The sequence below is a fragment of the Oncorhynchus mykiss genome, chromosome 5 (assembly GCF_057628025.1).
Source record: "Oncorhynchus mykiss isolate SJ-2025 chromosome 5, ASM5762802v1, whole genome shotgun sequence".
Lineage (NCBI taxonomy): Eukaryota > Metazoa > Chordata > Actinopteri > Salmoniformes > Salmonidae > Oncorhynchus > Oncorhynchus mykiss.
In genome coordinates this window covers 14,911,242-15,055,420 of record NC_143026.1, presented here as the reverse complement: position 1 = coordinate 15,055,420, position 144,179 = coordinate 14,911,242, and the positions used below count along the sequence as shown (strand labels likewise).

The following is a 144,179-nucleotide window of genomic DNA, read 5'->3' as shown; positions in this document are numbered from 1 at the left end:
CTTCTCATGGTCCTCTGGGCGAACTTGATGGAGGTGGAGTGAGTCAACAGTTACCCGCTACCAGGAAATCAAAATGTATCCAGTTTATAACCAAACATGAAAATGTTGACAATGGCATATGACAGGTGTATGTATATTGTTGTTTGTTTGGACCATTTAAAACTTGTTTTTGACTAGTTTCAGACCACTGTACATGGTTATGCACGCTGACAACACGATGCCCAGATCAAACTGTCTATCCCTTGTGAGCCTTGTAAAACATCTTAATCTACCACGTGTTTGCACTGGGTGTGGCATTTGTAAAATACCTGTACACAGGGCATTAAACACAAAGGGTTAAAAACAAGGTGTAAGTGAAGACAGTCTCGTGTTCTACCTTTGTAGAAGTGTTCTATCCTCCATTGAAATAAACAGGTCAGATTTTTAACGTGGTGCAAACATGCTTAGTAAAATGTACTTAGAATACTTGCACCACACCTAATGTGACCCGTGGTTGGTGCTCACCGGTGGTGGGTTGTCGATGGTGGTCTGCACGGCTGCAGAGAGACCTTCCTTCATCATAGAGGTGAGGCTGTAGAACTCGTGCTGCTGGTCAATCTCAAACAGGCCCAGTAGCTTCCACTGCTGCCTCAGGCCCCCCCACATCGTCCTCTTCACTGTCCCAGTCCTCCGTGTCACCCCCGGCGGAACCCCAGACATCTCCATCTGGGGTGGGGATGCCACACACACACCAGAATTAGTGCTCAAGCACCAGCACTTGCAACCATCTCTACAAAATGCCACATCACTAAAAGGGCTGTTTGTCTCCATTAAAATGTAATGCCATTTACAAAAAAAGACAACTGTGCAGGTAAGACCAGTTGGACCCGCAAGTTGGTCTTCCTATCGATTGGCGTGAGGTAACTCATTGCTGGGCAAACCAGAGGTTGAAAATAACAGTTGTGTCGTAGAGAGACCTGGGCTGCCTGTGGCATGCAGAAAGTGACTACCGCAACAAAAGTGCAATGGCTCTATAGGCCTCAGAGAATGGAGAGCTTTTATTGGCCTGATATTAACTGACAGTGAAATCGAACAGGCCACATAAATTTGACCACAGAAGCCTTTCCTGTTAGGAACAGGCGAGTAGAGGGTAACTAAGGACTGTGAGTATAGGCTAGTGTAGAGGGGCGGACTGGGACCAGCAATCACTAAGGACTGTGAATATAGGCTAGTGTACAGGGACAGACTGGGACCAGAAATCAGCCCTGACATTTCTAGCACACCTGCCCCTTCTTTTCCTTGAGGCTCCCACACTGGCCCATTTTTTCCCTCAAGGCCCCTACACCAGGACATGTTTTCCTTGAGGCCCCCATTATTAGCCAAATAATTAAGGAGTGTGAAAATAGGCTAGTGTAAAGGGGCGGACTGGAACCCGAAATCACTAAGGACTGTGAAAATACTGTAGGCTAGTGTACAGGGGCAGACTGAGACCAGAAATCACTAAGGACTGTCAATATAGGCTAGTGTACAGGGGCAGACTGGGACCAGAAATCAGCCCTGACATTTCTAACACACCTGCCCCTTCTTTTCCTTGAGGTTCCCACACTGGCCCACTTTTTCCTCCTACACCAGGCCATATTTTCTCTGAGGCCCACATTATTAGCCAAAAATTGATAATTTTGCACAAAAAAACCTGAGTTAGACAGGCCCACTGGGCTAAAAATGAACCAGCCCATCTGGCATTTCCCAAAATGACAGATGGCCAGTCCAGCCCTGCTAGTGTATCCCTCCTTCCCCCACATGGGGTATGTAAATATGAACCATCAGTGATCATGGATCAACCAGCTGTCTCCTTGACAACACGCAGGAGAGGAACAAGTCTGTTCAAGTCCCTAGGGCCTAGATGAAGCTGTTGCTCTCAATGCGCCCCTGCAAGCCCTAGGGGCACTTTATCTGTTCAAGCACAGTGGCTGTAACTAATGAGGTCCTTGTTTTGGAGAGTACCCAGCTTCAAGCATCTATTAGCAAAATAACCGTTTAATTAGTAGTTTTATTATGTTAAATCATGATGAATCAAGGATAAACCATTGATAAAACATAGGGTAGAAAATAGGTTGTTTTTTATCAACATGCAGAATCTTTGAAAGAGGACTCCGTCCAATTTGAGTATCTGCACTGCTCTATATTGACCCACTGACCAGTGGAACAGAGTTGACACCACACCCACAGCAGTATACCATCATAATAAAGTAGGCCTACACCTTTTGCCATATAGTAATACTCTATACATGTGTAGGGTATACAATAATATATGGTATATTATAGGACTAGCTATACAATAAAACAATAGGCTAAAAAGGGTTATTGCATGCGCATAACGGTGATACAGCCAACCATTTCTGATAATGTTGGCCGGATGGTTTGAATATGGTGTTATTCTTTCCTGCCAAATTAAACTTTTCACACACAATTCGGATACATCCTTCTGTCGTCTATCCGCCTCCTGTCATTGCGCGCATGGGATACCGACGGGTAAATTTAGCACGACTAAAAAAACTACAGTAGGCTACGTCCATATAGTCAAAAGCATATCCTAACAAAACATGCAATATTAAAATAATATTTGCGTTAACATTAGTAATAGATATTCCAAAATATGAAGATTCTTGCCTCAGTTTGGCTCATCGATGCCACTAATTCAGGTCCTCCCGTGTCTGCTCTATAGTTCCCGAGATCAGCGCATTCCTCCTATCCACGATTGACATAGCAATCCGTTCTTTCAATGAATGCGCGCAAGCGGGGATGTGGCGATAATGACACTGCGCGGAACCCCCAACAAGCTGCACCAGAAATATCCTTTCACAAAGCATTAGCTCATGTCTGTGACCTGAAAATAATGCGGGCACACAGATGATAAAAAACGCCATATATGACACATTTTACGAGGAATAGTTTGATGTGATCAATTATATGACCTAAATCGTAGATGCATTGTCTACACAATAAAACATGATAATTTGAATCAATTCTCATTAATAGACCACATTCTAAACATTGAAATCCTGAATGAATTGTGCGAGAATTATTAATATAACAATTTTATTTTGTGAATACAGAGGACCTTTAACCCTATACACCATCCACATTTTTAGACCTTGTTTTGCTCAACAGACTTTAGAAAATCGTCCATCATATCAGATGCTATGTTATCTGGTACTTGAACTAGCCAAGCACTTAATGGTATTTAAAAGCATGACAGATTTCCTAATTTGCCACAATGATTATTTAAAATACCAAGTGCTTGTGTGGACATAATAAATATGCTTGGATTTCAATTGGGCCCTTTCAGTCCGTGAAGACTACAGTTACTAACTAAACAATTGACATTGGTCATTCTTAGCAACTAAGAACTCAAAATACATCTTTAAGTCTTAAAACAGTGCCTGAAAAGACATCCAAAATGTGGTGAAATGGGACGCCAGTGAAACTTTGATCAAATCTGATATAGTACTCCACAAAATCAGCTAATCTAATTCCTCTCCACATTATGAAGCCAGGTTTTTATCTAGGGCTGACCACATACAAAGTGGTACAAAGTGTATACTGACACATCGATTTCATCCCTTTTTTTCCTTTGCCTCCAACCCCTTTCGATGTGTGGAACAGATGTGGGTGGGGCTAGGTCTACATAAGAGTGCAAATTTCAATTTTTTTTTTTTAAATTCACAAAAGCTCTGACAAAAGCCTCACGCGTAAGCTTAATAAAGATCAGTGATACTATCAAGAGCAGTGTGCGGTTTCCTTTTTCCTTCATCTTGTTCAATTGTTGCCATGCACCTGCAAATAGGATTGCTCAGATGTGCGAGTGCCTTTTGAATTTTGTATCCCTGGCAAAGTGACAATGCTCTTTAAGGATAAATATAGCATCTGCAGCCATGCAGGGATTGACATTAAGGGTTGCCCTATTGCCTGGGTCAAGTGAAGTGAGCAGTTGCACAAGTTTGGCCTGCTCTGAGTTTGCCCCAATGGGCATGTAATGAAAAATGAATACATATAGAAATCAAACTGAAAAGAATTCCAGTAGCCTAAAGCTGATCTTTCTGGTTCATTCCCATTGTTTACACAAAAGACAAACAATTTATGGCATTTATGGCAGTCGGGCAAGTTGAGCCTGCTATTAATGTTTTTACTGATAACAACCAAAATACAAAGAATTCCAGTACTGGTCTGATTCCTTCCCTATGTGTAGGTGACAGGCAGGCCATAAATGGCAGTTTGTGTGTAAATAACTCATTTACATTTTCAGGGAAGTGATCATAATCTTTTGGCAACCAAAAAAAAAGACTTCTGACTTGCCCGATGGGCAAGTGCCTTTCAGGCTTTAATGTCAATCTCTGACATGCATTGCCAACCACAAGGTTGTGGGTCTGAATAAGGAGAAGGGATAGGTGTTGGTGTACAGCAGCTCTTCAAGTCTTGTCTTATGTCTTTCAGTCATTAGATGTTTTCATCAGCTGTCAGAGAGAAGCCAGACTTTATTTTTGATTTCTCCCAACGGAATGTAAGGCAAGACAAGACGCTGGACCAGGGAGGTTCTAGTGAAGCTACTGTTAGCATAACTACTAGCGATACATCCTGACTCGTCTGACAGCGTCTCTGTGACACCATCCCTCTTAGTCCACCTTAGGCTTGCGGTTCTTCCTGGTGACCACTCCAATGAAGGTACCTGAGGAGAGGAGAATATCTGTGGTTACTCTTAAAACGAGAAGAATAAGGTCACTGTTCTCATCAAGACCAGACTGAACTACAGTGGTGGCCAAATATATTGGCACTCTTGCACTTTTCTTAATTAATTCCCCATTTCTTCTAAAATAAGTTGAATTTAAATAAAGTTTGGTCTCCACACCTTTGTTCTATTGTCAACATTGCAGAACCAACATTTATTTGGGAGGGGAATGTTAATTAAGAAAATGTAAACAAATGGCATATACCCCGAGCTGACAAGGTAAAAATCAGTCATTCTGCCCCTGAGCAAGGCAATTAACCCACTGTTCACTGGGTGCCGAATACATGGATGTTGATTAAGGCAGCCCCCTGCATCTGAAGGCATTCAGTTATACAACTGACTAGGTATCTCCCTTTACCTTATATAAAAAAAAAAAAAGGTTTTGGATGGGATTCAGATCTGGAGCAGTCGCTGCCCACTCCAGAACAGTCCAGTGTTTATTATTGAACCATTCCAGGGGGCTTTAAAAATTTTTTATGTGTGTTTGGGTTGTTGTCCTGCTGGAAGACCCACGACCTTCAACAGAAACCCAGTTTTTAGACACTGGGTTGAACAATGCACTCCAAAACACCTTGATAATCTGCTGTTTTCATTATGTCTTGCACACGTTCAAGGCCCCTAGTACCAGAGGCATCAAAGCAAAGCATTCAAAGCATTAGTGAACCTCCCCCATGTTTGATTGTAGGGAGGTTGGTCTTTTCTTTGAATGCTTAATTTGGTCATTGGTAAACATAGGAAGACTCCAATGCTGAAAGAGACAAGAAAGACCATTTGAACTTTGTAAAATCCCATCTAAACATGCCTAAATCCTGGGGAAATGTTCTGTAGACCAATGAAACTAAATTTGGCAATACATCAGCACTATGTTAACCAATAACCAAATAAAGAATTCAAAAATGTTCTGGAGTGGCCAGCGAGGAATCCAGATCTGGATCCCATCAAAAACCTTTAGGGAAATCTGAAAACAGCAGTTGGTGGAAGGCAACATTCAAAACATTGAAGAATTAGAGTCATTTGCAGCTAAAAAAGGTGGCCAAATTCCCAGTAGAAAGGTTTAGCAAGCTCATAGATGGCTAAAATACTTTGTTTTGTTGTTATCTTCGCAAAAGGATGTTTAACCAAATATTAGCTCCTGGGTGCCAAAAATTGTGTCCATGCCATTTGTTTAAATTTTCTTAATTAAACATTGTAAACTTAAGTTCCCCCCCAAAAAATGGTTCTGCCATGTGACAATCCAATAACAACGTGTGGATAAAAAAACATAAATGTTTTTTATCTTCCAAGTTCAACTTATTTTAGAAGAAATGGGGAATTATTTAAGAAAAGTGCAAGGCTACCAATATATTTGGCCACCATTGTAGGTGCCACATATTCACCAATTTGGGTGTATTGCATATGGATCTGTTCATGCCCAGTTAGGCTGTTATGTGATTTGTAGACCATCAGATGGTCATCTCAGCTGCACCTAGCTCAGGGAGGTCCTTGTGAACAAGCAGAATGCCTTACATCCTATGTATATCCAGTCCTTTTAGATGGACATGCTGAGAGTAGGGAACAGGCAAGGGAGCAAAACACTAGATTAGAACCCATCTAATGTAGCATTCAAGAGCTCACCTACACAGAGCAGCAGTATCAATGCTGCAATCCCAGGTAGAATGACAGAGTACTCCCGTGGAAGGAAATACTGGTGGACCACATGATCGCTGTCCACGAAGGGCTGGAAAAGGTACAATATCCCACAAGTTAGAAGACACAAACAATACATAATCTTCTATTGGATTTCTGGCAACGAGTTTAATTTGCAAATTACAATGCAAAGTCAACATTCTCGAATGTGTGGACCTCCAACGATCTTTCTAGTACCATTTGAAAGTTGAAATTTCATTCCCATTTTAGTACATTTATCAGCTAAAACATGACACCCACCCTGTTTTCAAGAGCATGTTGTGTCTCAACCGATGGCCGGCACAACACAATAACGTTAGATGACGTAAAATAGGGCCTAAACTACAACAAATTAGTTGGTGTTTTTAGATCATTTACGTTAAAACATGTTCTTTTAAATTAAAATTTAAAAAATCTCAAATTATAAAATAGTTTGCTAACTCTGTTTGTAAGCTTTTAAATGATATCAATCTCAACCGTTTATCTTTTCCAGTGATGAAGACATGTATGTCTCATGGTATGGTGGTGTATACAAAATGGGTCAACTTTCAGCATCTTTATTTCTTTAATGTTTCGGCATTCAGGCCCAAAAAGCAGCTTTCTGAGCACTTCTACAATGGGCAAATATTTTTCTAATCAAAAGGCGTGCTGTCAAAAGATGATTGAATTCAAATGGATGGACCCATTGGTTGGCAAGACAGCACAAACCAATTTTGGACCAGAATAGCAGTTCTAGGCTATACCTAGCTACAGATTGTTATACCAGATAATGTGATTTAACCAAATATTTTTGGTATCCATTACTTGGAGTTACAGGATAGATACTGTTTGGTGTAGGACAAAGAATTTTCGACCAACCTTAGCAATACTGTCTTAATCGTTGATTCGTGGAAACAGGAGAACGACGCCAGTATCACCAAGGTTGGTCGAAAATTCTCTGTTCTACACCAAACAGTACCTATCCTGTAACTCCCAGTAATGGATATAAAAAATCTTTAGTTTAATCACATAACCTGGTGTAACAATCTGTAGCTAGGTTGTAACTACCACACAGGGGGCTGCTGAGGGGAGCACAGCTCATGTCTGGAACGGCACAAATGGAATGGCATCAAGCCTCCATGTAAAAAAAAAATGTTCACCTTTATTTAACCAGCTGGCCAGTTGAGAACAAGTTCTCATTTACAACTGCGTCCTGGCCAAGATAAAGCAAAGCAGTGCGACAAAAAAAACCAGTTACACGTGTTCGATACCATTCCACTCCAGCCGTTACCACGAGCCCATGCTCCCCAATTAAGGTACTACCAACCTCCTGTGACCTACCAGTATGATGACCCAGATTGTGTAGTATGTAAATAATAGGAGGCTGAAGCCAACCAGGCCCATGCCAACTGCTCGATCTGTCCCTGTTGCCTGCAAGAAATTAAGACAAAATGTATGTGTGAGGTTAAACTGAGAAAATACTGTATTACGCTATTGTTGAGATAATAATAAAGTACCACCATATGAGTCATAATACCCATAAAAGTGTGCAGTCAAACAGGGAAATGGTTCCAATCATTTTTCAGCCGTTCACTTGTCCTATAGGGGATTTTCTAAACACTTAATATAGGGGCTGCGTTTTGTGTAGGCTTACCCTGGCGTGATGTTTTGATAACCGTGTAAATCTCTCTTGGACAAAGTGACTTTTATAAATATATTCGCCAGTATTTACCCCTAACAAAAGAAACGCTAAATAGCTGCTAATGTGGCTATCATAATCAACCACAAATGCCATGATGATCTGGAGACTGCCGAATCGAGGCAAAGGTAAGAATCTCTGGATTAACTATCTAATGTTGGCTAAATGTAGTAATGAAATTTCTTTAAAATGTACCTGTTAGCAAAGGTGCCAGCTAAAGATGACATGCAGGAGCTTTTTGTAACATTGCATGATGTCTATTTTGATGCTAATTAGCATTTTTGAATCAAAGTAGAGCTGAATATATTGACAAGTCACCTTGTCTGAGAGATTTACATGGTTATCTAAACGTCACGCCAGGGGATGCCTAGATTAAACACAGACCTTATTTTAAGTGTTTCTAAAATACCCTATGGGAAACAATGAATGGTGGAAAATTTGAACCATTTCCCTGTTTGACCGCTAGGTTTTATGGGTATTATGACACCTCGACTGTGGGGTTCTATAGGCTAGCTATTATTAGAACAGCATTATAGGTCAGCCTGGTTGGAAAGTCAGGCAAGGTAGTTACGTTTCCTTTCATAATCCGTCTGGGTGATAAAATGAACCATGCACGACACATGAAAACGACGATAGTGTGATAGCTGGCTAGCTGTCTGTAACTACCATACAGACATGAGGGATTACAGCTAGTTAAGTAATGTTAGTATCTAGCTAGCTAGCGAGTTCGTGCAACTCTTCTGGCTTTCACTTAGTCTCTGGAGTTTCCCTAACGAAATTGTATCAGCTATTCCGTATAAATTTAAATAGGCTTGTGGCTATAAAATAAATAGTAACACTATACAGGTTATATTACAAAATGGCTAGTAGCCCTGGCAATTATCTTTTACCATTTCTAACGTGTTGTTTCCGCGTTTGAATCACATCCGCAAACTGCGAGCGTGACCCGGATGATGAAGAAAATAGGTACATGTTCTGTCCATACCCTCGCCTAAATCCAAAATAGGTACATGTTCGGTGCATACCCTCGCCTAAACCCTACTCAACCCGTTTAAATTCAATGCGGTCACGTCAAAGTTGGACGTCGCAAGGATTCTGTTTAGACTACCACAAACAGTGATGCCAATTTAGCAATTTTGTTGCTAGATTTAGCAACTTTTCAGACTACTGTGGCAACTTTTTTTTATAACGGCACCTAGCAACAAATGTTTTTAAAAATGTATTTGTAACTTTTGAAAAGTGACTTAAACGCTAAAATGCACAAAAACGATTTTCTCTGTCACACACTCGGTCACAATACACGTGCCCGGCTGCAAAAGTGCGTTTTGACCTCAGCTCGTGCACAGCCAGCAGCAATTTCTGCAAATCGTTGTTGGCTGACTGCAGCTGCCTGTGCACGAGCTGAGCGTCTGCTGCTGACGTCACTCACAATGCACTTTTGCAGCCAGGCATGATAACTAACTACCAATACACTGCTTAAAACTATAATTGTTCAGAATGTGTAGGTTTACTAGATAAAAATAAAATAAGTAAAATGTAATTGTTCAATAATTAAGTGTCGTGTTTAAAAATAAAAATATCTAATCATATAAAATGTGTTGCATTTATTACTTTTACAAATAAAAATGTGATGAACAAACATATCTAAACTAACAAATGTCAAATCATATTTTTCACCGAGATGGCGAGTCAATTTGAGTAACATTATTGTGTATTCTACATAATGACGCTAAGTAATGACGCAGTTTTACGTTATTACGCAATGATATCACGTCATTTAGCAACAAATCAAACTGCCTCCCCTGAAAATTAGTTGGCAACACTGACCACAAAGGTTCTCCTCGCTAGCCAAGCAGACCAGATCACCTTGCCATAAATAAATACAATTGAAGTCAATTATCTTCAAATTGTATCATTTTATTATTAAACCTGCTAGCTACATACATTGCTAGGCTTACTGTTCTTCAGTTTGTCAATGACAATATCAAACCTATTTTTTTTTTTTCATCTTTATTTAACCAGGTAGGCTAGTTGAGAACAAGTTCTCATTTACAACTGCGACCTGGTCAAGTAAAAGCAAAGCAGTGCAACACAAACAACAAAAACACAGTTACACATGGAATAAACAAACATACCGTCAATAAAACAATATAAAAAAAGTCTATATACTGTGTGTGCAAATGAGGTAAGATAAGGGAGGTAAAGGCAATAAATAGGACATAGTGGCTAAATAATTACAATTTAGCAATTAAGCACTGGAGTGATAGATGTGCAGAAGATGAATGTGCAAGTAGAGATACGGGGTGCAAAGGAGCAAAAATAAATAACCGTATGGGGATGAGGTAGTTGGATGGGCCATGTACAGGTGCGGTGATCTGTGAGCTGCTCTGACAGCTGGTGCTTAAAGTTAGTGAGGGAGATATGAGTCTCCAGCTTCAGTGATTTTTACAATTCGTTCCAGTCATTGGCAGCAGAGAACTGGAAGGAAAGGCGGCCAAAGTAGAAATTGGCTCTGGGGGTGACCTGTGAAATATACCTGATGGAGAGTGTGCTACGGGTGGGTGCTGCAATGGTGACCAGTGAGCTGAGATAAGGCGGGGCTTTACCTAGCAAAGACTTATAGATGACCTGGAGTCAGTGGGTTTGGCAACAAATATAAAGCGAGGGCCATCCAACGAGAGCATACAGGTCGCAGTGATGGGTAGTATATGGGGCTTTGGTGACAAAATGGTTGGCACTGTGATAGACTGTCATGACATTGCCCTCTTTGGCTACAGCAAGCCCCATCCCCCTATCTCCTACACCCAGGCTGCTGTGGTCAGAGAGAGGTCGTAAATTCCTGGAGATGATCTCCTCATGGCCACAGTATAGAGACAGAGTGAATTTTCATAGAGAACAAAGGAATTTCTTCCACCTCACAGAACTTGTTGTCCGAGCAACATTTATGTTCTGGTGAAGGTATAAAAGATCGGTGAAGAATCCAGCTACGAACTGGTCCATTTGGTACAATATTGTGAAACTCATGGGAGACAATACGGCCACATTACCATAACGCTGTTTATATAATAGCCTCAGATATGAGGCTTACATCTAATTTTTGTATAACGAGAGGGCCAAGGTTTGAGACCAGACTGCTGAATCTTTTAACCATCCCACGTGGTTAAACTCTTAGACTATCGATACCGACAGAATAAAAACAAGTCTGATATTAATTACTAGTCTGCAGCTAGGAATTCGGTATCATTGAACGCGAAGACCGACAACCGCCAAAACATCTATCCATAACGACATGAATGAATGTCACTCTGAACTATCCATTCTAACCACGACAGAGAGGGCGGACAAACTCTCCAACAGAAACAAACTTTTCAACAGAGACCCCGACGACACACTGAGCGTAAATATATATATTGATTGCAATTGTTCCCGAATGAGTGAGCGTTCATGTGCAAAGGATTAGCATTTAAATTGTTATAATTATCAACTGTGTGTTGTCATCTCAGTCAACCCCCACTCCCCTTTTGTCTAATAAGCCACCATGCCGGTTTAGCCCACTAGGACACATTCCCCTATCATTTCTTGTAACCATATTTACTTTGTTTGTTTGTGCACTTCTGTGATTGTTTAGTTAGTTAATAAATAAATGATTTAAGACAATTGATGTATGGATGACTCATAGTGAAGACTGGGTTCGTGCAGATAACCAACAATTCACGACGTTTGGAATGAGACTAACGTGAGGTAAAGAAGAATTCATTGATCAGAAATGAAAATAGCTGAAAATTATATTAGGAAAATTATAACTTTGTAATCTGAATATTTTCCTTGGTGCCCCGACTTCCTAGTTAATTACAGTTACATGATTAATCAGTTAAATCGCGTAATAATAATTACAGAGAATCTTTGATAAAAACTAAGTCTTCAGTTAATGATAGTAAAGACACGACAACTGCATCCAATTTGCTGAGTAGAGTGTTGGAGGCTATTTTGTAAATGACATCGCCGAAGTCAAGGATCGGCAGGATAGTCAGTTTTACAAGGGTATGTTTGGCAGCATGAGTGAAGGATGCCTTGTTGCGAAATGGGAAGCCGATTCTATTAGATTTCATTTTGGATTGGAGATGCTTAATGTGAGTCTGGAAGGAGAGTTGACAGTCTACCCAAACACCTAGGTATTTGTAGTTGTCCACATATTCTAAGTCAGAACCGTCCAGAGTAGTGATGCTGGACAGGCGGGCAGGTGCGGGCAGCGATCGGTTGAAGAGCATGCATTTAGTTGGTACTTGCATTTAAGAGCAGTTGGAGGCCACAGAAGGAGAGTTGTATGGCATTGAAGCTCGTCTGGAGGTTAGTTAACACAGTGTCCAAAGAAGGGCCAGAAGTCTACAGAATGGTGTCGTCTGCGTAGAGGTGGATCAGAGAATCACCAGCAGCAAGAGCAACATCATTGATGTATACAGAGAAAAGAGTCTGCCTGAGAATTGAACCGTGTGGCACCCCCATAGAGACTACACGAGGTCCGGACAACAGGCCCTTCGATTTGACACACTGAACTCTGTCTGAGAAGTAGTTGGTGAACCAGGCGAGGCAGTAATTTGAGAAACCAAGGCTGTTGAGTTTGCCGATAAGTATGTGGTGATTGACAGAGTTGAAAGTCTTGGCCATGGTGATGAATACAGCTACACAGTATTGTCTCTTATCAATGGTGGTTATGATATCGTTTAGGACCTTAAGCGTGGCTGAGGTGCACCCATGACCAGCTCGGAAACCAGATTGCATAGCGGAGAAAGTACGGTAGGATTCGAAATGGTCTGTGATCTGTTTGTTAGCTTGGCTTTCGAAGACCTTAGATATATATAGGTCTGTAGCAGTTTGGGTCTAGAGTGTCTCCCCCTTTGAAGAGGGGGATGACCGCGGCAGCTTTCCAATCTTTGGGGATCTCAGACGATACGAAAGAGAGGTTGAACGGGCTAGTAATAAGGGTTGCAACAATTTCAGCAGCTAATTTTAGAAAGAGAGGGTCCAGATTATCTAGCCCTGCTGATTTGTAGGGGTCCAGATTTTGCAGCTCTTTCAGAACATCAGCAATCTGGATTTGGGTGAAGGAGAAATGGGGGAGGCTTGGGCAAGATGCTGTGGGGGGTGCAGGGCTGTTGACCAGGTTAGGGGTGGCCAGGTGGAGAGCATGGCCAGCCGTAGTAAAATGCTTATTGAAATACTCAAATATTGTGAATTTATCAGTGGCGACAGTGTTTCCTAACCTCAGTGCAGTGGGCAGCTGGGAGGAGGTGCTCTTATTCTCCATGGACTTTACAGTGTCCCAGAACTTTTTGGAGTTTGTGCTGCAGGATGCAAATTTCTGTTTCAAGAAGCTAGCCTAACTCCCTGTGTATATTGGTTCCTAACTTCCCTGAAAAGTTGCATATCGCGGGGGCTATTCTATGCTAATGCCGTACGCCACAGGATGTTTTTGTGCTGGTCAAGGGCAGTCAGGTCTGGAGTGAACCAAGGGCTATATCTGTTCCTGGTTTTTTTTAAATTCAATGGGGCATGCTTATTTAAGATTGTGAGGAAAGCGCTTTTAAAATAATAACCAGGCAGCTTCTACTGACGGAATGAGGTCAATATCCTTCCAGGATACCCGGGCCAGGTCGATTAGAAAGGCCTGCTCGCTGAAGTGTTTTAGGCAGCGTTTGACAGTGATGAGGGGTGGTCGTTTGACCGCAGACCCATTACGGACCCAAGCAATGAGGCAGTGATCGCTGAGATCCTAGTTGAAGACAGCAGAGGTGTATTTGGAGGGCAGGTTGGTATCTATGAGGGTGCCTGTGTTTACAGATTTGGGGTTGTACCTGGTAGGTTCATTGATAATTTGTGTGAGATTGAGGGCATCAAGTTTAGATTGTAGGATGGCCGGGGTGTTAAGTATGTCCCAGTTTAGGTCACCTAACAGCGCGAGCTCTGAAGGTAGATGAGGGCAATCAATTCACATATGGTGTTCAGGGCACAGCTGGAGGCAAAAGGTGGTCTTTAGCAAGCTGCAATGGTGAGAGTCTTGTTTCTGGAAAGGAGGATTTTTAAAAGTCGAAGCTCAAATTGTTTTGGCACAGACCTGGATAGTAAGACAGAACTCTGCAGGCTATCTCTGCAGTAGATTGCAACTCCGCCCCCTTTGGCAGTTCTATCTTGTCGGAAAATGTTATAGTTAGGGATGGAAATTTCAGGGGGTTTTGTGGCCTTCCTAAGCCAGGATTCAGACACGGCTAGGAAATCCGGGTTGGCAGAATGTGCTAAAGCAGTGAATAAAACAAACTTAGGGAGGAGGCTTCTAATGTTAACATGCATGAAACCAAGGCTTTTTTGGTTACAGAAGTCAACAAATTATAGTGCCTGGGGAATGGGAGTGGAGCTAGCTAGCTGCAAGGCCTGGATTAACCTCTACATCACCAGAGGTGCAGAAGAGTAGGATAAGGGTACGGCTAAGGGCTATAAGAACTGGTCGTCTAGTATGTTCGGAACAGAGAGTAAAAGGAGCATGCTTCTGGGCGCGGTAGAATAGATTCAATGCATAATGTACAGACAAAGGTATGGTGGGATGTGAATACAGTGGAGGTAAACCTAGGCATTGAGTGATGATGAGAGAGGTATAGTCTCTAGAGACATCAATTAAACCAGGTGAGGTCACCGCATGTGTGGGAGGTGGGACAAGAGGGTTAGCTGAGGCATATTAAGCAGGGCTGGAGGCTCTACAGTGAAATAAGACAATAATCACTAACCAAAACAGAAATGGACAAGGCATATTGACATTAGGGAGAGGCATGCGTAGCCGAGTGATCATAGGGTCCAATGAGTAGCTGGACGAGCTGGAGCCATGGCGATTCAGACAGCTACCAGGCCGGGGCTAGCAGAAGGTCTTTAGAGGGACGTCACGATGGACGAAGTCTGTTGTAGCCCCCTTGTGCGGATTACGTCGGCAAACCAGTCGTGATGGATCAGCAGGGGTCTGTGTAGTAAAAGTGTCCAGGCCAATTGGCAAAATAGATATAGTAGCCCAAGAAAGCGACTGATGGACCACCTCAGCTAACAGTCCGGTATGCTCTAGACGGCTAGCAGATGGGCATTCAGGGGACGCCGCGACGGAGGGGCCTGTTGAAAACCCCTTGGGCGGTTTACGTTGGTAGTCCAGTTGTGATGGATCGGTGGGGTTCCATATCCGCAAGAAAAGGGGTCCAGGCAAAATATGTATTGTAGCCCAAGGAGTGGCTGATGGACCTCTTCAGCTTGCCGGGAGATAGGCCTAGCATAGGCTAGCTCCAGGCTAGTTGGTGCTTGCTTCGGGACAGGGACGTTAGCCAGGAGAAGCTCATCAGGATTGCAGCTAGCTAGCTGCTATTGGGCTAGTGCAGTCTGTTGACTGCTGTTTATTGTATAAGAAGAGTTCAATAATGCAATTTACAATCTAAATAATGTATTTAATCAACAAAATATTAGGTTTAGGCCTACCAATATTGTAGGTTATTGCTCAGTGTGTACCCTAATCTTTATTGCATAGAAAAGCACATTTAATAAAAAAATTAAAAAACAAGCACAACAGTGTAGGCAATTGGTTAATATCAAGAATTGGTTACTATGTGATGCAAACTGTGACTATTAAGAGGGAATAACAGCAAGTACACTAATGATGAGGGTTTTGGCATTTTTGTCTTTCCTGATGAAATGAGGATAGCAATAATCATACATACTAGTTTTAGGATTTGCGGCAAAGATTTGTACCGTTATGACAGTGAAAGGGTAGAACAATAATTGGCCACGGATTAGATTCATGGTTTTATCCGAATGTGTGGATGAGACAACGCCAAGATTCAAACAGGTAGAAAAAGTAATTGGTCATACTGTACATATTTCAGTGATTTAAAAAAAGTTTTAAAATATAGAAATATACATAAAATCTCAAAATATTGTTCAACTGAAATGTTTTCCCAAAAAGTTTACAAAATTAAAGACAACTGCAATACAATATATTTGTTCTCTAAATGCTCTGTTCATTATATCAATTTCAATGGATTTGATTTTCCCTGAGTTTTGGACCTTGTAAAAGCATACTCCCATAGTTTTTTGCAGGTAGCCACCACACTTCCATCATCTCCCACCCTTTGCCAAAATGCTACAAGAATGGCTGCAGCAAGGAGGTCACTCGATCGTCATTGCGTGGCAGTCTCTCCATGAACTCTTTGGTGGCCTTGATGGAGTCATGCATCCCCCAGGTCTCCACCATCAGCTCTGCAAGCTCCTCAGGGCTTTTTCGTCCCTCCAGAGCACTCTTGGGGATTGGCTTTTGTTCCTTATTCCTCATCATTGACTTAAGCTTCTTAATTTCGTCCTTTGACAGTTCTCTCAGCATGTCACCCAGGTTCTTTATCCACTGCTGCTCATTGAATCTTTTCATCTTAGCAGCATTATCTGATGAAAGTAGGGGAGGAGACATGGTGAGACCTGTGTGGCCAGGAACTTATTTAATGCAGCAGACAGATGAGATAACCATCTTCTCAGAATGTAGGCTACTGTATGTTATCAGATTGAATGTAATGTAGGATAACAGTACAGGTTTAAAATTAAATCTGTGTGTATGATAAAGCAAATATCCTGTCTGACTGGTTTGTAAGAAGGAAACGATTACCCCGTTGTGTGTTGAGAATCACTCGGCGACACCAGCGTTTCCTCGTCTTTAGCTTCGTCTCCAGAATTTTCATTTTGAGTTCTGTGATACTACGGTTCAAGAAGACCTCAAAGGTGGCGTGTTGGTATGTGCAATGTGCAATGTGCAAAGTGTATTTCTGAAAGAGTAAGTGATGGAGCATGTGAGAAAAAAAAGGAGAGATCGAGAGATGGACAAATGGTATGGATAGTCCTAATGGAAGGCAGAATAACATTATTAGCAAGATGTCTCTGGTTTTCTGTTCCACTTACTTTGGGTTGAACAAGAAAGCCTTGTTTGAGGTCAGAAGTCACACTATATTTGGCTGTGGGTGTCAGCATACAGGATGAGCTGGTCTTAATGAATGTGAACTCTTTGTGCTGATTTTCCACCTGTGAGAAAAATATTTTGACTCATACAGATTGAATAGGGTTTAGGAATGCTGAATCCCAAACCAGGCCTTTCATCTTCCCCCTCGCCCCTCGATTTGCACGTTCACATGCGCCTCCATCATATGCACAAGTGTCCAAATGCTGAAGGAGTGAACATTAGAGAGGGTGGGAGGGGCTAAGTAGAACCGTAATTGGATCCTCTTGCCACTCTGGAAGTCACCCTCTTAGTTTTGTCAGCTACACATGAAAATGGGGGGAACTCCGAGTGAGTTGGTAGGGGCAAGGGGCTGGTTTGGAATTCACAAGGCTTAGTTATTTTATTTTTTCTCCCTCATGTTACAATTTAAACAGACTCAGCGGTATGACGTTGCAACGAGCATAAGGATGACCTGCAGATTCTGCAGATGAGGTTGATCCAAGACGTTGAAGTAGCAAAAAATATCCCATGTGCACTGCTGCAACATGATGGTCGTGTTTCCCTGCTCAGATGTTACATGCATCAACCAAATGGTTGTGTTCCATGTCGCCGACCGTGCCATTGGGCACCAGATTGCTATAACATGATGTGGTTAGCTGATACATAAAATACCTATCCAGGCATAAGATCTGGCATGCATCAGCAACGCATGGGCAGAGGAAGACGCCCGATATCTGCAGGACCAGAACAGCAGAGAAGTGTAGCCTCGCGATTCACATTCTTAGTTGTTGCGGAAATCGGCCCGATATTGCAGTTTACTTTGTGCATCACTGACTCGTAACTTTAAGTCGAGTTACACATTAATATAAATTGTAAGGTTCTGGGCCCGGTTTCCCTGTAGTGAAGGACCTTTTAAGCTCACAAGTATTTTAATGTTCCTATAACGGCTGGAGATGTCACGTGTTTCCCAAAACACCACGTAGAGAGAACGGTCACTAAGTGCATCGTTTGAGCATTTGTCGATACTGATAGGATCAAAAGAAAGGGAGCGCTACTCTCGGATCAGCTTAATCCATTCAAATCTTACCTTCAATGTATAATTATTCCACAATACTGATGACGGCTCAGCTCCTAGATAGAATCTAATGATGATTTGAAAAAAGTCGCAAGCTGCACACACTTCATCAGTCTCTCGTTCACAATTTGACAAGCACTTGACAAGTATCAGTCCCCCGCCTTCATCTGCCTTGTGTGGCCATAATGCTCACTAAAAATCCATGCCTTTTGCGGCCAATGTGGCCGTTTGGCACTCAGGTTGAATCTAAAAAGTTAAAAGCTAATTATAATTCCAGGGAAAGCTGTGCACTCACATGGCTCTCTCAGATGTAGCCAATGCCAGTCACATGATCAGGTCGTTCTGACAGGCATTTTAGCTAAGAAGTAAGCTACAAGTGAATGAAGACAGACACATCGAGGATGCAACTCTTATGGAATTCCGAGGGGCATATTGAAGATGTTAGAACTGTCCACATTTAGCCTACTTTTCATCAGCCAACAAGATGAGTAGGCCTAACGAACAGCCAAAACACTAGCCTACTATCCCCAATTTGTATTTAATTTTTGACCTTTATTTAACTAGGCAAGTCAGTTAAGAACAAATTCTTATTTTCAATGATGGCCTAGGAACAGTGGGTTAACTGTCTGTTCAGGGGCAGAACGACAGATTTGTACCTTGTCAGCTCGGGGATATGAACTTGCAACCTTCCGGTTACTAGTCCAACGCTCTAACCACTAGGCTACCCTGCCGCCCCAATAGGGAAAATGTTTACCTATTCGATTGTCCTTCTGCACAATAAATAAATATTCCAAACATACTCTGGGACAGTTGTAGGAGGCAATATATCCCAAATTAATACAACCACTTGCATAATTTTTTTTTAAAGCAGTATAGTTTAGCTTCAAATGTTAAACTATTAGTCTATTTTTTCACATTATAAGCGCAGCAATGCGCACACAACAGTAAGTGCGAATATTCCAAAATGCAATCAATTAGCGGTTCTCAAAAGATGAAAACTATCTTCCCCAAACTTGAAACTTATGCACAGCCTATGTATGTATGACAGTTAAGCTCTACACCGCTTATAAAGCGGATTAATGTGCTTAATTTTAAGAAGTTATTAGACCACTTATTTAGCTGTGATACAAACCTTATTAAAGCATATAGGTCTATGGGCTAGGATACATGAGGTGTGCGACCACGGTTGGAAAAAGGACGCAAAAAAAAGGTATGCAGTTTCTTATAATAAATTATTCACAAGTGATAGGCTAATATTGTCACCCGTCAGACTATTCTTAATTTAATGTTGTCTTTACATATGCTAAATCATTTATTGTGTGAAATTAGTTTTGATTTAGAATGGACCATTATCACGCACCTGTCTTGGAACAGGGGAAAAACAGAAAAAAAAATACACGTCATCTATGCACCTAAATAGCAAATGGAGGATGCTTTTCCCGTGGTTCATTTTCATGCCAGCCAGGTAGGCTATACTCCTGTTGTAAAGTGAAGCATTGTGCTTAATATTAGGAAAGTTGATGAATAAATAAATAAATAAATATTGTAGGCCTAGCCTATAGAAAGCTGATGGATACTCCTCTTTTTAAGAGGCAATCAAAACTCTGTTTTCTCATGCAATTGCATAGCCCATAGAAATGTTGCGCAACATGGGGTAGGTAGGGTAGCATCTAACGATGCACTTAGCTGTTCTACCAGTGGTCTGAGGCGGTCTGTAAATAACAAGTGTTTTCAAGTGCAACTTTAGTAACGATGGTTTCGGGAAACAGCTCAGAGATATAACGATGCTCCTACAAAGGTTCCCTTTAGCCGTAAAGGGAAACTTCATCTCCAGCACCACCCCAACATACAGTGGCAAGAAAAAGTATGTGAACTCTTTGGAATTACCTGGATTTCTGCATAAATTGGTCATCAAATCTTCATCTAAGTCACAACAATAGACAAACATAGTGTGCTTAAACTAATAACGCAAATTATTGTATTTTTCCTTATCTAAATTGAATACGTCATTTAAACATTTGCAGGTTTGAAAAAGTATATGAACCCCTAGGCTAATGACTTCTCCAAAAGCTAATTGGAGTCAGGAGTCAGCTAACCTAGAGTCCAATCAATGAGGCAAGATTGGAGATGTTGGTTAGAGCTGCCTTGCCCTATAAAAACACTCACACAATTTGAGTTTGCTATTCACAAGAAGCATTGCCTGATGTGAACCATGCCTCGAACATAGATTAAGAATTGTTGACTTTCATAAAGCTGGAAAGGGTTACAAAAGTATCTCTAAAAGCCTTGATGTTCATCAGTCCACGGTAAGACAAATTGTCTATAAATGAGAAAGTTCAGTACTGTTGCTACTCTCCCTAGGAGTGACCGTCCTGCAAAGATGACTGCAAGTGCACAGCGCAGAATGCTCAATGAGGTTAAGAAGAATCCTAGTGTCAGCTAAAGACTTACAGAAATCTCTGGAGGATGCTAACATCACTGTTGACGAGTCTATGATACGTAAAAGACTAACAAGGATAGTGTTCATGGGAGGACACCACAGAAGAAGCCACTGCTGTCCAAAAAACCCATTGCTGCACGTCTGAAGTTTGCAAAAGTGCACCTGGATGTTCCACCACGCTACTGGCAAAATATTCTGTGGACAGAAGAAACTACAGTCAAATTGTTTGGAAGGAACACACAACACTATGTGTGGAGAAAAAAAAAGGCACAGCACACCATCATCAAAACCTCATCCCAACTGTAAACTATGGTGGCAGGAGCGTCATGGTTTGAGGCTGCTTTGCTGCCTCAGGGCCTGGACAGCTTGCTATCATCGACGGAAAAATGAATTCCCAAGTTTATCAAGACATTTTGCAGGAGAATGTTAGGCTATCTGTCTTCCAATTGAAGCTCAACAGAAGTTGGGTGATGCAACAGAACAATGACCCAAAACAGAACAGAAGAACAGAAGAAAATATGCCTTCCGGAGTGGCCCAGTCAGAGTCCTGACCTCAACCCGATTGAGATGCTGTGGCTTGACCTCAAGAGAACAGTTCACACCAGACATCCCAAGAATATTGCTGAACTGAAACAGTTTTGTAAAGAGGAATGGTCCAAAATTCCTCCTGACCGTTGTGCAGGTCTGATCCACAACTACAGAAAACATTTGGTTGAGGTTATTGCTGCAAAAGGAGGGTCAACCAGTTATTAAATCCAAGGGTTCACATACTTTCCCCACCCTGCACTGTGAATGTTTACACAGTGCGTTCAATAAATAAATGACATTTTATGACCAATTTATGCAGAAATCCAGGTATTTTCAAAGGGTTCACATACTCTTTCTTGCCACTGTATGTGAAAAATGCACGTTTTTGTTTTGTAGTAAAAAAGCTTGTGGAAGATAAGTGTTTCCAATGACCAAAAAATGTTTTGTCACGTGCCAAATACAACAGGTGTACAACCTTACCATGAAAAGCTTATTAAATAAATATTTGCAAAAAATATGTATAATAATCGTCAGTGTGCATCGTGTGATGTTGACAGTTTGTACCCAGATGGATTAAAATTGTAACCGTTAGCTGCATTGACTTCAACTAAACACTTCATGTAGTTGTTGATCAGTCTCTCACATCTCTGAGGAGGAATTCTGGCCCACTCTTCCATGCACAACTTCTATAACTCTTCCACATTTGTGGGTTTTCAAGCATGAACCGCTTGTTTCAAGTCCTGCCTCAACATCTCCATTGGGATTAGGTCTGGACTTTGACTAGGCCATTCCAAGCCCTCAATTATGTTGCTTTTTAGCCATTTTCATGTCGACTTAATTGTGTGTTTTGGATAATTTTCTTAATGCAAGTCCCAGCTTCAGCTCAGACGGATGGCCTGGAGCCCACTTTTCTGGACGACATGGGTCCCATTATGCCTGGAGAACACCAAAAACTGCATTCCACAGTCAGAACCTTATGTCAAAGGTCAAGCATGGTGGTGCTGGTAGTGTGATGGTTTGGGGATGTTTTGCTGCCTCAGAACCTGGACAACTTGCCTTGATAGAAGGAACCATTAATTATACTCTGTATCAGAGAATACGGATGGCCTCCATCTCTAAACCTCCCTCCCTCTCTAAACCTCCCTCCCTCTCTAAGTGAGTAGGCATTTCCTACTAATTGATTGATGTCGTCATTGGAAGCACAATCTTTCTCTTTTTTTAATACAAAACACTCCATTTTCACATACAGTTTGTTGATGTTGGGATGGTGCTGGAGATGATGAATATGAAGTATATATATATTTTAATTTATTTCCCTTTATTTAGATCATTTTGGGAAACCAGGCCCAGGTAACTAATCAGTTATTCATAAGTTGACAAAATATTTGAAAAGGGAGAAGTTCATTTTCATGGACTTGGACGTACCTGGTCTGGCGGCATGTCTCGGGGCAGCAGGAACACCCAGAGCCGTTGCTCTTCTGGAGTTGCTTCAGGCTCAAGGAACAGTAGCACCTGTCCTTGGATACGGTTGCTGTTGGATTGTTTTTTACGAGCTTTTCCATAATTTGAAAGCCCACTAATGCTTACAATCACGTGTGAGTGTGTCACCTTGGGTATTAAGAACTCCCTGTTCTTTCTGCATATGTGGGCCACAAGAAGGTTCTCAGCTGCAGATACTGGGAGAGATGAAATGCATGAAACCAATTTTTCATAATGTGTGGTATTTCAGTGCAGATTGGTGAAGACAACAACAATTCACTCACCCGTAACCTCGCAGTGAGGTAGATGTAGTTGGTACATATGTCCCTCTGGACTCCTGAGTTGAAACAGGGGGCCTGCAGGCTCATAGCTGGTGTTAGCAAGGATATCCCTGTCCCAGTGGACCACACTGTACTCCACAATTCCTGCCCCCCTCATCCCAAAAACCAGCCCTGTAGCTCTGCACTGAAACCTGCCACGAGACCCACACTGGAACCTGGGGAGCACCATGATGTATTTTATTCTTATCTAACTAGACAAGTCAGTTAAGAACAAATTCTTATTTACAATGACAGCCTAGGAACAGTGGATCAACTACCTTGTTCAGGGACAGAATGACAGATTGTTTTACATTGTCAGCTCGGGGATTCGATCTAGCAACCTTTACTGGCCCAACCGCTAGGCTACCTGCCACCCCCATGAAATGGAGCGAGAATAAAATAGATGTGGGGCAAGTCTAAGAGTAACCAATGAGGGACGTGCCTTAAGATGGCGGCCTCCATGCACTTAATTACCACAAATGCCTCGTTTGCTAAGTTTTCTGTATTGAAGCTTGCTCTCATTACTCTTTTTTTGTATCTGCATTGGCAGAGTATACATAAATCCAATTCTAGCTCCCAGACCACGGCCATTGATTAGTAAACAGGGGTAAAACATAGGCTGGTATTCAAGCAATTGCAAAGAGTGGGTTTCCAGATAATGCTTTCAGAAGTGTGTTTGATTTGCACTGCAGCAAGTCCTGGATGCATGGGAGTTAACACTTGATTTAGAAACTGCCAGTCTCGTGGCATGATTAATTCAGTTTTGACTGCAAACCTGACTAAGAAGTCCTCCAGCATACAACCAGACAGCCAATTTAAAATGCACTAACTCACTACCTCCAATAAATTTGATCCCGAACATAGGCTTGCTTCAGCAATGTTTTGGCTGTGATTGGAAATAAAACATGAATACACAAAGCCTAAAAACATAGCTGTAATGGATCATTAAACCCAAAGTAGTTACCTGTAGGTAATCTTGTCTGTTATTGTTTTGTCAGGATCAAATTCTTCAATGAGGGGTTTTTTCTACACAAGTGGAAGACAACAGTGAGGTTAGCATATGCAAAACACATTATGTCTAAGTGAAAAATCCATTGAAAAAAGTTATTTATATGGCAATCACATCACGGGCAATAATTGAGAAACATGTCATATGGACTATTTTACACCAAAATCATCGTGAAAACACAGCTTGTGCTGTTCAATTTAAATCAATAACTCTACTGTTGAAAATACTTTAGAGGTCTCATTTGTCACAGCGGTAGATCCCAGGGAAGTAACGCGCTGATCGTGCCACCCAGGCTCCACATGAGCTGGCCACAGTTTGTAGCGGTTGTCCGCCAATAAGATGTCAAACTCAGTAATCATGTTGCTGGAGAGCCTGTGGAGAGGAATGATTCTACATTGTGACAGTTGTGGAGGCAGGCAGAGCCATAGATTTAGAGAATTCAACCAACTTTTAGAATGGATGCAATGTTAGCGCCTTTATTGTCAAATGTTTGATGATGTTACAATATGAGAGCGTCTCGGACCATTCCCCATGAAATGACCCGCTGCAAACAGAAAAACAGAGTTGAAAATAACTTTTTTATTCACTCACATTTGTGAATGTGGATCCATTCTGAATTGGCTCTAAATCAATTTATTACTGTTTTTAACAACATTTCAGATAAGCATGCCCGTTTTAAAAAACGGAGAGTTCAAAATAGATCGAGCCTTTGGTTCACACCTGAATTATCTGAATTCATACGCAATAGAGATGCTATTATTATATTAACACTCTAGCTGACTGTACATGTACTGGAAATCCATAAATATTCTAGAAAACTGAAATCATTAAAGGGTGGTACTTCTACTCTTCCCTTACAAATGAATGTAGAGTATGGCCCTATTACTGATAACTGATAGCATTAATGAATTTAAATCAACATTTTATTTCTGCAGGCTCTGACAGAATTCAAAAACCTACTCAGTATGACAATGTACTGGATGTTGATGAGGGAATTTTACTGAATCATTTTGAAAATGTCGGTCAGGGTTTTTCCTTTCAGCAGTTCAGACAATGAAGTCCTTGATGTGTTGTTGGCATTCGACATGAAATAAATCTACAGGGGCCGAACATTTGGCTAAAGGGTCTGCTCAAGTGTACAGCGTCCCTCATTGTGGGGTCAATAACCCACATCTTTAATTTAACATTTATCAGGAAATATTCCTCAAGTGTGGAAATCAACTTATGTGCTGCCACTGCATAAGGGCTTGTTGTGATCTTGACAACTATCGTCCCATATCAAGGTTTTCATATCAAGGTTGCAACTTCGTTCTTTTTTTGAATGTACATCAATCAGGATTTAGACCAGGGCACAGTACTATTACTGTAACCACATCAGTTGTAAATGATACTGTCAATGCTTTGGATGCTAAAATGAATTGTGCTGTCCTACTTACAGATTTGTCAAAAGTCTGATACAGTTGCTCATTCTATCTTATTGAGTAAGTTGTCTGTGATACACCTTGGCACTGATGCCCGTTTGTGATGTCACAATTATCTTAGTGACAGCCTCCCTCGCTATTATGATAGACTGGGTTAAATCCACATTTCTTGAAGTGCTTAAAGGGGTACCCCAGTGTTCGACTTTGGGGTCATTGTTGTTCACATTGTGTATAAATGACATTGGAAATACTGTTAACACCTGTAACATTCACCTCTACGCAGATGACAGTTATTTATCCCTGTGCCTCTTTAGTGCAGCAGGCCATTCGTGACATTCAGCATGATTGACTCATTCCAAAAATCACTTACTGATCTTACATTTGTGTTAAATGCAAATGAAACCAAGTTTATGCTGTTCTCTAGGTCTCCTAATGTTGACCTTAAGGACTTGCATATTTGCACTCCAAATGGAGCAAGGTTCTCACTATAAGTACTTGGGTATCTGGATTGATGACAAGTTGTCTATTGAAACACACATTGAAAACTTGACAAAGGAGCGGAGATCGACGATTGTTTTTTTATATAGAAATAAATCCTGCTTCAATTCTGAAAATAGAAGAAAGATTGTTCAAACAACGCTTCTCCCTGTAATAGACTATGATGACATTTATATGCACGCGCCTGTCACGTTCTGACCTCTATTTCTGTTGTTTTGTATTTATTTAGTATGGTCAGGGCGTGAGTTGGGTGGGCAGTCTATGTTTGTTTTTCTATGTTTTGGGGCATTTCTATGTTTTCGGCCTAGTATGGTTCTCAATCAGAGGCAGGTGTCATTAGTTGTCTCTGATTGAGAATCATACTTAGGTAGCCTGGGTTTCACTGTGTGTTTGTGGGTGATTGTTCCTGTCACTGTGTTTGTCGTCACAGGATAGGACTGTTTTGCGTTCTCACATTTCTTGTTTTCGTTAGTTTGTTCATGTGTAGTGATTTATTAAAATATGAATAACCACCACGCTGCGCTTTGGTCCGCTTCTCCTCCTCCTACAGACGAACGCCCTTACAGAATCACCCACCACAAAAGGACCAAGCGGCGTGGTAACGGGCAACAGCAACAGCAGCAGCAGGAGAAGGAACAGAGGCAGCAGCAGCAGGAACAGCAACAGCGAGATCAGGATTTTGGGACATGGGAGCAGAATCTGGACTACACAACTTGGGAGGAGATAGACAGGTGGGCGGTCGACCCAGGGAGAGTGCCGGAGCCCGCCTGGGATTCGATGGAACAGTGCGCGGAAGGTTACAGGAGAATGAGGTTGGCGAAGCAAGCGCGGACGGAAGCCCGAGACACCCCCAAAAATTTCTTGGGGGGGGGCACAGGGGGAGTGTGGCAGAGTCAGGAGTCAAACCTGAGCCAACTCCCCCCGTTTATCGTGAGGAGCTCAGAACCAGAGCTGGTGTTGGAGGTGAGCGAAGCAGAGACTGTGAAGGAGTTAATGGGGAAATTGGAGGAGAGTGATATGAGGGACTTGCTGGTTTGGTGCATGAGGCACGACATTCGCCCGACGGAGCGTGTCAGGGATTTAATGGCACCGGGGTCAGCTCTCCATACTCATCCTGAGGTGCGTGCGAGGGGTCTGGTGAAGACTGTGCCAGCCTCACGCACCAGGCCTCCTGTGCATCTCCCTAGCCTTGCACGTCCTGTGCCATCTCAGCACTACAGTGCTCCTAGCAGTGCTAACTGTGGCGGGCGTGGTGCTGGTCAGGCACCGTGTTATGCAGTTGTGCACACGGTGTCCCCAGTACGCGTGCTTAGCCCGGTGCGCTACATCCCAGCTCCCCACATCTGCCGGGCTAGGGTGAAGATCCAGCCAGGGCGGTTGGTGCCAGCCCTGCTCTCAAGATCTCCAGTACGCCTTCACGGCCCGGTCTATCCGTCACCACCTCCACGCACCAGCCCTCCGGTGGCAGCCCCCCGTACCAGGCTGTCTCTCCGGCCCATCCTTGCAGGGGCTCTCTCCTCTCCAGCGCTGCCGGAGTCTCCCGCCTCTCCGGCGCTACCAGAGCCTTCCTCCTCTCCAGCGCTGCCGGAGTCTCCCGCCTGTTCGGCGCTACGAGAGCTACTCAGTCCGGCGCTTCCAGAGCCTTCCTCCTCTCCAGCGCCGCCAGTGCCGCTCGTCAGCCCAGCGCCGCCAACGCCGCCCGTCTGCCCAGCGCCGCCAGTGCCGCCCGTCAGTCCGGCGGTTCCAGAGCCTTCCTCCTCTCCAGCGCCGCCAGTGCCGCCCGTCTGCCCAGCGCCGCCAGTGCCGCCCGTCTGCCCAGCGCCGCCAGTGCCGCCCGTCTGCCCAGCGCCGCCAGTGCCGCCCGTCTGCCCAGCGCCGCCAGTGCCGCCCGTCTGCCCAGCGCCGCCAGTGCCGCCCGTCTGCCCAGCGCCGCCAGTGCCGCCCGTCTGCCCAGCGCCGCCAGTGCCGCCCGTCTGCCCAGCGCCGCCAGTGCCGCCCGTCTGCCAGGAGCCGCCAGTGCCGCCCGTCTGCCAGGAGCCGCCAGTGCCGCCCGTCAGCCAGGAGCCGCCAGTGCCGCCCGTCAGCCAGGAGCCGCCAGTGCCGCCCGTCAGCCAGGGGCCGCCAGTGCCGCCCGTCAGCCAGGGGCCGCCAGTGCCGCCCGTCAGCCAGGGGCCGCCAGTGCCGCCAGTCAGCCAGGGGCCGCCAGTGCCGCCAGTCAGCCAGGGGCCGCCAGTCAGCCAGGGGCCGCCAGTGCCGCCAGTAAGCCAGGGGCCGCCAGTGCCGCCAGTAAGCCAGGGGCCGCCAGTCAGCCAGGGGCCGCCAGTGCCGCCAGTCAGCCAGGGGCCGCCAGTCAGCCAGGGGCCGCCAGTGCCGTCAGTCAGCCAGGGGCCGCCCGAGCAGCTGCCCCTCTGTCCAGAGCAGCTGTCGCCCCTCTGTCCCAAGCTGCTGCCGCCCCTCTGTCCCGAGCTGCTGCCGCTCTGTCCCGAGCAGCTGTCCCTCTGTCCCGAGCAGCTGCCCCTCTGTCCCGAGCAGCTGCCCCTCTGTCCCGAGCAGCTGCCGCCCCTCTGTCCCGAGCAGCTATCGCCCCTCTGTCCCGAGCTGCTATCGCCCCTCTGTCCCGAGCTGCTATCGCCCCTCTGTCCCGAGCTGCTATCGCCCCTCTGTCCCGAGCTGCTATCGCCCCTCTGTCCCGAGCTGCTATCGCCCCTCTGTCCCGAGCAGCTGCCCCTCTGTCCCGAGCAGTTGTCCCTCTGTCCCGAGCAGCTGCTTCACCTCTGTCCCGAGCTGCCCCTCTGTCCAGTGGGGTCATTGAGAGGGGTGGCCATGGTGAGTAAGCCAGGGAGGCGGACAATAAGGCGGACTAAGACAATGGTGAAGTGGGGTCCGCGTCCCGCGCCAGAGCCGCCACCGCGGACAGACGCCCACCCAGACCCTCCCCTATAGGTCAAGGTTTTGCGGCCGGAGTCCGCACCTTTGGGGGGGGGGTACTGTCACGTTCTGACCTCTATTTCTGTTGTTTTGTATTTATTTAGTATGGTCAGGGCGTGAGTTGGGTGGGCAGTCTGTTTATTTTTCTATGTTTTGGGGCATTTCTATGTTTTCGGCCTAGTATGGTTCTCAATCAGAGGCAGGTGTCATTAGTTGTCTCTGATTGAGAATCATACTTAGGTAGCCTGGGTTTCACTGTGTGTTTGTGGGTGATTGTTCCTGTCACTGTTTGTCGTCACAGGATAGGACTGTTTTGCGTTCTCACATTTCTTGTTTTCGTTAGTTTGTTCATGTGTAGTGATTTATTAAAATATGAATAACCACCACGCTGCGCTTTGGTCCGCTTCTCCTCCTCCTACAGACGAACGCCCTTACAGCGCCAGCCTGTTTTGAAACCATTGGACTCAGTATTCCATTCAGCAATACGTTTTATCACTGGGGATGGTTTTAGGACTAGTCATTGTATTCTTTACAAACATGTGGGATGGACCTCTGTTTGTAAGAAGAGAGCTGCACTCTTATTTACTTACATAGCAGTCTTGCAGAAACTTTCTCTGTACATTACTTAATTGAGACATATAAATTAGCAAACCCGGTCTCAGGGATGGATAACTCTGGAAATCCTTTGGTCTCCACAGAATTGGGAAAATCTGCTTTTAGTTTTTTTGCCCCTTTGATTGGAGACTTATGTTACAGAATATGATTGCTTTTCTTAAATATGTTTAATCTTGTGTATTGTGTTTTATTATAGTGTGTTTCATTTGTAATGAGGGCTGTTGTGTTTTATTTATAAACGTATACAGGACTCTTGTAAAATAGTTCTCAATGTGACTCCCTATTTACATAAAGGTTAATAAATAAGTATACTATGTTGTAGTGTCAACAAATTGCATATTTCCTTTCTCTGGACATTTTCAGAGGTTTCAAAAGCTATCCAAAACAAACAGCCCAACCTGAAAGTGTAAATTATCACTTAGCATCAGCTATGGAGGAGTGTCGGGCCACTCTGGGAATGTTCTGACAGAAACATCAACATCCCAAAAAATAATTAAGATGCACTTGGGTACTGAACCGTTGTCTATGACTCTGCCTTCCTCCCGAGCCATTCGGAGAGTTTGGTTGTTGTGGTTTCTATGCTACCTAGCTATAATGCTAAGTTAGCTAGCTAGCTAACAGTTACGTTAGCAGGCTAGCTATCCAACTTTTTAATAGTTGCTAACTATCTAGCTAATGCTGCTATGTTAGAACAACAAGCAATAATGTTTTACTCACCATACAGTTTCTGTGAAGCTATTGCCGATCATGTATAGGTTAAGTTTCACAGCACCTTTGTCGGTGATTTCATTATTGCAAAGACTGAAAGAGAGAACATTATGTAGTTTTACGGTCTTAAAAGTGCAATCTGCAATAGTTATTGCTGTTCAATGGACATTCCACTTGATATTGTCCTTACTTCAGGACTTGAACTTTGTGCAGATGTGGGAGCAGCACGTCCAGTTGTGTGTCAGTGAGGTGGCAGTCACTGAGGTTCAGCTCGGAAAGCCCTTCCGAGTGTTCTAGAACCAAGGCAAGTGTTGAACAGGCCCTCGAGTCTAAAGGGCTATGACTGAGGTCCACCTTCTTTTCTAGGGCTCTGGAGAGTAATGAAGCAAGCCTCACTGACCTGTCGCAATCTTCCACAAATATCAAGTGCAGGAGTTGCAGCAGAAGAGGTTTTCCAAAGCTATTGTGTAACAAAGTTGTTGGGGAATAATCAGAATTGGTTGGTAACATAGGTAAGATGTTTTATATTCATCATATGTTTGTAAGTTACTTCTCATCAGAATGTTATTTTTGTATAATACTGTGGCGGGGTTGCAGTATCTGTTCTATGTCAAGACTAAGTTGCTTGGGCCGGAGAGAGGGGAGAGGTCAAGCGTGTATCTCTTGGCTCCACAATGTCTGTGTGCCAGTCAGTGTGTCTCTGTGATCTTGTCAAGATAGGATGGATTTGATATATGCCTGTTGATATGGAGGATTTGTTTATGGTTCTGAGTTTGAGAAGAGAGCATAGTTTAGGAGACAAAGCTGAACGATAAATTATGCCTATGCTGTCTGGCTGTGTGTGTCTTTGCTATAAAGGATCTCAGTAACAATGTGTGAGGTACTGTCAGAGAATTCATTGATAGACACTGAATTGATCTGAGAATCACAGGGTTGTGATAGAGCTCATATAATTAAAGATGGACTTTGTGATAACTAACTCTGACTTGTGTGTGGTTTGCTCTCATGATTTGGTAAATAGAGGACATTTCCACGACAAAATCAAACAATGTCATTAGCCTACTGGATGTTCAAATGTAAAATTCACAAGATAACAGAATGGTTGTGTGCAATTGCCATTTACTGCAGGAGTAAACGTTGGATTCAGGAGAGGACATTATAAGTAGTCAGACAAATGTTAAAACAAGGAATCTTTCTTAAGACAGGCATCTCACCTCATATGAATCCTGTGCAAAACATGAAACAGCTCCTCTATTCCTTCATCCTCAACATGGCAGTCGTGTAGGATCAGCTCTGTGTCACCATCAGCTTCCTGGATGGCCGCGGAGATTACCCTACAGTCTCCAAAACTGAGGCTCAAAACAGTCTTCTCCTGCCCAAACAGGTCCATGGCAGAGGAGCAGGAGAGGTCCAGTTTGTGATGCAGCAGTGTCAGGAGTGCAGGTGCCACTCCTCTCCTCCTTCTCACTACTGCACAGGTATGGAGCAGCTCCAGCAATAGTTTCCTTTCGACCCTGCAAGGTAAGCAGAAATTGGTGGACAAGTACATTGGAACAGTATTCTACTACAGCTTGGTCTCTCCGACTACACAAAGGATAATACAATTTTTTGGTGGGGGTTACAGCCAATACCTATGATATGTTGCAAATGGTCTGGTTACTTCAGACAGAAACGAAAGTTGCATGTTCGAATTGCGTTGGGGACAAGGGCTTGGGTTAGTGAGGACTTGGCCGGCAGGGATTTGTCTCATCGCGCTGATAGTGATGTTAAGCTAACCTGCTTGCTAAAATTAGCATCAAATGCCGCCAAGACGTATGAAACTGTAAGACCGCTATTCCAACGCCACAGGACCATTTGTAACATTTCATATAAATTAAAGGAACACAAAAAAACATAATATAATGCAAATGGGTGTGCGACCAGGTTGTCTGTTCACGTCGCTCATAAGGAATGCTGATAGACAATTGGACAGTGACCTGAGCTCAGAGACTCTGTGTAGAAGAGTCAGAATGCTCTCCATTTCCTCCTTTGGAATGATGGTCAACAACAAGTTGAGTTTGACACCGTCACTGTAGTGCAGGGCAAAACGAAGCGCTTCACAGTCATCATGGTTCAAAACCAGGTTGTTCAGGTCGATCCAGTCATCTGATGACTTCACTAAACTGTTCACCAAGTGACCAGCACGTTGCTCATGTATTTCTCTCAGAGCTGTCCTCTCAAACTGGGAGCTTGTCCTGCAGACACAAAGGAATACGGTACCAAGTGATATAATTACTATAACAGGAAAACAACATTTTCATTGTTGGAATCATGCAACATATTCGATATCTTGTGTCACCCAGACCTTTGAAAGTGAACATTCTTCAGCAAAGGGAGGAGATACGGTATGTATTGGTCTCTGATTCTGCTCCTCCTGAGGTTGATGGTGATGGGTTGTGTGGTGGTCTTCAGCAGGTAGTGAAGCACATCCCAGTCCAGTGTACAGTTAGACAGATCACTACCCGACTTTTCCAGAAAGCATTGGGTCAGTTCCTCATCCTGAGCCTCATACACCACAACAGCCAGCTGCTGCCGAGTCTCCTTACTCAGTCTGTCGTGGAAACATAAACAAACCCATCTTTCAAAACAATAGCACACCTCACAAAACAAAAGTCCATATTTTTTCAAGTGTGAAGAAGATCTAGAAACTTGCCTGATAGTGAGTGGACCCTGATGACACAACAAGGTAGTGAGAAGGAAACCCTGGATTGGACAGTCTATCAGATTTAAGACCCTTACAGTCCAAACTCTAAGGAGTAAAGCTAAACCACTGAGCACTCTACACTGCACCCCTTCTTTTGGAATTGACCTAGACAAGACAAGAGTCAGCTCCTCAACGACCATTGGTCTTCGGCATGTCATTGACCTTGCCAATCTGGCCAGCTTTGCTGTTGACATTTCGTTTACCCTGGAAGTCAATACAAAAAAATGAGGACTTATTCTGCAAATCATGATCAAAATGCTTTTTTTTACCCCCACCATTCTACATTAAAATACCACTATCAAAATCATACTTAAGTTTGTGAAACTCCTTCACTTGCTTGAAGAGTAATGCAGCTCCTTGGAATGAGATACTATCTGGGATGAGACTGACGCTGAGTTTTTCTCCAGGGGCAGATTGGCCTAGGACTGCACCTACTGCCTTGCAGGTTACAGTGGGCAACCACCCTGACAATGTGATGGTGTAGTCTAGGGCCTGGAGGAGTGAGGAGGCTAGCTGTGCATCCCATTCTGAGCCGACAGGGAGTGCACCCCACAGAGACAGCTGGAACTGGTCATCACAGCTTAGAGAGCCCTTTCTCTCCGAGAGGTCTATGGACCAGACTGCAGGGGCTGACCGATAAACAGGAAGTAATGCGTGACAAACTTTTCTGCCTGTTTGAGTCTCGTAGTCTTTCCCATGTGAGAACAGATCTAACAGAAACAAGCACCTTTCTGGAGAGTCGTCTGAATGAGCAAACCCAAGAACTGACAACAGTTCCTCAACAGAGCTCTGTCCTGTCTCCGTGTTGTCCAGATCTCCATGATCAAGCAGGTGCAAAAGGAAGAATCTCTTTAGTCGCTCAGAAGTCAGTGTAGGCATCTTCACCTCTGTATCACTCTCATGTTGAGGAATAATCCTGCCAGAAAACAATGTGTTAGGCCATGAAAGGGTGGAACAACTATTATCACCTGCTGTATGTGTTTGAAAGGGACTGACCATTGACCTACCTCAGTTGTGAAATATATGGTAGGCACCGAAGAAAACTCTTTATTTTGCTTTTATCAGTTTCTAGCCAGCCCTTCAGTCTAACTGGTTTCTTCTCTGTTTGGAGTTTCAGCACCTCAAGTAGGATGGAGGCCTTGTCTGTACCGAGGTCAAGGACCCAGGCTGCAGGCTGAGCTGACTGAAAGACTGTCAACAATGATGGGAGAATTTGGCCCTCCAATTCAAGTTCAAACGACTTTGCAGAGGAGTATAAATCTAGCAGAAAATCACTCTGTTCGTCTTTGTTATCACTCGCAAAAGGGAAGTTTGAGTAGCTGCATACTGTCGACAGCATCCTCAGTGTCTCCTCTCCTGTCTCAAGCTGACGCTGCTTTGCAAAACAGAATAGTTTCAAAAGGCCTTCAATGGTTCCTTTAGTGTCATCATACTGGATCAGAATGCAGTCATTGAACCTGTTCACAGAGAACTTTTTTTTAATGACCACACTCCATTAGGACCTTTATGCTAAAGCTATAGACAATGAAAAGTGTTAGCCTGTAAATCGCATAAACAAAATGGGTTTCAATCACACAAATAACAAAACATAACTTGCCTTAGCTGTGAAATATAAGGCAAACAATGAATGAGGCTCATGTCACACTCATCATTTGACCACCACAGCTCCACTGGTTTCTTCACGTTTTGGAGTTTCATCACATCAAGGAGGACAGAGGCCTTCGTATCAGCAAAGTGTATGTACCAGACTGCAGGAAATGACTTGAAAACTGGCTGCAATGTTGGTAAAACTGCTACACCTTCATCATTCTCATATTTTCCTATATGTTGGTACAAACTCAAAATGAATTTGCTCTGTTCCTCTAAAGAATATGTGCTAGCCAGACAAAGCACTGCTTGCAGGTCCTCTACCCGTTTCAGTCCTGTCTCCATCTGGTACAGAGCCCCGTGCAGCAAAATATCCTGCTGGAATGACCTCACCTCCATTTTCCATGCCACTAATGATCGTCTCAGATCAACAGGTTCAACAAACCTAAAATAATGGTTTTATACAATGGTTATACAGTTATCATAATTATGTTTGAGCTCAGCTACATAATAAACAACCTACATAATGACCCTCCAGTACATTTAATGTACCCACCTGATAGCCTCAACGTTTGGCAAATGGTCAAATATGCTCTTTCCCAAGGAATTAGCTGCATGCAGTGAGTTGTCAACCAAATGTAGACAGAGTTTGACCTTCTCTGGTCTCTTGTGCTTCAGGACCTCTCCCACTCTCTCCCACACCTTTTGGTCCTGTTTCTCCATGACTCTTAAGTGAATTTCATATTCACACAGTCTTAGCAAGCCTTCAGAGTCACTCGGGTTCCCTGAGTGAAGAGCAGCTTTCCACACCTGACATTGTGTAGTGGGATCCAATCTATTAACACAAGTTATGTTACTGTAATTATCTAAAGGCAAGATGATAGTGTTCAAACCATGTTATGTACCATGTCAATGTGATACTTTCAGAATCTGTTAAAGTATTGATACAATATCTTACCAATTAGTATGAATATACTGTCTAAACTCTTCCAGCCAGAGCTGAGAGCCCTTCCAAAGCTACAAGCATAGTGGAAAGGATCACTGATAGCAGACTCACCTGAGACATTGAAGATTTTTCAAAGAGCCCAGAATCAGCCTTAATCCTGGATCAGAGAAAGTGCAGTCAATCAGGTACAGACAGACATTCTTGTTTGTGGACTGGTTGATCACATATGACACAGCACAGCACTGTTGAGGATCGAGATATTGTCCACTGAGATCAAGCTCATACTCCACTTTTTGTAGAAGGAGTGAACAGGCTTCGGGTGACTGGTGCTCATACAAGCACTGGCAAACGAAGAGGAGATCAGCATCCAACTCGGTATGGGACTCATCATGTCCGTGTAGTATTGCAGGCCCGAGGAAGGTGTCTATGACTTTCTCAAGGTATATGTCAGATATTTCCCTTATCTGGTCCTCTGGCACTACACAGTTAATCAATTCAGCAATGTCACTGGACAATAGTCCACAGAGGAAGGACACAATGTACTTCAAGTACTTTCCTTCTTCTGTCTGACACTGTTGAAGGACGGAGGTGATGTTTCCAGGTGTCATCAACAGAAAAAGAGCAGCCCAAAACTCCTGCATCGTGTTGTGGAGAAAAGCAAACGAATGGCCAGTTGACGATTCCTTTGCTGCACTGGATGACAAGAACGCATGTTGAACACTGTTGTCCTTGCAATCCATTTCTGTCAAGTTTACGGTTTTCGCAAGTAAAGCTTGGAAAGAGTTTATAGCTAGAAACTTGATGTTCCCCATATTGTCATGAATGTACTTATCCAGATACTCAACATTTTGGTCACCATGTCTTTTCATGCAATGACGAAAGATCCGCACATACATTTCTGTTATGGTGCATGGGTGGTTTTTAGCCTCACAGGGACTAAATGAAATACAAGCAGTCACTATGAAAGCGTACATTGGGACATGGCATAGACTGAATAGTGCGTCGTTGCTCGTAACACTACAAACATAGTCATCCTCAGTGCCTAACATCCACTTTAAGTAAGCATGGATGGACTCATTGTTGAATCCTTGGACCTCCACTCTGTAAGACGGCCAGTCAGATAAAAACTCGCAGTCTTCTGCCTCTGGTCTGCACGTGGTCAGAATCTTGGCATCACACAGAAGTTCTTTTGCCAAAATGTTATTTAGCACGGGGTTGCCAATCACATCCATGATCCCATCAAACACAAAGATAACATTTTCTGAATTATTTTGAATATCACACAGCACCACATCCTCTGTGCCTTCCTCTGGCTTTAGGTATCTTTCAAACAGCAGAGACCTCAAGGATGAGGGCTGTGAAGAGTGAGACATTGATGTCATCGAAGGCTCATCAAAGTAAAACATATAACTCTCTTGAGGATTCTCATTCTCTGCCCAGATATTTAAAACTTGCTGGACAACAGTTGTCTTTCCAATGCCAGGTTTACCAACAAGTAGAATCTTTTTCTCACTGCTTTCCAGTAAGTGACCAGGGGACAGTTTTCCCTTGTCTCTTGGAATGTAAGTCTTAAGTTTCTTAGAGCGTGCTTTTTTGTACTTGCTTTTAGTTTTGGACAGCTCACTCGAGTCGGTGTCCAAAACGACAGGAATGTAAGTAAAGGGTTTGAATTTTGCCTTGTCTTTGAGGAAATGCATGTGCTGGTCCCATTTTGCATGAAGAAACTCAACGGCTTTCGTTCGCAGCTGCCTTTTGTACCTCTCACAAGGCCCTGATTCTGGAGAGAAAACAGACAAGAATAATGAGAAAACACTAACATTTCCTTACATTTTCCTTACAATGACTACTTCAACCTTGTGATGCTACAAACTTGTTGGATGCATTTGCAGTTTGTTTTGGTTGTGTTTCAGATTATTTGAATGAAATGAATGGTAAACTATGTATTGTGTCATTTTGGAATCACTTATTGTAAATAAGAATGTAATATTTCTAACACTTCTACATTAATGTGGATGCTACCATGACTACGGATAATCCTGAATGAATCGTGAATAATGATGTGTGAAAGTTAGAGGGTCAAAGATCATACCCCAAGACATGCTAACCTACCCTGTAATCTCAACTCTATTGTCGTATACTAGCAGCTGGATCACGTTACGTACCAGAGACGAGGCCACTCTGTAAATCTGGGTCATCCGTAAACGAAAAGCAGCTGATCCATTGATGTAAATCTGGGTGGCGAGGTTGATTCTGGGTAGGGTTTGTTCTTGGTAAGGTTTGGTTCCTTGTGTTGTACAATATTTTTAACAGTTCATAGCTGGCATATTCCCCTTTCTTGATAATCATGTCCAGCATCTTTCTGGTTTTGACAGACCTCTTTTTATGGGATTTAATTTCTCTAACTTGTTTTTCGCTGAAGATGTTATTCTTTCGCAACTCATCAACGACCAAGGAGGGTTTCTGGAGGTGACCCTCAAGAAGAGCTCTGCCATTTTGGACATACTCAAAAGCAGACTGCTGTGTGCTTGCCATGTTGTGGGTTCCCTTACAGCTTCATAGCTGTAAACTTTGTCTGCCGTCGTACCTGTAAAATACAGTGTCAGACATAATGTTATGAAGCTACATCAAAAGAAAATCCCTGTCTATCTACAAAGCCTATGTTTTTGCAGTCCATGTGAAGCTGATATGAAAAATGAATTAACATGTCGAATTTGTGCAGGGCGCCAAATTCAAACCAACAAAAATCTCATAATTAAAATTCCTCAAGCATACAAGTATTTTACACCATTTAAAGATAAAATCCTTGTTAATCCAGCCACAGTGTCTAATTTCAAAAAGGATTTACAGCGAAAGCACCACAAACGATTATGTTAGGTTACCACCAAGCCACAGAAAAACACAGCCATTTTTCCAGCCAGAGAGGAGTCACAAAAAGCAGAAATAGAGATAAAATGAATCACTAACCTTTGATGATCTTCATCAGATGACACTCATAGGACTTCATGTTACACAATACATGTATGTTTTGTTTGATAAAGTTCATATTTATATAAAAAAATCAGAGTTTACATTGGCGCGTTACGTTCAGTAGTTCTAAAGCATGCGGTGATTGTGCAGAGAGCCACATCAATTTACAGAAATACTCATAATAAACATTGATAAAGATACGACAATTATACATGGAACTTTAGATAAACTTCACCTTAATGCAACCGCTGTGTCAGATTTCAAAAAAACTTTACGGAGAAAGCAAACCATGCAATAATCTGAGTACAGCCTTTAGACAACAAAGCTGCCAAAAAGATACCCGCCATATTGGGTAGTCAACATTACTCAGAAATAGCATTTTAAATATTCACTTACCTTTGATGATCTTCATTAGAATGCATTCCCAGGAATCCCAGTTCTACCATAAATGTTTGATTTGTTCGATAATGTCCATCAGTTATGTCCAAATATCTTCTTTTGTTAGGGCATTTGGTAAACAAATCCAAAAGCGTGTTCAGGTTGCGCCGAACGTTGGACGAAAAGTTCAAAAAGTTCCGTTACAGCCCGTAGAAACATGCCAAACTAAGTATGGAATCAATCTTTAGGATGTTTTAAACATACAACTTCATTAATGTTCCAACTGGACAATTCCTTTGTCTATGCAAATGAAGTGGAACGTAGCTACCTTTCACGTGAGCGCGCCAAACTGAGGCTGTGGCACTCTGCCAGACCACTCACTCAAAGAGCTCTTATGAGCCCCTTAAGAGTAGAATCCTCAAAACAGGTTCTAAATACTGTTGACATCTAGTGGAAGCCTTGGGAAGTGAAACATAACTAATAGCCCACTGTATCTTCAATGGGGGCTGAGTTGAAAAACTACAAACCTCAAATTTCCCACTTCCTGGTTGGATTTTTTTCTCAGGTTTTTGCCTGCCATGAGTTTGGTTATACTCACAGACATCATTCAAACAGTTTTAGAAACTTCAGAGTGTTTTCTATCCAATACTAATAATAATATGCATATATTAGCATCTGGGACAGAGTAGGAGGCAGTTCACTCTGGGCACGCTATTCATCCAAAAGTGAAAATGCTGCCCCCTATCCCAAAAAGGTTAAGAACACCTACTCTTCTATTGTCTGACCAGGTGAATCCAGGTGAAACCTATGAACCCGTATTGATGTCACCTGTTAAAACCACTTCAATCAATGTAGATGACGGGGAGACAGAAGGATCTTTAAGCCTTGAGAGAATGGAGACATTGTATGTATTAGAGGTCGACCGATTAATCGGAATGGCCGATTAATTAGGGCCGAAATCAAGTTTTCATAACAATCGGAAATGGGTATTTTTGGGCGCCAATTTTTAAATATTTTTTATACCTTTATTTAACTAGGCAAGTGAGTTATAAACACATTCTTATTTTCAATGACGGCCTAGGAACGGTGGGTTAACTGCCTTGTTCAGGGGCAGAACGACAGAGTTTCACCTTGTCAACTCAGGGGAACCAATCTTGCAACCTTACAGTTAACTAGTCCAACGCTATAACCACCTGCCTCTCGTTGCACTCCACGAGGAGACTGCCTGTTACGCAAATGCAGTAAGCCAAGGTAAGTTGCTAGCTAGCATTAAACTTACCTTATAAAAAACAATCAATCATAATCACTAGTTATAACTACACATGGTTGATTATATTACTAGTTTATCTAGCATGTCCTGCGTTGCATATAATCGATGCAATGCTGGGGGATGATTTAACAAAAGCGCATTTGCAAAAAAAGCACAATCGTTGGACGACTGTACCTAACCATAAACACCAATGCCTTTCTTAAAATCAATACACAGAAGTATATATTTTTAAACCTGCATATTTAGCTAAAAGAAATCCAGGTTAGCAGGCAATATTAACCAGGTGAAATTGTGTCACTTCTCTTGCGTTCATTGCACGCAGAGTCAGGGTATATGCAACAGTTTGGGCCGCCTGGCTCATTGCGAACTAATTTGCCCGAATTTTACGTAATTATGACATAACATTGAAGGTTGTGCAATGTAACAAGAATATTTAGACTTAGGGATGCCACCCGTTAGATAAAATACAGAACGGTCCCGTATTTCACTGAAATAACAAAGTTTTGTTTTCAAAATGATAGTTCGACCATATTAATGACCAACGGCTCCTATTTCTGTGTGTTATTATGTTATAATTAAGTCTTATGATTTGATAGAGCAGTCTGACTGAGTGTTGGTAGGCAGCAGCAGGCTCGTAAGCATTCATTCTAACAGCACTTTTGTGCGTTTTGCCAGCAGCTCTTCGCAAGCACATATTGCACTTTTACTTCTCCAACACTTTGTTTTTGCATTATTTAAACCAAATTGAACAAGTTTCATTATTTATTTGAGGCTAAATGCATTTTTATTTATGTATTATATTAAGTTAAAATAAGTGTTCATTCAGTATTGTTGTAATTGTCATTATTACAAAAAAAATAAAATTAAAGTCTGTATTGCCCAGCGACACTCCCGAAACCTGAAGGATCTGGAGAAGGTCTGTATGGAGGAGTGGGCCAAAATCCCTGCTGCAGTGTGTGCAATCCTGGTCAAGAACTACAGGAAACTTATGATCTCTGTAATTGCAAGCAAAGGTTTCTGTACCAAATATTAAGTTATGCTTTTCTGATGTATCAAATACTTATGTAATGCAATAAAATGCAAATGAATTACTTAAAAATTATACAATGTGATTTTCTCGATTGTTTTTGAAAATTCCGTCTCTCACAGTTGAAGTGTACCTATGATAAAAATTACAGACCTCTACATGCTTTGTAAGTAGGAAAACCTGCAAAATCGGCAGTGTATCAAATATCTGTTCTCCCCACTGTACGTGCAGTCCCTGTGGGGATGACGTCCTCAATGCACTTATTGATAAAACCAGTGACTGATGTGGTGTATTCCTCAATGTCATCGGAAGAATCCCGGAACATGTTCCATTCTGTGATAGCAAAGCAGTCCTATAGTTTAGCATCTGCTTCATCTGACCATTTTTTTAATAGACCGAGTAACTGGTGCTTCCTGCTTTAATTTTTGCTTGTAAGCAGGAATCAGGAGGATAGAGTTGTGGTCGGATTTACCAAATGGAGGGCGAGGGAGAGCTTTGTACGCGTCTCTGTGTGTGGAGAACAGGTGATCAAGAATATTTTTCCCTCTGGTTGCACATTTAACATGTTGATAGATTTGGAAGAACTGATTTAAGTTTCCCTGCATTAAAGTCTCTGGCCACTAGGAGCGCCACCTCTGGGTGAGTGGTTTCCTGTTTGCTTATTTCCTTATACAGCTGACTGAGTGCGGTCTTAGTGCCAGCATCTGTCTGTGGTGGAAAATAAACAGCCACGAAAAGTATAGCTGAGAACTCTCTAGGCAAGTAGTGTGGCCTGCAGTTTATTACAATATATTCTACTTCAGGCAAGCAAAATCTAGAGACTTCCTTAGATTTCGTGCACCAGCTGTTGTTTGCAAATATGGTCCGACTGCATGGTCGGAACTAGAAGCACAAACATTTCGCTACACTCGCATTAACATCTATTAACCATGTGTATGTGACCAATCAAATTTGATTTGCAGTTGTAGGTCACAAGCATTGTAACTGTGGCATCACCCGGGAGAGATCCTCATTTTGTTCACGGTGCAGATTGGAGTTTGGTTTAGTAAGGGTCTAGGACTAAGGCGATTGGATGCGCGTTTGTAAAGAATCCCCCCTCATGATTGGAGTGGAGACACTTCAGACTGGTCAGGTAAATTTGTTCTCCACACTGATCAAAGTTTATTGACACTGCCACCAACCATTAACATTAGCATTTTCTAACCAAAACACAATTTAATTCAATGTCCCCCAGTTTGCATACTCTGAATTTCATGTCCAAATAATCTCTAAGTAACTTCAATCCAAGTCATCAAGTTTTGAGTATTGAACTTTAAAAGAATGCCTAGAAGGCCAGCATCCCAGAGTCGCCTCTTTACTTTTGACGTTGAGACCGGAGTTTTGCCGGTACTATTTAATGAAGCTGCCAGTTGAGGCGTCTGTTTCTCAAACTAGACACTAATGTACTTGTCCTCTTGCTCAGTTGTGCACCGGGGCCCCCCACTCCTCTTTCTATTCTGGTTAGAGCCAGTTTGCTCTGTTATGTGACGGGAATAGTACAAAGCGTTGTATGAGATCTTCAGTTTCTTGGCAATTTCTCACATGTAATAGCCTTCATTTCTCAGAACAAGAATAGACTGACGAGTTTCAGAAGAAAGTTCTTGGTTTCTGTCCATTTTGAGCCTGTAATCGAACCCACAAATGCTGATGCTCCAGATACCCAACTAGTCTAAAGGCCAGTTTTATTGCTTTTTTAAATCAGCCCAACCCTTTTCAGCTGTGCTAACATAATTGCAAAAGGGTTTTCTAATGATCAATTAGCCTTTTAAAATGATCAACTTGGATTAGCTAACACAACGTGTGGTTGCTGATAATGGGCCTCTGTACGCCTATGTAGATATCCATTTTTTTTTTTTTATCTGCCATTTCCAGCTACAATAGTAATATATATCACCATGACCTACTGCTGCTTATCAGGAATTGAACAGGCTGTGAGTGAACAAGTAGGTGAGTGAATGCCATAATATGACATTTGAAATATATCTATTCCTTTGAAACTCGTGGTTGTAATGTTTACTGTTAATTTTATATTGTTTATTTAAATTTAGTTTATTATCTATTTCAGTTGCTTTAAATAAAGCCATTTGAATTGAATGGTGGAAAGGATGAGGGCTGGAGGGGTGTGTGGGCGTTGAGAGCACTGGTTGAACGAGTGCTACAGCAGAGGTAGCTGTGTCGCAGAGCGGCACGCACGTCGTGACAACTTTTTACCAGTTGTAGGTAGTCTATTTAGATTTTTCATAAAACATATTAACGCGCTAGAACTGATAACGGCGACAAAGCATTGGAAAACGACTTTAGGCGCACTACATCTCGTTAGATAAATTCTCTCTGAGGTGGTTTAAAGTGAACTGCATTCTAATTTCGACTTTTCAAGGAAAGGGTTTTACTTATACTCAGTTCTAGGGTCTAGAGCGCATCGCGAGTAGAAATGTGAAATTGAAGTTATGGAACTCCCTCGCGTGCTTGTGTTATGGGAAAAAGTCCACAATGAAAATTACATTAAATGTGGAGAATGATAGGCTACATTTGCATATATTGGCCATCAAGTAGGCTATTAATTTCTATGCCATGGCAGGCTACTGTAGCCTACCATTTGATACAATAAATATATTGAAATATCGATATAAATATCGATATCACTGGAGTCATTGCAAATCAATTTGTGCCACTTGTGTAGCCTACATGGAGCTGGCACATGGATTTAAAAGCCATATACCACACTTCCTCGGGCCTTATTACTTAATCATAGCTGTCAAAACAAGTCAAATCGAAATCCATTGATGGAAAATTATCTGGAATAATTATTATTGACATTAAACTGAATTTTGCTTCTTAGTCTACGTCATTAAAAATTGACGTCGATATTACTTTTTTATTAACTCATAACTTTATGGGGGGGGAAAATGTTATTGGATAAATGTTGCAACTCCTCTCTTGCGTCACAAAAAAAAACGTTTTCAGCCCTTGGCGGGTTTTCAGAGGCCCCTGGGTTAGAAATTGTGCCTAGACCTGGTAAACCATGCCCACTTCCCCACAACTAACGTTGGGCGTGCAATGTTCATACCGGTTTTCAGTTTCCCTTTTAGGTTGACTAACCGCCATGGTTTTTTCTCACTATTAAGGCATGTCAAACATATTAGCTGGTAATATCAGGACTTTGAGTCGAGTGCAAACTCTTATGCACGCGATTTACCTCGATATGAAATCAATCCATTAAAGTGAAATGAGAGTTCTTAACGTTACTTGGATACACGTCTTTCAAGTAAATCCCCCTTGCTCTCTTACAATGAAACTACAAACAAAGTTCAACCATTTCATCTCCATCAGTTCACGGAATATAAAATAAAAGTGATGGCGTTGACATTACTGTAAGTCGGCTGAAAACAACTTAGCTAGGTATCAATGATAGATCTTGCCTACCTTTTATGCTCAGGTTGTCCTGTCATCAGAATTCAGTGTAAAGCCATTTAGATATCATAGCCTCAGTATCCTCCGTATAGGTTATGTTACTGTAGCCCTAGCCTTCTCCGAGCTGCCAACTCTCAAGCATTGGCCGGGAGACACACGTCTTATCTCACGCATTGAAAATTACTGCTTTTATTTTTCTAATTAGTCCATTATAGTCAGCGTATTAACTTTTCAACTGTGCTCTAAATCGTTCTGAAATCGGAACATCTTCGCCTGCTATTTAACATCAGGGCTCTGTCATTGGCCAGTCGTGCCATCACGTATTTAAAGAAACGCCCCTTAAGATTAGAGCGGCATTTTTTAAATGTTGTATTTTTTTTATTTAACAGTAACACGTAAAACACGAAAAACAGAGGAATTACACAAAGAAATATGGAAGACAAAAACATAAGAATAATACAAATCCACATTATATCAAATCAAATTTACTTGATTTATTTTGCTCCTTTGCGCCCCAGTATTTCTACTTGCACACTCATCTTCTGCACATGTATCACTCCAGTGGTTAATTGCTATATTGTAATTATTTAGCCGCTATGGCCTATTCATTGCCTTATACCTACCTCCCTTATCTTACCTCATTTGCACACACTGTATATATACTTTTTTCTACCGTATTATTGACTATATGTTTGTTATTCCATGTGGAACTCTGTGTTGTTGTTTGTGTGGCACTGCTTTCCTTTATCTTGGCCAGGTCGCAGTTGTAAATGAGAACTTGTTCTCAACTAGCCTACCTGGTTAAATAAAGGTGAAATGTAAAAAAAATAAGTGAAAAAAATAGACATGTAGTGAATACATTTTTTTGTAATACGTTTTAATGATTCTAAATCGTTTTTCAAATCAGAAGAACATTTTTTTTAAAGGCTTTTTCTACATACATTTTGATTTGTGTTTTCCTAATAAAATAAAGAGATTTATGACATACTGACATTCAATTGTGGAATCAGTGTATTAAAATAATATGTCAAACTTAGATATTTCAATGGTTGTATGCATTTTCCTGACAATAGATAGTTTTACATCAGTCCAGAACAGCTCACTATGTAAACAATTACAGAGTAAGTGTTCAATAGATTCCGTTTCTAGTTCACAAAAACTGCATTCTATGTTAACATCAGGTATATATTTAGAAATCAAGCTATTACACAAGTATAATCTATGGATAATCTTAAAGGAGATCTCCTTTACTTTATTGGTCACCATAAATGTGTGTGGAGTGAGCCAAGCACGGCGCCAGTTTACATCAAACGATGATGCCCAAAAAAATATAGCAGAAGGAATAGAATGTCTGTAGAAAATATCCCTTACTAAACGATTGTTGAATTTCTTATCTAGTAAACCTATGCCATTCACCTGGATATCACTTACAATAGGAGATGTTCCAAAATAAGCATTATTCTGAAGTAAAGATTTTCTCACTAGGTATAATTTTCCTTGCTTGAAACCTCAAAGTTGTAACTTTACATAAATGCTCTCCACATCAATAGATTTACACAAATACTAACTAATTAGCTGACAATGACAATGTTTTTCGAGAACCAGTTACGGTAAAATAACATCTTGTTTCTATGTAATATTGACCCATTATTCCATACAATCATTTATGAGGTGAAAGTTGTGTTTATACAGCAAAGGCCAGCACATTAAAGCCTGCTTGTGAAAAGCCGCCCATTTCACAGGAAGTTAACCCACAATATAGGGACATTGTAGTAAAAAATTAAGCCCTCCGAGCTTCTGAAAAACAAAATTAGGTATAATATTCCAGAAACTACGAGGATTTTTTAAAGTGCCTTTTAACCCAGTTGACTTTTGATATCTGATAAAAGAGATTGAAGTCTAAGACATTTAGACCGCCGTCACAAACCCTGTTGATGATAACATCTATTTTTATCTTATGTGGCTTGTTTTTCCATATGAAGTTGTACAATGGCCTATGTAAGGTACAACAAGTGGATTTGAGTGTCAATCGATAGCCCCTCAGTCTAGGATTAAATCCCTCCCTAACCATGAGGATCATTTATTTTTGATAGATTTGTACATTCAGTTACAGGATTCAAATTAAGATCATTCAGAGCCTTAAGATTTTTGGTGATCTTTACACTGAGGTAGGTTACAGTATATTTTTCAGAGATGTTACAATCTGCTGGATTGACAGCTCCTTTCAGAACAAACATCTCACATTTGGAAAGATTTAATACCAAACCTGAGATTTTGGAGAACTGCTTCACAATATCCAATGCTAATCTAGTTTGTGACACATTTTTCAAAAAAAGTGAGGTGTCATCTGCCAGTTGGGATATCTTGTTCTCTCTGGCCTGGAATGTAATGCCTTCAAATTGACTTTGAGCTACTAACAAAAATATAAGGTGGAATTGGACAACCTTGTCGTATTCCTTTGTAAATGTTAAACCTTGAGGATATTCCATGAGAGTTTGATTCAGCTATTGTCACCATTATACAGAGTTCTAATAGCATCATCAACAAAAAACTAGCAAACTTCAAATGCGTAAGACAATCAAAGATAAAATTGTGACTTAAGGTATCAAACGCTTTCTGAAAATCCAGAAATAAGATAACAGAGAAGTCATCCAATAGATCACAATACTCAACCAAATCTAACACCAGCCTCAGATTATTAGATGTATTGTGCACTTTCATAACTTTGATTGACATTCATCAACCAGATCATTCAAGCAGGTCTTTAACCTTTTCGCAAAGATTGAGGCTATAATTTTCTAGTCGTTATTTAGGAGTGTGATTGGATGGCAATTATCAATAATTAAGAGATCCTTGTTTGGTTTAGGTATAAGAGTAATAGCCCCTTCCTTCAGAGAGGCAGGTAGTTCTCCCTTCTTTATAGCCTGCTTAAAGGTTTCAAGTAAACATGTTGCTATTTCTTCAGAGGTTTTGTAAAATTCAGAGGTTAATCTATCACAACCTGTACATTAGTTATTTTTTTATTAAGCAACCCCATATTGGATGTCCATAATGGATAAATCTTGACAACAAGACCGACTGAACTCTTCCCTAATCGAGTTAACATTCTCTATAGAATCAAGATCATTAGTCACTCAAACTGTTATCTAAGGAGTAAAGATTCTCATAATACTTGTTGGTAAAGTCGGATAACAACTCTCTATCCTCAGAGGTTACCCCATTAATCTTAAGATTCCGAAGTGTGTTGAGTTCCCCTCTCCTCTTTTCCAAATTAAAAAAGTATCTACTGTTCTTTTTGCTTTTTTCAAGACATTGTTTTCTGGATCTTATGAAGGCTCTTCTAGCCATTTCCTCATAAAATGTATCTAGTTGATTCTGTAAATCATTCAATTTAGCTTTATCATTAAGATCATGATGCTCAATCTCTGTGATATCAACAATTTTCTTAGAGATATCAGCTACCTCAAACCTCCTTCTTAAAGCAAGCCCTTTTCCATAAGTAATACAGGCTGAGCGGATTTAAAATCTTAGCAGTTCCCAATATTTCCCATATTCTGCATTAGAGGTAGTTAAATTCCAGTAAACATAAATTATATTCTTAATCACATTTTCTAAATCATCATGCAATAACAATGAGATATTTAATTTTCAATAACCACCAGAGTATTTCTTATCATTTTTGCACATTCTTATAGTCAGCCATATGAATGTGTTGTGGAAAATCTTACACAGGACACTCAAAGTCAATATCGAATTAATCACTCTTTATTGTCAGCAAGCTGGAGAGGTCACAGTTAAACTTAGATGCATAAGTACCGGTCTGAAGTGAGCTCCAAAAGAGTGTTCCTTACTGCTAGCTAAACCTACTGTACATAGACATGATTTGGTTCCTACATGTGACTGGCTCTGTCTCCTATTTTAATTTAAAAAACATATTTTGGGCGTTCTGCCAGATGTTCCTCCGGAGGTCTTATCCTGTGTAGTGCATTTATCAGAGGTTGCAGTGTTTGCATGTTTACGCTCTTCGATACAGCATAGATTATGTTGACCTGTAGTTCGCGCAAAGACAATTCTTTCTGTGTCTTTTTGGGTGCAGGACTATTAACTGGAGTTTCTACATTTGCACAAAGTGAGTGCAAATGTAGGGAGGTAGGCAATAAATAGGCCATAGAGGCAAAATAATTACAATTGAGCATTAACACTGGAGTGATAGATGTGCAGATGATGATATGCAACTAGAGATACTGGAGTGCAAAAGAGCATGAAGATAAATAACAATATGGGGACGAGGTAGTTGGGTGTGCTATTTACAGATTGGCTTTGTACAGGTCCAGTGATCGGTAAGCAGCTCTGACAGCTGATGCTTAAAGTTAGAGAGGGAGATATAAGTCTCCAGCTTCAGTGATTTTTGCAATTCGTTCCAGTCATTTGCAGCAGAGAACTGGAAGGAAAGACAGCCAAAGCAAGTGTTGGCTTTGGGGATGACCTGTGAAATATACCTGCTGGAGCGCGTGCTGCTATGCTGGTGGTTGCTGCTATGGTGCTGCTATGGTGACCAGTGAGCTGAGATAAGGTGGGGGTTTACCTAGCAAAGACTTATAGATGACCTGGAGCCAGTGGGTTTGGCGATGAATATGAAGCGAGGGCCAGCCAAGGAGAGCATACAGGTTGCAGTGGTGGGTAGTATATGAGGCTTTGCTTGATTTATTTGCTTGATTTAGTCTGAGCAGGGGAACAATTCTCATTCTTAACAATGGGGGATTCTATAGGGTAACAATATAGGGTAATTACTGTGCTTGTCAGCAAGAACACTACTGTTATTCCCCACACTTGTTTTATTATTCCACTTCTTTCCAATGTTGCCAGTGAATTCACATATTTCATTAAAATCTGATATGCCTACTATGTATTTACAAAATATATTATATGAGGCTATGTATTATTTCAGCCATTCATGGACAGTTTAGAATAAGTCATAGAAATAAGCTTTGGATATTAAATGCTCCAGGAATCAAATATCATTTTCAACATTTTAGGGAGACTCACAACTCACAAATGCATAATATTTTGTCTATGTAGAGTAATATGATGGCAAGGATCTTCAACTAGTAGGCATAAATCAACTGAATATTGAGGAGAATATGATTTGGTTACCCAATGCCATCAATTGTTAATATCAGTAATTCTTGTGCAGAGCTTTGGTGTAGTGGTAACACTCCCTGTCACATACAGCTTTTCACCTGAGATCAGGGATCAATCCCTGCATCCAACCGTTCTAATGTTTCTTCCATTTTCCTGTCTCCCCAGCTCATTTAATTACTGTCTGAATAAAGTTTCAAACCACCCAAAAAAAGATGTAAAGTACAAATATTAGCATACTCAAAGTAACAGTCGTCCTAAATACACCTGACCTCTGGATTTTTTTTTTTTTTTCCACCCTGGTCATAAGCTTAAACCATGTCAAAATATGTAGAATTGCAGGAAATGAGCTTTAAAACAGTACAGTTTTCCTGGGAGAGGACACCCAGAACCCCGTCTAGGGGTTGTGCCATTGAGCAATGAAATTCACATAGCAAATCTCACTCCAAACCTTTGTCAAAAGTTGGAAGCCCTGAAACTTCTTTAGATTATCTCAGATAGCCTAGGTGTCACGCCCTGACCATAGTATTCTTTGTTTTCTTTATTATTTTGGTTAGGTCAGGGTGTGACGAGGGTGATATATGTGTTTTTGTCCTGTCTAGGGTTTTTGTATGTTTATGGGGTTGTTTCAAGTCTAGGTGTTTGTCTATGGTTGCCTAGATTGGTTCTCAATCAGAGGCAGCTGTTTATCGTTGTTTCTCATTGGGGACCATATTTAGGTAGCCATATCCCTTGGGTATTTGGTGGGTTATTGTCTATGTGTAGTTGCCTGTTTCAGCACTCGTGTTATATAGTGTCACGTTCGTTTTGAATAGTTAAGTGTTCTTCGTTTATTAAAAGAAGATGTATTCATATCACGCATATCACAGTCTCCTTGTTACGACGAACGTGACACTAGGTTGGAAGCAGGACTGGGCCGTTCTGCCGCCCTAGGCTAGACCAAAACATTGCTGCCCCTACAAGAATAGTCCCAGTAAGCAAAATTACGTTGAAAGATGTAAAAACTAGAATTTTTTTCCAGATGTAAAAGTTAGGTTAAATTTAGGTTCTGAATTAAAGGGGAAAATAGGTGTATGTTTTTTTCAGACTAGTTTTTGTTTCGGAATGAAAGTTGAAAAAATTCATAGACGTTAATGTTTGGGTCAAATCAAGGCTAGTCCAGACCTCACAAAATCTAAACCAAACATAGATGTCTATGATTGGTTCAGACTTGGTCCAGATCGGACCAAAAAACAACATCCGTGGACGTGGAAATCAAGGCTGGTCAGGACTGCACCAAAAAAGACATCCAAAAGGTACCAGCGTCGGTCCGTGCTTACTGAGGTACAGCAGGGAGAGGCAACTCCAGTGTGGTGTCCAGTGTGGTGTCACACTTTTTCCCCATCCCTAGTTAACACAGCTGATGAAACTAATTGCATTCTAAACTGAAGATCATGATTAGTTGATTATTTGTGTCAGATGTTTTAGCTGGCCGCAATGGAATTTTGTGAACAGCCATTCATGTGGCAGGCCCACAGGCCCACCAGTTTGTAAAACAGACGGTTGCATTGACTTTATTAGTCCTGATTCCTGTGACTTATCAATTTAGCTATTTAAGGTCTGAATATCAGAGTTATCCTGAGCCTATTTGCAATGTGTTTACACAGCGGAAGTATTTTATTTTTCGCTATGATCAGCTCGTGAAAAATGTACGGATACAAACTTGAAACCACTGATCATTAAAATGTTGCCCTTGGGATGAAACTCCTGGACAGCAGTTGTGAGTAGCCTGATTGTCCATTATATTTTGACCTGTCCTATTTTTAGGACATGTTAACATTTCAGCGCATCTTTTGTTTAATTTGGCGACATATAGGTTAGGCTATTTGATCGGAGAAACCTGTAGGATTTAAAAAGTTTCCATCTCATTACATTGTCATACATTTTATCTCCAGCCTGTAGGCTACAGAAAAGGCCACATACTCATTCTACCTTATCCTATATCTGCTACATGATTTATGTTAGATACGTTTTTGGACGGAATGTTGGTGGAGCTCAGCAGTGACGTCTCTCCAACAGCACCCTGGAGAGGCACACTGGGAATGGATAAATATGTTGCATCCCCGCCTATGACAGTGGTCACTGCTTATCATAGGGTGGCATCAGCGCTCACCTAAAAAGCCCATATGCCACTGGGTGAGAGAATTTGTCATTGTTTTTGGGCAAAATTATGTGAGGTTTAATGTGTTGTTGGAAGTGTGTCTTCGGGCCTTGCTAGAGGTATCACTACAGACCCTGGTTCAATTCCAGGCTATCTAACAACTGGCCATGCTTGGGGCAGCGCACAATTGGCCCAGCGTCATCCGGGTTAGGGTTTGGCCGGGGTAGGCCGTTATTTTAAATAAGAATTTGTTCTTAACTAAGTTGCCTAGTTAAATAAAAATAAACACAAATTGGTCAGTTTAGCTCTGAAAATGCCGCCCTTTTCATTCTGTCGCCATAACCGGCTGCCTAATGAGCTGTCTGGCCTGGCTGACACATGTAGGCTTTTGTTGGAAGGACTTTTGTTATATCTTCCCGTTACTGTAGATTAAATGGGAAAGCCAAATATGTCACATGGGGCAAAAACCTGAAGACCAGGGAGGTTTTCCAATGCCTCGCAAAGAAGGGCGCCTATTGGTCGTGTTTAATGGCTGTGATAGGAGAAAGCAACTGAGGATGGATCAACAACATTGTAGTTACTCCACAAAGTGAAAAGAAGGAAGCCTGTAAAGAATACAAATATTCCAAAACATGCTTCCTGTTTGCAACAAGGCACTACAGTAATACTGCTAAAAATGTGGTAAACAAACTTTTGGGGGAAAATATAACACATTACTGAGTACCGCTCTCTATATTGTCAAGCATAGTGGTGGCTGCATCATGCTACGGGTATGCTTTTCTGGATAAAAAAGAAACGGAAGGGAGCTAAGCACAGGCAAAATCCTAGAGGAAAACCTGGTTGTCTGCTTTCCACCAGACACTGGGAGATGAATTCACCTTCCAGCAGGACAACCTAAAACACAAGGCCAAAGCTACACTGGAGTTGCTTGCCAAGAACACAGTAAATGTTCCTGAGTGGTACGTTACAGTTTTGACTTAAATCTACTTGAAAATCTATGGCAAGACCTGAAAATGGTTGTCTAGCAATTATCAACAACAAATTGGACAGAGCTTGAATAATTTTGAAAAGAATAATGGGCAGATGTTGCACAATCCAGGTGTGGAAAGCTCTTAGAGACATACCAAGAAAGACTCACAGCTGTAATCGCTGCCAAAGGTGCTTCTAAAAAGTATTGACTCAGGGGTGTGAATAATTATGTAAATAAGATATTTCTGTATTTCATTTTCAATACATTTGCTAAAATGTAAAAAGTTTTCACTTTGTCATTATGGGATATTGTGTGTAGATGGGTGAGGATTTTTTTATTTAATCCATTTGAATTCTGGCTGTAACAATAAATGTGGAATAAGTCAAGGGGTATGAATACTTTCTGAAGGCACTGTATGAGTACTTTTTTTGCATATCCATTCTTCTTTCAATGCCAACCCTACCGTGTAAGGCCTCTATTTCCATCTCATATGACCATAGAACCTGGTGCCAATGCCATACATATTAACAATTCTGGCAATGATAAGGGAGGATTGGGTTGACTAGTGGTGGCTATTCAGCAGCCTGATGGTCTGGAGGTAGAAGCTATTGGCCAGTCTTACAGTTTTAGCCACGATGCTCCTATACTGCCTGTGCCTGAGTGATGGTGGCTGGGGTTCCTGATGATCTTTTTGGCCTTCCTGCAACACCTGGTGTTGTAGGTGTCCTGCAGGGCAGGCAGAATGCACCCAATGGTACTTTCGGCTGAGCGTGCCACCCTCTGTAGTGCCTTGCGGTCAGCAGCGGTGGAGTTTCCGTTCCAGACTGTGATGCAACCCAACAGTATGCTCTCTATGGTGCTCCTGAAGAACCTTGTGAGGGCCCTCTGGGACAGGCCGAATTTCTTCAGCATCCTGAGGTTGAAGAGTCGCTGTCATGCCTTATCTATGGTGTCCATGTGGTTTGACTATTTCAGCTCCTCAGATGTGTACGCCGAGGAACGTTACATTTTTGACCGTCTCCACAGCAGCCCCATCGATGAGGATGTGCGAGGGTTAACACATTTGAATGACTTACACACGTCTTCCGTGGGGTTTGGGGACGGGGAGTGGAGGGGGAGGTTTTTCAGGGGGGGACTGTGGGGGAGTCTTGGATGGTTGAGAAGCAGCTCTCTGGGGAACTGTGGGGGGGATCTTGGAGGTTGGTGCCTGGCGGTTAGGAGCTTGGGCTGGTGGCCGAGAGGTCGCTGGTTCGGCCCCCGATTTTACTTGGTGGGAGATCTGTCTGTAGTGCAATCACACCTGCAACCCTATACATGTGACTATTAAACACTCTGAATCAAGTATTCCAAGTCAGGAGAGCAGAAGCTCGCAAGTTCCTGTGCGTTAACCCCATAGCACCACACGTTGTTGGTCATAAAGCAGAACCCCTCGCCTTTGTTCTTGCCAGAGAGAGCCTGCTTCCTATCCGCTAGAAAAACTGTAAAACCCACTGAATGTTCAGAGGAAAGCCAAGTCTCAGAAGTATGTTGCAGAATCCAATGTCCCTCTGGAAGGAGATCCTCACTCTGAGTTCATCAAGTTTATTAATTAATGATTGAACATTGGCGAGTAGTATTCTCGGTAGTGAAGGACAGGTCGCCCAGCGTCTTAATCTCACTAAGACCCCGACACGTCTGCTACTCTGTCGGCGTCTCCTTTTTCTCTCTCCGAGGCAGCCCGAGAAGGCCGGGTGGACGGTGAGCACCCAGCGCTTCATATTCCAACATCTTTTCCTGGATGTATGAAGTAATGCACGAAACAACTGAGTAAGAAAATGAGAGAACACTAGAAAAAGTAGAAACCTCAATGTTTTGTAGGAGTTTGAGACGAGGCGCCATCATATTGCCCTAATAGTGGTAAGTGGTATTTTGAGAGTCGGCTCCTCTCCTTTTTCGGGCGGCGTTCGGCGGTCGACGTCACCGGCTTTCTAGCCATCGCCACTCCATTTTTCATTGATCCATTTGTGTTGTCTTGTTTTGCACACCTGGATTGCATTTCTCAATCACACTGCATGTATTTATTTATTCCTCTGTTCCCCCTCATGTCTTTGTGTCATATTGTTTGTGTTACGTGTCATTTTTGACGCGCCAGACTGGTGTTCATATTATTCCGTGTTTTGTCACGAGGTGTGTTTATTTGTTTGAACATAATTATTGTGACTGTTTGCTCGTTTTGCACTTTTGCCAATTGGCTGGAGGTTTTGATGCAGTGGTGTCCATCTGTTGGTTTCTCCTGCCTATATAAAGTGTGCACCTGTTCACAACTCTCTGCTCTCCTGCACCTGACTCCGCTACCAGTACGCACACCCTTGACACCATTGCCAGATTTTTATGAAGGTCAACAACAATTTGTCTCTTTGTTTGTAAGATTTTTGCCTTTCCCCGTGGTAATGGATGACAAATGGATTGTACATGCGTGTTACCTAATTTTTATACCCCAGTGAAACAGGAAGCCATGGATGACCACAATACAGTTCCTTAAACTGAGATGAAGGGCTCTAATCAATCTGAATCACAGAGGTTCAGTTTAACAGTGTGATTGAAATTTAAAGGCAATGTGGGGGAGGCCAACCACAAAATATCACAAGAGAAGCATCTAGGAAAATAAATGTATACTGACGTGGTGCAATTGCGGTACTTGCACACAATAGTTTATTGGAGTGCCAAAGAGCCAGAAAAGTGCAATAGACATACTGTACCTGCACACCATAGCTTATGGGGGAGTCAAAAAGCCAGCAAAGGTACAAACCATGGTTTATCGGATTAAATGCGCAATGATATGAAAATATGAATGCAATTTCGCCTTTCAATATAACATTGCATTTTCAAATTGGCATCGATTTAACCAGCCATAGTAGAGCAATACCATGCCACCTAAACATTATCACTTTACATTTGAGTTGTTTAGCAGACGCTCTTATCCAGAGCGACTTATAGTTAGTGCATTCACATAAAGATAGCTTGGTATGTGTTTCCTCCGACACATTGGTGTGTTCCGGTTTAAGCAGGCATTGTGTCAAGAAGCAGTGCGGCTTGGTTGTGTTTTGGAGGGCGCACGGCTCTCGACCTTCGCCTCTCCTGATTCCGTACGGGAGTTGCAGCGATGAGACAAGACTGTAACTATTAATTGGATACCATGAAATTTGCAAGAAAAAGGAGTCAAAAAATTAAAAAGGTTGGACAACCCACATATCACAGTCATGGTAAGTACATTTTTCCTCAACGTAGCTATCAGCAAATAGCAAAGAGTCAAGTGCGAGTGTTAGTTCACAAAATAAAAAGGTTCTGCTTAAAAAAAATGGGGGTGGGGTGAGGAGGGGGTGTGAGGGGGTGCTGTGGGATTATCTAAGATACTCTTTGAAGAAGTAGGGTTTCAGATGTTTTTAGAAGATGGGCTGGGACTCTGCTGTCCTATCTTAAGGGGGAACTGATTCCACCATTGTGGTGCCAGGACAACGAAGCGCTTTGACTGGGCTGAGTGGGAGCTGTCCTTCCATAGGAGTGGGAGGGCCAAGTGGTAGCAGGACAGAGTACTCAGTTTGGGGTGTAGGGTTTGAACATAGCATGAAGGTAATGAGGGTCAGTTGCTCTTGCTGCTCCGTAGGCAAGGACCATGGTCTTGTAGTGGATGCAAGCTTCGACTGGAAGCCAGTGGAGTGTGTGGAGGAGCGGGATGACATGGGAGAACTTGGAAAGGCTGAACACCAGGTGGGCTGCAACGTTCTCGATAAATTGCATGGGTTTGATGGCACAAGCGAAGAGCCCAGCCAACAGTGAGTTGTCGTAACCCAGATGGGCAATTACAAGTGCATGGATTAGGACCTGCGCCGCTTCCTGTGTGAGGTAGGGTCGTACTCTACGGATGTTGTAGAGTATGTACCTGCAGGAGCGAGTCACTGCTTTGATGTTTGCAGAGAACGACAGGGTCCAGGGTCACACCAAGGTTATTTGCACTCTGGGAGGGGGCACCGTGTAGTCAACCGTGATGGAGAGGTCTTAGAGCGGGAAGGTCTTCCTCAGGAGGAAGAGCAGCTCCGTCTTGCCGAGGTTGAGCTTGAGGTGGTGGGCCGACATCCAAGTGGAGATATCTGTCAGGCACGCAGAGATGCGTGTCGCCACCTGGGTGTCAGAAGGGGGGATGGAGAAAAGTATTTGAGTGTCATCCGCATACCAATGATAGGAGACACCATGTGAGAATATATTTCGGAGCCAAGTGACTTGGTGTTTAGAGAGAAGAGGAGAGGACCTATAACCTAGCCCTGGGGGGCACCAGTAGTGAGAATATGTGGAGGATTAAGGAGGAAGAAGAAGGTGGAAAAGAGATTCCTAGGGTTAGAGGGAGAAGCTTGAAATTTTGAGCGATAGAAAGTGTATTTAGCAGAAAATACAGAGGAACAGAAGGTAGAGAGGAGGGAGTGAAAGGATTATAGGTCCTCCGGAAGCTTAGTTGAAATTACTATTGCAACATGTTCCTTGGTAAATGTGAATGATAGTGGTACCAGCTAGATGATTCATTGCTTAATCACATGTAAGTGATTGTTGTGTCTTGGAGATACTGTACACTTGTAACTCAGACATAATTCCACTACAAGATGGAGTCAAAGTAACAGCATGATCATTATGGAGTTACTGTATGGCCTCCTATATGAAATTGAGAGGTACATTGTATTATGAATGTGTAATAAATCAGCCAACAAGTTTTTTTTAGATACCCAACAACAGCTTTATTTCCCCAAAATATGACATTTAAATTGTTCAAATAGACATTTACCATCTTGAATAGGAAACATTACAATGTGTGTACAGATATAGTTCCAATTCATCATGTCACAGTGTGAGTTGAATGTGATAGAATAAATGCATTTTAGGAGAAAAAAAAAGATGAAAACTTTGGAGCAATACCTGTGTATGTGTGTTTACAATAAATGTCTAAATAATTCTGGAAAATCAGAAAAATAGTCATTTCAATAGTCGTCTATTGATATAAATTCATTAACTGTTGACTTTTTTAATCATATACATCTCTTATTATTAATATTATAATTCTTAAGGTCATGAGTTTGGGTGGACCTCTCGGAGTCTTGGACTCGTGTGCATAGTTTTAAAATCCCTTTACAAAGATGAACAAAAATAAAAGAAATAGAGGATAAATAATTGAAATAGATAAAATGTTACGTCAAGTTAGTAGTCCAGACCTAAGTGCTGTTATCATGAATATCATACAGCCAAGGTTTCAGACAGAGGAATGGTATATCTGGTCCCCATTAAATTCTGGTTCCCCTACCTACTGAGCTGATTAGCCTTAGGAAAGGTCCATGTGAGTTTGCAAATGATGATATTCAAAGAAATTATTGATTTTTAATATCTGATTGAACAATGAAAGTGATTTACAGTACTCGGTCTTTCAGAGAGCAATCTGTCTTGACTGCCATCCTCTTACCTACCAAGTTCTTCAACCCACAAAATGTAGGTGATATAGTGGCTGAAAAGCGATGACAAATATCTGATGATGTGTTGCATCAGAGAAACCTCACACCTCCATAGTGATGTGTTGCATCAGAGAAACCTCACCCTCCATAGTGATGTGTTGCATCAGAGAAACCTGACCCTCCATAGTGATGTGTTGCATCAGAGAAACCTCACCCTCCATAGTGATGTGTTGCATCAGAGAAACCTCACCCTCCATAGTGATGTGTTGCATCAGAGAAACCTCACCCTCCATAGTGATGTGTTGCATCAGAGAAACCTCACCCTCCATAGTGATGTGTTGCATCAGAGAAACCTCACCCTCCATAGTGATGTGTTGCATCAGAGAAACCTCACCCTCCATAGTGATGTGTTGCATCAGAGAAACCTCACCCTCCATAGTGATGTGTTGCATCAGAGAAACCTCACCCTCCATAGTGATGTGTTGCATCAGAGAAACCTCACCCTCCATAGTGATGTGTTGCATCAGAGAAACCTCACCCTCCATAGTGATGTGTTGCATCAGAGAAACCTCACCCTCCATAGTGATGTGTTGCATCAGAGAAACCTCACCCTCCATAGTGATGTGTTGCATCAGAGAAACCTCACCCTCCATAGTGATGTGTTGATTAATTCATATTTCAAATATGCAGCAGAAAATCCTTAGCGCTCCATTCATGACAGCAGAATCTCATGTTAACATATTGGTTCAACTCGTTTGTTAGAAAAATCACAGGTTACAAATAGTCAAGAATGTACGAAAACAGAACCCAAACAATTTAAGAAATATACAATGAGCCCTCTTGTAAAAAATAAAAACAGTAGCAGGGGAATCAGAAATAACCAATTATTACAACTCTTTAGTGTATAATTTTTTTTTGTATACTTGATTTTTCAATGTTTCAAAGTAGAGCACAGGTACAGGTTTACCAATACATCTCTGCTGCATAGAACAAATAAACCAGCCAGCTGGTAAAAGTTAAAACAAGTCAAATATGAATCAAGTGTTTGCCATTATAACCATTACCATGAATAAAATGCTTGGGACTACACTACTACGAGATAGACAGTGTAACAGTGTAATGAAAGAAATCAATTGGTTTGGTTGTAAAAGAAGCTCACGCTAAAATACAGATTCACTGTGTTACAGAGGGCTTGTATAATCAAACTTGATGAAATAGAGTTGAATGGTCCATATCAGCTTGACACATACAAATAAAGCTAAGAAAACCTGTCAACATTTCCCCATGCATGTGTATGCACGTCAGTGAAGTTAAAGTTTATGCATTCATTGTTTCTTTTTTTTTCACATACAGTATGCACACAGCATCTACAATGACAACGACGGAAGGTGGAGAGTGAAATACACCTTATGTCGGTTGTAAAAAAAAACATCCTTGTTAGGAAGCTATGTTGAAGCTACAGGTGTGTAGATGAAAGCCCATATTGCACTTTTCCTTTAAAATACATTTCAAATGAACAGACTAAGGGCGATAAGACAGGCTAAGGGCGATAAGACAGGCTAAGGCGCGAGCATTAGGTCCATTTTCCTGCTGAGGGCTTTCAGATCAACTGAAACGTTACTCAGGGGTCAAGAACCGTGAGACAGGTGAGTGGCAAGCTCTTCAACTTGCACACGCACAGACACACACACAGACACACACACGCACAGACACACACACAGACAATGCACGGAAGTACACACACACACACACATGGACATTTCCTCTTTTCCACTCCCTCCCTAAAAAAGATATGCGCAGGCACAAACACACATACAAGAGGCCATTGTCATTTGGGGATGAGAGGGGAGTTTCTACTCAAAATCCTCCATTGTTAGCTCTGATTGGCTCTGACTACACCATACCCACAATGCAATGTTCTTCTAACGGGATCCAAATCCGGGGGCGACAGAAATAAAATTACATTTCTCCCCTGCAAATAGAATAGCTTGTTCAATTAAATGAAGATGACCAGATACCACTGTCAGTTTTATCATTAGAGCCCTTATTCAATTGTCAGTTCATTACGCTTGATAACGACTGGTGATATTGAGGCTTAGTGGAAGGGCAACAGTTGGACAGTTCTAGCCAAGCCCACATAGAAGGTATTTCACAAAGAAGGATTACTAAGTTAGCCAGCCATCTTTAGTAACCCACTTCGGTAACCAAACCATTTAAGGGCCCCCACTCAATCAAAATCAGTGACCTGGCTTGCATTGAGAAAGCATATTTGAAATAATATGCAGTCGAGTTTCCTTTTTGAGTCTCACTGTAAGCATTGATTTGTTGAGAACACAAATACAAAAGGGCTTCCTTGCAGATCAAGACGATTATTTTTTTTCTCCCAGAAACCTAGTAACTTAATTCATTGACAACTCCAGTCCTTGACAACATGGAGGGATGTCATGGGCATGGTGACACAAAATTATTGGGTCTGACATACAGGACAAATGAGCGACAGTCCCTTGACAACATGGAGGGATGTCATGGGCATGGTGACACAAAATAATTGGGTCTGACATACAGGACAAATGAGCGACCGTCGAGGGACAAAACTACTGAGACAGACAGACAGACACAAAAAAAATAATTGGGTCTGACATACAGGACAAATGAGCGACAGTCAAGGGACAAAACTACTGAGACAGACAGGACAGGACAGGACAGGACAGGACAGGACAGGACAGACAGACAGACAGACAGACAGACAGAAAGAAAGAAAGAAAGAAAGAAAGAAAGAAAGAAAGAAAGAAAGAAAGAAAGAAAGAAAGAAAGAAAGAAAGAAAGAAAGAAAGAAAGAAAGAAAGAAAGAAAGAAAGAAAGAAAGAAAGAAAGAAAGGAAAGAAAGAAAGAAAGAAATGTCCCCCTCTGATTTTCCAACTTTTCCACTTACGGTATAGTCACCAAGCCAGCTGGTGAGCTTGAGGATAGTGTCCCACATTACGGATGTAAAGAAGACTATGTACAAGACCCAGGGGAGGAGAGGATCAAGGGCTTAGACTACAGTAATCGATTACCAATCCTGCCTGCATTTACCTAGACTCCAGTACTCGATTACCAATCCTGCCTGCATTTATCTAGACTACAGTAATCAATTATCAATCCTTCCTGCATTTACCTGTACCACAGTAATTGATTACCAATCCTGCCTGCATTTACCTAGACTAGAGTAATGGATGAATCATTGACCATGCCGTATGCACAGTTGCATATGGCCAGCCATATGTGCACGCGTTTCTCTTTCTGAGGTCCGTATTTCAACATGATCTATGATCATATTATATATAAGCCTATATTCTAAAACATTCTGCCATTTATAATATATTCTATAATGTATATATAATTTTATTCTATAACATGGGTTCTTTGGGCTATAACGTAATTTTGACCCCAGGTCTGGTACGGTTTCTGAAATCGGGGGATTGCAAGGGGTCATCAAATATAGAACATTTCACATTGAAAACCACCCATTCAAGCCTAGTTCAAATGGCCTGTTCAATTTCTCTATTTAGTAGTTTGTAACCAAGTCTTTCTTTGATAACGTAATCTCCCCTCATTTGAATTTATATTTGTTATTTGAATAACTAAATGTATCCCCAACCATTATCATACACAAACATTGTTCAAAAATGATACAAACAGGGTAAATCATAACATTCCAACTTTTTGAGGCAGCCACATTTGCCTCCAACGCAACCTGTGTGGCAAGCTTTTTCCTGATTTTCAGTGTTTCACTACAACTCCCACGGTGCAATGGTTTCCCATTTCTCTCTCTATCAAGTAGTTTGCACACTTTACACCTATGGTCCCCCAGATGAAAGCATGAATATAAAAACGTTTTCTACATGAATGGATTATTCATAAATTACACCTCCCACCACCATCACCGTAAATATCTCATTAAAGGGTTACATATGTTGTTTAGTGGTGTTTGTTGAAGTGGTGTAACTCAAAAGACAGGGGTATGTGCATTTGTGTGAACACACACACACTCATCGCTAGTGGCTCTCGATCACCACTGGCTCAAAGACGCCAGCAGTCACCCTACAGCAAACACAGAAGAAGAGTAAGGGATTCATTTATTTATTTCACTACCATAATAATAACCATAATAAATTATCTTTTTGATCATGTAATAACATACTGTACACAGACATTCTGGCATGCACAAACTCACTTGTTCCCCAGTTGTAACCCACTTAGGGCTGTAGTTCCATCTTTGCTGACAAACAATCTGAGGTTGCTGTCTGTGTATGGAAGCAAGAAAGAGAGGGAGAGAATAGGTAGAGGAGAAAACAGTGAGGAGATGAGAGAGAAGCAAAACATTATCACTGTGTGGTCATGCTCACTGTTCCATCAACACAACCTTCTTCCTACCCTTACCTTCTTCATGGCCGCTGACATCGGCAAAGTTCTGGCTCTGGATAATCTTGTCCACGATGTCGTCGGCGTCGATGCGCGTATCATCCACCCAGGTGGGTTGACTCTCAACCGTGTCCTTCTTCCTCCTGGCATGTCACATGACAGGGTTAACCCAACAACATCTGATTGATGCTATTTTCAATGGTTGTTGACGGTTGTTGACGGTGATGCAGTTAGCCTCGGTCAGATGTTGTTTGTCATCTCAGCCATCAGTGATTGTGCTGAACGTCTCACCAAGGCTATAACTATTGAATGCTAATCAGGTCATACTTGTCTCCATATTTGACGTGTACCTTTTTGACACGGTACAACCAAAACGGTGTTCGATATATTACTGCCAAAAAGTTATTGGTTGAGGTGCAGGAATAAAGCACTTCTGAGTAGCGTCTACTGTCTGCATGCTTTTCCTTTCTTTATATTCAGGGTTTTTGGCCCAGCAACAATTTAGATTTTTGGGAATAAATGTCATGACAAAGAAATACAAATATATGTGTGTGTGTATATACAGTACCAGTCAAAAGTGAGGACACACCTACTTATTCCAGGGTAATTTCTTAATTTTTACTATTTTCTACATTGTAGAATAACAGTGAAGACATCAACATTATGAAATAACACATATGGAATCATGTAGTAACCCAAAAAGTGTTAAACAAATCTAAATAGATTTTAGATTCTTCAAAGTAGCCACCCTTTGCCTTGATGACAGCTTTGCACACTTTTGGCATTCTCTCAACCAGCTTCATGAGATAGTCACCTGGAATGCATTTCAATTAACAGGTGTGCCTTGTTAAAAGTTAATTTGTGGATTTTTTTTCCTCTTCAATGCGTTTGAGCCAATCAGATGTGTAGTGACAAGGTAGGGTTGGTATACAGAAGAGAGCCCTATTTGGTAAAAGTCCAAGTCGAATTGCTGCAAAGAAACCACTACTAAAGGACACAAATAATAATAAGAGATTTGCTTGGGCCAAGAAACATGAGCAATGGACATTAGACCGGTGGAAATCTGTCCTTTGGTCTGATGAGTCCAAATTTGAGATTTTTGGTTCCAACCACCGTGTCTTTGTGAGACGCAGAGTACGTGAACGGATGATCTCTGCATGTGTGGTTCCCACTGTGAAGCATGGAGGAGGAGGTGTGGTGGTGTGGGGTTGCTTTGCTGGTGACACTGTCAGTGATTTATTTAGAATTCAAGGCACACTTAACCAGCATGGCTACCACAGCATTCTGCAGCGATACGCCATCCCATCTGGTTTGCGTTTAGTGGGACTATCATTTGATTTTCAACAGGACAATTACCCAAAACACACCTCCAGGCTGTGTAAGGGCTATTTGACCAAGAAGGAGAGTTAAGGAGTGCTGTATCAGATGGCCTGGCCTCCACAACCACCCGACCTCAACCCAATTGAGATGGTTTGGGATGAGTTGGACCGCAGAGTGAAGGAAAAGCAGCCAACAAGTGCTCAGCATATGTGGGAACTCCTTCAAGACCGTTGGAAAAGCATTCCAGGTGACTACCTTATGAAGCTGGTTGAGAAAATGCCAAGAGTGAGCAAAGCTGTCATCAAGGCAAAGGGTGGCTACTTTGAAGAATCTAACATATATTTTTCTGCTTACTACATGATTCCATATGTGCTATTTCATAGTTTTTATGTCTTTACTATTATTCTACAATGTAGAAAATGTAGAAAAACCCTTGAATGAGTAGGTGTGTCCAAACTTTTGACTGGTACTGTATATACATTGAGTGTACAAAACATTAAGAACACCTGCTCTTTCCATGACAGACTGACCAGGTGAATCCAGGTGAAAGCTATGATCCCTTATTGATGTCATCTGTTAAATCCACTTCAATCAGCGTAGATGAAGGGAAGGAGACAGGTTAAAGAAGGATGTTTAAGCCTTAAAACATTTGAGACATGGATTGTGTATGTGTACTATTCAGGGGGTGAATGGGTAAGACAAAATATTTAAGTGCCTTTTGAATGGGGGATGGTAGCAGGTACCAGGCGCACCGGTTTGTGTCAAGAACTGCAACGCTGCAGTTTCATGCTCAACAGTTTCCCGTGTGTCTCAAGAATGTTTCACCACCCAAAGGACATCCAGCCAACTTGACACAACTGTGGGAATCATTGAAGTGAACATGGGCCAGCATCCCTGTGGAATGCTTTCGACACATTGTAGAGTCCATGCCCTGATGAATTGAGGCTGTTCTGAGGGCAAAAACGGGGTGCAACTCAATGTTAGGAATGTGTTCTTAATGTTTTGCGAAATCAGCGTATATGTGTGGTGTGTGTGTTTTTATAAACTGGGTGGTTCGAGCCGTGAATGCTGTTTGGCTGACCACCGTGGTATATTAGACCGTATACCGCAGGTATGACAAAACATGGCTTTGTGGTATATGGCCAATATACCACTCCTAAGGGCTGTATCCAGGCACTCGGCGTTGCATCATACTTAAGAACATCCCTTAGCCGTGGTATATTGGCCATATACCACACCCCCTCGGGCCTTATTGCATAAATATGTGTGTGTGTGTGTGTGTGTCTGTGTATATTTGTGTGTGTCTGTGTATATTTGTGTGTGTGTGTGTGTGTGTGTGTGTGTGTGTGTGTGTGTGTGTGTGTGTGTGTGTGTGTGTGTGTGTGTGTGTGTGCGTGTGTGTGTGTGTGTGTGTGTGTATATTTGTGTGTGTGTGTGTGTGTGCTGTAGCTTGCCTGGAGGGTCTGTTGGAGAGCAGGATGGGCCGCGGTGGCCGCGGGGGTCTCTCACACTTGGTGCCAGGCTCTCCGGTTGTCTGGGGGTCTGCTGCAAGGGGGTGGGGGTTGGCGAGGGCGTGTGCATGTGCGTGGGGGGTCTGGGTGGGGGTGGCCAGGCCCCCAGAAGTGCTACTGCTTGTGGAGGTGTTACGCCGGTGTGTGAGGTCTGTTAGGCTGGAGGAGCGAGAGTGCTCCGTACTGTACCCTGGAGGAAAGGGGAGGATGGGAAGACATACAAGTCAATTATACACACACACACACACACACACACATGGGGTTATCATATAACCCCATGCCAGACTTGATATTATTTGTCCATAATGATCCTCCCCCGTCATGAAATCTTTTAGATCAAATCACTGGAACCTAATTGAGTTTGTCCAGGGCTAAGATGTCATCTATGGGCGAATGGAGACCCTGACTTGAGTAGCTATGGCCCCGTGTCAAAATGCTCCAGTGCGAAGTTTCCTCTAGGTACAGATCTAGGATAAACTTCCCCTCCCCTAAACCTAACCTTGACCATTAGTGGGGAAAATGCAAAACAGACCCAATATCAGCGCCTAGGGGCAGCTTCACTCTTCTCCTACCAACATACTCAACATGGCAATCCAAAAGAGGCTGACTGACCTGATATCTTGCTCTGCTGGCTGGCATAGCTGGAGTTCCGGGAGTGTCCTATGTGGAAGACCTCATCTGGGCTGGGCAGGCTCTGCTCCATCTGCTCGGGTAGACCTGGAGCCACAACACAACACACAGGATGTTAGCTTTCTGTGGCACAGAATGACACTTGTTCACAAAATACACAGTAGCATGTTACAAATGGCACCCCATATAGACAACACAGGAGTCAACTTATTGAAATAACAATCAAATGAAATAGATACAAATAAATCATCATGTGTAAACAGTCAGCTGTGATTGGGTGTGATTGTCTGTTGTACCAGAGTTGAGGGGAGCTGAGGGGAGTCTGGGTTTGAGGGGCCGTCCTGATGATGTCCTGATGACGCCCCCTGGGGGAGGGTTTGAGTTGGCATCGGTGCCCTCGCCTTTACAGTCCAGCTGCAGGGAGGGGTCCTGGCCCGGGATCGAGATGGACTTGGCTGTGCTGGGGGGCCTAGAAGGTCAAAGTTCACTGTGTAATTAAGTTCAAAGTAAGCATTGAAAACACAGATTAATTAAGTAATATTTGATCATATTTGTCACAGCAGAACTAAACAACCATGGGTACTAAAGAGAATGAAAAGTACTAAGTTGACAAAGGTTAAGAAAACCAAAGTTTGAATGAGAGTGAGAGGAGGAAATCTTGTAGAATTAGGTCAATGGTAGAGCGCCTATCAGTGTTCATTGTAGTGACTTAAAGCAACAAAATAATCTATTTTAGACGTTGATGGTATACATTTTGGCCAAGAGGTGGCGCCAGAGGTCCAACTCACGTTTTGAAGCAAGGATCCCCCGACAAAAGTGTAATTCCAATAGTAACCTAGAAAAAATTGTAATAACATTATCATCATCAACATAATCACCATCAACATCATTGTATATTGTTACAACAAAACACTGCAGCCTTTGTAGTAGAATAACTACTGTTCACTTCCTCAGTGTAATACAATGTTTCTATGGTCAAATGAAAGTATGTATGGTATGTGAGTAAGCTCTATAAAAGAGTCAGGTTAGAAATAAGCCAAGAGACCTGGCAATATCTTTCTATTCATCCATCAGATAACCATTTAGGGCCCCTGCAAATACCTATCCAATGCCTAGTGGGAAGGAAAACTGTTTATTCAACCTGAACCATTCCTGAACAAGTCTCAACATGGTCTTGCTCTCTGGGTTTCGCCACCACGTGTACAAAGGACACATCCTTGCACATGGGGTTTCGATAAGCTCATGTGAACGTGTGAGTTTGTGTGTGGTTACCTTGAGAATGGAGTTGTCCTGACGAGTGTTCTTAGTGTCGTAGCCCTCGAGGATACAGCAGCGCACAGTGGAGCCTGAGCCAGCAAACTCCGCCATGTTGAGGTCAGCAAAGCCCAGCTGGAGAGAGAGAGACAGAAAGAGAGACAGAGAGTATATTATTTATATTTATATTGCTTTGTCTTGTCTGTGTGTGTGTATGTTCAAAACTTAATAAACAGAGTTTAAAAAAAAAAAAGAGAGAGAGAGAGAGAGAGAGAGAGAGAGAGAGAGAGAGAGAGAGAGAGAGAGAGAGAGAGAGAGAGAGAGAGAGAGATGTTAACAAATATGTTTGATGAAAACTGTGTACCATGGTCAGGTGTTAACACACCTGGTCCCCATTGTAATAAGGCATGTTTTATTTCAGTGTGTATGGTTTCAAACTAGCTACCCATGAGATATAGAGACAAGGGCGTATAAACACATCAAGCATGGAGTGTACGCTTTCAGCGTGCCATTTCAGTCTTTCTACTTTACTGGGGGGTAAGTGAGCAAAGGGTTAACACACACACACCCCCACCCCCCAATGTGCCATTACATAACTATTGGCATGGGAGGCTGGTGAGGTCACCCAACCGTAAATACTCTCACTCCATTAGGGCCTATTAATGTCCCTTACCTCATGTATGTCTCTCAGTCTTCTTACCTTCTCTCTCTCTCTCCCTTATCCCACTATTATCTCTACCTCTCTCTCTCTCACTACTGTCTCTCCCCCTGTCCCCGAGCCCTCTCCCTCCTCTCTCCCCACCCCCTCTCTCTCACACTACTGTCTCTCCCCCTGTCCCCTAGCCCTCTCCCTCTTACCCTTTCCTCCTTATTCAAAAATTTATTAAATTGTTTTTTTCCCTTATCAATCTACACACAATACCCCATAATGATAAAGCAAAACCTGGTGATGCTACAAGCTTGGTACACCTGTATTTGGGAAGTTTCTCCCATTTTTCACTGCAGATCCTCTCAAGCTCTGTCAGGTTGGATGGGGAGCATTGCTGCACAGCTATTTTCAGGTCTCTCCAGAGATGTTTGATTGGGTTCAAGTCCGGGCTCTGGATGGGCCACTCAAGGACATTCAGAGACTTGTCCCGAAGCCACTCCTGCATTGTCTTGGCTGTGTGCTTAGGGTCGTTGTCCTGTTGAAAGGTGAACCTTCGCACCAGTCTGAGGTCCTGAGCGCTCTGGAGCAGGTTTTCATCAAGAATCTCTCTGTACCTGAGTCTCCCAGTTCATGCTGCTGAAAAACATCCCCACAGCATGATGTTGCCACCACCATGCTTCACTGTAGGGATGGTGCCAGGTTTCCTCCAGACGTGACACTTGTCATTCAGGCCAAAGAGTTCAATCTTGGTTTCATCAGACCAAATAATCTTGTTTCTCATGGTCTGAGAGTCTTTAGGTGCCTTTCTGAAAACTCGGGCTGTCATGTGCCTTTTATTGAAGAGTGGCCACTCCACTGATTAGTGGAGTGCTGCAGAGATGGTTGTCCTTCTGGAAGGTTCTCCCGTCTCCACAGAGGAACTCTGGAACTCTGTCAGAGTGACCATGGGGTTCTTGGTTGCCTCCCTGATCAAGGCCCTTCTCCCCCAATTGCTCAGTTTGGCCGGGCGGCCAGCTGGGTCCAAACTTCTTCCATTTAAGAACGATAGAGGCCACTGTGTTCTTGGGGACCTTCAATGCTGCAGAAATGTTTTAGTACCCTTCCCCAGATCTGTGCCTCGACACAATCCTGTCTCGGAGCGCTACGGACAATTCCTTCGACCTCATGGCTTGGTTTTTGCTCTGACATGCACTGTCAACTGTGGGACCTTATATTGAGAGGTGTGTGCCTTTCCAAATCATGTCCAATCAATTGAATTTACCACATGTGGACTCCAATAACGTTGTAGAAACATCTAAAGGATGATCAATGGAAACAGGATGCACCTGAGCTCAATTTCGAGTCTCATAGCAAAGGGTCTGAATTCTTATGTAAATAAGGTATTTCTGTTTTGCAAAATTTTCTAAAAACCTGTTTACGCTTTGTCATTATGGGTTATTGTGTGTAGATTTCTGAGGATTTAAAAAAATGGAATCCATTTTAGAATTTGGCTGTAACGTAACAAACTGGAAAAAGTCAAGGGGTCTGAATACTTTCCGAAGGCACTGTATGCCATAACATAATATGTGACCAGCCAGTGAAACCATTGCTGACCAGGTACGGTGCTGTTGTACCCTTGGTTCAACTAAGAGACAATTACAGCAGGATTTCAATAGCATATATTTTTTTTACTTCTAGTTGTTGTCTTCTGTGTAAATTAGTTTAGCGTTCAGGATTCCACTCACTCAATTCTCGCTACAATCTTAATCAATCTCCAAACTGCTCCAGAAAATGTCCCAGAGGTCTTTATAATAACAGAAATATTTAATAATAATAGTTTATTAACTTAAAGGGATGTTCCACTCCATAGATAAAAATCTAATCAAAGTTTATTTGTCACGTACACAGATGAGCAGATGTTTAAGCAGGTGCAGCGAAATGCTTGTGTTTCTAGCTCCAGCAGTGCAGTCAATGTCTAACAGTACCTTGCTAGAAACAAAGTCTGTCGGCGCCATCTTGTAAGCTTACATGCAAAATGGCTGGATCAATAAATGCAGCTGCAAACATTGTGACAGCTTTCACAACCATTACACAGACAAACTCAACCTTGGGTAAACATGACTTTTTAGGCTGTTGCCCTGACAACATAGAGCCTTTGAAGTCACATGACTCTCTCTCTTGTGACATAATTACACAATTAAGGCACCATCGTCGCTTATGAGACCACATCAAACACTGTTAAACCAGAAACCATGATAGAAACTTCATTGTAAGTCCTTTTCTAGGCCTTGGTTTTATAGTGTAAGATAACTCAAACCGTGTCTATTAAAGACATGTATTTGAGTTGTTAGGTGTCATAGCTTGCCAGAAGCTCCCGAGTGGCACAGCTGTCTAAGGCACTGCATCTCGGTGCAAGAGGTGTCACTACAGTCCCTGGTACAAATCCAGGCTGTATCACATCCAGCCGTGATTGGGAGTCCTATAGGGCGGTGCACAATTGGCCCAGCGTTGCCGGGGGAAGGCTGTCATTGTAAAATAGTATTTGTTCTTAACTGACTTGCCTAGTTAAATCAAATAAGATGTTATTATTGGTAATGTCATTATGACCGTGTAAAGTTATCTTTATGACAGGCAGATACAATGGGTGGGTGGCAGCAAAGCTCATCAGTTACACATTATGTCCATGTTTTACCACTTTACATTGTCAGTAATGGTCATTATTGTTACAGGTAAGTGTGAGTCACTCCTGTTTGAGGACACATTTGGTGACCAAGTGACCCCTGGGGAAGACCACTGGTAGATCATAAAGTTTCGAGCAAAAAGCAGCTTTAAAACTAGAGAGGAAGCTTAATGCAATCACACACACACACACACACACACACTCACAATATGTTTTGTCCAGCAACATGGTCGAGACACCATATGATTGTGTCGGTTGTGGTTCGGCTGACTAATGGTTACCAGTAAAAGAAATGCAGTGTTGCTTTTTTCCCCTTTCCTTTTTTATATCCCCAGACTTCTGCTTTCTGCTATAATCAAACAGCCTCGCCGGTCATCTAAACTGAGTCACACTAGAATCTCCATATTATCCTACTCCTTCCTTTTATGTGATCAGAAGACAAGGTTTCAAAACACACGTGCAGATCAGAAAACCTTGTCTTATTCTATCCATTTTCATTCACAAACTGCAAGCGGGGTCCCTTCCCACAGCCACTATATCTCTGACAGACACTGGGGTGGAGTGCCATGTGTCTGGCACACAAGCTTGTTAGTTAGTTGGGCAGACATCGGCCTGTACTATTGAGAGGAAGAAGGACTGGACAAACACATCAGAAGACAGAGAACTAGTAGACCTTTTCTATAGTACTTCCTCTTGTCCCTATGTCCCTCTGTGTCAAACTCCTACAGGCCTGGAGAGGTCAAAGACCCTCTATCCTCCCATGCCACATGCCCTCTCTCTGTCTCTCACTTTCTCTCCGTTTCTTTCAGCTGACTCAGCGGACTTTCCGGTGCAGTGCCTTCTTCCCGGATGAACGGGGTCAGCAAATATGGAGGAAACGAGAGGGACAGGGAAGCACTAGCCCAATGATAACATCCAGCCAGCCTTAACACACACACACACACACACACACACACACACACACACACACACACACACACACACACACACACACACGCACACACACACACACGCACACACACACACACACGCACACACACACACACACACACTTCCTTCTCTAATGGGTGACCATGTCGTCACACTTTCCTCTTCCATAAAGAAACTGGTGTCATAAAGACTTGAAGGCCACCAGTCACATGCCTTGTCAATAAGCAGCACTAGAATCACTAGAATCATGTGTGGCCTCTACGCTGTCTCTTTACACTATGAGTGCTTCATAGTTCCCTTGCACTGTTATCAACATCAAAAAGGACAATCTGTTTCCCAACTAAATCTTGTGAGGCAAGAGACTAAATGCAGAACTTCTTCTAAGGCACAAGTCTACACACTTTGAAGAGGCTATTGCCATGTGTCAGTCATTTCTAGAAACCCAAAGGACCTATAAAGCAATGTTTTGTTTACAAGCAAGCATCATTTTTTGTTTGTGTGTGGGGGTACATCTTCCCATTCTAAATCAACAGATGTGGTAGCTTAATGGCTTAAACATGTTTTTACCATTATGATAACATTGTGCCACCAGTAGCAATAGTAACAACAATGACGATTACACCAATGAGACATTTTTGGTCAATTCGATTTTTCTTAGATTTGAGCATTTGTGGCCTCCATTTAAGGTCATAAATCTTTAAAAAATATATATATATCCTAAAGTGATATGATTCATAATTTTGCCCACAATGTTATTTCCCTTCATTTAAATTGACTAACTTTGTATTTAGATATCAAATTATCAATGGAATCCTCAAATGTATGGCATAGTAAAAGGTGTGATTACCTAATAATTATAGATCCCATGACAACAGTTTGCTACTGGAGAGAATGCTCAAGGTCCTTGTATATCTTTGTAATAAGTCATTTTCAAGGCGGTAACACCAATAACATAAAACGTAGGGACACACTATACTAGTAAATAAAATAGTTATTTATAAATAGCCTTGTTATTTTTTTTATCAATACAATATATTAAATACATTTTTTCACTTTCTAGCATTCAAAATAATAGCTAGATAACTTTAAATCCCCCAAACATGTCACGACAACTCTACACATCACTACTGAGACAAGACAATTTGCTTTCCCTAAGCACTTTAAACAATGCATAAACATAAGGTTTTGCAGTATAAAGGACTTGCATTATGTTGTATTATTGATAATCATTTCGACATAAACAAAAACGTGTATGATCTGTAACTGTTTGTCATTAGAGAGTGTTTTTCATGGCTGCAAAGGCAAGGTAAGCAAATGCTACCGCAATTTAAGAATGACCCTAACGCTAAAGTCGTGATCTTGACAAACTTAACAGTGAGAGATGACCATGAAAACACACAAGACTGATGGCTATAGCTATGTTCAACAAGTATATTATTCTACCGGCTTTATCTAGCTCTAGTTACGATATTCTACCTTGCCTCGCTGGCTTGCTAGCTCGATAACCATGTGACAACATGTTTGTTAACTTGCATGAGCTCCATTTAAAGTTGCATGTGATCGTAGCCACTGCTAGGCAAATGAAGAGGTTTCTGATGACGAACTGCGCGCGCAACTTTTCATGACACATCTGGGAAATGGGTCTATTGGTAATGGTCCACCAGGTGACCAATCACTCACTGGGTCACACCTAAAAACTTAGGTCAGGGTCACATCCGACTGGGTCACACCTAAAAACTTAGGTCAGGGTCACACCTGACTGGGTCACACCTAAAAACTGAGGTCAGGGTCACACCTGACTGGGTCACACATAAAATCTTAGGTCAGGGTCACACCTAAAAACTGAGGTCAGGGTCACACCTGACTGGGTCACACCTAAAAACTTAGGTCAGGGTCACACCTTTTTGGTTGCCATGGTTTCGACAGAGATGGCCGCCTCGCTTCGTGTTCCTAGGAAACTATGCAGTTTTTTGTTTTTTTACGTGTTATTTCTTACATTAGTACCCCAGGTCATCTTAGGTTTCATTACATACAGTCGAGAAGAACTACTGAATATAAGATCAGCGTCAACTCACCATCAGTACAACCAAGAATATGATTTTCGCGAAGCGGATTCTGTGTTCTGCCTTTCAACCAGGACAACGGAATGGATCCCAGCCGGCGACCCAAAAAAACGACTCCGTAAAAGAGGGAAACGAGGCGGTCTTCTGGTCAGACTCCGGAGACGGGCACATCGTGCACCACTCCCTAGCATTCTTCTCGCCAATGTCCAATCTCTTGACAACAAGGTTGATGAAATCCGAGCAAGGGTAGCATTCCAGAGGGACATCAGAGTCTGTAACGTTCTTTGCTTCACGGAAAAATGGCTCACTGGAGAGACGCTATCGGAGGCGGTGCAGCCAGCGGGTTTCTCCACGCATCGCGCCGACAGAAACAAACATCTTTCTGGTAAGAAGAGGGGCGGGGGCGTATGCCTTATGGCTAACGAGACGTGGTGTGATCACAGAAACATACAGGAACTCAAATCCTTCTGTTCACCTGATTTAGAATTCCTCACAATCAAATGTCGACCCCATTATCTACCAAGGGAATTCTCTTCGATTATAATCACAGCCGTATATATTCCCCCCCAAGCAGACACATCGATGGCTCTGAACAAACTTTATTTGACTCTTTGCAAACTGGAATCCATACATCCTGAGGCTGCATTCATTATAGCTGGGGATTTTAACAAGGCTAGTCTGAAAACAAGACTCCCTAAATTGTATCAGCATATCGATTGCGCAACCAGGGCTGGAAAAACCTTGGATCATTGTTATTCTAACTTCCGCGACGCATATAAGGCCCTGCCCCGCCCTCCTTTCGGAAAAGCTGACCATGACTCCATTTTGCTGATCCTTGCCTACAGACAGAAACTAAAACAAGAAGCTCCCATGCTGAGGTCTGTCCAACGCTGGTCCGACCAAGCTGATTCCACACTCCAAGACTGCTTCCATCACGTGGACTGGGATATGTTTCGTATTGAGTCAGATAACAACATTGACAAATACGCTGATTCGGTGTGCGAGTTCATTAGAATGTGCGTTGAAGATGTCGTTCCCATAGCAACGATTAACACATTCCCTAACCAGAAACCGTGGATTGATGGCAGCATTCGCGTGAAACTGAAAGCGCGAACCACTGCTTTTAATCACGGCAAGGTGACTGGTAACATGACCGAATACAAACAGTGCAGCTATTCCCTCCGCAAGGCTATCAAACAAGCTAAGCGTCAGTATAGAGACAAAGTAGAATCTCAATTCAACGGCTCAGACACAAGAGGTATGTGGCAGGGTCTACAGTCAATCACGGACTACAAGAAGAAAACCAGCCCAGTCACGGACCAGGATGTCTTGCTCCCAGGCAGACTAAATCACTTTTTTGCCCGCTTTTAGGACAATACAGTGCCACTGACACGGCCTGCAACGAAAACATGCGGACTCTCCTTCACTGCAGCCGAGGTGAGTAAAACATTTAAACGTGTTAACCCTCGCAAGGCTGCAGGCCCAGACGGTATCCCCAGTCGCGCCCTCAGAGCATGCGCAGACCAGCTGGCCGGTGTGTTTACGGACATATTCAATCAATCCCTATACCAGTCTGCTGTTCCCACATGCTTCAAGAGGGCCACCATTGTTCCTGTTCCCAAGAAAGCTAAGGTAACTGAGCTAAACGACTACTGCCCCGTAGCACTCACTTCCGTCATCATGAAGTGCTTTGAGAGACTAGTCAAGGACCATATCACCTCCACCCTACCTGACACCCTAGACCCACTCCAATTTGTTTACCGCCCAAATAGGTCCACAGACGATGCAATCTCAACCACACTGCACACTGCCCTAACCCATCTGGACAAGAGGAATACCTATGTGAGAATGCTGTTCATCGACTACAGCTCGGCATTCAACACCATAGTACCCTCCAAGCTCGTCATCAAGCTCGAGACCCTGGGTCTCGACCCCGCCCTGTGCAACTGGGTACTGGACTTCCTGACGGGCCGCCCCCAGGTGGTGAGGGTAGGCAACAACATCTCCACCCCGCTGATCCTCAACACTGGGGCAGCACAAGGGTGCGTTCTGAGCCCTCTCCTGTACTCCCTGTTCACCCACGACTGCGTGGCCACACACGCCTCCAACTCAATCATCAAGTTTGCGGACGACACAACAGTGGTAGGCTTGATTACCAACAACGACGAGACGGCCTAGGAGGAGGAGGTGAGGGCCCTCGGAGTGTGGTGTCAGGAAAATAACCTCACACTCAACGTCAACAAAACTAAGGAGATGATTGTGGACTTCAGGAAACAGCAGAGGGAACACCCCCCTATCCACATCGATGGAACAGTAGTGGAGAGGGTAGTAAGTTTTAAGTTCCTCGGCATACACATCACAGACAAACTGAATTGGTCCACTCACACAGACAGCATCGTGAAGAAGGCGCAGCAGCGCCTCTTCAACCTCAGGAGGCTGAAGAAATTCGGCTTGTCACCAAAAGCACTCACAAACTTCTACAGATGCACAATCGAGAGCATCCTGGTGGGCTGTATCACCGCCTGGTACGGCAACTGCTCCGCCCACAACCGTAAGGCTCTCCAGAGGGTAGTGAGGTCTGCACAACGCATCACCGGGGGCAAACTACCTGCCCTCCAGGACACCTACACCACCCGATGTTACAGGAAGGCCATAAAGATCATCAAGGACAACAACCACCCGAGCCACTGCCTGTTCACCCCGCTATCATCCAGAAGGCGAGGTCAGTACAGGTGCATCAAAGCTGAGACCGAGAGACTGAAAAACAGCTTCTATCTCAAGGCCATCAGACTGTTAAACAGCCATCACTAACATTGAGTGGCTGCTGCCAACACACTGACTCAACTCCAGCCACTTTAATAATGGGAAATGATGGGAATTGATGGGAAATGATGTAAAATATATCACTAGCCACTTTAAACAATGCTACCTAATATAATGTTTACATACCCTACATTATTCATCTCATATGTATACGTATATACTGTACTCTATATCATCTACTGCATCCTTATGTAATACATGTATCACTAGCCACTTTAACTATGCCACTTTGTTTACATACTCATCTCATATGTATATACTGTACTCGATACCATCTACTGTATCTTGCCTATGCTGCTCTGTACCATCACTCATCCATATATCTTTATGTACATATTCTTTATCCCCTTACACTGTATAAGACAGTAGTTTTGGAATTGTTAGTTAGTTTACTTGTTGGTTATTACTGCATTGTCGGAACTAGAAGCACAAGCATTTCGCTACACTCGCATTAACATCTGCTAACCATGTGTATGTGACAAATAAAATTTGATTTGATTTGATTTGACCTAAAAACTTAGGTCAGGGTCACTGAAGAGCTAAAAGGTTTCTTCACACAGTTTACTGTCAACTAGTGGAAACACTATAAACCACAAACACTACAGCTGGAAAAGCAGTAAGGAAGGAAAAAAGTTGTCCACGTCACTGCACTGTTTTCCCCACCTTCCCCAAAAGGCCCATCCTGTGTCACAAGGCTTTGTCACATGTACGTCATACTAGTTGGCTTGAGCTATGGACCCAATTCCCTTTTACATGACTTTAACCACAGTGGTTTTACTGTTATTGGGGCTGTAAAATGTACTGTATCACACACACACACTGACTCATCTGCTCCAGATATACTGTACATATGGTGTGTGTTTTTGGTTTACACTATCCTTGTGGGGACCAGAAGTCCTCACAAGGACAGTAAAACAAGCACAATTGCTATTTTAGGCTTAGGGGTTACAATTAGGGTTAGCATTAGAGTTAGGCTTAGGGGTTATGGGAATCAATTGTTTGGTACCCACAAGGATAGTAAAACAAGTGTGTGTGTGTGTGTGTGTGTGTGTGTGTGTGTGTGTGTGTGTGTGTGTGTGTGTGTGTGTGTGTGTGTGTGTGTGTGTGTCAACATTAGTAGAGGCATGCTAAAAGAGGACATGTCACATATTTTTGTCTTACCTTTGAAAACGTCTTTCCTCCTTTGAGCTCCTGCAGTGACAAGAAGAAGTGGATGAAATGCATGAAGCACAAACACTTTCTTTCCTTCTATAGTCTATTATTGTACATAAAGTTAAGCAGCTAGAATTCATATTTCAAGTGATTTCTAACACGAGGAGACTAAATAAAACAAAGGAAGAATCCTTTTTTAACAGTTTGATTATAAATGATCATGTTAAGCTTGTCATGCTCAATAGTATTACAGAATGTGGCTTTAACAGTGAGCACTTGTTTGCTACACTGTTGGAATCATAGAGTCCCCACTCCCTACAGATAAACTGATCTGAGATCTGAGGACTCCATGTCATAATAGCAGATATGCAGCTGTGTGATTATAGCCATGCCCTGATCTCCAGTCAGCCGTTACTGATACATGTAAGGGAAATGTTCCGCAATCCCATATTTGCTGATACCATGGTAACGAGAGGAGTAATATAACTAGCATTGTAAACAACAAGCAACAAAAGAGTCCATAGACAGAACTAAGCTGTCTGCAACAGTGTGTAGATTTGGGAATGGGAACTAAGGGAACTAATCATATTTCAGACATTGAAAAACACCTGCCAAGGTTGATCCAGTGTGTAGGTGTGTGAAAGGTGTAGGAAGGTCTCATTCATTTACATCAGAGTTAGAGGTAAAAGGTTAGGGAGTAGGCTTACATTACCACAGAATGCCTTATACAGGAGTAATTATAGGTCAATTACCTTGTATCTGGTAATAAGGTACCTATGACACACTTTTGAGGCAGAGAGAGAACTTGGGCAATGACAAGCAGTGAGGAAAAAGATGCCCAAAATAACTATATCATATCTTAAAAAGACAGGACACAAGGCAACTTTTTCTCAGTGAGTAGGTTGTTTTCCCTAAGAAAATGTCACCTGTAGAGTATCATCATTAGGCACTGTAAAATACTATAGCAGGGGTTGATGGGAGATGTCGTTACCTTGCGTACAGAGACCCTGCAGATGCAGGGGTCCAGGACTCCAGTGGTGGGACTGGCACTCATCTTACAGATGAAGGAGAACTTCTTCTTCCAACGAACACAGTTCTGTTGGACCTCCTCCCTACAGACAAAGAGAGAGAGAGAGAGAGAGAGACAGAGAGAGGGGGGAGATGGTTAGGGTCATTCATCATCATCAATACATTTTTTGGGTCATCATAATTGACATCATTGAAGTCATCACCACTACCATCAACATTATAATTTTCCTGATTACTATATTTATCATCATGATCTTCATCATCCTCAACATTAACATTATCTTCATCAATCATTATTCTTTTACCATTATAATTAGCAATATTGTCCATTTCCTGAGCTGTGTTTATGGCCACCTTCTGGCAAAAGCGTATTGTACAGTACATAATCAAGACCCATGACCAAAAGCACAGCAAATGAAAACCACCTGCTTTTCTGTTGTAAAAGGGACTATTACACACTTCGGATACATTACCCTGCCAAATATAGAGTTCTGCTGCGTGGAAAGCCCCTTACTTTTAATGTTTAATGCTGCTGCCTCCAACTGCTAAGTAAAGATTGACATCTAAAGTCAGATTCCACACAACTTAAAGTGCATGCGTGTGACTGTTCAAGTGTGTCTCTGGTCACTAAGTGAGCTTTTACGTAACTAAACGCCTCGGGGCTCAGGGCTTCTAAGAATCCTTTTCCCATCCTCTCTCTTTCTCTCCTTCCCTCTCTCTCTAAAGTCCTTCCTGTTGAGCCATGCCCACAGACAAACAGCTACAGTGTAGAGGCAGCCAGCTAGTGCAAAATCACTGCATTGTAGTCCTGCCTCAATGCCCATCAGTTTGTACAGGGGCCTTGAGAAAGCCAGAGGACAGTGGCTGCGTTCCAATACTCTTAAATGGCCTCCTTTCTTTTATGATCTCTTTATCACGGGTGATGTGAAACAACTGGATAGGGTGAAACAATGTTGATTTCATCTGCCAAGAGGAGACGAGGGCTGTGTTCCGAATCGGGTACCACCTGTTTAGTACTTGCATACTGCATGAGTATGCACTTTCTCAACTATCACGACTACAAGTACATACTACTTTGAATACTATTTAGCATGTTAATATTTCGTTTTCCTGCAAACAATAATGAGTCGTTAGGTCATCCCCGTGTCGTCACAAAATGGTCGCCTAAAGCTGTCGGGATGTTGTGTCATGGTCCCCTGGAGGTTTTGTCTGCTTCCTGGTTTGTCCTGGGGACATCGCCAAGGATGTTTTTAGGACCCAGAGAACGTTCCCTTGGGACCATCATACATCGTCTTAAGGACTAGTAAAATGAAAATCCTGAAAATGTCCTAAAAAAGGTCCTGACACGCTCCTCAGTGACGTCCAGCTAACTTACATGGAACTACACAAACATCCCCAAGAGAACGTCCCCTTAGATTGTTCTCAGAACGTCAGTGGGATAACGTCGCACCAACACTTTGTATATCGTTTTTGCTAGCCCCTATGCTTTCCTTTAACGATGGGATATAACATGTAAAATAAACACTTCCTGGATAGTGTGCAACTGTCTCATACTAGTTTTTTCCGGCAAATGTGCCGTGTCTTTCTCAGAACAGCTCCCACTCCTTCTATTCCCAGAAGAACCCTGGAGGTCAGATAAGACTCCGTCCTCAGTCGTCAATCTCAGCTGTCAATCACAAATCAATTAGTTCCCCAGTGAATCAGATGCTGAGATAACGGGCGAGCTGCTGAGGTTGCCCTCTGCCTTATTGGTGCCGCTCTCTTTTTATTTCATTCTCTCCATCTGAGTCACTGCAGCAGAACAGTGAAAGTGGGTCAGTGTGTCCTTTTCTCACTCCACAAACACACATACAGCACACACATGCAACCTTAGGCAGACTGTAGTGCCCGGTTTATATTATGCTCAGAGAGAGAGAGAGAGAAAGATAACTGAAACCTACTTTGCAGATCAACCTTTGAACACAGTCTGTCATCCCAGTCATAAGACATGTTGTTAAGGGAATGGGTGCAGCAGGGCATGTTGTTATGGGGACGGGGTGCAGCAGGGCATGTTGTTATGGGGACGGGGTGCAGCAGGACATGTTGTTATGGGGACGGGGTGCAGCAGGACATGTTGTTATGAGAATGGGTGCAGCAGGACATGTTGTTAAGGGAATGGGTGCAGCAGGACATGTTGTTATGGGAATGGGTGCAGCAGGACATGTTGTTATGGGAATGGGTGCAGCAGGACATGTTGTTATGGGGTCGGGGTGCAGCAGGACATGTTGTTATGGGAATGGGTGCAGCAGGACATGTTGTTATGGGAATGGGTGCAGCAGGACATGTTGTTATGGGGACGGGGTGCAGCAGGACATGTTGTTATAGGAATGGGTGCAGCAGGACATGTTGTTATGGGAATGGGTGCAGCAGGACATGTTGTTATGGGAATGGGTGCAGCAGGACATGTTGTTATGGGAATGGGTGCAGCAGGACATGTTGTTATGGGGACGGGGTGCAGCAGGACATGTTGTTATGGGAATGGGTGCAGCAGGACATGTTGTTATGGGAATGGGTGCAGCAGGACATGTTGTTATGGGGACGGGGTGCAGCAGGACATGTTGTTAAGGGAATGGGTGCAGCAGGACATGTTGTTATAGGAATGGGTGCAGCAGGACATGTTGTTATGGGAATGGGTGCAGCAGGACATGTTGTTATGGGGACGGGGTGCAGCAGGACATGTTGTTATGGGGACGGGGTGCAGCAGGGCATGTTGTTAAGGGAATGGGTGCAGCAGGACATGTTGTTATGGGAATGGGTGCAGCAGGACATGTTGTTATGGGAATGGGTGCAGCAGGACATGTTGTTATGGGGTCGGGGTGCAGCAGGACATGTTGTTATGGGGACGGGGTGCAGCAGGACATGTTGTTATGGGAATGGGTGCAGCAGGACATGTTGTTATGGGAATGGGTGCAGCAGGACATGTTGTTATGGGGACGGGGTGCAGCAGGACATGTTGTTATAGGAATGGGTGCAGCAGGACATGTTGTTATAGGAATGGGTGCAGCAGGACATGTTGTTATGGGAATGGGTGCAGCAGGACATGTTGTTAAGGGAATGGGTGCAGCAGGACATGTTGTTATAGGAATGGGTGCAGCAGGACATGTTGTTATGGGAATGGGTGCAGCAGGACATGTTGTTATGGGGACGGGGTGCAGCAGGACATGTTGTTATGGGGACGGGGTGCAGCAGGGCATGTTGTTAAGGGAATGGGTGCAGCAGGACATGTTGTTATGGGAATGGGTGCAGCAGGACATGTTGTTATGGGAATGGGTGCAGCAGGACATGTTGTTATGGGGTCGGGGTGCAGCAGGACATGTTGTTATGGGGACGGGGTGCAGCAGGACATGTTGTTATGGGAATGGGTGCAGCAGGACATGTTGTTATGGGAATGGGTGCAGCAGGACATGTTGTTATGGGGACGGGGTGCAGCAGGACATGTTGTTATAGGAATGGGTGCAGCAGGACATGTTGTTATAGGAATGGGTGCAGCAGGACATGTTGTTATGGGAATGGGTGCAGCAGGACATGTTGTTATGGGAATGGGTGCAGCAGGGCATGTTGTTATAGGAATGGGTGCAGCAGGACATGTTGTTATGGGGACGGCGTGCAGCAGGACATGTTGTTAAGGGAATGGGTGCAGCAGGACATGTTGTTATGGGAATGGGTGCAGCAGGACATGTTGTTATAGGAATGGGTGGAGCAGGACATGTTGTTATGGGGACGGGGTGCAGCAGGACATGTTGTTATAGGAATGGGTGCAGCAGGACATGTTGTTAAGGGAATGGGTGCAGCAGGACATGTTGTTATAGGAATGGGTGCAGCAGGACATGTTGTTATAGGAATGGGTGCAGCAGGACATGTTGTTATGGGAATGGGTGCAGCAGGACATGTTGTTATGGGGACGGGGTGCAGCAGGACATGTTGTTATGGGGACGGGGTGCAGCAGGACATGTTGTTATAGGAATGGGTGCAGCAGGACATGTTGTTATGGGAATGGGTGCAGCAGGACATGTTGTTAAGGGAATGGGTGCAGCAGGACATGTTGTTATAGGAATGGGTGCAGCAGGGCATGTTGTTATAGGAATGGGTGCAGCAGGACATGTTGTTATGGGAATGGGTGCAGCAGGACATGTTGTTATGGGAATGGGTGCAGCAGGACATGTTGTTATGGGGACGGGGTGCAGCAGGACATGTTGTTATAGGAATGGGTGCAGCAGGACATGTTGTTATGGGAATGGGTGCAGCAGGACATGTTGTTATGGGTATGGGTGCAACAGGACATGTTGTTATGGGAATGGGTGCAGCAGGGCATGTTGTTAAGGGAATGGGTGCAGCAGGACATGTTGTTATAGGAATGGGTGCAGCAGGACATGTTGTTATGGGAATGGGTGCAGCAGGACATGTTGTTATGGGAATGGGTGCAACAGGACATGTTGTTATGGGAATGGGTGCAGCAGGGCATGTTGTTAAGGGAATGGGTGTAGCAGGACATGTTGTTATGGGGACGGGGTGCAGCAGGACATGTTGTTATAGGAATGGGTGCAGCAGGACATGTTGTTATAGGAATGGGTGCAGCAGGACATGTTGTTATAGGAATGGGTGCAGCAGGACATGTTGTTATGGGAATGGGTGCAGCAGGACATGTTGTTATGGGGACGGGGTGCAGCAGGACATGTTGTTAAGGGAATGGATGCAGCAGGACATGTTGTTACGGGGACGGGGTGCAGCAGGACATGTTGTTAAGGGAATGGGTGCAGCAGGACATGTTGTTAAGGGAATGGGTGCAGCAGGACATGTTGTTATGGGGACGGGGTGCAGCAGGACATGTTGTTAAGGGGACGGGGTGCAGCAGGACATGTTGTTAAGGGAATGGATGCAGCAGGACATGTTGTTACGGGGACGGGGTGCAGCAGGGCATGTTGTTATAGGAATGGGTGCAGCAGGACATGTTGTTATGGGGACGGGGTGCAGCAGGGCATGTTGTTATGGGGACGGGGTGCAGCAGGGCATGTTGTTATGGGGACGGGGTGCAGCAGGACATGTTGTTATGGGGACGGGTGCAGCAGGACATGTTGTTATAGGAATGGGTGCAGCAGGTCATGTTGTTATGGGAATGGGTGCAGCAGGGCATGTTGTTAAGGGAATGGGTGCAGCAGGACATGTTGTTATGGGAATGGGTGCAGCAGGGCATGTTGTTATGGGGACGGGGTGCAGCAGGACATGTTGTTATGGGAATGGGTGCAGCAGGACATGTTGTTATGGGTATGGGTGCAACAGGACATGTTGTTATGGGAATGGGTGCAGCAGGACATGTTGTTAAGGGAATGGGTGCAGCAGGACATGTTGTTAAGGGAATGGGTGCAGCAGGACATGTTGTTAAGGGAATGGGTGCAGCAGGGCATGTTGTTAAGGGAATGGGTGCAGCAGGACATGTTGTTAAGGGAATGGGTGCAGCAGGACATGTTGTTATAGGAATGGGTGCAGCAGGACATGTTGTTATAGGAATGGGTGCAGCAGGGCATGTTGTTATGGGAATGGGTGCAGCAGGACATGTTGTTATGGGAATGGGTGCAGCAGGGCATGTTGTTATGGGGACGGGGTGCAGCAGGACATGTTGTTATGGGAATGGGTGCAGCAGGGCATGTTGTTATGGGGACGGGGTGCAGCAGGACATGTTGTTATGGGGACGGGGTGCAGCAGGACATGTTGTTATAGGAATGGGTGCAGCAGGTCATGTTGTTATGGGAATGGGTGCAGCAGGGCATGTTGTTAAGGGAATGGGTGCAGCAGGACATGTTGTTATGGGGACGGGGTGCAGCAGGGCATGTTGTTAAGGGAATGGGTGCAGCAGGACATGTTGTTATGGGGACGGGGTGCAGCAGGGCATGTTGTTATGGGGACGGGGTGCAGCAGGGCATGTTGTTAAGGGAATGGGTGCAGCAGGACATGTTGTTATAGGAATGGGTGCAGCAGGACATGTTGTTATGGGGACGGGGTGCAGCAGGGCATGTTGTTATGGGGACGGGGTGCAGCAGGACATGTTGTTATAGGAATGGGTGCAGCAGGACATGTTGTTATAGGAATGGGTGCAGCAGGACATGTTGTTATAGGAATGGGTGCAGCAGGACATGTTGTTATGGGGACGGGGTGCAGCAGGGCATGTTGTTATGGGGACGGGGTGCAGCAGGACATGTTGTTATGGGAATGGGTGCAGCAGGACATGTTGTTATAGGAATGGGTGCAGCAGGACATGTTGTTATGGGGACGGGGTGCAGCAGGGCATGTTGTTATGGGAATGGGTGCAGCAGGACATGTTGTTATAGGAATGGGTGCAGCAGGGCATGTTGTTATGGGGACGGGTGCAGCAGGGCATGTTGTTATGGGGACGGGGTGCAGCAGGACATGTTGTTATGGGAATGGGTGCAGCAGGACATGTTGTTATGGGAATGGGTGCAGCAGGACATGTTGTTATGGGAATGGGTGCAGCAGGGCATGTTGTTATGGGAATGGGTGCAGCAGGACATGTTGTTATGGGAATGGGTGCAGCAGGGCATGTTGTTATGGGGACGGGGTGCAGCAGGACATGTTGTTATAGGAATGGGTGCAGCAGGTCATGTTGTTATGGGAATGGGTGCAGCAGGGCTGTCTAGAGCACTGAGTCAAAACACCTCACTGCAGTCCCTTCAAGACCAAACTGAGCAGCTATGAGAAGAAGAAAAAAGTCAAGTAACACACATCACAGCATCTATTTCTAAAAGACTTTCCCATGACACTGGTTTCATAAACCAGGGAGAAGTGGGTTTCACCTTCTTCTCCAGTCTTGGGTATTTTATGTTACACAAGTGTCAACTTCAGTATAACTATTAACACACTGAGTCAGAGGGTGATTACTGTAAATTCTTTACATTTGAGTTGTTTAGCAGAAGCACTTATGTTCAGATAGCTAGGTGAGACAACCACATCACAGTCGTAGTGAGTACAGTTATCAGCAAAGTCAGTGCTGATAGGAAAAGACAAGTGCAAATAGTTTTTGTGTTTTTATAATATTTTTGGGAGGCGGGGGGGGAGAGGGGGGGGGCTGACTGAGATGTCTTATTTAAGGTGTAACTCACAGCGTTTGAACTATTTTCCAGATATGAAAAAAAAACAGACAATCATAATATCATAGATTAGATAGATTATATTTAGATCAAAATTCCATGACGTACAGTAAGGTATTGTTGGCAGAATAGATGATTGCAGTTCAATGCATGAGTAATATAATTCACCAATACATTTCTTGGTAGTCCAAAACAGACTGTTATCAGGTTGTAAATCACAGCTGGCCTGGTACATTGTTTGCTGCGTCCATTCGGGATGCGCTGTCAGTTTCAATGACTCAATATTTTGGACAAAAACGGATTAATATCACTAAGGCTTGGAATGTCAATACATTCCAAGCCTTACTAGCAAGTCAGTCATACCGTGGCTTATAGGTTATTTATTTAGCAAGCTAAAAACACAGAGCCTTTAGACAGAATGTTAGATAACTAGCTAGCTAGCTTCTGGGAGGATGCCATGTAATTAGAGGAGTGAGTGAGTGACCAATTTTTGTTCCCCTCATATCGTTTTTCGGTGGCTACAGCTAGAGACGCAGGTGTCATTTGGTTAGCTAGCAAGAAATGTGAACCGCTTTGCTAGCTAGCTATGCTGAAATTGAACAACTGTTATCCAGTTAGCATATCTCCTACGTTCGTAAATTCACTCTGGCTATATACTCAGATTTCTGAGCACTCTCATCTGAGTGTGCCAGAGTGCAGAATAACTGATGAATTTATGAACGTGCAACAAACGCTGAATATGATCGTTCTCAGTAAATAGTGCAGTGTGCGCTCTGAACGCTCGGAAAGAGAAAACCCTCTGTATTTACCAACATACAATCTGACAACACCATTTACGAACAAACCCTTAGTTGTCAATTAAATGTACTGAGTGGGAGCTGACCTCTCGTAGGGGTGGGAAGAATGGAGAGACCAAGAGACCAAAGGTGGCAAAACAGACTGCTCAGGTTGGGATGTAGGGTTTGACCATAGGCTAAAATTGTGTTTAGTCCTGTACAGGGCAGTTAACCATGTTTACTGACCCCTGTAAACGAGCACTCCCTATGAAACTGAGCAAACAATTGGAGGTATGCAACAAACACCAACACAAACCTTTAACTATTGAATCCTTTCAGATCAGTAGTCATGAATCACAGTAGTGGAGGAAAGGAGGAGGAAAAGAGTATTGGTGCTACACTCCGAATCTGACAACAAGGGTATATCCATATATCCAAGTATATCCTCTGTATATCCATACAGAGGCCACACTTTTTATCAGAAAATGTTAACTTTCACTACTTCCTCTATCTTTGCCAGAAATGGCTCTGAACTATATGTTCCTTGTTCATTAATAGTGAGTGAGGTTTTGTGGTCAAGCGAGGCCTTTTCCACTTTTTTGGGGGGTGTCTGTCTCTCTTGCTCAATCTTCCTCTATTTTATCTTCCTCTCTTAACTTTATTCTGCCCTCCGACAGACAGACAGACAGACAGACAGACAGACAGACAGACACCAGAGACAGTGAGCCCAGATGTAAAACATATATTTGTTTTTCTAAAAAGGTAATTCATCAGTTTTTGTCAGTTTTGTGACTCAGTGTATGTGTGTATATGTTCGTGGGTTTGCATGCATTTTCACAACACTAATTCCAGTGACCTCATCTTAAAACAATGAAACAAACAGTGGGGTAAATGACCATTTTCCAGATGTGTTTGCATGAGTCAGTTTTGTTGTCATGGTAACAATAAAACATGCACCTGCCTGAGCAGTTTTGTGTATGATGTCACAAGCCAACACTGTGATATCACCTGCATCATACGGAACCAGAGCTTGGAAGGCCATGGAAACAATCAGAAACATTCTAGAATTCCACATTCTAAATTAGCCAGATTCAACATTCCCTTCATAACCACCTAAATCTTCTGAGAAGACCTGTTGTTTTTGAAACATTCTGAAAATCTTTGGAATTGCAACAATGCTAGTGGAATTCAATATGGTTCCACGTGTTGTGCACTTTCATTTTTTTATTTTACCTGTTTTTAACCTTTATTTAAACTAGGCACTTTGTGCCTGACCAATAGGAGTTTGACTTGGACTAGGACTCTGGCTTCGAGTCCAACTTTGACTCGGAGGAAGAAGATGGGCCCAGAGAGGTCGGTCGCTTCATCCAGCCTAGACGTCCCCCTGTCCTCCCTTGCTGGTCATAGAGCTCTAGTGGCCAGGATACCATGGCGTTGTCCCAAGGGCTGAGCTGGAACAGGCAATGGCCCAGGCTAGGCAGGCAGTAGCTCCTGTGGCCCTGGAGGTCATGCAAGACACTTGTTGTGTGTCTGTTTCTGTGGTATCTGGGGTGGTTGGGAGCAGAGTAAAAGACACATTTCCAAGTACTATTCTACTCCATGTCTCTATAGTGTCAAAGGCCTGCTTTAGCAGAGCTGTAGAATCAGCCACTTCTAGCCTCCCTGGAGTCTTTTCAGCCAGAAGACATGCCCCTCCAAGAGGACGAGAGCATCAGAGGACTGACACCTGACTCACCTCTAGAGTTACCATCACCTGATAGAGGCCCAGGGAGTCTGACCCCTGACCCTCAACTGATCCAAGCTGCTGCCAGCTAGAGTGCAACCCTCTGAAGAGGAGGAAGTATGAAGAGGACAGTGTGCTAGCCCCAAGTGTCTCGCGTAAAAGGACCCGAGAAGAATCAGACCATGGCCCGGGAACCTACGACTGCATCGATCCAAAGAGACCAGTGAGGAGAGTGACTCGACTCAATCGAAGTCAACCAATCTAAACCAAACGTTGCTGATGTTGAGTGTTAAGTGTAGCATTCGTTATTGCACATAGATTGGAAATAAACACATTTCTTTTTTGGGGGGTCCTTATAACTTAAAATAAGATTTTGATGATTGCTCATTGAGCAATGTCAAAGCAATGAATATTGTAGTTACAACACACAGAAACACAAACACACAAATTAATATGAAAAGGTTAAAAATCCGGCAGCAGTGGGAATAGCAGGACGGAAGGAGGGAGGGAGTCTGTAGAAATTAGACGCACAATCGCACACACACAGCACAGATCTGCTGACGTGGCCGTGCGATCCAGTAGGGCTGCTGCACTCACTGGGGACAAACCAGCTCCCGGAGAGGGGAAAGAGTTTACACACGGACGACCAAAGGCACATACACAAATGGGTGAACACACACACACATACTTCACAGTTCGCAAGAAAGACCCATACCGCGTAACACAATGTACAGTAAGTACCTCTATTAGAGGTCAACAGTACAAAGAAACCAAGCTGCATGTGCTGTGGAACACAGACACGCAAACAAAAACACACACAGACACGTGGGCACCCAAATACAGATGGAACACATCTGTCTTCAATCTCAGCTGCCAAAATATAAAAGCTCATGATAGATTCCAGGGAACATCTGGATGGAATGGAGAAAGAGAGAGAGAGAGATGGAGGGAGAGAGGGAGGGAGAGGGGGATAGAGAGAGAGAGAGAGAGAGAGAGAGGGAGGGAGGGAGAGGGGGATAGATGGAGACAGAGAGAGAGAAAGAGAGAGAAGGAGAAGGAGAGGGGGAGAAAGAGAGAGAGAGGTCACCCACAGCACATGGCCTACAACAGAGCCTGGACCTGCTAGAGCAGTACTGCCAGATCTGGGGCTTGGCAGTAAAACCCCATAAATACTAAAATAATGATTTTCCAGAGAAGATCCAGATCTCAGGGAATTAGAACAAAGTTCTCAATTGGTACAAAATATATAGAGTACTGCACACACTAGTACTTACGGTTAAAATTAAGCTCAACTGGACACCTTAATGATGCAGTGAATGAACTGAGAGAGAAAGCGCGCTGGGCATTCTACGCCATTAAAAAGCTAATTCAAATTGAAATACCTAATTGAATATGTCATTGAACCAATTGCACTTCATGGCAGTGAGATGTGGGGTCCACTTGCAAAACAACCACCCAATTGAAACCCTGAATACAGAGTTCTGTAAGATTCCCCTACATGTCCAGAGGAAAACTACAAACAATGCATGCAGGGCAGAATTAGGCCAATATCCACTAATAATAAAAAAGAGCAATGAAGTTTTGGAAACATCTAAAATACAGCGACCCCCTCTCATATCATTACCAAGCCCTGCAATGCCAAGAGCTGAGCAAAGAAAAGAGTCCCCTCATCCAGCTGGTCCGGGGGCTGAGTTCACAAACCTGTTCTACTAACACACTGAAACCCCAGGACCAGAACACCCAATCAATCAGAATAAACCAAATTACAACACAGTCAAAACAAAACTACATTGCTTATTGGGAAACACAAGCACAAACACAAAACAAAATGCAGTGCTATCTGGTCCTAAATCGACAGTACACCGTGGCTAACTATTTGACGATGGTTACTGGTCAAAACCTTGGAAAAATCTTGACAAAGTACAGGCTCAGTGAGCACAGCCTTGCCATTTAGAAGGGTAGACACAGGAAAACCTGGCTCCATGTAGAGGAAAGGCTGTGTAACCACTGCACAACAGCAGAACCTGACTCCATGTAGAGGAAAGGCTGTGCAACCACTGCACAACAGCAGAACCTGACTCCATGTAGAGGAAAGGCTGTGCAACCACTGCACAACAGCAGAACCTGACTCCCTGTAGAGGAAAGGCTGTGTAACCACTGCACCACAGCAGAACCTGGCTCCCTGTAGAGGAAAGGCTGTGTAACCACTGCACCACAGCAGAACCTGGCTCCCTGTAGAGGAAAGGCTGTGCAACCACTGCACAACAGTAGAACCTGGCTCCCTGTAGAGGAAAGGCTGTGCAACCACTGCACAACAGTAGAACCTGGCTCCCTGTAGAGGAAAGGCTGTGCAACCACTGCACAACAGTAGAACCTGGCTCCCTGTAGAGGAAAGGCTGTGCAACCACTGTACAACAGCAGAACCTGGCTCCATGTAGAGGAAAGGCTGTGCAACCACTGTACAACAGCAGAACCTGGCTCCATGTAGAGGAAAGGCTGTGCAACCACTGCACAACAGCAGAACCTGGCTCCATGTAGAGGAAAGGCTGTGCAACCACTGCACAACAGTAGAACCTGGCTCCATGTAGAGGAAAGGCTGTGCAACCACTGCACAACAGCAGAACCTGGCTCCATGTAGAGGAAAGGCTGTGCAACCACTGCACAACAGTAGAACCTGGCTCCATGTAGAGGAAAGGCTGTGCAACCACTGCACAACAGTAGAACCTGGCTCCATGTAGAGGAAAGGCTGTGCAACCACTGCACAACAGTAGAACCTGGCTCCATGTAGAGGAAAGGCTGTGCAACCACTGCACAACAACAGAAACTGAGATGGAGCTGCATTTCCTGACAAAATGTGAAAAATATAAAACAATTAGAGTGTGTCATTTCCCCAACTTTGAAACGGTGTAAATATCCAAAATAACCTTTGGCAATATGTACATTGTTACGTCATGCCAATAAAGTAAATTGAATTGAATTAAATTGAGAGGGGGATAGAGAGAGACAGAGAGAGAGAGAGAGAGAGAGAGAGAGAGAGCGAGAGAAAGAAAGAGAGAGAAGGAGAGGGAGAGAGAGAGAAGGAGAGAGAGAGAGAGAGAGAGGAGGGGAGAGAGAGTAATTGTTATTTTCTAGTATTATTATTATTGTTATTATTATTATATTATTATAGTAGTGGTACGGGTAGTAGGGGTGATGGTAACTATAGCAGTTTAATGATGGTGGTGGTAGTACTAGTATTAATGATGATGATAGTTGTAGTACTGATGTAATAGTGAGGATGACAGTTAATTATAGTAAATTATTCATGGGTTTCAAGTTCCATGTTTAGACTTTTATCATCCCTATTATTTATTCTGTTTCTACTATTGACTGTTACCATTTTATTGTTATTATTGTTTGTATTTTTTTTGTATTATGATTTACTACCATTTTATATTATTATTCATTATTTTATTACAATGTATATTGTATACATTGTTGCTCTGGCAATATTGACACAATATTTTTCATGCCAATAAAGCAGCTTGAATTAGAATTTGCGAGAGGGGAGAGGGGGGGAGAGGGAAAGAGAGAGAGGGAGAAGAGAGAGAGAGGGGGGAGGAGAGAGAGAGCAGGGGAGGGGGAGAGAGAGTGAGAGAGTGAGAGAGAGAGCAGGGGAGGGGAGAGAGAGTGAGAGAGAGAGAGAAAGAGAGAGGGAGAGAGAGAAAGAGAGAGAGAGACAGACAGAGTACAGTAAGAGAGTGGTTATATACTCTGAAGACACATATGCATGCAAACACATCTGGAAAATTGTCATTTACCCCACTGTTTGTTTCATTGTTTTAAGATGAGGTCACTGGAATTAGTGTTGTGAAAATACATGCAAACTCACGAACATATACACACATACACTGAGTCACAAGTTTACATTGCCTCTCATTAACAATGCTGAGGAGTTCCTTCAACGGTAACCAGAGCCAGATGAAGACATGATAAAAACCGAACGGGCAGATTAGGAAAATCATGTTCTCACACATCACCCAAACATCTGCTGAACACCCAGCCAACCTTTAGCTGGGGTGTATTCAATGAGGTGAACGTTGTGTATTATGTGTAACGTTGAGCCCTTCTGAAAAGAGCCCTGGAATCATTCCAAGAGATAGGGTTGTCACTAGTTACTGGTTAGCACAGCCACAAATGGCTAAACCCTGCCTATTTCAACAATTTATTTTCTTAAAATCTGATTTTAAACCTAACCCTAACCACACTCTTAACCTTATGACTATCCCTAACCTTAATTTCCCCCCCAATATAGGCCATTTTGACTTTGTGGCTGTGGTAACTAGTGACAACCAAGTGATAGAGGAAGAAGGGAAAGGAAGAGACCTACTATCCTCAAACGTGATTGGAAGAGAACCATGTGGGGGCGTGAATGAATAATTCAAAGGCTTTCTGTCCATGTTGAAAAACAGGAAAGGAAACAGGAACACAACACATGGTAGTACTGTGGAACGATGACTCATGTATCTCTTTAGGCTTCTGCATCCTTCTGTTCACACAGAACAAAATGAGTGGTGGATGGAGAGAGAGAAAGACTGAAAAGTAGAGGAGCGTGACCTGCTTCTTTCCCGTGCTCCTTTGACCCTCTTCATTTTCTAACAGTTCATAGTTCTTCAATTTAACAGACCCTCTTATCCACAGCGACTTACAGGAGCAATTAGGGCTAAGTGCCTTGCTCAAGGGCACATTGACAGATTGTTCACCTTGTGGGCTCAGGGTTTCGAACCAATGACCTTTTGGTTATGGGCCCAACGCTCTTAACCACTTAAGCACTTTTCCAGGAACCACTTCAGTTCCAGTTCCAATCTCTACTCCAACTCTCACTTGATAGTTATTGTTGGGATCATCTAAACGACTCGGACAGGTGTTCATATACACAGGGAACGGAGAGCACGCGCCTTGACACGAACACCATGCAGACATGCTAGCTATGTATCTTGAGTAAGTGCTAAAGCATGCTACATAAACACTGCCAGCCACGCTCACTGATAGTCACTACTGACAGCACGGTTATAGTGCACTCCTAATCCTGACCTGACCATACCATAAAATACCAGGTATCACACACACACACACACACACACACACACACACACATGCATGTACGCACGTGCGCATGCACACACACACACACACCTGCCAAAAGAATGTGTCAGTTTGTCCAATAAAAGCAGGAAGTGAATGTGTGTGTCTGTCAGAAAGAAAAAGAGAGAGACAGTGATGGAGAGACAGTGAGAGAGAGACAGTGAGAGAGAGACAGTGAGGGAGAGACAGTGAGAGAGAGACAGTGAGGGAGAGACAGTGAGGGAGAGACAGTGAGGGAGAGACAGTGAGGGAGAGACAGTGAGAGAGAGACAGTGAGAGAGAGACAGTGAGGGAGAGACAGTGAGAGAGAGACAGTGAGGGAGAGACAGTGAGGGAGAGACAGTGAGGGAGAGACAGTGAGGGAGAGACAGTGAGGGAGAGACAGTGAGGGAGAGACAGTGAGGGAGTGACAGTGAGAGAGAGACAGTGAGGGAGAGACAGTGAGAGAGACAGTGAGAGAGAGACAGTGAGGGAGAGACAGTGAGAGAGAGACAGTGAGAGAGAGACAGTGAGGGAGAGACAGTGAGAGAGAGACAGTGAGGGAGAGACAGTGAGAGAGAGACAGTGAGGGAGAGACAGTGAGGGAGAGACAGTGAGGGAGAAACAGTGAGGGAGAGACAGTGAGAGAGAGACAGTGAGGGAGAGACAGTGAGGGAAAGACAGTGAGAGAGAGACAGTGAGGGAGAGACAGTGAGGGAGAGACAGTGAGAGAGAGACAGTGAGAGAGAGACAGTGAGGGAGAGACAGTGAGGGAGAGACAGTGAGGGAGAGACAGTGAGAGAGAGACAGTGAGGGAGAGACAGTGAGAGAGAGACAGTGAGAGAGAGACAGTGAGGGAGAGACAGTGAGTGTGTAGGAAGGAGTGGTGATACTGTAGTCATTACTCCTCAAAATGTTTACAGTTCAACGTGGCACAGGACTCTTCCTGAGAACTCGTTGGTAAAAGGCAGCCTTGGGACATGCCCCCCCCCCATGTCCCTACATTTCCCTATTGTATCATATTTCTTCCATCTGTTCACAATAATATACCCACTTTTTTTACAACTTCACCAAAGTAAACATCTGGCCAGAAATAATGACTATGGCTTTTTCACCCTCTCCTTCTCCCTTCTCCTCATCCCTCCTCCCCTTTCCTTTTGCTCAATTTACCCAACGTCCCCCCAAGGGGTTTGGCAGGATTAGAAGAATAGAGAATGGGACAGAGAGAGAGAGAGAGAGAGAGGGAGGTTTTGAACCATGAGTTTCTTTGGCACGAGCCTGTGTAGCTATCATGTCTGCTCAAAGTAGATATACTGTACTGTATTTTTGGCACTGAATTTTCTGAAGCACAGAATAGAAAAAAACTCCCATGTGAGACAGTGACCTAGATTTCCCAACAGCTAACAAAATCGTCAAGCACGCCTGAAAAGTGACAGCATAAAAATAACCGAAAAGGTGCCTACATTATAACCTAGCCTGGTCTCAGATCTGTTTGTGCTGTCTTGCCAACTCCTAGGGTCAATTGGCAAGACAGCACAAACACATCTAGGACCAGGCTACATATATCCAAATAGAAGATGATGATCGTCTACTGACAAGACACCAACTAAATTCTGGCATCAAACATTTATTTATAAGTGTTCCAATTGGGAAGTTGTCATTTCTATTTCAATTTCTACTGGTTCTCTTGTTCCTGGTAGTGTCTTGTGGTGTCTACTGGTTCTCTTGTTCCTAGTAGTGTCTTGTGGTGTCTACTGGTTCTCTTGTTCCGGGTAGTGTCTACTGGTTCTCTTGTTCCTGGTAGTGTCTTGTGGTGTCTACTGGTTCTCTTGTTCCTGGTAGTGTCTTGTGGTGTCTACTGGTTCTCTTGTTCCTGGTAGTGTCTTGTGGTGTCTACTGGTTCTCTTGTTCCTGGTAGTGTCTACTGGTTCTCTTGTTCCTGGTAGTGTCTTGTGGTGTCTACTGGTTCTCTTGTTCCTGGTAGTGTCTACTGGTTCTCTTGTTCCTGGTAGTGTCTTGTGATGTCTACTGGTTCTCTTGTTCCTAGTAGTGTCTACTGGTTCTCTTGTTCCTGGTAGTGTCTTGTGATGTCTACTGGTTCTCTTGTTCCTAGTAGTGTATACTGGTTCTCTTGTTCCTAGTAGTGTCTACTGGTTCTCTTGTTCCTGGTAGTGTCTACTGGTTCTCTTGTTCCTGGTAGTGTCTTGTGGTGTCTACTGGTTCTCTTGTTCCTGGTAGTGTCTACTGGTTCTCTTGTTACTGGTAGTGTCTTGTGGTGTCTACTGGTTCTCTTGTTCCTGGTAGTGTCTTGTGGTGTCTACTGGTTCTCTTGTTCCTGGTAGTGTCTTGTGGTGTCTACTGGTTCTCTTGTTCCTGGTAGTGTCTACTGGTTCTCTTGTTCCTGGTAGTGTCTTGTGATGTCTACTGGTTCTCTTGTTCCTAGTAGTGTCTACTGGTTCTCTTGTTCCTGGTAGTGTCTTGTGATGTCTACTGGTTCTCTTGTTCCTAGTAGTGTCTACTGGTTCTCTTGTTCCTGGTAGTGTCTTGTGATGTCTACTGGTTCTCTTGTTCCTAGTAGTGTCTACTGGTTTTCTTGTTCCTGGTAGTGTCTACTGGTTCTCTTGTTCCTGGTAGTGTCTTGTGGTGTCTACTGGTTCTCTTGTTCCTGGTAGTGTCTACTGGTTATCTTGTTCCTGGTAGCGTCTTGTGGTGTCTACTGGTTCTCTTGTTCCTGGTAGTGTCTTGTGGTGTCTACTGGTTCTCTTGTTCCTGGTAGTGTCTTGTGGTGTCTACTGGTTCTCTTGTTCCTGGTAGTGTCTTCTGGTGTTAACTGGTTCTCTTGTTCCTAGTAGTGTCTTGTGGTGTCTACTGGTTCTCTTGTTCCTAGTAGTGTATTGTGGTGTCTACTGGTTCTCTTGTTCCTAGTAGTGTCTACTGGTTCTCTTGTTCCTGGTAGTGTCTTGTGGTGTCTACTGGTTATCTTGTTCCTGGTAGTGTCTTGTGGTGTCTACTGGTTATCTTGTTCCCGGTAGTGTCTTGTGGTGTCTACTGGTTCTCTTGTTCCTGGTAGTGTCTTGTGGTGTCTACTGGTTCTCTTGTTCCTGGTAGTGTCTTGTGGTGTCTACTGGTTCTCTTGTTCCTGGTAGTGTCTTGTGGTGTCTACTGGTTCTCTTGTTCCTGGTAGTGTCTTATGGTGTTAACTGGTTCTCTTGTTCCTAGTAGTGTCTTGTGGTGTCTACTGGTTCTCTTGTCCCTAGTAGTGTCTTGTGGTGTCTACTGGTTCTCTTGTTCCTAGTAGTGTCTTGTGGTGTCTACTGGTTCTCTTGTTCCTAGTAGTGTCTTGTGGTGTCTACTGGTTGTCTTGTTCCTAGTAGTGTCTTGTGGTGTCTACTGGTTCTCTTGTTCCTAGTAGTGTCTTGTGGTGTCTACTGGTTGTCTTGATCCTGGTAGTGTCTTATGGTGTTAACTGGTTCTCTTGTTCCTAGTAGTGTCTTGTGGTGTCTACTGATTCTCTTGTTCCTAGTAGTGTCTTGTGGTGTCTACTGGTTATCTTGTTCCTGGTAGTGTCTTGTGGTGTCTACTGGTTCTCTTGTTGCTGGTAGTGTCTTGTGGTGTCTACTGGTTCTCTTGTTCCTGGTAGTGTCTTGTGGTGTCTACTGGTTCTCTTGTTCCTGGTAGTGTCTTGTGGTGTCTACTGGTTCTCTTGTTCCTGGTAGTATCTTGTGGTGTCTACTGGTCCTCTTGTTCCTAGTAGTGTCTTGTGGTGTCTACCTGTTCTCTTGTTCCTAGTAGTGTCTTGTGGTGTCTACTGGTTCTCTTGTTCCTAGTAATCTCTAGTGGTGTCTACTGGTTCTCTTGTTCCTAGTAGTGTCTTGTGGTGTCTACTGGTTCTCTTGTTCCTAGTAGTGTCTTGTGGTGTCTACCTGTTCTCTTGTTCCTAGTAGTGTCTTGTGGTGTCTACTGGTTCTCTTGTTCCTAGTAGTGTCTTGTGGTGTCTACTGGTTCCAAGGTCGGTCAGCCAGACTGGGCTTGATAGACCAAGATTTGGTAATGGAAGCACATGACAGTTGCATAACAGGTTTGTGTATACTGTAACTCTAACCAGAGATGGTGATAGTATTACAGCAATGTGGCAACAGACTCAATCAGAACAGTCAGTCAGAGCTTCAGCCAGTCTGTCGATGGGTCCAAAATGGCTCGCTATAGAGTGCAGTGCACTACTTTTGACCAGGACCCATTGAGCTCAGGTCAAAAGGAGTGCACTGTGTAGGGAATAGGGTGACATTTTGGGACAAAACTGTCACAAATACACAACATAACTAGAGGAGAGAACAAGAAAGAGATCTAGAAGAGAGAGAAAAAAAAGATAGACAGGATGGGATACATGGAAAGAGAGCACAATGGGGATGCAGAGATATGGGGAAAAACCGAAAGAGGAGATAGCGAGACAAAAATAAATGAGGAAGCAGCCGGAGAGAAGGTATACCAGTCTAGAAGGTATACCAGTCTAGAAGGTATACCAGTCTATAAGGTATACCAGTCTAGAAGGTGTACCAGTCTATAAGGTATACCAGTCTAGAAGGTGTACCAGTCTAGAAGGTATACCAGTCTAGAAGGTATACCAGTCTAGAAGGTATACCAGTCTAGAAGGTATACCAGTCTAGAAGGTGTACCAGTCTAGAAGGTATACCAGTCTATAAGGTGTACCAGTCTAGAAGGTATACCAGTCTAGAAGGTATACCAGTCTAGAAGGTATACCAGTCTAGAAGGTGTACCAGTCTAGAAGGTGTACCAGTCTATAAGGTGTACCAGTCTAGAAGGTATACCAGTCTAGAAGGTATACCAGTCTAGAAGGTATACCAGTCTAGAAGGTGTACCAGTCTAGAAGGTATACCAGTCTATAAGGTGTACCAGTCTAGAAGGTGTACCAGTCTATAAGGTATACCAGTCTAGAAGGTATACCAGTCTAGAAGGTGTACCAGTCTAGAAGGTGTACCAGTCTAGAAGGTATACCAGTCTAGAAGGTATACCAGTCTAGAAGGTATACCAGTCTAGAAGGTATACCAGTCTAGAAGGTATACCTGTCTAGAAGGTATACCAGTCTAGAAGGTGTACCAGTCTAGAAGGTATACCAGTCTATAAGGTGTTCCAGTCTAGAAGGTATACCAGTCTAGAAGGTATACCAGTCTAGAAGGTATACCAGTCTGGAAGGTGTACCAGTCTAGAAGGTATACCAGTCTATAAGGTGTACCAGTCTAGAAGGTATACCAGTCTATAAGGTATACCAGTCTATAAGGTATACCAGTCTAGAAGGTATACCAGTCTAGAAGGTGTACCAGTCTAGAAGGTGTACCAGTCTAGAAGGTATACCAGTCTATAAGGTGTACCAGTCTAGAAGGTATACCAGTCTAGAAGGTATACCAGTCTATAAGGTATACCAGTCTAGAAGGTGTACCAGTCTAGAAGGTATACCAGTCTATAAGGTATACCAGTCTAGAAGGTGTACCAGTCTAGAAGGTGTACCAGTCTAGAAGGTGTACCAGTCTAGAAGGTATACCAGTCTATAAGGTGTACCAGTCTAGAAGGTATACCAGTCTAGAAGGTATACCAGTCTATAAGGTATACCAGTCTATAAGGTGTACCAGTCTAGAAGGTGTACCAGTCTAGAAGGTGTACCAGTCTATAAGGTATACCAGTCTATAAGGTGTACCAGTCTAGAAGGTGTACCAGTCTAGAAGGTATACCAGTCTATAAGGTATACCAGTCTAGAAGGTGTACCAGTCTAGAAGGTGTACCAGTCTAGAAGGTGTACCAGTCTAGAAGGTATACCAGTCTAGAAGGTATACCAGTCTAGAAGGTATACCAGTCTAGAAGGTGTACCAGTCTAGAAGGTATACCAGTCTATAAGGTGTACCAGTCTATAAGGTGTACCAGTCTAGAAGGTGTACCAGTCTAGAAGGTGTACCAGTCTATAAGGTGTACCAGTCTAGAAGGTGTACCAGTCTATAAGGTGTACCAGTCTAGAAGGTGTACCAGTCTAGAAGGTGTACCAGTCTAGAAGGTGTACCAGTCTAGAAGGTGTACCAGTCTAGAAGGTGTACCAGTCTAGAAGGTATACCAGTCTATAAGGTGTACCAGTCTATAAGGTGTACCAGTCTAGAAGGTGTACCAGTCTAGAAGGTGTACCAGTCTAGAAGGTATACCAGTCTATAAGGTGTACCAGTCTATAAGGTGTACCAGTCTAGAAGGTGTACCAGTCTAGAAGGTGTACCAGTTTAGAAGGTATACCAGTCTAGAAGGTATACCAGTCTAGAAGGTGTACCAGTCTAGAAGGTATTCCAGTCTATGCCAGTGTGCCCTGCAGCCCAATGCCAATGCGGGCACTACAGGACATGGGTACATGACAATCTTAATCAAATAAACAACCAATCCCTCAGGTCATGCCAAAGCCTACCAGCAGTCTGTGACACGACTATCATGACCATGAGAAATTCAATCTGCACCCCTACTCCCCATTTGATTTAAAGAAATGTGTGTGCGTGTGTGTGTGAAAGAGGGAGAGAGAGAGTGTTAGTGTGTGTGTGAGAGAGAGAGAGAGAGAGAGAGAGAGAGAGAGAGAGAGAGAGAGAGGGAGGGAGAGGGAGAGAGAGAGAGAGGGTTAGTGTGTGTGATTGTCCTTTGTGGTGCTGATGCATTTTCTTTCAAAGCCTCCCTGCCTCACTTCATTAACTTATGGTGATTGTTGAGCCACACACACACACACACACACACACACACACACACACAGGACAGTAGAGCAGAACCCCCCACGTGGCTGATTGATTACTTCATTAGAGGAGACACACTCCAATAGATCCCAGCCTGGAGGCTAGGAAGGAGTCAGACAGACAGACAGACAGACAGACAGACAGACAGACAGGCAGGCAGACAGACAGACAGACAGACAGGCAGGCAGGCAGACACAGAAAACCAGAAACACAGAGAGACCGACAGAGAAACACAGAGAGACAGACAGAGATAAACAGAGACATAGAGAGACAGACAGAGAAAAACAGAGACACTGTCACGTTCTGACCTTTATTTCCTTTGTTTTGTCTTTATTTAGTACGGTCAGGGCGTGAGTTGGGGTGGGCAGTCTATGTGTGTTTTTCTATGTTGGGGTTTTGAGTTCAGCCTAGTATGGTTTTCAATCAGAGGCAGGTCTCGTTAGTTGTCTCTGATTGCGAATTATACTTAGGTAGCCTGGGTTTCACTTTTGAGTGGTGGGTGTTTGTTTTCCGTGTGTGTGTGTTTGTTGCCACACGGTACTGTTTCGGTTTCGTTCGTTTCACATTTATTGTTTTGTAGTGTTCAGTTTATGTCTTTAAATAAACGTTATGGACACTTACCACGCTGCGCATTGGTCCTCCTCTCTTTCTCCCGAGGACGACCGTTACAGAAACACCCACCAACAAAGGACCAAGCAGCGTGGTAACAGGCAGCAGCAGCAGCGGCAAAGAACACAGGACTCCTGGACATGGGAGGAGATTCTGGACAGCAAAGGACCCTGGGCACAGCCAGGGGAATGTCGCCGCCCCAAAGCAGAGCTGGAGGCAGCGAAGGCAGAGAGGCGCTGGTATGAGGAGGCAGCACGGCGGCGCGGCTGGAAGCCCGAGAGGCAGCCCCAAAAATGTCTTTGGGGGGGCACTTGGGGAGTGTGGCGAAGCCAGGTAGGAGACCTGCGCCAACTTCCCGTGCTTACCGGAGAGAGAGAGGGACCGGGCAGGCACCGTGATATGCGGTGGAACGCACAGTTTCCCCAGTGCGTGTGCATAGCCCGGTTCGGTACATTCCAGCTCCTCGTATCGGCCGGGCTAGAGTGGGCATCAAGCCAGGTGCCATGAAGCCGGCTCTACGCATCTGGTCTCCAGTGCGTCTCCTCGGGCCGGCGTACATGGCACCAGCCTTATGCATGGTGTCCCCGGTTCGCCAGCACAGCCCAGTGCGGGCTATTCCACCTTGCTGCACTGGCCTGGCTACGGGGAGCATTCAACCAGGTATGGTTGGGCAGGCTCGGTGCTCAAGAGCTACAGTGCGCCTGCACGGTCCGGTCTACTCAGTGCCACCTCCACGCACCAGCCCTCCACTGGCAGCCCCCCGCACCAGGCTGTCTCTCTGTTTTCTCCCTACAGGTGCTCCCGCCTGTCCAGCGCTGCCAGAGTCTCCCATCTGTCCTGAGCCACCAGAGTCTCCCGTCTGTCCTGAGCCGCCAGAGTCTCCCGTCTGTCCTGAGCCGCCAGTCTGTCCTGGGCCGCCAGAGCCGCCAGTCAGCCAGGAGCCGCCAGTCAGCCAGGAGCCGCCAGAGCCGTCAGTCAGCCAGGAGCCGCCAATCTGTCCTGGGCCGCCAGAGCCGCCAGAGCTGCCAGTCAACCAGGAGCCGCCAGAGCCGTCAGTCAGCCAGGAGCTGCCAGAGCCGTCAGTCAGCCAGGAGCCGCCAGAGCCGTCAGTCAGCCAGGAGCTGCCAGAGCCGTCAGTCAGCCAGGCGATGCCAGAGCCGCCCTTCACTCCGGAGCCTCCCGCCTGTCCGGCGCTGCCGAAGTCTCCCGCCTGTCCTGCGCTGCCGGAATCTCCCGTCCATTCGGGACCCATTTCTAGGGTCCCCAGTCCGAGGTCGGAGGCAAGGGTTGCCATGTTTAAAAGGCCACGGAGGCGGACAATGAGGTGGAGAAAAACTGTGGTGAAGTGGGGTCCACGTCCCGCGCCAGAGCCGTCCCCGCGGACAGACGCCCACCCAGACCCTCCCCTATAGGTTCAGGTTTTGCGGCCGGAGTCCTCACCTTTGGGGGGGGGGGGGGGGGGGGGGGGGTACTGTCACGTTCTGACCTTTATTTCCTTTGTTTTGTCTTTATTTAGTATGGTCAGGGCGTTAGTTGGGGTGGGCAGTCTATGTGTGTTTTTCTATGTTGGGGTTTTGAGTTCAGCCTAGTATGGTTTTCAATCAGAGGCAGGTGTAGTTAGTTGTCTCTGATTGCGAATTATACTTACTTACTTGTTTTCCGTGTGTGTGTTTGTTGCCACACGGTACTGTTTCGGTTTCGTTCGTTTCACATTTATTGTTTTGTAGTGTTCAGTTTATGTCTTTAAATAAACGTTATGGACACTTACCACGCTGCGCATTGGTCCTCCTCTCTTTCTCCCGAAGACGATTGTTACAGACACAGAGAGACAGACAGAGAAAAACAGAGACACAGAGAGACAGACAGAGAAAAACAGAGACACAGAGAGACAGACAGAGAGACAGATAAAGTAGAAACAAAGTGGGAATAAAAATACAATATAACACCAGGGTAAGTTCATTCTAAGCCTACCTACCCTATGTATTTGGCCCAGTTACATCATGAGACCTACAGAACCAGTAATCTATTTATCATAGGGCCTGTGATATTGTATTTCATATCCTGAATTGAATTTGGAATTGACCCAGATCCTTGCTATTGAGATATCTCCAGCTAGAGTAGAGAAGGAGGGATATGGAGAGGTTCACTTTAATCAAGGGCATTCTGATCAAGGGCAACTTATGATAAAATATCAAAGTATTTGGTAAAATACAGGCAAGAAATAACAACACAGTCTTGTATGTTTAAAGACACACCTTGACTGGGTGTTGATTCTAGTCTACGGTGTGCCCTGGGGGCATCTCGGTTGTCTGTGTTGTTCGAGCTCTCTCTGATAGGTGCATGACAACACTGAATATCAGGAAGAGCATTCTGGGAAAGTGGAGCATGCCACGCAGTTGTTGTTTTTTTACATTTGCAAATTTTTCGAAAACAACGTGTTTTGCTTTGTCATTATGCAGTATTGTGTGTAGATTGATGAGGGGGGGAAATTATTAAATACATTATAGAATAAGGCTGTAACGTGGAAAAAGTCAAGAGGTCTGAATACGTTCCGAATGCGCTGTATTTAGAAAATATGTTTCTAAATATATGGCTCTGCCTGAGATGTATGGGATACAGGGACTTGCAGCATTCTCACTGTCATGTAATTATCTTATAGTAGTAGTGCCATGTTCCTTCCCACACAGTCATGTAACTATAATCAGGAAAGGTTTTGTGTTATTACATACAGCCGGGAAGAACTTTTGGATTTCTGAGCGGTGGTAACACACCAGCATAACCAGCATTGGTAACACACCAGCATTACCGGCATTATGACCAGGAATATGACTTTCCCGAAATCGGATACATTTTTCCAAAACACAGCTGGCGGAAAAACAAGTACTCGGGGTGGACTTTTAGTCCGACTCAGGAGGCGCGCACACCACCCACCGCTTCCGAGTATATTACTCGCTAATATTCCGTCTCTGGATAATAAAATTGACTAGCTCAGGGAGAGGATTTTCTTCCAGAGGGACATCAGGGATTGTAACATACTCTGGGCCAGACAAGGATGCATGCTCAGCCCCCTCCTGTACTCCATGTTCACCCACGACTGTATGACCACGCACGATTCCAATTGAATCATCAACTTTGCAGACGACACAACAGTGTTGGTCCTGATTACCAACAACAACGAGACAGTCTACAGAGAAGAAGTGAGGGCCCTGGGCCCAGGACTACAGTCAAGTAGCTAGTCAAATAACTACAGTCATCTAACTACAGTCAAGTAACTACAGTCAAGTAACTACAGTCAAGTAACTAGTCAAGTAACTACAGTCAAGTAACTACAGTCATGTAACTACAGTCATGTAACTACAGCCAAGTAACTACAGTCATGTAACTACAGGATATAACTACAGTAAAGTAACTACTGTCATGTAACTGCAGTCAAGTATCCACAGTCATGTAATTACAGTCAAGTATCTACAGTCATGTAACCAAGTTGTCCAATAGTCAAGTTCCCTTTCCATACAGTCAAAGGAGATATGATCACCATGCACAGGGCTGACACACACACACACACACACACACACACACACACACAATCTGATACAGCAGGAGTGTTATCTCAAAGGTTGGCTTGGCTCTGGCTTGCTCTCTACACTACCATGCATTACAGCTCTGACGACAGCACTAGCTGAGCCCTCCCTCCCTGTCTTTCTCTCTCTCTCACACACACACACACACACACACACACACACACACACACACACACACACACACACACACACACACACACACACACACACACACACACACACACACACACACACACACACACACACACACACACACACACACACACACACACACACACACACACCACAGTGACTCTGAGAAAGAGGGAAAATGTAACATATAGAAAGGTGAAATATAACTGGTATGTGGTAATTCTAATTCCCCTGATTTGAGTGGAGGTAATGCTTGAGAATAACAGTTAACAGGTTGTGCAGTTAGTGAAGTTTGTGGAATGGCACGATGGTCATGTTCAGACAGCTCTGGTAAATACAGATGTTATCAGTTACAGCTTAGCCCCCTGGATGATAAGGTATCTTAACACCATGGATTCGTCCCAAATGGCACCTTTTTCCCTATATAGTGCACTACTTTTGACCAGGACCCATAGTGTACTATGTAGGGAATAGTGTGCCATTTTGGACCCATTCCATTACTGGAGGGATTCAGAAACTTAGCCTCAGGGAGAGGGAACACTATGCACTGGGCTATTTGTGTGTGTGTGTGTGTGTGTGTGTGTGTGTGTGTGTGTGTGTGTGTGTGTGTGTGTGTGTGTGTGTGTGTGTGTGTGTGTGTTGCCCGGAGGTAGTCAGGAACATGCAATCTTGAGTGGAACTAAAAGTCGTTCTTAAATTGTTATTCAACTCAATCTGATAATAATCTTGTTCAAACTGCCATGGTAGGCTTGACTTACCCCTCTATATGATGGTTAAAACAAAAAGCCTTGAAAACACACACGTACAATTGCACACACACATGCACAGGCAAATACTTCACACAAGCACCTCTCAAGGCAATCTATCTCTCCAAATCATCAGCTCAGTCCTGGGGAATGTGATAGGGTGCTCTGGGGGAATGGGGGACTGTGCAGGGTCAGGCTCAAGCATGTAGACCACACTCACTGAACTATGGTGAGGTGGATTTACTCTGTGTGTGTGTGTGTGTGTGTGTGTGTGTGTGTGTGTGTGTGTGTGTGTGTGTGTGTGTGTGTGTGTGTGTGTGTGTGTGTGTGTGTGTGTGTGTGTGTGTGTATGTGTTTAACCCACAAAAAGAGTAAACAAACAAACATTTGACCAAGTGGGGACATTTTGTTGGTCCCCACAAGGTCAAATGCTATTTCTAGGGGGTTTAGGGTTATGGTTAGAATTAGAATTAGTGTTTGGGTTAGGGTTAGGAGCTAGGGTTAGTTTTAGGGTTAGAGTTAGGAGCTAGGTTTAGGTTTAAGGTTAGGTTTTGGGGTTAAGGTTAGGGTTAGGGTAAGGGTAATTGTTAAGGTACGGGTTAGAGTTTGGGGTTAGGGAAAATAGGATTAGTTGTACAAGACTGTGTGTGTGTGTGTGTGTGTGTGTGTGTGTGTGTGTGTGTGTGTGTGTGTGTGTGTGTGTGTGTGTGTGTGTGTGCAGTCTGAGCACGTGTTAAAGTAAGCCATGTCTCATGTCCAATGCACAGGGGTGTATGTTTGATCAGTACCAAATGGTGCTTGGGTTCTGGGCTGAGAGATGAATAAGGCCCAATGGTACAGTAGAATACAGTATATCACTGTCAACTCAATACAGCTGTCAACTGAATACACTGTCAACTCAATACAGCTGTTAACTGAATACACTGTCAACTCAATACAGCTGTCAACTGAATACACTGTCAACTCAATACAGCTGTTAACTGAATACACTGTCAACTCAATACAGCTGTCAACTGAATACACTGTCAACTCAATACAGCTGTTAACTGAATACACTGTCAACTCAATACAGCTGTCAACTGAATACACTGTCAACTCAATACAGCTGTTAACTGAATACACTGTTAACTCAATACAGCTGTTAACTGAACACACTGTCAACTCAATACAGCTGTCAACTGAATACACTGTCAACTGAATACAGCTGTCAACTCAATACACTGTCAATTCAATACAGCTGTTAACTGAATACACTGTCAACTCAATACAGCTGTCAACTGAATACACTGTCAACTCAATACAGCTGTTAACTGAATACACTGTCAACTCAATACAGCTGTCAACTGAATACACTGTCAACTCAATACAGCTGTCAACTGAATACACTGTCAACTCAATACAGCTGTTAACTGAATACACTGTCAACTGAATACAGCTGTTAACTGAATACACTGTCAACTGAATACAGCTGTTAACTGAATACACTGTCAACTGAATACACTGTCAACCAAAGCTTTGCAGAATGTGAGCAGAGAGGGCAAAGACCCTTCCATCAAAGCTCTGTGTGCATTAAATTCCATGGGAATAATACGACTCTCTTTTATTATGCACTCACCCAGCAATAAGAGTGTAAAGGCATTTTCATTCCATTATATTATAATAATAATAAACTTTTCAGTTTATTATGTATTTCCTTTCTGTCTTCACTCTCATCTAATCACTTTACTTCAAATGAAGAGGGACTGTGTGATGTGTTCTCCCAAGCAAGTTGCTCTCCAACTTCACAAAAAGCATCCAGGATTTTCCCTGGCGGTAAGTACAGCCATGTTTTTCTCTCTCACGTGCTCTTGGCGCCCACGCTGCCCTCTGCCCTCTATTTCTGGCGCAAACAAATCAATGGGGAGAAAGAGGGAGAGACAGCGCAGAAATTACAGGGTAATACCTAGTTAAATAAAGGTTATAAGAAAATGTATACAAAAATACTGGGAGGAATGCAGAGTAAATAAAAGGTTAAAAAGAGGGGTTGACGAACAAGTCTGCAACCCCATAAATCTTGTTCCAGTGGAGCTATATGCTCCTGTGGTGAACTTGCACATGGTGTTCTAGGAGAATGAATTGTTAAAAGTGTTTAGGCCTACCCTTTACTCTGATTACATTTCAACGCAAGCCAATGTAGCGATTGAAAATATCTATTCCACCAGTGAATAGGGAGTTCAGTGTGGAAAGCTCAAGAGTGTGGTTAGTTTCCAGAATTACTACATTTAAGTAAAAATCCCATGCAGCAATAATGTAGAAGGATAAAGCTATGGAAAAACAGATGATATTTCAAAATATTGTTAGAGAGAAAGGTGTGCAATCCTAACTTGCTTACTTACAGTATTTATATAATTCAAATATTCAGATTATTTGGATTCAAAATTTAGATTTGGGAACCCTTCCCTAGTCTGTGTATGAATAAGCACATAGTAACACACACCCCTACGCCCCATTCATGTGTCCGTCACCTGATTCCTGTATCCTACACCCCATTCCTGTGTCCTACGTCCCATTCCTGTGTCCTACGCCCCATTCCTGTATCCTACGCCCCACGTTAAATTAGGTCCTCTTAAATCACACTTTCCCTAGGAGACGGACTGGACCAGGCAGAGAGGCAGGCCCAACATTACCTTCTTTAAATACAATATTCCTGCCGGAGCCTGCGTTGGTGGATCCCTTAGTAATGACAGAGGGAAGCCTCTGGTTTAAGGGAACATCGCTAGTGGAACGTGGAGCATCAGGCATCAGTCAAACTCTGTTTATGTGTGTGTACTGTATGCGTGTGTATATTTTTGTGTGTGTGTGCACGCACACGCATGAGTCAAGTGACAGCAGGTGACCTCTGGGTTGAGTCCATATATGACTCATCTAATTTGAGTCTATAATTTGACTTTCTATGTGTATAAATTTGTTTAACTATTTAGTAATGCATTAACTATCTGCACAGTCCTGAGTCTAACCTGACCTTTCCAACTTAAGTCCACTTGTAGCCAGTAATGTCCATGAAAACACTTTGGAGTAGGAAATGGCATTCCGAGCTGCCTGGAGGACAGATAAGCCCAGGGATGGGAATCGGAGCGTGCAGGTTCTAACTGACTGGGAACGAGGTCGGAGAAGGGTCCAGAACGGCGGAACAGAGTGCGGCTCTAAGTGTTTTAGTAAACATAAGATTGAAAAAGATCAGGAGACAGAGAGACATCTCAGAGCCACTGAAATTAAGAAATGGAAAGAGCAGGGGAGGAAAGAAGACAACACAAAGGTTCAGAGTTGAAAGAAATGGTAATCCTACTTCTGGTTATAGTTATTTAGGAAGGCCTTTGTCTCCACATGAATATTGCAAACATGAATGGGGCAAACTCACGATAAACCACATAACAAACAAACTGAATGTTTATGTAATCCATTTGTCAGCTGACAGATAGGTGGCAACCTTCATGTTGAGAACTAACATAGACAGTATGTTCATTAACTCAACTCTGACCTGGGGGCATAAGGCAAGGGTGCCTAATGTCCCCATGTACACCTTGAAGAAGCCAGTCAGTCAGCTTGGGAAGTTGCAGAGGAGGAGGAGGCGCAAAATTCCCATTTCCCAGCAGGCCTGTTGTTTTAGGAGCTGTGTAAACTGCCCAGTCGGCACAGTCCATTTTCCTCTCCTCCAACTGTTAGAAAAGAGCTGTCATTTTGACTGTGTCAGTTTAACAATAACAATAATAATAAATTAAACTTTTATAAACTATTGTCATTACAATCTCAAAGCACTTTAAGCAACAACAAAAAAACATGCAAGTGTTTTAAACTAAAACAAATAGTTAATGGCCAATCATGGCACCTCACCGTCGCTGAAGCAGCGCTTCTCAGTAGTAGTCTCTGAAGTCAGACACCATGGGTAGAACTCCACCACTAGTACTTAAAAATGATTCAATATTTACAAATGTACAGGTGCTCTAGTTTAGGCTGCTATTCTGGCATCATGGCAACGATGGAACCTCTATCAATGGCAACAAGCACTTAGACAACGCTTAACAAACGCTTTTTGTTACACAACACAAACATAGACAGGTATTCCTATCTAGAATACGACAGTGGTTCCTTCACTGAATTTCAAGTCATCCAGGAAAAATACCAAGTAAATGAAATACCTCAAGTAGCTTCAATGGGCTAACTGTAAAAAAGAGTGAAGTGCAGACAGAAAGTTGATAGCTTGGCACTTCGTAAGTAAATGGGAGTTTGTGTTTATGCAGTCAAGTGAAAAGAGTGGACAGGGGAGGGAGAACAGAGGAGGGAAGCGAGAGAGGGAGGCCGACCTGTAGAATTCTTCAAGTCATCATATAACGACAGACACAAAAAAACACACACTGCACATTACCACACACAGAGACTGGACATTCCCACTTGTATACAATACCACCTCACCAGTGACAACGGGACAGACTGGACACACAGTGGTGCTGGCTGACCACCTCACCAGTGACAACGGGACAGACTGGACACACAGTGGTGCTGGCTGACCACCTCACCAGTGACAACGGGACAGACTGGACACACAGTGGTGCTGGCTGACCACCTCACCAGTGACAACGGGACAGACTGGACACACAGTGGTGCTGGCTGACCACCTCACCAGTGACAACGGGACAGACTGGACACACAGTGGTGCTGGCTGACCACCTCACCAGTGACAACGGGACAGACTGGACACACAGTGGTGCTGGCTGACCACCTCACCAGTGACAACGGGACAGACTGGACACACAGTGGTGCTGGCTGACCACCTCACCAGTGACAACGGGACAGACTGGACACACAGTGGTGCTGGCTGACCACCTCACCAGTGACAACGGGACAGACTGGACACACAGTGGTGCTGGCTGACCACCTCACCAGTGACAACGGGACAGACTGGACACACAGTGGTGCTGGCTGACCACCTCACCAGTGACAACGGGACAGACTGGACACACAGTGGTGCTGGCAGACCACCTCACCAGTGCACCTTTGACCTTTGAAATGTGACTGAGTGAAACCAGCAGAGCTCAGACAAAAGCCCCATCCACTAAAAACGAATAGCACCTACTCCTTAGCCCCTACTCCTTAGCCCCTACTCCTTAGCCCCTACTGCTTAGCCCCTACTCCTTAGCCCCTACCCCATATCCCCTACACCTTAGCCCCTACACCTTAGCCCCTACTCCTTAGCCACTACTCCATAGCCCCTACCCCTTAGTCCCTACCCCTTAGTCCCTACCCCTTAGCTCCTACCCCTTAGCCCCTACCCCTTAGTCCCTACCCCTTAGCCCCTACTCCTTAGCCCCTACTCCTTGGTCCCTACTCCATAGCCCCTACTCCTTAGCTCCTACTCCTTAGCACCTACTCCTTAGCTCCTACTCCTTAGCACCTACTCCTTATCTCCTACTCCTTAGCACCTACTCCTTAGCACCTACTCCATAGCCCCTACTCCTTAGCTCCTACTCCTTAGCCCCTACTCCTTAGCTCCTACTCCTTAGCCCCTACTCCTTAGCCCTATACTCCTTAGCCCCTACTCCATAGCCCCTACTCCTTAGCCCCTACTCCTTAGCCCCTACTCCTTAGCCCTATACTCCTTAGCCCCTACTCCATAGCCCCTACTCCTTAGCCCCTACTCCCTAGGCACTTGTGTAGATCTGAAAGGATTAGATGGGTATATGCAATGTGGAAAATATTCCACCTAGCCAAACCAGGGGAAAGGTAGATCTACAGTACTACCACATTGATTAGTAACTAGACCTAGTCACAGGTCTAAATTCTAGATTGAAGTTCCTGGGCTTAGGTTATTGGCCCATAGGAGGCTATGTATTGCCTTATACCAATCAAATTCCTTTCAGACATACTTGAAGTGCCTCGGGGGGAAGAGTCTGCTAGGGGTAGTTTCTGGACTCTGAGGGGGAATGAGGGCTGACGCAGACCAGCTGGGCAACACCAGGGAACCTCCACTCCCTCACAACCTGAAAACTCCCAGACTAAACAACAGAGCAGACAGGGAGAAGCCCATGAAGCCCCAATGACTCAGCTAATATAGACCTAAAGCAGGGAAAGGTAGGGAAGCACACAGCCACTCCTCACATTCTGAGAGAATAGATTCACAATTCAGTGGAGGCTGCTGAGGGAAGGACGGCTCATAATAATGTCTGGAACCGAAAAAATGGAAAAGCATCAAACACATGGAAACCATATTTGATACCGTTCCACTAATTCCACTCCAGCCATTGCCTGTCCTCCCCAATTAAGGTGCCACCAACCCCCTGTGATTCACAGGAGTGAGTGGAGCGAATCAAATGAGGTTGCCATAAGGTTGCTCTGAGATAAAAACTTGGTTTCTGTGATTAGTTTTCATGTGTGCCAAGAGTGTGCTGTGTGTGTCTGTGTGTTTGAAGTCGTAACTCTTCCTTTCTCTCCACCCTCCACTCCCGGGGGCTTAATTTAACCTAGGGGGGTTGAGAACACCTAATTTCAGACAGGGGCGAAAATATTTTTTAATTGCCATACACACCCTACACACACACACACACATTTCATGAGTCCTACTTCCTTCCTATTTGTGTATGTAAATTCTCACACGTTTCATCTCTTCCTCTTTTCTGCCCTGTGAATGGCATGATGACCCTTTCATCTTCTTCATCCCTTCTTCTTCCACACACAAAGTTCCCGGGGCCCCGGCACCACCCCCCTCTTCGATGCTGAGAAAGGTGGAGGGAGTTACACACCCAAAACAGTTGTTTCCAGAGGCTCACTGGAAGGCTCACTGGAAGCCTCATCCTCTATGCATTCATTCAGTCTGTGCATCAGAAAACAGTTATGTTTTTAGTTTCTCAAACGATCAATAAGGGATTGAAAAACACTGGTCTATAGAGAGAACTCAGACAAGTCACTACACTACATCACTGAACTGAATGCAGTGTGTGTGTGTGTGTGTGTGTGTGTGTGTGTGTGTGTGTGTGTGTGTGTGTGTGTGTGTGTGTGTGTGTGTGTGTGTGTATGTAAATTGTAAAGTCTTTTCTCAGTAATGTCTTTATCGTTATGTGTCGGAGCCCAGGGAGACTAGCTGTCTCCATTGGCGTTGGCTAATGAGGATCCTAATAAATCAAATCAAACACACACACACGTAACAGCTGGAAGAGAGTTCTTACAGTCATCAATATGCAGGTTGAGTGGCAATTTACTAATGGTAGAACACATGGTAGAGTTGCACACCAAACCTCACCCTCACCAACCCGGACACAATTGAATGATGCTTTACATTGACATGAGCTTGGGTGCCTATGGACACATGCGCATGGACTTATATGCGTGGACACACACACACACACACACACCTCCCTCGCTGCAGCCCCTATTGATTTTCCCTGTGAGAGCCGTTCCATTCTACACACACAACAGTGAAATAATACAACATCAATATTCCCTGGCTAGGCTCCAGTGTAGGTCACAGTGTTCTCTAATAAGGAGCCACATGCCACGGGACAAAGAGATACTGACTAATCAGCTGATGTCATTCCACTGGTTATGTCACTGCCAGATCACAGGTTAGAGTGACAGCCGATAGGGACAAAGAGATGCCACTACATAATGAATATTCATGTGTATGTTGGTTAAATAAAACAAATAATACGCTGTGGGATAACTCAATTACCCTAAAGTTCAATAGTAAGTGCAGTTATGCAGTACTTATAAATTATGCAATTATTTCTTTGTCTTTAGTGTACTTGTTTAGGACAAGAAAGACAATAACAGCTGCATTGACATGCCTGGCAAAATAACCACATCATTTATTCCTTCACTTGTAAGTGCTTCCTTCCCAGAAACATGAAAACCAGACAGCTCTCTGTGCCGTGCAAACTGGCCTGCGTGCCCCCCCCCCCCCCCCCCCCCCCCCCCACACCGCAGGGGGAGTGCAGCAAGGAAATGGGGCAATAGGCTAAAATGTGCAAGCACCCATCAACAAGACCTGCAAGAGGGAGGGAGGGGGGGCATTACATACAATCTGTAATCCTGATCAACATACAGTAAAATATGAGATAGAAATGCTGTTAACACATCAGCATTAATTAAAAAGCACTAACAGTTTCCTAATCTCGTTCTCTCTCACCCTACTGAGGCAGACAGACACACACAAACACTTCTCTCTCACTCAGCTGTAGCCAGGGTGGTATAACTCACCAGAAGTCTTAAAGCCAGGGTGGTCTAACTCACCAGAAGTCTTAAAGCCAGGGTGGTCTAACTCACCAGAAGTCTTAAAGCCAGGGTGGTCTAACTCACCAGAAGTCTTAAAGCCAGGGTGGTCTAACTCACCAGAAGTCTTAAAGCCAGGGTGGTCTAACTCACCAGAAGTCTTAAAGCCAGGGTGGTCTAACTCACCAGAAATCTTAAAGCCAGGGTGGTCTAACTCACCAGAAATCTTAAAGCCAGGGTGGTCTAACTCACCAGAAGTCTTAAAGCCAGGGTGGTCTAACTCACCAGAAGTCTTAAAGCCAGGGTGGTCTAACTCACCAGAAGTCTTAAAGCCAGGGTGGTCTAACTCACCAGAAGTCTTAAAGCCAGGGTGGTCTAACTCACCAGAAGTCTTAAAGCCAGGGTGGTCTAACTCACCAGAAGTCTTAAAGCCAGGGTGGTCTAACTCACCAGAAGTCTTAAAGCCAGGGTGGTCTAACTCACCAGAAGTCTTAAAGCCAGGGTGGTCTAACTCACCAGAAGTCTTAAAGCCAGGGTGGTCTAACTCACCAGAAGTCTTAAAGCCAGGGTGGTCTAACTCACCAGAAGTCTTAAAGCCAGGGTGGTCTAACTCACCAGAAGTCTTAAGCAACTGACATTTGAAATGGCTGCAATCACCACACATGGCATGCTACACATTTACCCATTGTTTCTGAAGAGGTGGGTGTACTCTAAGCTTTCAGGCCAAGAGGTGTGTTTTTGTGTATGTTGATCTAAATAATTTGTACTAAATGAGAAATGATTTTGATCTAAGAATGATTTAACCACAACAACAGCCTGGTGAGTTGATTTAACCAGGCAAGTTAATACATTCCAATACAACAACAGCCTGGTCAGTTGAAACAAAAGCTAGTGCTCCTACTCTCTAATTCTCTAACTCTCCTACTCTCCCACTCTCCTACTTTTTCAAACCAAGGCCTCCCTCTGGCCCCTTTCTTTTGCTGGCTCCATTCCCTGTCTCGTGTCCCTGGCTGCATCTCTCCCGCTCTCTTTCTCTCCCAGATTATTTTTTCTTGCAGAGGAATCTGTGGAATGAGGCTTGGCAGGCTGCTGCTATACACTCTGGGCCTGCCACACACACACACACACACACACACACACAGACACACACACACACACACACACACACACACACACACACACACACACACACACACACACACACACACACACACACACACACACACACACACACAGATAAAGTTGTGTGTGCATTGTGTGTGTGTGTCTCGTTATCTCCACCCTACCAATTAGAGGCCCAGCCACCTAGTCTCACTGGCATACCCCAGAGGTAAGGCAACACGTGACTAACCTGCCAACTTCCCACCAGGAGACCTAATGAATTATGCACCAGCGGATCATGAATATGCTAACGTACCACCTGCTGTGTCTTCTACCTGTGTGGGCTTGGGCTGCCAGAAGGCATGGTGGGATACTAATGGAGCCAGTAGACTGCCACTGTGGTGCTTCCTTCAGATGTTTATGATACAGCTAATAGGCAACAACTGTCCTTCAGATGTTTATGAAAACCACCCATGATACGGCTAATAGGCAGCAACTGTCCTTCAGATGTTTATGAAAATCACCCATGACACGGCTAATAGGCAGCAACTGTCCTTCAGATGTTTATGAAAACCACCCATGACACGGCTAATAGGCAGCAACTGTCCTTCAGATGTTTATGAAAATCACCCATGACACGGCTAATAGGCAGCAACTGTCCTTCAGATGTTTATGAAAATCACCCATGACACGGCTAATAGGCAGCAACTGTCCTTCAGATGTTTATAAAAACCACCCATGACACGGCTAATAGGCAGCAACTGTCCTTCAGATGTTTATAAAAACCACCCATGATACGGCTAATAGGCAACAACTGTCCCATGCAGAGTCTTGGTGGTTAAAAATATGCTGTTCAACTTTGGGACCATTCAATTCATGTGTGTATATGATATTTTTTATACTAATTTAACTAATTCAATTGTGGAGGAAATGGTTGAGCCATTTTCCTATTTGCATTGCTAGTCTGCAATGAACTGGGTTAATCGTGAGTCAGTGTGTGTGTGTGTGTGTGTGTGTGTGTGTGTGTGTGTGTGTGTGTGTGTGTGTGTGTGTTTAGTGAGAGGAACAGGGCAGGAAGGAAAGCTGAGCTACAAGCACACAACGATGATGATGATTACAGCAGATCAGAGACAGCCCATAGAGCAGGGATCATCAACTAGATTCAGCCGCGGGCCAATTTATCTTGAGCGGATGGTCGGGGGGCTGGAACATAATTACAAATCATCTGGTTGAAAATTGACTGCAAGAATCACAAACAGATATAATATCAAATCAAATTTCATTTGTCACATACACATGGTTAGCAGATGTTAATGTGAGTGTACCGAAATGCTTGTGCTTCTAGTTCCGACCATGCAGTAATATCTAACAAGTAATCTAACAATTTCACAACAACTACCTTATACACACAAGTGTAAAGGAATGAATAAGAATATGTACATATAAATATATGGATGAGCAATGGCCGAACGGCATAGGCAAGATGCAGTATATGGTATAGAGTACAGTATATACATATGAGATGAGTAATGTAGGGTATGTAAACATTATATAAAGTGGCATTGTTTATAGTGGCTAGTGATACATTTATTACATCCAATTTTTAATTATTAAAGTGGCTAGAGGTTTGAGTCAGTATGTTGGCAGCAGCCACTCAATGTTAGTGATGGCCTTGAGATAGAAGCTGTTTTTCAGTCTTTCAGTCCCAGTTTTGATGCACCTCACCTTCTGGATGATAGCGGGGTGAACAGCAGGTTCAGGTGGTTGTTGTCCTTGATGATCTTTTTGGCCTTCCTGTGACATCGGGTGGTGTAGGTGTCCTGGAGAGCAGGTAGTTTGCCCCTGGCGATGCGTTGTGCAGACCTCACTACCCTCTGGAGAGCCTTACGGTTGTGGGCGGAACAGTTGCCGTACCAGGCGGTGATACAGCCCGACAGGATGCTCTTGATTGTGCATCTGTAAACGTTTGTGAGTGTTTTTGGTGACAAGACAATATTCTTCAGCCTCCTGAGGTTGAAGAGGCACTGCTGCACCTTCTACACCACGCTGTCTGTGTGGGAGGACCATTTCACTTTGTCCGTGATGTGTACGCCGAGGAACTTAAAACTTTCCACCTTCTCCACTACTGTCCCATCGATGTGGATAGGGGGCTGCTCCCTCTGCTGTTTCCTGAAGTCCACGATCACCTCCTTAGTTTTGTTGACGTTGAGTGTGAGGTTATTTTCCTGACACCACACTCCGAGGGCCCTCACCTCCTCCCTGTAGGTCGTCTCGTTGTTGTTGGTAATCAAGCCTACCACTGTAGTGTCGTCTGCAAACTTGATGATTGAGTTGGGGGCGTGTATGACCACGCAGTCGTGGGTGAACAGGGAGTACAGGAGAGGGCGGAGAACGCACCCTTTGGCCCCCAATGTTGAGGATCAGCGGGGTGGAGATGTTGTTTCCTACCCTCACCACCTGGGGGCGGCCCGTCAGGAAGTCTCGGACCAGTTGTACAGGGCTGTTTTCAGATTAGCCTTGTTAAAATCCCCAGCTACAATAAATGCAGCTTAAAGATATGTGATTTCCAATTCTCTCTCTTCTTCTTCTTACCAGAGAGATGTTTGTTTCTGTCGGCCCGATGCGTGAAGAAACCAGGTGGCTGTACCGACTCTGATAACGCATGTTTCCGTGAAGCAAAGAAAGTTACAATCTCTGATGTCTCTCTGGAAGGCAACCCTTGCTCTGATTTCATCAACCTTGTTGTCAAGAGACTGGACATTGGCGAGTAGTATGCTCGGGAGCGGTGCGCGATGTGCCCGTCTACGGAGCCTGACCAGAAGACCGCTCTGTCTGCCCCTTCTGCGGAGCCGTTGTTTTGGGTCGCTGGCAGGGATCCGATCCACTGTCCTGGGTGGTGGACCAAACAGAGGATCCGCTTCGGGAAAGTCGTATCCCTGGTCATAATGTTGGTAAGTGGACGTTGCTCTTATATTCAATAGTTCCTATGTAAAAAAAATAGATTTCCTGGGGTAACAATGTAAGAAATAATGATACATAAAAATAAAAAATAAATACTGCATAGTTTCCTAGGAACGCGAAGCGAGGCGGCCATCTCTGTCGGCCCCGGAAGTGCTTATTAGACTAAAACAATCATTACAAACCTTGCTTACATTTGTATACAATCACATGCCTCTCTACTATGCGTGGGAATACTAGGGAACGGATTTCTCAAATTCAAATCCCTTGGTGCTGATTTCCTGGTGTTTTTACAGTCTTTTATGTCTCCCCCCAAAAAGTTTGCTGCTCAGAAAACTTGGGGAGGGCAAATAATACCATCCAAGGCCAAATTTGGCCTGCGGGCCGCCAGTTTGATAACCCTGCCATGGCGTGTCACTGGACACACACACACACACACACACACACACACACACACACACACACACACACACACGCACACACGCACACACGCACACACACACAGTTAAGCAAAATATTAAATGTCAAAATGCAAAATAATTAGTCAATATCTGTTCTCAAATAAGTTCATTAAAAAGATTACTCATGGTATGTTTGTACATGGTATGTGTGTAAATAACTTCCCTTGCCCCATGAGGTTTTTCCGAAACTCATTATAGATTTATACAACTTACTGCCAACTTGTTGGTGGGAACAGGTTCTCAGGTGCTTTCTAAGTGGAATGAGGACATAGAAGGTGCAACACATGCTCCCCCAGCGATAGCTTGTACCACAACAAACATATGCATCCGATTCAAGTGACTTGGTTTTTGTGATATGAGTGCAATGTAGCTATAAATTTAACACAATCTGAACTATTCCATCTTGGATGGATGCCAGTTATATGACATTGGAAAACATGGGGGAAAAAATCACAGATTTCTGGTGTTTTGGCTGTTTTTTCCCCAACTCAAGCTGGAAAAAGTATTTAGCCGTGAGAGTGGAGGAAAGAGTCAGAGTGAAAGAAAGACAAACACACAGAGAGGGGAAAGAACAAGAGAGAAAGGAAGGTAGAGGAGATTTCGGGCCTGGTAGAGTGACAACGAACCTCCACAGGTGTCTCCATGGTAACTTACCCCCCTTGACCCAAACACAACACCAAGCATACTGGGTAACAACAAACATGACCAGCCAGGGGCATAATCACGTTATTATATGAATCAAGAGTCTCGATACACATGCAATGTTTGCAGTGTAGTTTCAGCACCATAAATGATATACACCTAATGTTTACAGTGTAGTTTCAGCACCATAAATGATATACACCTAATGTTTACAGTGTAGTTTCAGCACCATAAATGATATACACCTAATGTTTACAGTGTAGTTTCAGCACCATAAATGATATACACCTAATGTTTACAGTGCCGTTTCAGCACCATAAGTTTCTCCATTTATAGACAATTTGTCTTACCGTGGACTGACTTTTAGAGATATTTTGTAACCTTTTCCAGCATTATGCAAGGCAATAATTCTTAGCCTTAGGTCTTCTGAGATCTCTTTCGTTCGAGGCATGGTTCACATCAGGCAATGCTCTTGTGAATAGCAAACTCAAAATTTGTGAGTGTTTTTATGGGGCAGGGCAGCTCTAACCAAAATCTCCAAACTCGTCTCATTGATTCGACTCCAGGTTAGTTGACTCCTGACTCATTAGCCATTAGTGTAGAGGTTCACATATTTTTTACAACCTACACTGTGAATGTTTAAATTATGTATTCAATATAGACAAGACAAATACAATGATGTGTGTGTTATTAGTTTAAGCACACTGTGTTTGTCAATTGTTGTGACTTAGATGAAGATCCGATCAAATTTGATGTACAATTTATGCAGAAATCCAGGTAATTCCAAAGGGTGTACAATTTTTTTTGGCCACTGTATACACATTCACACACACTACATTCACACTCCCACAAAAAAACAACACACATTCACACACACTACATTCACACTCCCACAAAAAAACAACACACATTCACACACACTACATTCACACTCCCACAAAAAACCAACACACATTCACACACACTACATTCACACTCCCACAAAAAACCAACGCACATTCACACACACTACATTCACACTCCCACAAAAAACCAACACACATTCACACACACTACATACGCACACACACACACACACTCACACATAACACACATGCATACAGACATAACACAAACATACTTACATATTACACTCTCACACTTTTACACGGATCATTTGCTGCTGCTACTCTGTTTATTTTACTCGTATTATTATCTACCCTGATACCTAGTCATGTTACCCTGCCTTCCTGTACATATCTACCTCAAATACCTCATTATTATCTATCCTGATGCCTAGTCACTTTACCCTGCCTTCATGTACATATCTACCTCAAATACAGTGCCTTGCGAAAGTATTCGGCCCCCTTGAACTTTGCGACCTTTTGCCACATTTCAGGCATCAAACATAAAGATATAAAACTGTATTTTTTTGTGAAGAATCAACAACAAGTGGGACACAATCATGAAGTGGAACGATATTTGGATATTGGATATTGGATATTTCAAACTTTTTTAACAAATCAAAAACTGAAAAATTGGGCGTGCAAAATTATTCAGCCCCCTTAAGTTAATACTTTGTAGCGCCACCTTTTGCTGCGATTACAGCTGTACGTCGCTTGGGGTATGTCTCTATCAGTTTTGCACATCGAGAGACTGAATTTTTTTCCCATTCCTCCTTGCAAAACAGCTTGAGCTCAGTGAGGTTGGATGGAGAGCATTTGTGAACAGCAGTTTTCAGTTCTTTCCACAGATCCTCGATTGGATTCAGGTCTGGACTTTGACTTGGCCATTCTAACACCTGGATATGTTTATTTTTGAACCATTCCATTGTAGATTTTGCTTTATGTTTTGGATCATTGTCTTGTTGGAAGACAAATCTCCGTCCCAGTCTCAGGTCTTTTGCAGACTCCATCAGGTTTTATTCCAGAATGGTCCTGTATTTGGCTCCATCCATCTTCCCATCAATTTTAACCATCTTCCCTGTCCCTGCTGAAGAAAAGCAGGCCCAAACCATGATGCTGCCACCACCATGTTTGACAGTGGGGATGGTGTGTTCAGCTGTGTTGCTTTTACGCCAAACATAACGTTTTGCATTGTTGCCAAAAAAGTTCAATTTTGGTTTCATCTGACCAGAGCACCTTCTTCCACATGTTTGGTGTGTCTCCCAGGTGGCTTGTGGCAAACTTTAAACAACACTTCTGATGGATGTCTTTAAGAAATGGCTTTCTTCTTGCCACTCTTCCATAAAGGCCAGGTTTGTGCAATATACGACTGATTGTTGTCCTATGGACAGAGTCTCCCACCTCAGCTGTAGATCTCTGCAGTTCATCCAGAGTGATCATGGGCCTCTTGGCTGCATCTCTGATCAGTCTTCTCCTTGTATGAGCTGAAAGTTTAGAGGGACGGCCAGGTCTTGGTAGATTTGCAGTGGTCTGATACTCCTTCCATTTCAATTTTATCGCTTGCACAGTGCTCCTTGGGATGTTTAAAGCTTGGGAAATCTTTTTGTATCCAAATCCGGCTTTAAACTTCTTCACAACAGTATCTCGGACCTGCCTGGTGTGTTCCTTGTTCTTCATGATGCTCTCTGCGCTTTTAACGGACCTCTGAGACTATCACAGTGCAGGTGCATTTATACAGAGACTTGATTACACACAGGTGGATTGTATTTATCATCATTAGTCATTTAGGTCAACATTGGATCATTCAGAGATCCTCACTGAACTTCTGGAGAGAGTTTGCTGCACTGAAAGTAAAGGGGCTGAATAATGTTGCACGCCCAATTTTTCAGTTTTTGATTTGTTAAAAAAGTTTGAAATATCCAATAAATGTCGTTCCACTTCATGATTGTGTCCCACTTGTTGTTGATTCTTCACAAAAAAATACAGTTTTATATCTTTATGTTTGAAGCCTGAAATGTGGCAAAAGTTCGCAAAGTTCAATGGGGCCGAATAATTTTGCAAGGCACTGTACCTCATTATTATCTATCCTGATGCCTAGTCACTTTACCCTGCCTTCATGTACATATCTACCTCAAATACCTTATTATTATCTATTCTGATGCCTAGTCACTTTATCCTGCCTTCATGTACATACAGTTGAAGTTGGACGTTTACATATACTTAGGTTGTGTCATTAAATCTCATTTTTCAACCACTCCACAAATTTCTTGTTAACAAACTATAGTTTTGGCAAGTCGGTCAGGACATCTACTGTGTGCATGACACAAGTAATTTTTCCAACTATTGTTTACAGACAGATTATTTCACTTATAATTCACTGTATCACAATTCCAGTGGGTGAGAAATGTACATACACTAGTTTGACTGTGCCTTTAAACAGCTTGAAAAATTCCAGAAAATTGTGTCATGGCTTTAGCAGCTTCTGATAGGCTAATTTACATCATTTGAGTCAATTGGAGGTGTACCTGTGGATGTATTTCAAGGCCTACCTTCAAAATCAGTGCCTATTTGCTTGACATCATGGGAAAATCAAAAGAAATCAGCCAAGACCTCAGAAAAATATTGTAGACCTCCACAAGTCTGGCTCATTCTTGGGAGCAATTTCCAAACGCCTGAAGGTACCACGTTCATCTGTACAAACAATAGTACGCAAGTAGAAACACCATGGGACCACGCAGACGTCATACCGCTCAGGAAGGGGACGCGTTCTGTCTCCTAGAGATGAACGTATTTTGGTGCGAAAAGTGCAAATCAATCCCAGAACAGCAGCAAAGGACCTTGTGAAGATGCTGGAGGAAACAGGAACAAAAGTATCTATATCCACAGTAAAACGAGTCCTATATCGACATAACGTGAAAGGCCACTCAGCAAGGAAGAAGCCACTGCTCCAAAACCATCATAAAAAAGCCAGACTACGGTTTGCAACTGCACATGGGGACAAAGATGGTACTTTTTGGAGAAATGTCCCCTGGTCTGATGAAACAAACCATCCCAACCATGAAGCATGGGGGTGGCAGCATCATGTTGTGAGGGTGCTTTGCTGCAGGAGGGATTGGTGCACTTCACAAAATAGATGGCTTCATGAGGAGGGAAAATTATGTGGATATATTGAAGCAACATCTCAAGACATCAGTCAGGAAGTTAAAACTTGGTAGCAAATGAGTCTTTCAAATGGACAATGACCCCAAGCATACTTCCAAAGTTGTGGCAAAATGGCTTAAGGACAACAAAGTCAAGGTATTGGAGTGGCCATCACAAAGCCCTGACCTCAATCCCATAGGAAATTTGAGGGCAGAAGTGAAAAAGTGTGTGTGAGAAAGGAGGCCTACAAACCTGACTCAGTTACACCAGTTATGTCAGGAGGAATGGGCCAAAATTCACCCAACTTATTGTGGGAAGCTTGTGGAAGGCTACCCAAAACGTTTGACCCAAGTTAAACAATTTAAAGGCAATGCTACCAGATACTAATTGAGCCTATGTAAACTTCTGACCCACTGGGAATGTGATGAAAGAAATAAAAGCTCCACGTGTATCTGGTACTGGTATTCCCTGTATGCACAGTAGCTCCATATTGATCTGGTACTGGTATTCCCTGTATGTAGCTCCACATTCATATGGTACTGGTATTCCCTGTATGGAGCTCCACATTCATATGGTACTGGTATTCCCTGTATGTAGCTCCATATTGATCTGGTACTGGTATTCCCTGTATGTAGCTCCACATTGATCTGGTACTGGTATTCCCTGTTTGGAGCTCCACATTCATATGGTACTGATACTCCCTGTATGTAGCTCCATATTGATCTGGTACTGGTACTCCCTGTATGTAGCTCCACATTCATATGGTACTGATACTCCCTGTATGTAGCTCCATATTGATCTGGTACTGGTATTCCCTGTATGTAGCTCCATATTGATCTGGTACTGGTATTCCCTGTATGTAGCTCCATATTGATCTGGTACTGGTACTCCCTGTATGTAGCTCCATATTGATCTGGTACTGGTATTCCCTGTATGTAGCTCCATATTGATCTGGTACTGGTATTCCCTGTATGTAGCTCCACATTGATCTGGTACTGGTATTCCCTGTTTGGAGCTCCACATTCATATGGTACTGGTATTCCCTGTATGTAGCTCCACATTGATCTGGTACTGGTATTCCCTGTTTGGAGCTCCACATTCATATGGTACTGGTACTCCCTGTATGTAGCTCCACATTGATCTGGTACTGGTATTCCCTGTATGTAGCTCCACATTGATCTGGTACTGGTACTCCCTGTATGTAGCTCCACATTGATCTGGTACTGGTATTCCCTGTATGTAGCTCCACATTGATCTGGTACTGGTACTCCCTGTATGTAGCTCCACATTGATCTGGTACTGGTATTCCCTGTATGTAGCTCCACATTGATCTGGTACTGGTATTCCCTGTATGTAGCTCCACATTGATCTGGTACTGGTACTCCCTGTATGTAGCTCCACATTCATATGGTACTGGTACTCCCTGTATGTAGCTCCACATTGATCTGGTACTGGTATTCCCTGTATGTAGCTCCACATTCATATGGTACTGGTACTCCCTGTATGTAGCTCCACATTGATCTGGTACTGGTACTCCCTGTATGTAGCTCCACATTCATATGGTACTGGTACTCCCTGTATGTAGCTCCACATTGATCTGGTACTGGTATTCCCTGTATGTAGCTCCACATTCATATGGTACTGGTACTCCCTGTATGTAGCTCCACATTGATCTGGTACTGGTATTCCCTGTATGTAGCTCCACATTCATATGGTACTGGTACTCCCTGTATGTAGCTCCACATTCATATGGTACTGGTACTCCCTGTATGTAGCTCCACATTCATATGGTACTGGTATTCCCTGTATGTAGCTCCACATTGATCTGGTACTGGTATTCCCTGTATGTAGCTCCACATTGATCTGGTACTGGTACTCCCTGTATGTAGCTCCATATTGATCTGGTACTGGTACTCCCTGTATGTAGCTCCATATTGATCTGGTACTGGTATTCCCTGTATGTAGCTCCACATTGATCTGGTACTGGTATTCCCTGTATGTAGCTCCACATTGATCTGGTACTGGTATTCCCTGTTTGGAGCTCCACATTCATATGGTACTGGTACTCCCTGTATGTAGCTCCATATTGATCTGGTACTGGTATTCCCTGTATGTAGCTCCACATTGATCTGGTACTGGTATTCCCTGTATGTAGCTCCACATTGATCTGGTACTGGTATTCCCTGTTTGGAGCTCCACATTCATATGGTACTGGTATTCCCTGTATGTAGCTCCACATTGATCTGGTACTGGTATTCCCTGTTTGGAGCTCCACATTCATATGGTACTGGTACTCCCTGTATGTAGCTCCATATTGATCTGGTACTGGTATTCCCTGTATGTAGCTCCACATTGATCTGGTACTGGTATTCCCTGTATGTAGCTCCACATTCATATGGTACTGATACTCCCTGTATGTAGCTCCACATTCATATGGTACTGGTATTCCCTGTATGTAGCTCCACATTGATCTGGTACTGGTATTCCCTGTTTGGAGCTCCACATTCATATGGTACTGGTATTCCCTGTATGTAGCTCCATATTGATCTGGTACTGGTATTCCCTGTATGTAGCTCCACATTGATCTGGTACTGGTATTCCCTGTATGTAGCTCCATATTGATCTGGTACTGGTATTCCCTGTATGTAGCTCCACATTGATCTGGTACTGGTATTCCCTGTATGTAGCTCCACATTGATCTGGTACTGGTATTCCCTGTATGTAGCTCCACATTGATCTGGTACTGGTATTCCCTGTATGTAGCTCCACATTGATCTGGTACTGGTATTCCCTGTATGTAGCTCCACATTCATATGGTACTGATACTCCCTGTATGTAGCTCCACATTCATATGGTACTGGTATTCCCTGTATGTAGCTCCACATTGATCTGGTACTGGTATTCCCTGTTTGGAGCTCCACATTCATATGGTACTGGTATTCCCTGTATGTAGCTCCATATTGATCTGGTACTGGTATTCCCTGTATGTAGCTCCACATTGATCTGGTACTGGTATTCCCTGTATGTAGCTCCATATTGATCTGGTACTGGTATTCCCTGTATGTAGCTCCACATTGATCTGGTACTGGTATTCCCTGTATGTAGCTCCACATTGATCTGGTACTGGTATTCCCTGTATGTAGCTCCACATTGATCTGGTACTGGTATTCCCTGTATGTAGCTCCACATTCATATGGTACTGATACTCCCTGTATGTAGCTCCACATTCATATGGTACTGGTATTCCCTGTATGTAGCTCCACATTGATCTGGTACTGGTATTCCCTGTATGTAGCTCCATATTGATCTGGTACTGGTACTCCCTGTATGTAGCTCCACATTGATCTGGTACTGGTATTCCCTGTATGTAGCTCCACATTGATCTGGTACTGGTACTCCCTGTATGTAGCTCCACATTGATCTGGTACTGGTATTCCCTGTATGTAGCTCCACATTGATCTGGTACTGGTACTCCCTGTATGTAGCTCCACATTGATCTGGTACTGGTATTCCCTGTATGTAGCTCCACATTGATCTGGTACTGGTACTCCCTGTATGTAGCTCCACATTGATATGGTACTGGTACTCCCTGTATGTAGCTCCACATTGATCTGGTACTGGTATTCCCTGTATGTAGCTCCACATTGATCTGGTACTGGTATTCCCTGTATATAGCTCCACATTGATCTGGTACTGGTACTCCCTGTATGTAGCTCCACATTGATCTGGTACTGGTACTCCCTGTATGTAGCTCCACATTGATCTGGTACTGGTATTCCCTGTATGTAGCTCCATATTGATCTGGTACTGGTACTCCCTGTATGTAGCTCCACATTGATCTGGTACTGGTATTCCCTGTATGTAGCTCCACATTGATCTGGTACTGGTACTCCCTGTATGTAGCTCCACATTGATCTGGTACTGGTATTCCCTGTATGTAGCTCCACATTGATCTGGTACTGGTATTCCCTGTATGTAGCTCCATATTGATCTGGTACTGGTACTCCCTGTATGTAGCTCCACATTGATCTGGTACTGGTATTCCCTGTATGTAGCTCCATATTGATCTGGTACTGGTACTCCCTGTATGTAGCTCCACATTGATCTGGTACTGGTATTCCCTGTATGTAGCTCCACATTCATATGGTACTGGTACTCCCTGTATGTAGCTCCACATTGATCTGGTACTGGTACTCCCTGTATGTAGCTCCACATTGATCTGGTACTGGTATTCCCTGTATGTAGCTCCATATTGATCTGGTACTGGTACTCCCTGTATGTAGCTCCACATTGATCTGGTACTGGTATTCCCTGTATGTAGCTCCACATTGATCTGGTACTGGTATTCCCTGTATGTAGCTCCACATTGATCTGGTACTGGTACTCCCTGTATGTAGCTCCACATTGATCTGGTACTGGTACTCCCTGTATGTAGCTCCACATTGATCTGGTACTGGTATTCCCTGTATGTAGCTCCACATTGATCTGGTACTGGTATTCCCTGTATGTAGCTCCACATTGATCTGGTACTGGTATTCCCTGTATGTAGCTCCACATTGATCTGGTACTGGTATTCCCTGTATGTAGCTCCACATTGATCTGGTACTGGTATTCCCTGTATGTAGCTCCACATTGATCTGGTACTGGTATTCCCTGTATGTAGCTCCACATTGATCTGGTACTGATATTTTGTATGGATTTAACTCCTCTTTGTATATCTATTTTATTCAAACTTTTTAATATAATTTTTTATATTTGCTTAGTTGAGAAGGGCTCAAAAGCAAGCATTTCACAGTAAATTTTACACCAGTTGTATTCGGCGCATGTGACTAATAAAATTGCACTTGAGGTACATATTCACCAAAGCATTTGATTTGAGTTTGAAACACAAACAAAACAACAAGATACATGGAGAGTAGTGTGTGATTCCCCTCAAAAGGACATTGAGCTACTGTCTCTCTGCGATTCACTGCACTGTCAAAAGAGACAAGAGAGTGAGGCAGAGAGAGAGAGAGAGAGAGTAAGGGTGGGTGGGAGAGAGAGAGAGAGAGAATACAGTGTAGTAATGTTCTGGGACATTTATTACATAACTCCCAGCGCCACCCCTTGTCCCTGTACACACATACACACACACAGTAGTTGAGACCAAGGATTGCCTGGTACAAGGAGATTGAGCCAACGCCACCATGGGACTATGAAAAACAGCCATGCCAATTATTTTGCTCACACAGTTCTGGAAAAACCCTTTGAAGCACACAGCCATACCTATGTTAAATAACCTATTTTGAGAAGTGTGTTTGAGTTCCAAGTTCCTGTGTGTACACAAGGAATATGTATACTGTGAACAGCCATACAGTTTAACCATGGAATTGGTCAGTACAGCTCTGGTCACTGTGCTCTCAAACATGCACAGACCAGACAATACCAGACCAGACAATGCCAGACCAGACAATACCAGACCATACAATACCAGATCAGACAATACCAGACCAGACAATACCAGACCAAATAATACCAGACAATACCAGACCAGACAAAACCAGACCATACAATACCAGACAATACCAGACCAGATAATACCAGACCAGACAATACCAGACAATACCAGACAATACAATACCAGACCAGATAATACCAGACCAGACAATACCATACCATACAATACCATACCATACAATACCAGACCAGACAATACCAGACCAGACAAAACCAGACCAGACAATACCAGACAATACCAGACCAGACAAAACCAGACCAGACAATACCAACCCAGGACAAAACCAGACCAGGACAAAACCAGACCAGACAATACCAGACCAGGACAAAACCAGACAATACCAGACCAGACAATACCAGACAATACCAGACCAGACAATACCAGACCAGACAATATGGAATTGGTCAGTACAGCTCTGGTCACTGTGCTCAAACATGCACAGACCAGACAATGCCAGACCAGACAATACCAGACCAGACCATACAATACCAGACAATACCAGACCAGACAATACCAGACCAGACAATACCAGACCAGACAATACCATACCATACAATACCATACCATACAATACCATACCATACAATACCAGACAATACCAGACCAGACCAGACAATACCATACCATACAATACCATACCATACAATACCATACCAGACAATACCATACCATACAATACCATACCAGACAATACCATACCATACAATACCATACCATACCATACCAGACCAGACAATACCAGACCAAATAATACCAGACCAAATAATACCAGACAATACCAGACCAGACAAAACCAGACCAGACAATACCAGACCAGGACAAAACCAGACCAGACAATACCAGACCAGGACAAAACCAGACCAGACAATACCAGACCAGGACAAAACCAGACAATACCAGACCAGACAATACCAGACAATACCAGACCAGACAATACCAGACAATACCAGACAATACCAGACCAGACAATACCAGACAATACCATACCATACAATACCATACCATACAATACCAGACCAGACAATACCAGACTATACAATACCAGACAATACCAGATCAGACAATACCAGACCAGACAAAACCAGACCATACAATACCAGACAATACCAGACCAGACAATACCGGACCAGACAATACCAGACCAAATAATACCAGACCAAATAATACCAGACAATACCAGACCAGACAAAATCAGACCAGACAATACCAGACCAGACAAAACCAGACCAGACAAAACCAGACAATACCAGACCAGACAAAACCAGACCAGACAATACCAGACCAGGACAAAACCAGACCAGACAATACCAGACCAGGACAAAATCAGACCAGACAATACCAGACCAGGACAAAACCAGACAATACCAGACCAGACAATACCAGACCAGACAATACCACACAATACCAGACAATACCAGACCAGACAATACCAGACCAGACCAGACAATACCAGATCAGACAAGAAAATACCAGACAAGACCATTTATGTACTGTAACTGTTATCTGCATTAGGCCCCGTATGTAAAACCCCAGCCTTCAACCTCATCCTCTATGCAAAACCCTAGCCTTCAACCTCATCCTCTATGCAAAACCCCAGCCTTCAACCTCATCCTCTATGTAAAACCCCAGCCTTCAACCTCATCCTCTATGCAAAACCCCAGCCTTCAACCTCATCCTCTATGTAAAACCCCAGCCTTCAACCTCATCCTCTATGCAAAACCCCAGCCTTCAACCTCATCCTCTATGTAAAACCCCAGCCTTCAACCTCATCCTCTATGCAAAACTCCAGCCTTCAACCTCATCCTCTATGTAAAACTCCAGCCTTCAACCTCCTTGTCAATGCAAAACCCCAGCCTTCAACCTCATCCTCTATGTAAAACCCCAGCCTTCAACCTCATCCTCTATGCAAAACCCCAGCCTTCAACCTCATCCTCTATGCAAAACCCCAGCCTTCAACCTCATCCTCTATGTAAAACCCCAGCCTTCAACCTCATCCTCTATGTAAAACCCCAGCCTTCAACCTCATCCTCTATGCAAAACCCTAGCCTTCAACCTCATCCTCTATGCAAAACCCCAGCCTTCAACCTCATCCTCTATGCAAAACCCCAGCCTTCAACCTCATCCTCTATGTAAAACCCCAGCCTTCAACCTCATCCTCTATGCAAAACCCCAGCCTTCAACCTCATCCTCTATGCAAAACCCCAGCCTTCAACCTCATCCTCTATGTAAAACCCCAGCCTTCAACCTCATCCTCTATGTAAAACCCCAGCCTTCAACCTCATCCTCTATGCAAAACCCTAGCCTTCAACCTCATCCTCTATGCAAAACCCCAGCCTTCAACCTCATCCTCTATGCAAAACCCCAGCCTTCAACCTCATCCTCTATGTAAAACCCCAGCCTTCAACCTCATCTTCTATGCAAAACCCCAGTCTTCAACCTCATCCTCTATGCAAAACCCCAGCCTTCAACCGCATCCTCTATGCAAAACCCCAGCCTTCAACCTCATCCTCTATGTAAAACTCCAGCCTTCAACCTCATCCTCTATGTAAAACTCCAGCCTTCAACCTCCTTGTCAATGCAAAACCCCAGCCTTCAACCTCATCCTCTATGCAAAACCCCAGCCTTCAACCTCATCCTCTATGTAAAACTCCAGCCTTCAACCTCCTTGTCAATGCAAAACCCTAGCCTTCAACCTCATCTTCTATGCAAAACCCCAGCCTTCAACCTCACTATCTACGCAAAACCCCCAGCCTTCAACCTCATTATCTATGCAAAACCAGCCACCACAACCGACTACAACAGGACAGCCATTGACACCTGTGTGTGTGTCAGAGAGCTTAAAGTGTTATATATAGGCGCCACACACCGGGTCGCTAGTAGTGGCATACGGTGAGACATCTGTCTTCTACTTAGAGTAGAGTTCAACTGACCTTCTTTACCGGTGACAAATCCTTTGTTGTGCTTTGAAGAGTTTATAGGGTCAAGGATGTAAATTATGACACCAAGACCTCTCTAATACTACTACAATGACTTTGACTTATGACTTTGTATCTATTTTATATGGCAGTTAGGTGCTTTGCCTTTGACACATTTACAGTTTGCACACAGACTACAAATGAGATTGGTTGGTTTGCAGAGCTGACAATCAAAGAGAAGCAACGTTAGGTCTGAGTCCTTCGATTCAGCGTTGCCTTGACAACATTACAGCAACATCTCCTAGTTGCTACCAAGTTGCCAACTCAGTCTCCTCCAGAGTCGAGACACACATCAACGTCTCTTTTTCAATTCAGGCCCTTTCATACGAACAACATAGGCCCGAGAATCAGCGATGCAACAACAACCCTTTAAACACGGTCCCTGAGGGCTGGCAATAACATTGGCCAGTTCTGTAGTATCTAACCATGTATCTAATCCACTGTTTCAACCCTACACCCTGGACAATATTACATGAAGTGCTTTGATGACAGAGTTCTCCATTAAGCAAGGCAAAGCCGGGGGAAATGGGGGGGGGGGGGGGGAAGACAGAACTGCATAATGCTCTGACAGATCTCGCTCTCTTTCTCTCTCTGCAGAGGCTAACTAGACCCTGGTGTCTTCATCAGACAGTCATGTTAGGGGAGATAGTGGTGGATGAGATCATACAGTCAAGCAACATGGGATGAGAGGGGTAAGGAAACAACTACAGCAGAGGACTAGGACTATAGGGCTGTAGCTAGTGAGGGGCTATGGTGAGGGGTTATGGTGAGGGGCTATGGTGAGGGGCTATGGTGAGGGGTTATGGTGAGGGGCTATGGTGAGGGGCTATGGTGAGGGGCTATGGTGAGGGGTTAGGGTAAATGAACTTGGGCTAGTGTAGGGCTATAGTCACTGAGGTTGCATTAGGGTAAATGGACTTGGGCTAGTGTAGAGCTATAGTCACAGGGGTTACATTAGGGTAAATGGACTTGGGCTAGTGTAGGGCTGAAGTCACTGGGGTTACATTAGGGTAAATGGACTTGGGCTAGTGTAGGGCTATAGTCACTGGGGTTACATTAGGGTAAATGCAGGGGATGATCAACAGACTGCTTATCCCTGTTGTTGTGTCACCACCACTTAACAGGCCACTACTATAAATCAAATCACATTTGATTTCTCACATGCTTAGTAGACAACAGGTGTAGGCTAACAGTGAAATGCTTACAGGTCCTTTTCCAACAATGCAGAGTTAAAGATAAAAAAGAATTGAAACAAAAATAGAAATTGTGACACGAGGACAAAATACACAATGCATAACATGGCTATATACAGGGAGTAGAAAATAACATGGCTATATACAGGAATTATATAATAACATGGCTATATACAGGAATTAGATAATAACATGGCTATATACAGGAATTAGATAATAACATGGCTATATACAGGAATTAGAAAATAACATGGCTATATACAGGAATTAGATAATAACATGGCTATATACAGGAATTAGATAATAACATGGCTATATACAGGAATTAGATAATAACATGGCTATATACAGGAATTAGAAAATAACATGGCTATATACAGGGAGCAGAAAATAACATGGCTATATACAGGAATTAGAAAATAACATGGCTATATACAGGAATTAGAAAATAACATGGCTATATACAGGGAGTAGAAAATAACATGGCTATATACAGGAATTAGAAAATAACATGGCTATTCAGGAATTAGAAAATAACATGGCTATATACAGGAATTAGAAAATAACATGGCTATATACAGGAATTAGAAAATAACATGGCTATATACAGGGAGTAGAAAATAACATGGCTATATACAGGGAGTAGAAAATAACATGGCTATATATAGGGAGTAGAAAATAACATGGCTATATTCAGGGAGTAGAAAATAACATGGCTATATTCAGGGAGTAGAAAATAACATGGCTATATTCAGGGAGTAGAAAATAACATGGCTATATACAGGGAATAGAAATCCATTAACATGTAGGCCACCCTGTCTGGGTGACATATATCAGACCATGTTTACAGCTGTTATCCAGATGAGAAGGAATGTTAGGCTCTGGAGTTCTAGAGGTATCTATGGATTTCAACATATCCCCCACACCTGTGATATAAATCACTACATTTCAATGTATCACACAATTAAACACAGAGAAACCCACATGGTGTAAGAAGAGTGTAGGAATGCAATTAATTTAAATGAACCAAGCCTAGGAAGGCTAACTGTCCACCAGCATCTTGTCGGTCTACATTTGACATTTAACTCAAAACAAATGAGTAGGGCAAGAGTTGTTTGGAAAAGGTCACTGCCACCACTGTGTGCCAACTTGAATGCTGAGTGTGAGAGGCAAACGATAGGAAAATACACACAATCACAGCAAGCCTTTCAAAAGCAATACACTGATATAACCATCTGTGGCATTTACCTTGGAAACCATTGGTGTCAAATGGCAAGTTTAAAAAGTACCCTGAAAAGGTTTTGTTGTAGAAACTGTGAATTACTGAATTATTACTATGTGTGGTATAGAAACAATACCTCTGTCACAATATGACACGGGATAAAATGGACATATCCCCATATCATTCCATTGATCAAACTGCTAGAATTCTTATTTGGTGTCTGCACACAGCAAAGGATCAGAAACAGGCAAAGCGTGACAAATCTGAAACAAAGAAACAAATAAGGCACAAGCCCTGACTACATTTTTGGCGGGGATCCAAGCAGCCAATTCACAGATCGGAAGATCCTATTATTCTCTTAGATAATATACACACTTAGAAAAAACATTGATATCTAGAACCTAAAATGGTTCTTTGGCTGTACTCATAGGAGAACCCTTTAAAGAACTAGTTTTGGTTCCAGGTAAAACCCTTTTGGTTCCAGGTAGAACCCTTTTCGGTTCTATGGTAGAACCCTTTCCAGGTAGAACTCTTTCCACAGACGGCTTAAGAACCCTTTTGGAACCTTTTTTTCTAAGAGTGTATGATGTTTAGAAAACTGATCTTGCTTATAAAAGCTACCTAATAATCCTCTGTTTACCATCCTGAAAGGTGTGATCAATCTGTCATCTATTATGTATGTCTATTCAGGCTAATCCCTCTTGTACCTACCTATATTGATCAAATCAAGCTTTCAGGACATTCAGGCAATAGCCTAGACTGGGTGCCAGTCTGTTTCTGCAAAACATGATAAGGAGTGGCAAGGAGTGGAATGATAGCTAAACAGACTGGTACACAGGCTAGCAATAGCCTACCCCAAGCACAAAATGCACAGTGAAAAAATACATGAGAATCGTTTTTACCTGGATGATGAGACGGCAAAGTCCCCACCGTCCAACAATCGGATCTTGCAAAAAAGTACCCCATTGACAAACGGTACGGCCGTGAGCTCGTCCAATGTAAAATGGATTTGAAACTTGAACCTCTTCTTTTTCATTAAAAATGCCATTGAGACGGTTGAAACAGGTGAACTGGAATATGTTGGGAGGTTTATTCAGCAGAAATAGTCCTAAATTAAATGTTTGGGATTGACAAACAAAAAGGATAGGAAATTAAACAAAGTATTAATTTCGTTTTTAAATCAGGAGCTTGCAAGTCCTTGATTTTTTGGCTCAGCATCTCTGATGACCCAGTGTTGATTCGGACCTGTAGCAGGAAAAAAAATAACAACAGGTGCTTTACGATCATATACTGAAGAGTGCAAACACATCTTATTGGTTATCCCTAATTTTTCTCACATATAGGTTAAAAGCCTTTCATGAAATATAACAACCAGATTATTGTAGTGATATTCATAGCCGATGATTATACTTATATTCAATCAGGGCAACTTCAGAGAAAATAGTTTGAAGGCATATCCTACACCCGAACACATGCTTTGTTGAGATGTTCTCTTGGCTTTTCTTTACACCCGGTGTTGGTTATGGGATTTAGACATTATAAAGTATCTACATCATTCCCCAAACCACACGTTAATTCGCAACTCGTGATTTTTAGGTAGTCGGCGTCAGTAAAGTAGATACAAAAAGGAAAGGGTAGTTCCACCCATGATCTATTCGATTCTTCTGCATTACATGAATCGTACCAAGTATTTCTTGCCAACCCTCCACGCAAACACAAGCGCATGTCAACCAGAGAACGAGGTGAATTAACAGAAAGTATACAGACACAATTACAACTAAGACACTCAAATATGTCAAAGAAAGTAATAGTTTTACCTCATATTCAAAGAGGACAACGTGACATCTCACAGTCCAGCAACACTGACATTCATTCTTTACTTTGAACCGTTGTGGGCTGTTCTTGACTCTAGTCCCTCCTATCTTCTAAATATAAATCGAGATGCTATAAGCACCGCCTTCGGCTCAGAGAAACGTGTAGATTACTTTTTGCATTATGTATAATAAATAACCTGAATTGATAGACAGTATTCACAAACATAAACGTCTTAGACATTACAATCAATTTATTTTAACCACCCAAAAGTTATATAATTTTCAGTTCATTAATACTCATAAATCCATATTTTATGGGGAGAAAATTATCATGTTCTTCTACTGGTCTATTATCAATATGTGAAAACATCAAAGGACGTTAATGTGTAGAGTACTCGTCTAAAATAAATAACCTTCACACTGTCATGTCAAATTGTGATTAGTTAAATCTTAACATAGAGCGCCATCTGCTGGTAATTGTAACATTGACGTTGCATCCTAATTTTTATTGAGTCAGTGTTAGCCTACATTTTACAGTCAGTCGTGTCAGTGCCAGCAAACTGTATTTTTCCATCAAACCCAACCAAATCATGAGAAAACAAAAAGGTAATTACTTGACAAAAACAGAGCAAACTAGAATGCTACAGTATTTGGCCCTAAACAGAGAGTACACAGTGGCAGAATACCTGACCACTGTGACTGACCCAAAATTAAGGAAATCTTTGACAGACTCAGTGAGCATAGCCTTGCTATTGAGAAAGGCCCCCGATGGCAGACCTGGCTCTCAAGAGAAGACAGGCTATGTGCACACTGCCCACAAAATGAGGTGGAAATTGAGCTGCACTTCCTATCCTCCTGCCAAACGTATTAGAGACACATTTCCCTCAGATTACAGACACACAAAGAATTAAAAAACAAATCAAATTTGGATAAACTCCCATATCTATTGGGTGAAATACCGTGTGCAATCACAGCAGCAAGATTTGTGACCTGCTGCCACAAGAAAAGGGCAACCAGTGAGGAACAAACATCATTGTAAATACAACCTATATTTATGTTTATTTATTTTCCCTTTTGTACTTTAACTATTTGCACATCATTACAACCCTGTATATATACATATGACATTTGAAATGTCTTTATTCTTTAGGAACTTTTGTGTAATGTTTACTGTTAATTTTGAATTGTTTATTTCACTTTTGTTTATTATCTATTTCACTTGCTTTGGCAATGTAAACAAAAACTAGGCAAAAAAAGAAACGTCCCTTTTTCAGGACCCTGTCTTTCAAAGATAATTCATAAAAATCCAAATAACTTCACAGATCTTCATTGTAAAGGGTTTAAACACTGTTTCCCATGCTTGTTCAATGAACCATAAACAATTAATGAACATGCACCTGTGGAACGGTCGTTAAGACACTAACAGCTTACAGATGGTAGGCAATTAAGGTCACAGTTATGAAAACTTAAGACATTAAAGAGGCCTTTCTACAGACTCTGAAAAACACCAAAAGAAAGAACCCCAGGGTCCCTGTTCATCTGCGTGAACGTGCCTTAAGCATGCTGCAAGGAGGCATGAGAACTGCAGATGTGGCATGGGGAATAAAATACAATGTTCGTACTGTGAGACGCCTAAGACAGCGCTACAGGGAGGCAGGACGGACAGCTGATCATCCTCGCAGTGGCAGACCACGTGTAACAACACCTACACAGGATCGGTACATCCGAACATCACACCTGCGGGACAAGTACAGGATGGCAACAACAACTGCCCGAGTTACACCAGGAACGCACAATCCCGCCATCAGTGCTCAGACTGTCCGCAATAGGCTGAGAGAGGCTGGACTGAGGGCTTGTAGGCCTGTTGTAAGGCAGGTCCTCACCAGACATCACCGGCAACAACGTCGCCTATGGGCACAAACCCACCGTCGCTGGACCAGATAGGACTGGCAAAAAATGCTCTTCACTGACGAGTCGCGGTTTTGTCGTGGTCGGATTCGCATTTATCGTCTAAGGAATGAGCGTTACACCGAGGCCTGTACTCTGGAGCGGGATCGATTTGGAGGTGGAGGGTCCGCCATGGTCTGGGGCGGTGTGTCACAGCATCATCGGACTGAACTTGTTGTCATTGCAGGAAATCTCAATGCTGTGCGTTACAGGGAAGACATCCTCCTCCCTCATGTGGTACCCTTCCTGCAGGCTCATCCTGACTTGACCCTCCAGCATGACAATGCCACCAGCCATACTGCTCGTTCTGTGCGTGATTTCCTGCCAGACAGAAATGTCAGTGTCCTGCCATGGCCAGCAAAGAGCCCGGATCTCAATCCCATTGAGCACGTCTGGGACCTGTTGGATCGGAGAGTGAGGGCTAGGGCCATTCCCCCCAGAAATGTCCAGGAACTTGCAGGTGACTTGGTGGAAGAGTGGGGTAACATCTCACAGCAAAAACTGGCAAATCTGATGCAGTCCATGAGGAGGAGATGCACTGCAGTACTTAATGCAGCTGGTGGCCACACCAGATACTGACTGTTACTTTTGATTTTTAACCCCCTTTGTTCAGGGACACATTATTCAATTTCTGTTAGTCACGTCTGTGGAACCTGTTCAGTTTATGTCTCAGTTGTTGAATCTTATGTTCATACAAATATTTACACAGGTTAGGTTTGCTGAAAATAAACGCAGTTGACAGTGAGAGGTTTCTTTTTTAAATTAATTTATGTTTCCCATGCCTAGAAAGCCCTTAAATTGAAATTGACTACGGGAAGGGCACACACCAGTTTGGCCCACTTGTTGAGGATCAGCGTGGCGGGAGGTGCTGTTGCCTACCTTCATCTTGGTCAGCTCTTCAGGAAGTCTAGGACACAGTTGCAGGGGGGTTCAGAGCTTTGTGATGAGCTTGGAGGGCACTATGGCTTTGAAGGCTGAGCTGTAGTTGATGAACAGCATTCTTACATAGGTATTCCTCTTTTCCAAGTGGGATAGGGCAGTGTGCAATGGCGATTACGTCGTCCGTGGATCTGTTGGTACGGTATGCAAATTGTGGTGTAGGTGATATGAACACTTCATGATGACAGAAGTGAGGGCTATGGAGTGAGTCATTTAGTTCAGTTACCTAGCTTTTTGGGGTACAGGAACAATGGTGGACATTTTGAAGCAAGTGAGGACAACAGACTGGGAAAGGGAGGTTGAATATGTCCAGAAACACTCCAACCAGCTGGTCTGCACATGCTCTTTGGATGCTGTAGAGTACCATAAAACATAGAGAACAGGTTAAAAAAGACTAAAGGAAAAACTAATATTTATGGTATCATTTAAAGAAAGAGTTTATTTTTGTTGCATTGATTTTGAAAATAATGAGCAAATTCTGCAAAGAGATAAAAATGTGATGTAACTATGGCCCACTGGCTGTAAAGAAAAAAAATATTTAATTCCAAAAATCAATCTAGCCATGCTGACTAAGAAGAAAAAGGGTTATGACAATCCGGTATACTCTTTTTAGTCAGTATGGCTAGGGTCAATTACACCAATCAATAGCAGAAAATGTCAACTTCATTTTACAACCAATACAGCAACTTATCTCTATCTAGATATGTATTTCTAGAACTACAACCCTAAACCTAAATGCTTGTTCTAAGGCAACTTATTACAATTCTCTTTCTCACAAACATGAGCAAGCTCACAAATGCATTTCATACACCCTCTCTCATTCACGCACACACACACTTTCTCATTCTCTCTCTCTCTCTCACACACAAACAAAAACAAACAAACACACACACACTGAGTCTTTATTAGCCTTCGTCTGCTGGCTGTGGAGGCGGGGTCTTGGGCCTCTGTTCTGAACCCTCTGCAGCAGCCCCAGAGCTGTTGTTGGAGTTGTCAGTCCCGCTCTGCAGGAACTTCCTCAGGTCCTTGAGAGCAGGCCTCATCATCTGAACCAGGGCCAGCAGGGCTGCCTGGGTTCCCTCCAGGGCCTGGGCCTGCCTCTCCTGGGCGTAGGCCTGTGCTTCCTGGGACCTCCGGATCATCTGCAGCAGCTCGTTCTGGCCCTCCAGGTGCTGGGCAATCTGCCTCACGTGTACATTGGTGACCCGCTGTTCTTGGAGGAGCCGGGCTGAGTTGAGGGCGATGCGGCTCTTCAGCTCCTGGGGCTTGGCCTGGCTGTGTGGCGGAGAAGACGACACTGACGTCAGCATCTCCACCGGATGCGACTCCACAGCGGTCACCACGGTGGGAGTGGCTTCAGTGGTGGTGCAGTACTCCACCACACCGCCTTCCTCCAATGTGTGGTATGTGGTCTCGACTGGTGGAAAGAAAGATGGTTTTGCCTGTAAGTATAGGATTATTCACTACTGGTCTTGGAGATATACAGGCTGATTCAACTATTCATCAAGACCCTTGATTAGCTGAATGATTCAGCCTGAGAATCAGACTGAGTCCAATGTGGCTCTGTTGGTAGAGCATGGTACTTCCAACACTAGGGGTGTGGGTTTGATTCCCATGGGGGACCAGGGTGAAAATGTATGCACTCAGTACTGTAAGTTGCTCTAGATAACAGCATCTGTTAAATGACTGAAATATAAATGAATTAGTGCTGTGGTGGGGGGGGGGCTGCACACCCTGTTGTTCACCTCAAGTAAAGTGCAAAATTAATTCAAAATAAATTATAATGTCAAACATTTCAAACCTTGGAATAAACTACTTACCATCTAATTTAGTCTCCTCGCATGATGCTGAAGCTGTCTGAAGGCCTATACATATCAGAGAAAGAAAAGGTCAGGAGAGGAAATTGTAAAGAAAAAAAGTGTTTTGAAAAGATTAAGCAATGTATTTAAGCAATGTTTTTCCTTTAATTTTGGGTGGCAATCTGAATAAATGGCTATTGCGACATGAATAACATTATTTACATATATTCACACTATTAGTGTGTAACATTGGAGCTGACGAACAGTAATTCACTCTAGCTCTTTCTGCATATTTCATTACAGTCTGGTTAAAAATATTGTGAAATTCGTACTCTCTGTGAGTGTCACGGTGGTGGCTGAACTCATAGTAACAGGTAAAGTTATCTCAGCATCTGGGTCTCCAGTAGGTAAACTGATGATAGTCGCCTCTCCCAAAAGGTTACAAATACGCTGCTGCATAGCAGTGAGGATGACGTGAACCGGAGTGCAGTCGGTAGTGGTCTCCTCAATTGCCGCCCTAGCCTGGGCCACTTTGCGCCTCACCTCGGTCTTCATATCCGACCACTTCTTCTTGACTTCAGCCAACTCTCTTGGGCATGTTGTTACAGCGTTCACCTTCTTCAGAATTTCTATCCACGCGTTATTCTTTGCTATGTGAGTGACTCCAGCATTGAAGTGGTTAACGAGTGTGTGCTTTTGTTTCTCTATTTCCTCCACAATAATTTCGACCTCCCTCTCTGAAAAATTCATTTTTCTTTTTTTTGTATTCGATGCCATATTTGAATAAATTCCTGTTTTTAAAATACAATTGTGCGTATTGTACGCAAAAATAGTAGGATTTACTCAATTGATCTGCGCAACGTAATGGCTTCCAGAATCGGCTTCTTCTTCTTCTTCCTACAAACAACGCTTACGTTCGTTGTGCTTAGATCTCCGCCCAACCTACCAATGTAGCGCCATGATTGGTTACATTCTGAGGTTCCTCCAGTTTTACCTGCTACCGTTGGCTAAACCAAATGTCAATCGTTAATCCTCCCTTAACGATTTCTTTCTGTAGTAAAAACAACAACAAATTGATAAAATGATAACATTGCATTAATATATACAATAGGCTATGTTGTGATGTGGATGTTTTGTCATGAGATGGTGAGTCTAGTCATTATGTTTTCATTTCGTATTTAAATTCACCGGTTTCCTTGTGGGTCTGACAAATGTACATTTAACGATGGTGATTGGCTACTGGACCTTTCCATCATGCGCATTCCAACACCCGCGCCTTTCCTGTCACTCTTTGAACGAGTTCGTTTTGCATGGCCCGGTGCCACAGGGGGAGGAGTTTTAATTTTAGACCATGTCATCAAAGATTTTTATAACTAAGCCAAGATAGACCAGTGCCTGTCGTTATCAAATGGAACACATTTGTCATAGTGGGCAGAAAAAGCAAGGAGGTGGGCAGGCCTATTTCTATTTTGTCCTGTTTATCAAAAGTGGTGGAAAAATTGTCAATAATCAACTGACTGCCTTTCTTGATGTCTATAGTATTCTCTCGGATATGCAATCTGGTTTCCACTCAGGTTATGGTTGACTTTTAAAAAATGGTTTTAACAGCTTTCTTTTTAGAAGAATGTTGAATGGTCTTAATGTACTGCTCAAATTCCTTATAGAAAACACAGAAGAGTGTTTTTTATGAGTGAATTTACATTTATGAATATGCAATCTTTCCATAAGCACAATTAGATTTATGAGGTAAAATTGTTTTTCTTTATGCTTATTATGGTTAAGGAAACCGAGCAGCACATTCTCCCATAAAAAAACAAAAGTCATCAAGAATATTAACAATTATAAAACTGAATATCTTTCCATAATTGTTTTACATGTAGACAATGCCAAAATAAATGGATGCTCAACACAAAAAGGTCTCAGAGCAAGTGACGTCACCGATTGAAACGCTATTTAGCGCAAACACCGCTAACTAGCTAGCCATTTCACATCCGTTACACTCACCCCCCTTTTGACCTCCTCCTTTTCCGCAGCAACCAGTGATCCGGGTCAACAGCATCAATGTAACAGTATATCTTTAGACCGTCCCCTCGCCCATACCCGGGCGTGAACCAGGGACCCTCTGCACACATCAATGAAGCATCGTTACCCATCGCTCCACAAAAGCCGCGGCCCTTGCAGAGCAAGGGGAACTACTACTTTAAGGTCTCAGAGCAAGTGACGTCACCGATTGAAACGCTATTTAGCGCGAACACCGCTAACTAGCTAGCCATTTCACATCCGTTACATAAACAACATGAGAGTTCCAGATGGAATAGCATCAAATACTATGCCGAACTCTCTAGGTGGAACAGGGATATTGTAACGAGATAAAAAAAATCCTCACAATTGAGTAACAATCCTTCTGCATTAAAAAGTTTACTCACCAGCAGGATATGATTATTAAACCAGTTCTTAAAAAATAAAGACTTGTTTCTATGCAAAATAACCTTATTGTTCCAAATTAAATACCTATGCGGGGGAAAATTATGTTTATATATTAACGACCACACTATACGAATACTTGTCTATGAAAAGCAGATAATTTTGTAGGAATCTATCAATGTTTTAGTTACAAAGTAACATAAAATTGAGGCCACCAAAACGGGGGAAGATATAATGAGGGATGAGATTTCAAATTGAAGTTGGATTCTTTAAAACCTCTAGTGACTCCCCATCCCGCATGAGGGAGCGTAATCATCGACTGACACTAATTAACATAACACAACGGACATAAATATTCCTAGAAAATATTCCTATTCATGAAAATCACAAGTGAAATATATTGAGACAAAGCTTAGCCTTTTTTAATCACCCTGTCATCTCAGATTTTCAAAATATGCTTTACAGCCAAAGCTAGACAAGCATTTGTGTAAGTTTATCGATAGCCTAGCATAGCATTTTGTCCAGCTAGCAGCAGGTAACTTGGTCACAGAAATCAGAAAAGCAATCAAATTAAATTGTTTACCTTTGATGAGCTTCGGATGTTTTCACTCACGAGACTCCCAGTTAGATAGCCAATGTTCCTTTTTTCCAAAAATATAATTTTTGTAGGCGAAATAGCTGCGTTTGTTCTTCACGTTTGGCTGAGAAATCGCCCGGAAATTGCAGTCACGAAAACACCGAAAAATATTCCAAATTAGCTCCATAATATTGACAGAAACATGGCAAACGTAGTTTATAATCAATCCTCAAGGTGTTTTTCAAATATCAATTCGATAATATATCCACCGGGACAATTGGTTTTTCAGTAGGACCGATTGGAATAATGGCTACCTCTGTATTTTACGCGAGAATCACTCTGGGAGCCATCAGGTGACCAGTTGCGCAATGTAGCCACTTACGGGTATTCTTCAACATAAATGCGTAAAACTACGTCACAATGCTGTAGACACCTTGGGGAATACGGAGAAAAAGTAATCTGGTTGATAGCCCATTCACTGCTCAATAGGGACGCATTGGATCGCAGCCCTTTCAAAACATGAGGCACTTCCGGATTGGATTTTTCTCAGGCTTTCGCATGCAATATCAGTTCTGTTATACTCACAGACAATATTTTTATAGTTTTGGAAACATTAGAGTGTTTTCTATCATAAGCTGTCAATTATATGCATATTCTAGCATCTTGTCCTGACAAAATATCCCGTTTACTACGGGAACGTTATTTTTCCAAAAATGAAAATACTGCCCTCTAGTCACAAAAGGTTTGAAATGTTTAGCCCAATTTATCTTAAAAGTATTATTCAAAGTAGGAAAATCTAAAAAAATTGAGACCACTATATTCGTATGAGTTCATAACGACAGATTTCCTAACATAATGTGTACGATTTTTCCAGATGAAGTTGAAAAACACCTGGTCAACTGCTTTACCTATTTTGTTGTCAACATGTAGGGACTAGACTGTATAAGTAAGTCTGGAAATACCTTCAGGTTTAGAAAGAAATAATCGACCTTTCAAGGATAAATCCCTCTGCAATCAATGGTTCAACTTCTTTTTGTTGAAAAAAATAATAGGTATGAAATTGAATGAGCATCTTTCCTGTTGATCCTTAAATATGGTAATTCCAAGTATGTCACTTTTCCCTTGACTGGAATATTGCATATAGAGTGT

General features: G+C 43.3%; 5 protein-coding genes across 13 annotated transcripts in view; all 5 read right to left on the bottom strand.

Annotated features, from left to right (window-relative positions):
- The window catches only part of pip5kl1 (phosphatidylinositol-4-phosphate 5-kinase-like 1), an 8,375-nt gene extending 7,460 nt beyond the window's left edge, over window positions 1–915 (bottom strand). Inside the window, exon 1 of the mRNA XM_021601821.3 lies at window positions 505–915. Within this exon, the coding sequence (XP_021457496.2) occupies window positions 505–810 (306 nt within the window). The 5' untranslated portion in view covers window positions 811–915. The remainder of the gene's footprint in view (window positions 1–504) is intronic.
- Window positions 916–3,061: 2,146 nt separating this feature from the next.
- On the bottom strand, window positions 3,062–9,428 carry dpm2 (dolichyl-phosphate mannosyltransferase subunit 2, regulatory). 2 transcript variants are annotated; one of them, XM_021601825.3, is made up of 4 exons: window positions 8,999–9,428; window positions 7,751–7,840; window positions 6,380–6,482; window positions 3,062–4,705 (listed from the first exon to the last, which is right to left on the bottom strand). In XM_021601825.3, the coding sequence occupies exons 1-4, from the start codon at window positions 8,999–9,001 to the stop codon at window positions 4,653–4,655; spliced, it is 249 nt and encodes an 82-aa protein (XP_021457500.1). In that variant the 5' UTR covers window positions 9,002–9,428; the 3' UTR covers window positions 3,062–4,652. The 2 variants fall into 2 exon arrangements, with proteins under 2 accessions (XP_021457500.1, XP_090089960.1); XM_090233834.1 differs by having other exon boundaries at window positions 8,680–9,025.
- A 6,131-nt stretch (window positions 9,429–15,559) lies between these two features.
- On the bottom strand, window positions 15,560–44,821 carry LOC110523269 (uncharacterized). 6 transcript variants are annotated; one of them, XM_036976866.2, is made up of 20 exons: window positions 44,514–44,821; window positions 37,572–37,993; window positions 35,521–37,186; window positions 35,020–35,298; window positions 34,474–34,908; window positions 33,884–34,333; window positions 33,187–33,792; window positions 32,826–33,080; window positions 32,478–32,723; window positions 32,110–32,367; window positions 31,348–31,647; window positions 30,324–30,593; window positions 30,143–30,226; window positions 24,191–24,335; window positions 23,919–23,980; window positions 22,919–23,130; window positions 22,581–22,831; window positions 17,076–17,195; window positions 16,786–16,942; window positions 15,560–16,568 (listed from the first exon to the last, which is right to left on the bottom strand). In XM_036976866.2, the coding sequence occupies exons 2-20, from the start codon at window positions 37,939–37,941 to the stop codon at window positions 16,273–16,275; spliced, it is 6,462 nt and encodes a 2,153-aa protein (XP_036832761.1). In that variant the 5' UTR covers window positions 37,942–37,993; window positions 44,514–44,821; the 3' UTR covers window positions 15,560–16,272. The 6 variants fall into 6 exon arrangements, with proteins under 6 accessions (XP_036832761.1, XP_090089957.1, XP_021457492.2 ...); XM_090233831.1 differs by having other exon boundaries at window positions 30,324–30,503; XM_021601817.3 differs by having other exon boundaries at window positions 32,478–33,080.
- A 14,055-nt stretch (window positions 44,822–58,876) lies between these two features.
- eeig1b (estrogen-induced osteoclastogenesis regulator 1b) lies at window positions 58,877–135,444 on the bottom strand. The gene is made up of 12 exons (XM_090233830.1): window positions 135,348–135,444; window positions 134,433–134,775; window positions 78,605–78,725; window positions 77,623–77,652; window positions 67,356–67,472; window positions 66,872–66,918; window positions 66,380–66,552; window positions 66,066–66,170; window positions 65,397–65,643; window positions 62,641–62,765; window positions 62,435–62,504; window positions 58,877–62,301 (listed from the first exon to the last, which is right to left on the bottom strand). Exons 2-12 carry the CDS (start codon window positions 134,576–134,578, stop codon window positions 62,256–62,258), a joined length of 1,227 nt encoding a protein of 408 aa, XP_090089956.1. The 5' UTR covers window positions 134,579–134,775; window positions 135,348–135,444; the 3' UTR covers window positions 58,877–62,255.
- Window positions 135,445–138,642: 3,198 nt separating this feature from the next.
- Window positions 138,643–141,209, bottom strand: naif1 (nuclear apoptosis inducing factor 1). 3 transcript variants are annotated; one of them, XM_021601816.3, is made up of 3 exons: window positions 140,362–141,209; window positions 140,051–140,095; window positions 138,643–139,647 (listed from the first exon to the last, which is right to left on the bottom strand). In XM_021601816.3, the coding sequence occupies exons 1-3, from the start codon at window positions 140,804–140,806 to the stop codon at window positions 139,136–139,138; spliced, it is 1,002 nt and encodes a 333-aa protein (XP_021457491.1). In that variant the 5' UTR covers window positions 140,807–141,209; the 3' UTR covers window positions 138,643–139,135. The 3 variants fall into 3 exon arrangements, with proteins under 3 accessions (XP_021457491.1, XP_090089954.1, XP_090089955.1); XM_090233828.1 differs by having other exon boundaries at window positions 138,643–139,672; window positions 140,362–140,972; XM_090233829.1 differs by having other exon boundaries at window positions 138,643–139,672; window positions 140,573–140,711.
- Between the last annotated feature and the right edge of the window lie 2,970 nt (window positions 141,210–144,179).

Coding starts and splice junctions, on each gene's coding strand:
- LOC110523269 (XM_021601817.3), bottom strand. CDS start 37,941: ATGGCAAGCACACAGCAGTCTGCTTTTGAGTATGTCCAAAATGGCAGA. Junction 33,793..33,883: donor CCATATATTTCACAACTGAG/GTAGGTCAATGG, acceptor GTTTTCTGGCAG/GATTATTCCTCAACATGAGA. Junction 33,081..33,186: donor AAGGAGTTTCACAAACTTAA/GTATGATTTTGA, acceptor ATTGACTTCCAG/GGTAAACGAAATGTCAACAG.
- eeig1b (XM_090233830.1), bottom strand. CDS start 134,578: ATGGCATTTTTAATGAAAAAGAAGAGGTTCAAGTTTCAAATCCATTTT. Junction 78,726..134,432: donor TTTGCCGTCTCATCATCCAG/GTAAAAACGATT, acceptor CTTTGTCTGTAG/GGAGGAGGTCCAACAGAACT. Junction 62,505..62,640: donor TGTCAGCGGCCATGAAGAAG/GTAAGGGTAGGA, acceptor TTCCATACACAG/ACAGCAACCTCAGATTGTTT.
- naif1 (XM_021601816.3), bottom strand. CDS start 140,806: ATGGCATCGAATACAAAAAAAAGAAAAATGAATTTTTCAGAGAGGGAG. Junction 140,096..140,361: donor CACCGTGACACTCACAGAGA/GTACGAATTTCA, acceptor TGATATGTATAG/GCCTTCAGACAGCTTCAGCA. Junction 139,648..140,050: donor CGAGGAGACTAAATTAGATG/GTAAGTAGTTTA, acceptor TCTTTCCACCAG/TCGAGACCACATACCACACA.
- dpm2 (XM_090233834.1), bottom strand. CDS start 8,730: ATGTGTCGTGCATGGTTCATTTTATCACCCAGACGGATTATGAAAGGA. Junction 6,483..7,750: donor CAATCTGGGTCATCATACTG/GTAGGTCACAGG, acceptor TACCTTTTCCAG/CCCTTCGTGGACAGCGATCA. Junction 4,706..6,379: donor GATACTGCTGCTCTGTGTAG/GTGAGCTCTTGA, acceptor TCCTCTCCTCAG/GTACCTTCATTGGAGTGGTC.